The sequence below is a fragment of the Phocoena phocoena genome, chromosome 8 (assembly GCF_963924675.1).
Source record: "Phocoena phocoena chromosome 8, mPhoPho1.1, whole genome shotgun sequence".
Lineage (NCBI taxonomy): Eukaryota > Metazoa > Chordata > Mammalia > Artiodactyla > Phocoenidae > Phocoena > Phocoena phocoena.
Genome location: NC_089226.1, coordinates 81,101,643 through 81,245,821, shown reverse-complemented (window position 1 = coordinate 81,245,821; position 144,179 = coordinate 81,101,643). Strand labels below are relative to the sequence as shown.

Sequence of the window (144,179 nt, the reverse complement as noted above, 5' to 3'; positions counted from 1 at the left end):
GGTAGAAGTTAAGTAGTTTGCTCTTGGTCACTTTCCTCCATACACTGTAGTAGAGTGTCTCATAATAAAGTTGAAACTACATAAATGTAATCTCTTCACATTACACCATATGTGAAAAACAGTGGAATTATCACTTCACTGGCCAAATCATAACTCACAAAGCCAGCATTTTTATCACTTTTTCCATTTAATATGCAAACTTCATCTGTTTTGGCTCTTACCCCCCTGAATTCATTTGTGACATTCATACTTGCTTCATCTTTATCCAGTTGTTTTATTTTAGGTTTTCCTTAAAAGCAGAAATAGCGTAGTTTATTTTGAGGGGTGATTCCAAAGAATAAGAGGAGGGAACCAAAAGGTGTGTGAGAAGAAAGCAGGTGAAGTTGATCCAAAGAGTGAGTTACAAGCTGATCCTGTTGTGGGTTCAATTCTGCTAGAATTCTCTGAGGATTCATGTACAACACACTTCAGCACTATTTGCCTAAGGATCAGAAGAGGCAAGTGTGAATCCTCTGGACTCCATTTCCCAACGGTCAAGGATTGACCCATAACTACTTCATATTTGTTGGCAAATGCATCAAAATGGCTGAATGGAAGACTGGAAGCAGAAAGTGAGTAGCTGAGGTGAGATGCTCTTAGTTTATAATTGTGCACATTTGGGTTCCACAGTGAAGACTGGAATGAAATGGTAGGTTGAGAGCATGTGGGGATGGATACAAACATCATTTAATATATACATCTTTTGTCTTGATTTGAAATCTTATCTCATCTGAGCTTTTCCTATATAACCACAATATCTTCAACTGTTTATAGATAATTATTTTCATCTCTATAAATTTTTGTGATAGAAACAGTAATTTTATACCCTACTTAACAAACATGCTGCTTAATTTTTTATTGATAGGAACGCCACTTAATTTTTAGCCCATCCTTTAAGAGCCACCTTCTTTTTTATGGTCTCTTGACAGTGTGACTGTTTAAGAACAGTTATTCATTCTCAGGTAGAAGGCAGATGAGTAGAGATGGACCATGACTCAGTGGATGTTTTTCTTGTGCCTGCAGTGTCTGTGATTCCTCACAGATCAGGAGGCAGAGAGTTACAATCAGCACCTAAGAGTCCATGTTTCCTTTGGTCTCAATCAGAAAATTCTCAGACCTCCTCATACCATAAATTTTGTTGCCTATTAGTAGCAAAGTAAATAAGTTTGTAATTTGACATCTACCAACACCAAAAATATAAGCGTTTGCTAGGCTGTACTGTCTCCAGTTTCTTAAACCCTTCTTACATTATTGACATTCAATTGGCAAATCCCAGTTGTATTTGCCCTATCAACACTTCACTGATATTTTACTTCCTCTTTTTGACCTATCAGTTGTCAACTGTCGATTGATTACATCCTCTTTCTTGAACGGTTAACTCAGCCTATATTTACTCTGCATCCTAGCTTTGTCTTTTAGTATTATCAGTACATTTTTGGTCATCACTTCTGATTCCCCAGTTGCAATAGACATCTGCTAGTTTGGGCAGTCAAAGAGCTCTTTATCCATTCTCCTGGTAACCACATACCCATTTAGTGAAATGCTTCACCCTGTCCCAACTCATGTATTTCACATGGGAGCTAAAAATCATAGCCTCCCACTCTCACGGCCAAAGGGCCGACATATGGCCCATCTTGCACTAACAACAGCATCCTGTCTCCAAGATAAAATACTGGTGCCAGCAATAGGCACATGACCCAATCAAGATCATTCTGGGACCTACCTGCCCCACCTTCTAATTGGAATTACCAGTACCCAGGACTTCACTTTCTTGGTAACTAGAGACTTGAAAGGCATAAGGTAACATGTAGAGAGAATTAAAGATGTGAGACAATGGAAAGAGATTGAGCAGTCTTTGATTCCACTTAGGACTAGATTTATTTATTTATAGAATATATTATATTATTATATATTACAATACATTATATATTATATTTATAGATATATTATATAATATTAATATGTTATGCATATTAATAGAATATATTATTATTAAAATCTATACTATTTATAGATTATCATTTATAGAATTATTAGCCCCCCAAATCAAACCACAAACAGGGTAAGAGTGCCAATAAATATTACGTTTTCAGAAATTACTTTAAACTGAATTTCTGTTACTTGCAACCAAAGATTTCTGATTACTTCATTAAACATATCTGTCATCCAAATAATGTGCCAAAAATCTCTAAAAATATCCAGCTCCTAGACCACAAGTACTCAGTAGTCACCATTCAGAAGCTTTAAACATCTGCCCTTATTTAGTAGTAAAAATGTTTTTTTTAATTCTAAGAACATATTAAGTATGGAAAAATTAGGAAATGTTTTTATTCCGCATGCCTAGCTTCATCTGTGCATATAGAACAGTAAGAATTTCATGTTTAGCAGCCTGTGCTAATTAATATCTTCTCCTTCCAGAGGCAATATTCATATTCTTCTTTTCTGAGGATATAAGCCTCATCTTAAAGGTGGAAAGTCTTCAGGGAAAAAAAATTACTGAGAAGTATCATTTAGCAAGATAATAATTCAAAACTACCATCATTACATTTGGAAATCAATGTAATCTGTATTAATATGTATTAATGTATTAATATCAATCCTACTGGTTAAAGTAAATAAAACGTGGTTATTTCAATAAGTAAAAAAAAAAAGGCATTTTACCCACATTTGGGTAAAAAGAAAAGAAATCTGTAGAAACATCAGAATAGAAAGTTACTTGCTTGACATGATAAAAAATTTTTTAAACAAGATGCCAACAACATACTTATAGTGAAACACTATAGTCATTCCCATTAAAATCAGGAGCAAGACAAAGACATCATTATTTTTTAACATTATCTGGACATCCTCTCGAAAGTAATAAAGCATGAGACAGAAATAAGAGATATTACTATTGGAAATGAAACAAAATTAGCATTACTTGCAGGTGGCAGAATTATATATATGGAAATGGAAGAGAACTGAGGTATAACATCTTAGATTGAATTTATCTTAAGAACAGTAGTTATAGTTTAAATCAATATAAAAATATCAGATGCCTTACACTACTTGAAATACAGTACCTGAAATATGTTAAAAAATATTTCAACCAAACAATCTAAAGCCAAAATTATACCACCCTGAAAGCACACAAAATAACATATACTTCACACACATAAACAAACAACCACTGCCTAGGAATATCATTGTGTGAATCTATATGAAGAAAATTATAAATGCTTGTATTATTCTGGACTGGTTATGTTATGGTGATAAGTAATCCCTCTAAATAACCTTGGTTTGTTTCTCACTCATGTTTCATGTCCTCGTCAGTTGGAAGGGCAATCTATTACATATGGTGTATATTCAGGGTCCTAAGTATTGGTATCTCTGCACCATGGCATGAGAAAAATGGAAGATGAAAATTGTTCAACAGATTCCTTCACCACTTCTGCTTTACACTGGCCAAAGCAAGGCAGATGTAATGCCTAATTTCAAAATGGTAAGGTAGTAAAATATTAGCCACAATCTAACTGAAAAAAATATAATGGTTGATTGCAATATCCAGTCTAGAGATTAAAAATTCAGACTCCAGAAGCAGTGCTTAGGCTCAAATCCTGGCTCTGCAACTGCCATTAAGTATCCTTGGGTTACTTCACCTTGCTATTATTTGTTCTTCACATCTGAAAAGTAGAAGCAATAATAGTATATGGCTTATTGAGTTGCATATCTGTTTTGTGAATTTATGAAAACTACGCAACTATTTCGTGCCAAGAATATACTATCTTGGGTGCTTAGGCATATCCATGAACAAAACAGACACAGATTTCTGCCTTTGGGCATCATACATTCTTGAGAGAAAAACAGAAAATAGGGCTTCCCTGGTGGCGCAGTGGTTAAGAATCCGCCTGCCAATGCAGGGGACACGGGTTCAAATCCTGGTCTGGGAAAATCCCACATGCCGTGGAGCAACTAAGCCCATGTGCGACATCTACTAAGCCTGCTCTCTAGAGCCCGTGAGCCACAACTACTGAAGCCCATGCACCTAGAGCCCATGCTCTGCAATGAGATAAGCCACCACAATGAGAAGCCTGTGCACCGCAATCAAGAGTAGCCTCCACTCGCCAGAACTAGAGAAAGCCCACATGCAGCAACAAAGACCCAATGCAGCCAAAAATAAATAAATAAAATTAATTAATTTTAAAAAAGAAAAGAAATCATGAGAAAATTAAATAAGTAAATTAAATACTAGGATAGCATTTTAGGTTACTGTAAGACTGGCTTTATTCTGGTTACTCTACTGGGAAAAGACCCTAGTGGAGCAAGGATCAGAGCAAGGAAACCTCCAAGGAGGCCACTGCAGCAATCCAAGTGAGAGATGGATTGGATCAATGTAGCCGTAATGGAAGTGCTAAGAAATATATCAAGAACAAAATATATCCAGATAGATTACATGTGGAGTATGAGAGAAAGAGAAGAGTCAATTGATTTCTTAGAAAGGTATAACCTTCCAAGACTGAACCCGGAAGAAATAGAAAATATGAAGAGACAAATCACAAGTAATGAAATTGAAACTGTAATTAAAAATCTTCCAACAAACAAATGTTCAGGACCAGATGGCTTCACAGGTTAATTCTATCAACTATTTAGAGAAGAGCTAACTCCCATTCTTCTCAAACTCTTCCAAAAAAATTACAGAGTAAGGAACACTCTCAAACTCACTCTATGAGGCCACCATCACCCTGATACCAAAACCAGACAAAGGTACTACAAAAAAAGAAACTTACAGACCAACAACACTAATGAATATAGATGCAAAAATCCTCAAAAAAATACTAGTAAACAGAATCCAACAACAAATTAAAAGGATCATACACCATGATCAAGTGGGATTTATCCCAGGGATGCAAGGATTCTTCAGTATATGCAAATCTATCAATGTGATACACCATATTAACAAATTGAAGAATAAGAAAATATGATCATCTCAATAGATGCAGGAAAAGTTTTCGACAAAATTCAACACAATTTATGATAAAAACTCTCCAGAAAGTGGGCATACAGGGAACCTACCTCAACATAATAAAGGCCATATGTGACAAACCCACAGCAAATATCATTCACAATGGTGCAAAACTGAAAGCATTTCCTCTAAGATCAGGAACAAGACAAGGATGTCCACTCTCACCACTATTATTCAACATAGTATTGGAAGTCCTAGCCACAACAATCAGAGAAGAACAAGAAATAAAAGGAATCCAAATTGGAAAAGAAGTAAAACTGTCACTCTTTGCAGATGACATGATACTATACATAGATGATCCTACAGATGCCACCAGAAAACTACTACAGCTAATCAATGAATTTGGTTAAGTTACAGGATACAAAATTCATGCACAGAAAAATCTCTTGCATTCTTATACACTAACAACGAAAGATCAGAAAGAGAAATTAAGGAAACAATCCCATTTACCATTGCAACAAAAAGAATAAAATACCTAGAAATAAACCTACCTAAGGAGGTAAAAGACCTGTACTCAGAAAACTTTAAGACACTGATGAAAGAAATCAAAAATGACACAAACAGATGGAGAGATATACCATGTTCTTGGACTGGAAGAATCAATATTGTGAAAACGACTAAACTACCCAAAGCAATCTACAGATTCAATGTAATCTCTAACAAATTACCAATGGTATGTTTTACAGAACTAGAACAAAAAATCTTAAAATTTGTATGGAGACACAAAAGACCCCGAATAGCCAAAGCAATCTTGAGGGAAAATAACAGAGCTGGAGGAATCAGACTCCCTGACTTCAGACTATACTACAAAGCTACAGTAATCAAGAAAATATGGTACTGGCACAAAAACAGAAATATAGATCAATGGAACAGGATAGAAAGCCCAGAGGTAAACCCACGGACCTATGCTCTACTAATCTATGACAAAGGAGGGAAGGATGTACAATGGAGAAAAGACAGCCTCTTCAGTAAATGGTGCTGGGAACACTGGACAGCTACATGTAAAAGAATGAAATTAGAACACTCCCTAATACCATGCACAAAAATAAACTCAAAAGGTATTAAGACCTAAATGTAAGACTGGACACTATAAAACTCTTAGAGGAAAACATAGGAAGAACACTCTTTGACATAAATCACAGCAAGATCTTTTGTGACCCACCTCCTAAAGTAATGGAAATAAACAAAAATAAACAAATGGGACCAAATGAAACGTAAAAGCTTTTTCACTGCAAAGGAAACTATAAACAAGACCAAAAGACAGCCCTCAGAATGGGAGAAAATATTTGCAAATGAATCAACAGACAAAGGATTAATCTCCAAAATATATAAACAGCTCAATATTAAAAAAAAAAAAAAACCCAATCCAAAAATGGGCAGAAGACCTAAATAGACATTTCTCCAAAGAAGACATACAGATGGCCAAGAAGCACATGAAAAGCTGCTCAACATCACTAATTATTAGAGAAATGTAAATGAAAACTACAATGAGGTATCACCTCACACCAGTTAGAATGGGCCTCATCAGAAAATCTACAAACAACTAATGCTGGAGAGGGTGTAGAGAAAAGGGAATCCTCTTGCACTGTTGGTGGGAATGTAAGTTGATACAGCCACTATGGAGAACAGTATGGAGGTTCCTTAAAAAACAAACAATAGAATTACCATATGACCCAGCAATCCCACTACTGGGCATATACCAGAGAAACCATAATTCAAAGAGACACATGCACCCCAATGTTCATTGCAGCAGTATTTATAATAGCCAGGTCATGGAAGCAACCTAAATGCCCATCGACAGATGAATGGAAGAAGATATGGTACATATACACAATGGAATATTACTCAGCCATAAAAAGGAACGAAATTGGGTCATTTGTAGAGACATGGATGGACCTAGAGACTGTCATACAGAGTGAAGTAAGTCAGAAAGAGAAAAACGAATACCGTATATTAATCCATATATGTGGAATCTAGAAAAATGGAACATATGAAATGGTTTGCAAGGCAGAAATAGAGACACAGACGTAGAGAACAAACGTATGGGTAGCAAGAGGGGAAAGCGGGGGGTAGGGTGGTGGTCTGATGAATTGGGAGATTGGGATTGATATGTATACACTGATGTGTATAAAATTGATGACTAATAAGAACCTGCTATATAAAAAAATTAATTAAAAAAAAAAGGAGTCAATTGATACTGTAAGGTTTTTAAATGGAGCCATTAACTAAGATGGGGAAGGCATCAGTGAAGTCCAGTTTGGACACATCAAGTTTTAAATGCCTATGAGACATACAAGAAGAGGTGTTAAGTAGGAAAGGGATATATTTTACAGAGTTCAGCAGGGTGCTCATAACTGGAAAGGCAAATGTGGATGCTCTCATAGAAAATGAATTCAAAGCCTTGGAACTCAATCAAATCACCAAGGAAGTGAGGGTATATGGTTTTAAATGAGTTAGTAAATGGGAATGACTTCAAATAATGGTATACAATAAATATGTAATAAATGTTAGTTATTGTTATTATTATGTTCCTGGAAGAGACCATTGTTTCAAAACTTAGTTCTTACCAGGTAAATTTATAGTCCTGAATGCATCTCAATAAAATTCCTTTAACAAAAAAAGTTGACATAACTATTCTAAAGTTTTTCTGGAAAATAAGTCAACAGGGGAATGGTTTTGGACATTTAAGTATAGTGGTATCAAGGAGAGAGGTTGAGAGTGATGGCCTGGTAACCACCTCATGTTACACTAACTGGACAACTTTATTACGTGTGAAACTAGTTCAAGAGTTAACAGTAAAATGAAAGGAATAGAATAGATAGTCTCAAAACAGATTATATGTCAATGTTTATATCTATATCAACTTGATGCATTAAAAAATAAAACACTATAAATTGAAATGGGAAGGGATAACCTTGTCAGTCAATAAATTTTGCTGGGAGACTTGACTATCCTAAATTAGTAGACTGTTACATCCTTACCTCAGATTTTACACCAAAATAAATTTCAGATGTTCAGAGTTTAATAAAAAAGAAAAAAGATTAAGTGAAATACCAGAAGTTTTAAATGAATATCCATCTACTTTTTGGCTAAAGAAATCTGTTCTGTGCATAAGAAAAATGAAGAAATAAAATATTGAAACATATGGCTACATAAAACTTTAAGGTTACTATATATCATACATCTTATTACTATGAAAAGCAAATGGCAAAGTTGGAAATACATTTCAAGAGATATGACCTAGAGTTAAAAACATTAGTATACTAATACTTGTTGCAAATCATTAAGAAAATAAAAGCTAATAGCCTAATAGAAACCTGGGAAGAGACATGAGCAGATAACTCATAGAATTAGAAACATGTGCCTCCTCTAACAAAACTTCCTAGATAACAAAGAAATGCAAGTGCCAAGAACAGTCAAGAATTTTTTAAAATATTGAATGTTTGTGAATTTACAGTGAAGCAAATACTCTCTTACACTCCCAGGAGGAGTTAAATTCATAAAACTTTTCTAGAAAGCAATTTGGCCAAATAAATCCCAAGATCTAAAAGACACATATGCTTTAACCAACTAATTATGCTTTTTGGAATTCATCCTAAGAACATATGAAAAATGTAAACAATAATTCTATGCTAAAAAATTCTTACTGCAGTGTTTTTATAACAGTGCATAGTTGAAAAGCATTTTAAATCTTAAACAATAGGGAATTGCTTAAGCAATGATCAATACAAACAATATTATACGATGAAGCCATTGAAAATGATATTTTCAGATTACTTTAATGAAATAAAATGCTCTCCTTGTGATATTAAGTACAAGAATCAATGTACAAAGCTAATCAAAATACTACCTATCTATAGCTACATATGTACATAACAGTTACCTATAAATCTATATATTCATACATAATATGTAACAACAAAATGTTATTTCTGTGTGTTGATGTGATGTATTATATACTTTATACTTTCCTATATTGCATATGTATTAATATCATAATAGAATAAAGTATTTATAAAATATAATAAAACATGTAACAAGCATCTATGTAAACTGTATATCTGTGTGTCTTCCTACACTGCATAAAGTATATGAATATTTGAAATAGACAGAAAGTTTCTAATTTGCTGAAAATTCAATGTCATGAGGAAATTCTAGGTAGGTAGTAGTCAGTAATTGTTGCCATACCCCATAATGGTTGTTCCAAACTTTTAATTGTTTGAATCCACATACGGAGCCCCACTGACTCCCATTTAACTCTATTATAGGTAGCTAGGCATTCCACACCATTGATAAACTCAATACGCAAGTTAATGTCAATCAACCATATGTGTGTACTGCTTTCCCGTAATTTGGAGTACCAAATAAACTAAAGAACTCCAAACGCACCCTATATTCTTACTTGCCAAATCTGGCAATCCTATGGTTCACCCACTACCACCCCAACCTCACAACAGTATCTTTTTACACTTGTAAAGCCCTACTCATGTTCTAAGACCAACTATAATAACACACTCAGGATTCTTCCACATATAACATTGTGGACACAATGAAATCCACATATAACATTTCTTCTGTGATGTCATCACTTGTTGAATAGTCTGTGTTTAAACATTTACATTATTTGTTAGTTGTTTATATATTACTATACCCAAAAGTTCTGTGAGTCTTTGATTAAAAGTACTAATTACCAAGAAGGTAACTGAGCATTTACCTCCTGCATGTAGGTACTTGGTAAATAAATCAGAAGCAACAGAATGTGGTGGATAAAAAAATACCAACGTTTGCTACCTGACCAGACTTTATGATTCACAGTTCAGAACCTGTTTTGCTATTAGACCATGGTGCTTAGAAAGACTCCTAAGACTCCATACTTGAAATTCCAATAAAAGTGCTCATACATCTGCTTTACAGATACTTTGGAGTGTATTTATTTTTATTGAGAGAAAGTCTAGATGAACTCGATAACTACCAGTAACAAATTACAAAAGTCAGTAATATCAAAACAACTCCTCAGTATCCTCAAACACAATTTAATACTGCTTTTTAAAATGTTTAATTTCTGAATTGTTCATCGTTTTCAAAGGTCAGAACATTCATACCAACAGAAATGACAAGAACATAATGAAAGAATTTAATGAATGTGTTCTTTCAAATTTCTTTGGCAATATGAATTTAAACTGGCCACATTTCTCGACAAAGCATCTTATATAATTAATACAATTTGGTGCTTGAGTTAGGGGGCCCTGAAAAGAGTTCTACTTAATTACCTTATAATTTAAATATTAAAAATTATCTGTCAAAACTAAGCATTCAGTGTGCAATTATACAAGGAAGAAAATATTTAGATTCCTCTCACAGTCACGAGAATATCATTAGCACTGTGCCATCCATATTCAACTATCAAGCATTAGGGTTGTCTTTATATGTCAGTGTGCACATGTTACAATAAAAGAATAACCTCTCAAATTCAGAGTTGAGTGAGTGGAATAGAAAGTGCTTAGAGTGTCATTTTCCATCTAGTTCTAAATTTGAAAGACTTTTCCCATTTGTCTAGGTGCGATATTCTCACTTTGTTTTTAAAGGATTTATCTCTCTTCCTTTCCTTTCTCTAGGCATATTCATACATCTAAGATGTGAAATGTACCATTACAGAGATGGAAAGTATCCCACTATCAGCATTCTCAAGTATATATTCTTTGGGAGATGCTTGTGAAAAAGAATTGTGTGTTCAGATGAATTTATTAAATGCAGTTTAAGCTATTCCCACCTTAATATTCACACAGTGAAGATTACTATCTTAAAGATTCTGAGATACTTTGCAATAAAGAAACTAATTTAACTTTGATTAACCCAGAACTTCACAAAATTATTTGTTAACAATTTTTATTACATATCACTATTTTGACAATATTTAGGTGTTGTGATTTATTTTAAAATTAACTCTATTTCTAAATATATTTTATAAGGATCTAATATTTCTTTATTTTCTCATTTTAATGAATTTAAGGACTTCATGGTCTTTTTCTTTGTTTATAAATTTATTTATTTATTTATTTATTGGCTGCGTTGGGTCTTCATTGCAGCACATGGGCTTTCTCTAGTTGCAGCTCATGGGCTTTCTCTAGTTGCGGCTCATGGGCTCTAGAGCGCAGGCTCAGTAGTTGTGGCACACGGGCTTACTTGCTCTGCGGCATGCGGGATCTTCCCGAACCAGGACTTGAAACCATGTCCCCTGCATTGGCAGGCGGATTCTTAACTACTGCACCACCAGGGAAGTCCCATGGTCCTTTTTCATCAGTTGAGTTAATTAAAGCTAGATTAGTGATGTTGGCTAAATTAATTATCACTAAGGTAGAAGGAAAAATCATCCTCCTATGACAGATACGGTTTATAACTATAAGTGAACAGGTAGCATTTTATCTAATAAACATTATAACAAATGCTGTTTCTCATAACAATATTGTATCTGCTATGTACTGAATGTTTATATCCCTCCAATATCCATATGTTGAAGCCTGAATCCCCAATGTGATAGTATTTGGAGGTGGGCCTTTAGGAGGTAATTAGGCCATAAGGGTGGAACCCTCATGAGTGGGATTAGTAACCTTAAATGAAGGGACAGGAGAGAGATGATCTCTCTCTCTCTTTCTCTCTCTCTCCCCCCTACCCCACCCCTTGATATGAGGATACAATGAGCAGACAGGCCGTTTGCAAACCAAACAAGTGCCCTCACCAGACACCTGACTGGCTAGTGCCTATGCCTCAGATTTGCAGCTTCCAGAACTGTGAGAAATAAATGTGTGTTGCTTAAGCCACTCATCTATGGTAATTTGTTATAGCAGCCAAAATTGACTATGACAGTATCCTTTAAGTTATAAATCCAACAGGAACTTAGACAAAACTCTATTAATTATAAGGTGAGAAAATTATGTTTTCTGATTTCTAGTAGGCAAGCATTTTTGAAACTTCTCTTAACCTATCAATTTCCTATCAATTAAAAACTCAAACCACTTGTGTGAAAAGATTTCCAGTCTTTTAATTTTCTTCATTAACTACCAATTCAGTCTTATGAGCTCATATTCAGTTATCTTTTCTAGTCATGGCTGAATTACATAATATGAGGTATATATATTTTCAGTTTCTACAAATCCTCGTATTATCCCACTGATAGCACTTACTTTGTTCCTAACATACTGCTAGGTTCTGGGATATAACCTCAGTAAAGCAGACAGTCTCTCTCATTATACAGCTTACTGTCCTGCACAGAGCATAGAAAAATCAATAATTACACAAATAAAGTAACCTTACAATTGTGATAAATGCTATGGAGAGGAAATATATTTCTGAGGAAACTGAGAGTGATGGGAAGAAAGAAAAATGTGCTAATTACAAAAAAGACAGTAGGGAGGAGGGATAGAGAAGAGAGATCTGCGTAGAGAGATCTAGGGCAAAGAGCATAGTCATTTGGAGAAATTCAAATGCAGGGAGGCCCCTGTTCAGAGACTGGTATTGTTTCCTGGAGATTAACCTGGAGAGATAACCAGGGCCAGCCCATAGAGCAGATCCTCTTAAGAGACATCTGTGTCTTTATCCTAAGAAAGTCCAAAGAAAAGGCTATTAATTTAAGTAAGGGTGTGAGATGATCATGTCCACATTCCAAAATACACCATGCTTGCAATATGAAGAAGAGATTAGAGGTGACCAATGTAAAAACAGTAAAAACACTTGTGATACTACTGCAACTGTCTAAATTGTAACAACTCAGAAATACAATTTCTTTATTAAAAAATTTATATACTTTCTTGATATGTAGGGAACTGTATATTTAGATAAATATAATTCTCTTAGCCAGACTGGTCTCAGTCTTTAATACCTTACTCTAGGGAACTCTGTAAGAATGCTAGAGAAAATATGGTGGAAATATTGAGAAAATTTTATTTGTTGTTCTTTGTTTTCAGGATAGGAAAAGTAACAATCAAGATAATAGCAGGCTAGTGAAAAAAATAAAGATCTTTCTCTTGGATCCCTAACGACTTGTTTATCAATCAATTTATGACTTTCACTCCATATACCTTTAACTTGTCCTTCTATGCCTCCACAAAACTAGAAATTAGACTCAGATACAAGACCCTAGAGCCCTGGAAAGCCTTTAAATGTCAAGTAAAGGGTTATAAATCTTCAATGGATTGACATTTGTAAATTTACTCTTTATGGTTTCAAAAACCACCTCAAAGACTCATGACTTTTAGCAGTTCGTGATTTTGGTGTCACAAATTTGAATCACAGTACTAAGAGGATAAAGTTGCTGCCTATATCTGCTTCTCCATATCCATTTCTGTCATTCTACACTCATTGCTGACTATTTAGGGATGATCAAAAAATAATTTTAAAACTCTGTTTCAAAAGGAGTTATACTGTTATTTATGAATTTGGGTATTTATGAAGGACACAGGACTTACTTCTTTCAAATGGTAAGTTTCTTTCTTCTGCATAAGGCAGGAAATTAGCTTGATATAAGAATGGAAAAAGATTTCAAAGTTATTTTCCAATTCTACATTGTTATAATTTTCCCATTTTACAAAGATATTCTACATGATAGAAACAAAAACATGTGATTGCATTAATGTGACCATTCACACTTCTAGTAACTTCAGTTTTCCTCTGTGAAAAATAAGAACTATAGCTATTTCATAACAGTCTTGTCAATATTAAAGGAACCTGATTTTTGACAGTGTAGTGAAAAAAATAGAAGAAATTATTATTATAATTACAGTCCAATCAAGAAATATAATTGCCCAGAACATTCCCTTCCACAGGCATTCTGATCATATGAAGGCTTTTAGTTCTAGTGATTAGAGATGTAGGCCTACTATCATTATTTGAGCAGAAAAAGTTCTGTTACCAAAATATAACAACTGATTCTCCTAAAAACGTATTAAAATTGAATTTCAGTGTTGACTGTGCAAGATGTTATCTCTCTAGTTTAAAATATGTATACCTACTGACCTCACTGAAATAGGATTTGGGTAATTTATACTTTATAGCCAAAGTGATTGTAATTTCTTTGGTCTTATGATTGTATTTCTTCTCCATGGGATCCTCCTTGTTATCAGAGCCTTCTTCATCCTGAGTTAATAGGCATGAGACATTCCTTTGTAACAGACAAAGCCCAGTCAAAATACCACCTTTTTTGAGATAAAAACCTATCAAACACCCACTTAGAACACTCTTACTACATGCCAAGCACTGTGTTCTATACACAGATCCAGAGAAGAACAAGACCTCTGCTTTCAAGTTCATATTCTAGTGACAAAGAGAGGCAGAACACAGGCTACAGTCAAACACTGTGGTGAATTATGTACACATAGGATGTGACTGGTGTGTAAAGGAGAGACACAGAACTCACTGCAGCAGAGAGGAGGGAGGTAAAGCCAGAAAAGAAAGACAGATATAGAAGAGTCTGTGGACCTTGTTGAACAGAAGTACAGGCTTTCCCCTGAAAATTATGGGAAGTCCCCAAAGGGTTAAACCATAATTACCTTTGGCTTTTCAAGGGGTGGTAGAGACCTTCCCAGGTGAAAATTTTGCATCTGTTGATAGTAACATTTAACAGGCAAATAATGCAATACTGCACTGTGGCAGTACTTATTATTGCCATGTTATCACATAACTCTTGAGATGTCTAAGCGTCGTGTTTTCAATTTGAGGGTACATTTTTGAAAACAGGAACAACGACTGTGCTTCTTGCCTCCTCCTTAAAATCTTGCCTATGGTCTTGCACACAATACATATTTCCTAGGTAAACACTTATATTTTAACTAGAACAGGTTTAATTTGATTCAGGGTAAGGCTTCTGTGCTGATTTGGGGGAAGATGATATAAAAGCAGACATTATGATGTTGATATCTTGATATAGATATTCATATTTGTATATACCCTTTGGTGGCTAACATCAACTACCCATTATGCTATATACTACCTACATATGGTGCGTATACATAGTATGTGTGCGAGATGTGATATATATCTTAAACTATCATAGACACCAGGTTAGAGAGATATTATTAAGAATATTTTATACATTTTGTAGATAAGGAAAGATTCATAGAAACTAGGTAAGTTGTCTGGAGTCACATAGCTAGTAAGTAGTACCAGTGGCTAGTAAGAAGTACTTACTTATCTCCGGACATAAGTGGCCATAGTTATTAAATAGAATCAGGGAATACTTTTAATGGCAATAGCCCTCTAGGGAAATGAATTCTCACAAGCCTTAAGTACAAGTAAAGAGTGTTCTTTTGCTTTTGAGATTCTGAGACTAAAATCATCTTTTTTAATGAAATACTAACAAAATGTCACTGCATTTAGATATGTCCATAGGTGAGAATAAGAGTTGCTAGTTTCAGCCAAGTCACCAAGATAAAGCATCCCTGTGCCCTTTTTATGTTTCTAGAATCCTTCCACATTGAATCTTTGGGCAACCTTAAGGAATTATTTGACATTTCAGTCTGCTTTTGACTTTAGTCTACATTAGTCTTCAAAGTATCATGAGAGCCTGTGACCAAGATTTTGAAACGGTTGTATTACTCAAAGAGGCCAAACATAATTTTTATACGGATAATGATAACAATGATAAGAATTACCATCATTCTTTGTATGCTATAGCTAAGCATTTAGCTAAATCCTCTACATGGCTTATCTTATTTAATCTTTCAACAGCTCTATGAGTAGCTATTAGTAGTACTCCAAGTTTATAGATGAGGACATTAAAATTTAGAGAGTTGGGCGATTTGCTAAATATCATACAATGAGGAAATGGTGTAACTGGGATTTTAAACAGGGGAGTTTGACTTCAGAGCACTTCCTCATGGTTCTTTATGCTCTGATGAAAGGAGTAAGGTATTCCAGGCATGTATGAATATAAGAAACACCATAAGATGTTTGGGAAATTTCCAGTGTTCCAATGTGAGGCGAGATATTTTGGCAAAAGGAGAATATGTTGTCTCTTTAGAGGACAAGAATTTATGATGGGAGATCTCTCTTCCATGTTATTACAGTTCTGGTTTATATAAATAAAACTCAAGTGTACTAAAGCAATTCAAAGAGCTTGTTGAGGAAAAGATGAGATGGTCACATCAGATATCCTCCTGAAGGACTAGAAAATTGAAGAAAAACAGAATCCAGGCAATTTAAAAACAAAATCTATTCAGTTTATCACAGTGATTTCAATTCTAAAAATTCAGTATGGATAAAAAAAAATTCAAGTTTGCTACTTTTGTGTCTCTTTGTCCTTCTAAATGGTCAGTGTGCATTTACTCTGGCACCTGTTTCTAATCAAGGACATAAAATGATTATTCTAAACTAAGACTTGTTTTCTCAACAGGTATTCTCTTTGCAGTTCCATTAAACTCAGGAATGCATAGAAATTTTCCGGAAATGAACACTGAAGAACCTTATTGCAACAGTCTATCCTTATCACATCTTCACTGAGTGTTAAATGAAACAGTCTCAGTTATTGCCCCATTCAGATAATTCAATTGTGTCTTACTTAGGATAGCCACTGATGTAACAACTCTTGGTTGACCTCAGATCTGGCATTTTTCTTCTTCTATATATATTCTTCTTCTTCTATATATATATTAATATATAATTATATATAATATAATTATATATTAATATATAATTATAAATGATATAATTATATATTAATATATAATTATATATTAATTCTAGTCACTGCAATCAAGTTTTAATTGCACCATGACTTGTTTACATGTATCACAAAGGACAATACTTTTTTTGTAAGCTGCACTGCCCAGACTCATATATAAGGCAGAAGTGTACTTAAATAGAACCTATTCCAAACAGAAGGAGCAGAAAGAGACTTTATTGATCAGGTCTCTGAAAAACATCACCTTATAGAGGGCAGATGATAATTGGGACAGAGGCCATGCTCAATTCTGAGTTATCATCAAGTGATCATTGCGGGGGTAATATCTTTCCCAGCATCTGGCTTCCAATTCCCTTCTCTACCTCACTTTAAAACTTTATTTTAAAGATCATATGTTATAGACTTGTGACAGTCTCATGTATATAGTTATCAAATCCAGCAACACAAAGGATGTCCTTATTTAGTTATGTTCTTAAAGGGTTACTTTATTCTTGCCTAATGGGAGTCCTTATGAAGAAGTCATAGTGTGTCAGGGCTACAAATAAGGATTTTGCAGAGCTGTTATTTATCTCCAGTTGCTTGTATATTTGATACAGGAAACTCTAAAGTTGTGATTTTGACTGTGCCCTATTTACTTTCTGGCAGTCCTCAAATCATTTCGATGAGGAGAGAGAGCATTGGTGATATGGTGGCCTTTGAGATAAAAAGTATGAAATGTTGCTTCCAATTATATCCATCAATTTTAACATATTTTTACTAAAAAATGGAGGTCTAGACTCCATAGAGAAAATCCTTTAATTTGAGTTTGACCAAAGCCTGTTCATTGCCTGTGATTAGGAGGCTGATATATAGACCCACACTTGGCAATGGAGAGAAAATTGCAAGCACATTGGTCCACCTTGTATTTCTTGGGCCAAAGAAACTGTGCCTGTGATATTGCAATACTCCTAAACTGTACCATAAGCCCTTAACAATACAAATTAAGTATCTCCTAGAGGCAGAAAATTTTATTGGTTGAAAGTAGGAATGTAATAGTCTCAGATTCAAATTCTGCCTAGTTGTTAGCAGTTTGTGCTCTTAAACAAGATATTTAACATTTAACTTTTTATGAATGGCAAGAGCACTTTAGTGATTAAAATTCCTTTCTTATGTCGTATTTTCTTGTTCTTATTTTATTTGCTCTAGTAGTCAAAACCCAGATCAATTAGAGGAAGTTAAAGAAAGGAATCCTATACATGAGCAGGGAGGTTGAGTATAGGTCAGGTTTACTGTTCTTTTCAAGTCCAAAATTTTACAAAATAATATAATACATATTTCCCAGGCTTCAGCCAGCCCTGCAATAAAATGTGTCACTTAAATTAATGAAGTTAAATTAGCAGTTTCAAACATTTACTTTGGCTCTAGCTTTACTAGCACTTGTACAAACTTCATCTTTTCCATTCGAAAAATTCCCTTGACTACTTCTGGTATGTAATCTCCCTGAAGTCTGAAGGTGAAGAGTGTTATTCATTTTGTTCACTACTGTATCATTAGCATTTACAACATTGCCTGGAACATGATAGGTGCTCAATAAATACTTGCTACTAAGTGAATAAGAGAAAGTGCGTGTGTGTGTGTGTGTGTGTGTGCACGTGAGTGTGTGTCCAGATGTTGAATATCTCATCACATGAATGAACACATTGTACTCGATTCCTAAACTAAATCTGCTACTAAGGATATTGTTACTTGTTCTAAAAGCAAACATATCTGAGCCTAAGCTCACATTAAATTTGCCAAAACTTAGGAGGATGCTTTTGAAACTACAGAATGATGTTTGAAAATGTTGTGGGAACAGTTCTTTCTGAGTAGGAAGCAGAGTCGTGATATTGCCAACAAGAGACCCAAAGCTATTATAACTTAGAGCAAGGTTAATGCCTGACATAGCAAATACACATTAAAATGGGATTTTGGTATTGAGTTATAAGGTTAGACAAGGTATCCAAAGTCTCTTTGGATTCTAGCGTTCTATAATTCTAAGTGTTTAATGTGGTCATTAAAATTTTCTAAATGAGAATGTAATGAAATAGATAAATGCATTGAACAAATGATTCAGCATGCTAATGAAATTCTAGCACTGTAAGGGTTAAAACTGTACCCCTATGAGTTCACAGTAGTGGCTAAGAAAATGAGATTGAGTGTTGGATATACCTTGGGTTGTGTCCTGCTTCTGGCATTTGCTAGGTAAGATGTTTCGGGCAGCACAGCCACCCAAAGACTCAGTTTTATAAGCTGCAAATTATAAATAATGCCTACTTTACATAGCTATTACAAAGATTAAAAGTTATAATGTGTGTGAATGTTTCATACAACCTCTGAAACATGAATATGCTCAGCAATAAGTAAGAGTGTTTTTGTTTCATTTTGTTTATAATCAGAGAGACTTACAGGCTAAAATACCGTGCAAAAAATGAAAATTTTGGCCATTAGAATGCTATCAAGATGTCTTGTGTATTTTGCATCTTTCGATCCAACAGATGAAATGAAATGCATTCCTATAGCTCCTTATATTTCATAAAGTTAATTTGAATAAGTAGATTAGAAAGCTGATTGCCTTAAGCAAGGCAAGCATTTTGGACAATGCCTAGATCATACTAAGAACTTTGCCATCATCATCATTAAAATAGTCTATTTCATGTCTGATCTCTCACACACATTCTTTAAAAAGTAATTTGCTTCACAGTCAATTTCTTACTTTGAAGAACAGTTTATTATTGCTTTCAAATATGCATGCTAATTTACAAATAAATTGGTAAATATGTCTAAGAAAGAATTTTTTTAATTCCATAATAGCAGCATCCAGAGACATACCCTCCTACCATGCTAGTATTTTCCTCTAGTTGTCTTCATATATTAATTCACATACTTATATTAATTGAAACTTTATTAACAAAAGTGCCTATTTACAGGTTTGCCTCCATTTTTACCATCTTTTATTCCATAAGCATTCTTCATGTCATTAAATATTTTTCAAAAAAGCATGTTTTGTAAACCCTGCAGAATATTCACACTTCATTTAATCATTATCCTACTACTGGAACAGTAAGTTGTTTCCAGTTGTTTGTTATAATATATTCACTGAAGTTATGGTATTCTTGGACCTAAATCATTGTTGCATATCTGCTTATATTTTCAGGATAAAATCTATGAAATTTAATTACTATGGCAATGGATGTGAATGTTTTTAAATCTCTTATTTCATCTTATTAAACTTCTCTCTAGAAATGTTGTTCAGAACTCTAGTGGCTCTCCACTCCAATCAAAGTAAAAACCAAAAATCCTTATAAGGTCTACATATCTGGCCAACTATTAAAGCTCTGCCCTCCCTTTCACTACTTTCCTTCTCAATTGTTCCACTGCAAGCACACATGGACTCCTGGCTGCTCTTTTTACAACAAGCATGTTTTAACCTCTCAGAGCCTTTGTTTTAGCTAGATCCTCTGTGTCGACTACTCTTCTCTCTGTAACCTTTTTGGAATCTAACATATCTCCAGCAATTTTTTCCTCAAATTTCACCTCCTCAATAAAGTATATCCTTAACACCTTATTTCTTCTGCAGTTTCCACCTTCAAAGTGCTGACTATATAATTTAACTATTTATTGTGTTATTTTGAATTGTCTGTCTCCTCACTCTAGAAGCTCTATATTGGTAGGGAATCTTTAACTCTTTTGTTCACTGATGCATTTGCTTCAACTATAGTAGTCCCTTGTACACTGTAGGTGCTAAATATTTGTTGGATAAATGAACACACTGACTTATACTACCAGTAACTATATATGAGTCTATTATTCAACACTCCCACAAACCATATGTGTTTTCTTTTGTGTCTTTCAAACTGATCATGCTTTCTCCCCATTTTCCCCAGTTGTGTTATTCTTTACTTTTGTACAGTATTCTAAGAGTTACTGGAAAGTTATCTTACAAATGATCAAATCTGTTTTCTCTAAAATTCATTTTGAAATTTACTGTTTTTAATGCCTTTTATATTGTGTATTTTTTGTATGTTTATGAATACTTATGTTTCTTTCAATTATCCCATGGCTAAAATAGCTGCCTTTTCATTTCTGCTCTCCTCTCAACAAGATTTTTTGGTCTTGATCTTTTGTTTCATCAGTTTTAATTTTATGAAGCCCTGAATTCTTTGAATTATATTACCAAGACAAAGCAAATATTTTCCTTAAATTTGTTTCTTACTTTTACAATTACATTTTTAATAAAGTATGTCCTTCTGTTTCTTGAGTCCTCTGTTCTTTTTGTCTATGACTTGAGTACAGAGTTCTTTCTGTTTACACATCCTTGAATGAAAAGAGATCCAGTCCTTCCTATCATTTTACCATAAATAGGCATTTATCTTGATTTCTATCCCTGTTTCCTGGTTACAAGTAATGGAGTTTCCTCTCAGGACTTAAGCTAGAGGACCACAGATGTACAGAGCCTCTAGCCAAAATCTGTGTATCTAGCAATAATTTTTCTAATGTGGCTACAGAATTGAGACAAGGGATTATCTGCTAGCTCTAACTGGAATTAAGAAAATTAAAATTTATTCCTCAGTAATTTAAACTAATACTTAGTTTCCTCTTGCCAAAAAGCCTGAATAAAAATTGAGATGTTTAAGAGAGTACCACTCCCATGACTTTTCTGTTCACAAAATATTACTAGTCTGATTTCAAATTCTAGAAAAAGAATATTAGCATCTACCCATTAATATATTTCTTTATTACAAGAAACAGAATGCCCAAATGCATGAATGTATTACCAGATTAGTGGAATAGAAGAAGCACAACTATTTTTCTTCTTAGTAAAGATCCTGATCTCTGAAACAGAGAAAAGGATGTCTTCCCATCTCTTTCCCCAAATTTTATTTCCCTTTGGGACAAAACTGTTGTTCAGCTTCAATCACTGGTGGTGATTTTCATTTCATATTGTCAAATCCATAATTAGTAAAAATTTTTCTTTGATTCTGTTTTCATGGTTGTATATCTTAGCTTAAAAATCAATTTTTAGTTTTTAGTTTTTAATCAGTTTAGCTTAAAAATCAATTTGGTAAATGTAAAATAGGTACCTAGTGGGAAACAGCTGCATAGCACAGGGAGATCAGCTCAGTGCTTTGTGACCACCTAGAGGGGTGGGATAGGGAGGGTGGGAAGCAGATGCAAGAGGGAGGAGATATGGGGATATATGTATATGAATACCTGATTCACTTTGTTATAAAGCAGAAACTAACACACCATTGTAAAGCAATCATACTCTAATAAAGATGCTAAAAAAAATTTTGGTAGAGTATATTCTGTTAGTGAGATGCCATCTTAAACTAAAAGGGTTATATAGATATTTATTCCAGCTTTCTTAATTCTCAATTTTGTATTCTTGTATTATTATAGTAATTTTTAAATTTTGGTATTACATTTTCAATAATTTTTAGTTTGGGATCTCATAGTTTTTCTCTACATTTCACCCTATAGTAACTCTCATCTTCCTTTTTAAAAGTCATGTTTTCTTGTTTATTACAGAGGATTTCGTGTTATCTTCTAAAACTATTGACTGATATATAATAAATTATTTTCAGAGGAATATTAGACTTCTTTTTTGGTGGAGAAATGTCTTAGTCCATTCAGGCTGCTATAACAAAATACCACAGGTTGGATAGTTTAGAAACAACAGAAATTCATTTCTCACAGTTCTGGAGTCTGCAAGTCCAAGATCAGGGTGCCAGAATATCTGGGTGAGTGCCCTCTTCTGGGCCACAGACTTCTTAATGTAGCCTCACATAGCTCAAGGGACAAGTTACCTCTGTGGGACATATTTTATAAAGGCACTAATCCCACTCACAGGGTCTCCACTCACATGACCTAGTCATCTCCCAAAGGCCTCCTTCCTAATACCATCACCTTGGGCATTAAGTTTTTAGCATATGAATATTTGAGGGGCACAAACATTTAGCCCATAGCAGGAGACAACTGGCAGAAACTGAAATGTGGAGGACCATATTCAAATGCCTCCTAGATCCCATTTAGTATGCCAGTACACCCAGACACTAGCAACTTAGGGTTGTGAGTACTGGCTGTTAATGGCTCACAGTTGCTACCTTCTCCAGAGAACTGACTTTGGAAATGACCACAAAGGGAGATTATGTCTCCTGACATCCATCATGGGGCAAGAGCAGAAGACAGACCACACTTAATGCCTGGCTGACACTGGAAACCAAAATGGTGAAATCTTGCCTCCAAGTGGCAATGTCTATAGAGATCTTGGCCATCTTACTTTAGATCTATTCCTAGGTATCTATAATGTTTATTGGTAGAAATAGAAATATAAAACATATATTAACCTTGAATCTAGTCACATTGCTAAATTCAATTTAAAAAAAATATATATATATATACACACACACATACATACATACACATACACACATACATATATATACACACACACATATATAGTGCCTAAATTATTTAATTGATATTTTCAGGACACTACACACAAAAAAACAAACAAAAAGAAAACCCCCAGAATACACATTCTTTCGAAGCACACAGCCAATGTAATACTCAACGGTAAAAAACTGAAAGCCTTCCCACTAAATCTGGAAGAAGACAAGGATGCCCACTGTCACCACTTCTCTCCAACACAGTATTAGAAATCCTAGCCACAGCAATCAGAGAAGAAAAGAAGTAAAAGGTGTCCAAATTGGAAAGGAAGAGGTAAAATTGTCATTATATGCAGATGACATGATATTATATATAGAAAACTCTAAAGGACTCCACAAAAAAACTATTAGAACTGATAAACAAATTCAGCAAGGTAGCAGGGTATAAGATCAACATACAGAAATCGGTTACATTTCTTAAACTAACAATGAAATAACAGAAAGAGAAAGTTAAAAAAAATATCCCTTTTAAAATTGCATCAAAAAGAAAAAAAATACTTGGGAATAAACCTGACCAAGGAAGTGAAAGACATATGCTGAGAACTATAAAACTCCTGAGTCTTATTGTTTAAGCATAATGTATCTTTTATCTCTGACTGCTTTTTTATCTCTTTTTAAATTTTTTTTTACTAGTTTTACTATGATGTTCCTAAGTGTTAATCTTTGTATTTACTCTGCTTAGGGTTATCAAAGCTTCTTGAATCTCTGGATTGGTATCTCAGTAGTTTGAAAAGTTTCTTTCTCATTATCTTTTTGAATACTGTTATTGACCCACTTACTTTCTATTACTCCCTTTTTACATTTATGTTAAAACTTTTCACTGGGTCCTATATGATTCTTACTATTTTTCCCCCTCTAATTTTCTTTTTCCCTCCACATTTTTCCAGCTGAACTATTTTTACTAACATAGCTTCCAGTTTGCTAATCATCTGTCCTATACTAGCTAATTTGCTGAGTCTATTGAATTCTTAATTTTAGTTATTCTATTTTTCAGTTCCATCATTTCTAAATTCTTTTTTAATATATTAAACTTTTTGATGAAATTCCTTATCTATTTTATTAAACATATTAATCATAGTTCTTTTAAAGTCCTTAGATGATAACTCCAGTATTTTGATACCTTATAGGTCTTTATGTATAGTCCTTCTTTGTATGGTCTTGGTCATTTGGATCTATTTTCTATTATTCCTGCCAAATTTTGGAAATTGACATGAATTTTGGAAATTGACATGAAAAACTGTAGAGAGTCTGGGTGATGTAATAGACTAATTTTCTTCTGGCAGCATATCAACTCTGGGCGGCATCACCTTCACTAGTCTATTTCCAATTTACCATTAGTCTTAAGCGTATCCTTTTCTGGGTTCATAACTAAAAAGTCTTTAGTACTCACCAGTACCTCTCTTTCTCAGTGGGCTCTCGACTCCAATTTTTGTGTCTCTAGCTCATTAGAACTGCTGAAATATTTACTTACATTTTAGCCATTCAGTAACCTTTTGCATTTTACGTTTTCAGCATTTTGGCCTCCAGATGTTCAACCTAGGAACCAACAAATGCCTCAAGAGGAAATCACATGCAGAATTCATGACTTTTGTTTTTTTCTGGTTCTTTTCTCTGTGATCACCACCTCAAATTTTAGTTTCACTTGTTCAGTGAAATTTTTATATCCAGATTCAGCAAGTAGATCACTCACTACTCACCATTAAAATCAACAAATTCCCTGAGAAGAAAATTTAGGCATAAATACATAGTTCATCTACGTGTTTACATGATCTCTGATTATCTCTGATATCATGGTTCATTAACCCTTACCTGCTATCTGTTCAAACAGATGCTTTTTTTTTCTTACCCAGCTTTGATAGCTATTCTTAGGAAATATGGAAGCCCAATACTAGTTACCTCACCATAACTGGTATATAAATATTCCAAACACCACTTTATGTTTAAATTCAACTCCTCTAAATCATGCATACAATTAGTTATGAAGATGAGATTCAAACGTGTGGTTTCATTTCATTTGTTTATTTGGTTAATTATTTTTCAATTGAGCTATTTACATTAACAGTGTTTCTACTTCTATATGAGTTAACAATGGATATTTTTATAAACAAATAAACAGTGAACTGTTAAGAAACAAAAAGTTCCAGATAATATGCTGGACGACTAATTAAACACACTCTAAACCTGCATCTATAATTGAGAAATTAATACTTAATTAATTACTTAATTAATAATTAATTACTTTCTTGAGAAAGTAATATCCAAGTCTGCAATGGGGACTCCAAAAGCCTCCAATAACTCTATTAACTAAAATTCTTCAAGGAGAAAACTGATGTGTATGTTTCTGATATTTCCCTAACAGAATTACCTTTTAAAAATCAAATGACTTTTACTAAAAATATTTTTCATTCTTTTTTTTTTTTAATTTATTTATTTTTGGCTGTGTTGGGTCTTCATTGCTGTGCACAGGCTTTCTCTAGTTGTGGTGAGTGGGCTTCTCATAGTGGTGGCTTCTCTCGTTGCAAAGCATGGGCTCTAAGTGTGCGGGCTTCAGTAGTGTGGCTCGTGGGCTCAGTAGTTGTGGCTCATGGGCTCTAGAGCACAGGTTCAGTAGTTGTGGTGCACAAGCTTAGTTGCTCCACAGCATGTGGGATCTTCCCGGACCAGGGCTCGAACCCATGTCCCCTGCATTGGCAGGAGGATTCTTAACCACTGTGCCACCAGGGAAGCCCCTATAAATAATTATTATTATTTTTGTGTGTGTGGTACGCGGGCCTCTCACTGTTGTGGCCTCTCCTGTTGCGGAGCACAGGCTCCGGACGCGCAGGCTCAGCGGCCATGGCTCATGGGCCCAGCCACTCTGCGGCATGTGGGATCTTCCGGGACCGGGGCACGAACTCGTGTCCCCTGCATTGGCAGGCAGACTCTCAACCACTGCGCCACTAGGGAAGCCCCCCCTATAATTTTTAGTTGTATAAATTTCCTTTATCAGAATCTCATTCCTAGAATATTTTTGTGACTTGAAGACGTTTTTCCTCATTGATAATATAAATGAGTATCAATCTGTGAAACCAGTATTTGTTCTATATTACATGAAGTATTTTTATGTTTCCTTTTTTCTGTTGTTTCATAAATAATCCATTCCATCAAAATTAATTTAAAAGTCTCTATAAGAACAATTTACAGTAAGAGGAAATTAAAAAGGAAATACTCATTCCTACTTGTTAAATTTTATATGACCATTTTAAATATATTTTTATGTGCTAAGTTTGGTGATAGTTATTTTGAATAATATAAACAACATTTCTCCCCAGAAGAATAGTATAATTTAATTGTGGTGGAAAAAGAAAAAAAAGAATAAATGGACAATATACTACTATTCACATCATGAGGGCTTAATGTAGATAAGCTGAAATTTTAAAAAATAAGGGATAACATTTTGCATTTTATTGTATTTAGTATACTATGGCAGTTTAGGAAAGATAAATATTGGTGTAGGGTGAAGCACTTAAAGAATCTTATAGGAAGCTAGTTCAGATAAATTTTAAGATATTTGGACAGTTATAGAAAGAAAGAGATTGAATTCTCATATTTTCTGCTTCTTCTCAGCTAGAAAGAATAACTGATGCTCAGTAGTGAATTCAATAGAATCCAATCAGACGTAGCATGTTGGAGGTGTAACAGCTGGCTGTTCATATGTAATATTTGATTGCTGCATTACACATCAATTTATCAACATTCCAAAAATCAAATAATTTTTTCTATCTGTATTGTAGGATCTATATATTATTCAACATTAATTGAAGGTACTAAATGGAGTTTCACTATGTTTACAATCCTTTGGAGGACTATCAGTCAAATAAACCTGAATACTGAATTGGATAGAATTTTTCCTTCCTCTTTCTGAGAATTAAATGAAAAAACAAACAACAAAAAAGTATAAAACAAGTGACAATCTAATTGGGCAAAGATGAGAGACACTGACTAAAATTTCTATCAATAATAGTTGTTAAGCAAATGTATTTTGATTTACCATTAAATCTTTAATAAAATTTTGATGTGCTGCTCATGAATAAGTCAATAATTTTTCAAGAAACTAAAGAAACTTAATTTTACATTCAATTATGTTATTTGAGTTACACAAATCACAGATTTATAGAATACTCCAGGTTGAAGGAATTTTGAAGATTATCTAATCTAGGGATGGCAAATGCTTTTCACCTTGTACGTCAACTGTGACTTACTGGAAAAGAGACCAATGATCCTATAGCAATGTTTATCATTGTCATAGGAGGGAAAAGTTATAGCATGTACATAACATTTCAGTTATACTTAATATAATCACCCCTACCTCCCTTTATGGAAATCTGAACACCAGGAGGCAAGTAAATGTTCAATCGTCCAATAGTTCACTTTTCTGGTAGAGCTAGAATAAAAATCCAGCTTTCTTCCCCACTGCATCATATTTCTCTTACACCATTTTTAGTCTTTGCTCTCAAAAAATTATTTTTAACTAACCCTTGTATGAATGAAATAAAACCTTTTCTGTAAAATATAAATTAATCTTGGAAAGTTGGTAATGTTTTATATAGCAGGTCTAATTTATTCAGGACTTAGGTTCAAGCCTGATATCATTTTAGCCATGTTGCAAATAGTACCACATTTATATCTTGATTAATGATATTGTTCACAAAATGTATTTTGGAAGGAGTAGAAATAACAACTAATCATATTTTTTGAAATCAGCTAAAAATAGCAATAAAATGCTCTTAATATAAAATTCTCTCCTTTAAAATGTTATCTCCTCTGGAAGTCTTCTTTGACCATTTCAATCAGTTATTTTCCTCCATATCTGTCCTCCAAGAGTGCTTGGTTCATCTTTTCACCCAAGGCCTCCCCTAGAATACACGAGGTCTCATCTCTGATATATATATTTATGTGGATCCTTTTATATAAACTAGGGGCTGAGGCAGGGTCCCCATTTGTTCAGGACTAAGAGTGGTACTGGCTCTATCATAGGGGATTTTTGTTACAAATTTTTCCTCATTAAGGTAATGATTTTCTTTAAGGTCTATACTAATTTAACACTAAAATTTCCTTACCAAAAAGTTAGTAATAGGTTTTTCATTCTTTTTTGTATCCCTAACACTTGGTACAGTGCCTGAAATACAGTAGGCATCTAATAATTACTTATTAAATAAATAATCTCCAAAAATTGATTAAATTAATATATCAAAGTCTCACTTACATATACCTTCCATCTCAAAGAAAAATTCCCAGCCAAAAATGGGTGTTCTTCCTCAACTTCCTTATGGAATGAGGTTATACCTTTCATTTGACATTGATCTCTTTACTTCAGTATACCTATTTATGTCATTATGATATCTCCTCTAAAATAATGCCAACTTCTTAAGGGTAGGATTCATGCCTAATAATCTATATATTTATCTGGCACAGGGTACTGTCAGTATTTGGAACACAATCAATGCCTGCTGAAAGAATAAATAATTACATGGAGAGGTGTGATTGGAGATAGTATTCTGCTTTCTTCTCCAACTGAGTCGCTGTGAAGCTCAAATGAAAACAAAAAGTCTATAGATGTGCTTTGTAATATATAATGTGTTATACAATTTTAAAGGATCAACATTGCTTTGATGATTTCTTCCATATGTATATATGAAAGCACATGGCAGTTTTAGAGATCTTTGGTGCTCCACTATGGCTGTTGCTCAGAAGCTCCTGAATATTTCTTCCAATTCAACATAATGTGGGTTAGACATCTATCATGATTGATGGGTAGAGAAAAACTATTTGCTAATGGAAGCCATATTTAGCATAGGCTTCAGGATTCTTCAGCCAAATATTTTTATAAGACTCTTGAATCAAACTGAGATTATGCAACATCTATCTAAGAAATGTTTTTGAATGCCTAGCATGTGCCAGGCAATATTAGGTAACAATATAGTGATAAACGAAATGGACATGGTCTTTGCCCTCAGGGAGTTTATTTTCCAAAATAATTTATCTCTAACAATATAGCTATAGTTTTATAGTCTTCTGATTGGATCTCTTTTAAAAATTTTAAAACAGATATTTTAAACTTCTTTATTTCTTTACCTCTTTATAAGGTTTAGTGAGTGCTTTAAAAAGAAATATCGCTGTGAAGATTTCAGTAATCAAGTTTAACTTTTTGGATCCAACAGAATAATGCCCTTGTCACTCAGGGCTAAGTCATTAATATTACCTGGTTAGTAAATCTTTTGATTCTCTGTATCAAGAGGTCTAATTAATTTAGGTGGATTGGAATCAGTCAATAAGCGTGTATACAGCAAAGAGAAGTTGTGTGCCTTGCCCACCTACACTCTGTCTTACAACTTTGTGTCTAACTTAATGAGAGCTCTGAAATTTTGTGCCATACACTAAACTAATAAAAGGAGGAAGCTGACAACTTTTGAGAAATATCTGGCTGATAATGTAAGGCCAGAGTCCTTCAATGCTGTCAGTCTAATAAATTTCTGCACTAGTCTTCTGACTCAGCCAACCCAACAACCCCCAAGTTTCTCATCAAATATGCTGGATTTTTTTCATATAAGCAGTACTCAACCAAGAAAAGTTACATATACATACACATATATATGTATATGTTACACATATATATGATTTAATATACTATATGTTTTATAATATATATAGGTATGTCTTATATAATGTATATGGCAACTTAAATAATATATTAACTGGTTGTGAAATGATAGTCCTCTAGTCCTGTCACTGTCCTCTCCTTTTTTCACATTGGCATATGAATGGTTTTTAGTCAAAGGAGTCCTACACAGTGATGTTGAGAAATACTGATCTGAATAGGCAACACAGCGTTAAATAAAATGGTAAGAATTCCATATGCAGTTACTAAAATAACTCTGTGATAGGAACTTTCTTGAACCTGTTTCATCCATTTTATAGTGTTTTAGTAAGTCTGTTATCTTGGTAGCTTGTGTGTCTACTGACCTGCTGAAATATTAGAGAGGTGAGGAAAATTGTTCTCCACAGATACCAAGAAAATAAAAATTTGAAACTGGAAGAAAGGATAAAAAACTGTCTCTCCCCTTAGGACTGGCATCAGCAAGAACACGGGTCTGTCCTTCGTGCCTCTGAAAAGCGATTATGGTCCATGTTATCATCAAAAAACAATTCTTCTGGAAATACTCTCTTCTATGAGTTTTTTGACAACACATTCTTATAAATTTTTCCTACCTCTCACACCACCTGTTTTCAGTCTTTGGTAGGCACCTCTTCTGGCTATTCTTCAATTGTTATGTTTTAGACTATCTTTTACCTTTTTTTCCCCCCTATCACTGATACATCCTCACAATAGTCTGATCCTGGTGAGTAGCTTAATTACCACTCAAATGTTGACAAGTTCCTAAATTTAGAGTTCCAGCCAATAACTTTCACAGAAAATTCAGATCTATGTTTTAAATGCTTACTAGCCTTTTACATGTGAATGTCTTACAAGTACCTCAGTCTAAATATCAAAAACTAACCCCGTTTCTCCCCACCCCATACCTCTTTCTTTCCTTGTAATTTCTATCTCTGTAAATGGCACTGATCATTGGACTGCCAGGTTAGAAACTGAGGCATGTACTTCTCTCTTTACCATGGCTCCATTGAATCCATCATCAACCCAGATCATTATAGTTCTTTAATATTTCTGAAATTCATCTAGTTCTTACAGTTTTATTCTTACCAGCCTAGCGCAGGTCATCATTATCTTTTATCTGGATTACATGTATTAATTTATCATTTTCTCTTCTAATCTACTCCATTCAACGGACTAGTCTTCTAAAATGCAAATATGTCAAGCCACATCCTTACTTAAAACCCCTCAAGGACTTCCCAGTACCCTCCAGGTGAAATCTAAGCTCTTTCCTCAGATGTTGTCATGAATTCACCGTTGCTGATCTCCCTGACCTTAGCTCTTTCATCTTTCCCTTTGAACTTCGGTAATATTCAATCTCTTGCCTCTCCCTGGAAGCATCATGCTAACCCCAGTTCTATTTTCTCAAATTTTATATATGCCATTTTCTCTGCCTAGAAAGTTCTTCTCCTTTTGCCTTCTTTGCATGGATTTTTTTCAGGTAACACGTTTCAGGTAACAATTTAGATATAACATCTTTCTTGACCTATGTGTCTTGAGCTCCAAATCTCCAACACTTATTCCCCCATCCATGCTCCCATAGCATCACTACTTTCTTCATAATAATTCTCATCAACTTGAACTGCAATTGTCGGGCCACTTCTCTGCCTTGCCCACTAGATTTTTAATTCCATGAAGACTAGGAGTATCGCATTACTGTTCACTGTTATAACTCCCGTACCTAGCATAGTGTCTATCACACAGTAAGCACTTGAAAGAAACATTTGTTCATTCCCCAATTTTTCTGTTGTTTCTTATTTACACATAATGGCAGACTTTTTGCCCTTTATAGACATATTTTCAGCCTATCCTTACTTTAATCAGTGTACCTGTTTTATCCAAATAGCATAATGGACTTTTGACTAAGATTTAATTTGAACAAACAACCATAAAATAAAATTTGCAATTTTCCCAGCTAAGAAGAAATACCAGAGCCTTATCTCCTAATACTTTCAGGGAAATATATCACTTTTTAAAGTTACTCTCCTCTCTTTTTTTCTGTACTTTACCATATAGTCTCTTGGCTACTTGTATGGTCCTCTAAGGATAGAATCTGATATTTACGCATCTTTTTATACCTCAAAGTGTGTACCTATTGTACCTATTCTGCTCTGAATAAAAGTTTGTTCAATTTAATTGGACAGAAAACCAGGAAACTACCAGCCCAATCTTTCATTAGAGAAGACACTTAGGATGATTCTCCAATTGGACCCTTCAGATGTACTCTCCATCTTGCTCTGTGTGTAGAGAGGCAAATCTCAATGGTCTCCACCAACAAGATCCCTTGCCCTCTGGTTTCCAGTTGGGCTTAGCCAGTGAGAGGCCATGGCAGAAGACCAGAAGTAAGAAGAGTGAGTTAAGCATGTTTATTCCCTTGGGTCTCTCCATGCCAGGTCACCACTGAGTTCCAGTAAATGCTTCCCCCATGGCTGCTTCAAGTCTGAGTCCCAGTGGCTGCTTACTGTTACAAGCATACACATACCCAGGATGTTGTGTCATTTTTTTTTTTTTTTTGCGGTACGCGGGCCTCTCACTGTTGTGGCCTCTCCCGTTGTGGAGCAACAGGCTCCGGATGCGCAGGCTCAGCGGCCATGGCTCACGGGCCCAGCCACTCCACGGCATGTGGGATCTTCCCAGACCGGGGCACGAACCCGTGTCCCCTGCATCGGCAGGCGGACTCTCAACCACTGCGCCACCAGGGGAGCCCTGTTATGTCATTCTTGATTGTTTTTTTCAACTATGCCCGTACCTTTATTAAATTATTCTCAGACTCCCCAATTTGAATATGCTATTTTTTTCATGCCAAAACATGAATTGATAAACAGTCTTCCAATATATTCTCTGACCACACCCCTCCTCTATTTCCAGGTCTTCTCTCCATCCCCTTTGGGTATGAATTGACTCATTTTTACCTTCAATATGTTTTAAGACATACTAGGCCCACCTGGGCATAGGAAAGGGAAATTGTGAGCAATTAACAAGAAGGCAGTGACCCATTTCCATGGACTCATTAACCAGAATGGTCTAGCATGAAACTATAGGTGAGCCCAACCATAAGAAGAAGTCAACTCTGGGCCACATTTCATCTGAAATTTGCAATCCGTACTCAGCAGACATAATCTTATACTTTTCACTCTTGGTGCAGTTCTTGTCCATGAGGGTCTGCTGGTCCCTTTAAGTAATATTAGCCACTGTCAGCAAAGTTGCCACCCAGAGTGGAATAGCTCTCTAATGTAGTTACCTTTAGCTTTCTTTCTTGTTTGCAGACATTCTAGAGGCCATGGTCTTTTGTCCACCACCATGTGTTTTCATGAACTTGGTTGTTTTCTGGATTTCACTGTTATGGCCAGATATTTACATCAGGGTAAACTGCCTATTTACAAAACTTTATATACTTTTATTTGAGGGACAACAGTACACAGATTAACTCATTGGTGGAACTTCAAATGACCTCTTTGTGCTCCAAGCAGAATGGCATGCAATAGAAGCATAACTGTTTTCTATATTTTGCAGGTTTGTAAATAGTCTATTATTTTGCTAAATTGATTGTAACATCTTGCATACTATTCTGTAGTTTCACCATTAATGCTAGCTGATGTGGTGTACTTGATGTTCTAGGTCGCTTTTAAATCTTCCCCCCTTAAATTTTCTCTAAATGTCAGATAAATGTAAATCTCAAGTTTTCCTTAATTAATTCTTTGATGGGGTACCCAATCTTTATCACCATTTCCCAAAATAGAAACCATAGACAATTTCAATTTTGTAGATGTGTCTCACTTCTGTTAAACTGCAGTCTGAAATAGGTTATTGGACCTTCCTAATCTCTTTTCTCATTTTTTAAATATAAATGAGATAAAGCCTAACCTAATGCCTGGCATAAGTGAGTACTGTGTAAGGTCAACAATGTACTTCAGGTCACTGTAAAATTGGTTAGTTTTTATTCTATTTCTCCTTTGGATTTTCTCCAGTATCCAATACTATATACTTTTCTTGTTACAACAATCTCTTCCTTGGTTTCCATGACCTCATACTTTCTTCAATTTTCTCTATCTCTCTGGTTATATCTTTTCAGTCTTGTTTCTAGACTCATCCTTTATAAGTTTTAAAGTACTGTCTTGTTTTTTCTTCCCTTAAACTAAGTGACCTCATCTTTGCCAAAAAACTTCCATTATCATTTATATGCCATAAGTCCCAAATTTTATCTCTAGCTCAGTCATCTCCTCTGAGCTCCAAATCCACGTATCTGACCACCTACATGACATCTCCACTCAGATGTCTAAAAATTGAAACTTGTGATCTTAATCCCTAAACTTCATTTTCGTTCGATTGTTGGTCTCTCAACGTATGAAAACTAGATATATTCATTTCTCAAAACTTGGATATGTCCTTGATACCTCTATCTCGTTCTCCAGAAGTCATCCATCTCCAAGTCCTACAGATTTCATTCCTCAAGTATCTTTTGAACCCACTGATTTTTATCCATCCTGCTACAACTGTTTTAATCTAAATTTCTCATCTGGACTACTGAAAAAAATGCACTATGCCCTCACACTTGAGTCAGAATATACTTTACAAAAAAACCTTGTCATATTGTGTCCCTGATTAAAGTAAATGAATGGTTTCCCACTAGTCTTAGAATAAAACAATTTCTCCTATTATGGACTCCTTTTACCTTTACCCCATGCATTCTAGCCACGCTGGCCTTATTTTAGACCCTTGTATTCACCATGTTCCTTACTCCCAATCAGCTTTAACACATTATTCCTGCAGGCTCATGAAATGTTCTTCCAGAAAAGCTGCCACAATACCCCAGGCTCATTCAGGTTCCTTGGAAACATGCTTCCGTATTTCTGTGGATATTTTTTTTCATAACATTTGATTCATTCATTTACCCATTCAACAATTATGGAGTTACTATGTTGTTGCAATAGGCCTTGCAGATAAGACAATGAATGAAAGAGAAGCTATTTCTGCTCTCACTGCATTGACAATTCTAGCTTCAGTAATTTGTAATTAGAGTTACAATTGCTTGTATTTATATTGAATTAATATCTGACTCTCTCAACAAACTATTGTCACCATGAGGATGGAGGCCTCTTTTTCCTCTCTGTCACAGTTATTTTGGCCTCACAAATTATTCTAATTCTAATAAACAAATTACTCTAAAACTTAGTGGTGCTAAACAAGTAATTGTCATTCCTTATCTTTCCTGGTTTCTGTGAATCAGGAGGTTGGACAGCAAAGACCTTAGCCAGAGGATCAAACACTGAGGACTTGAGTTATCGTAAGTCTCATATTGGATCATTGGTTCGGACTATTGGCTGGGAATCTCAGTTCCAATGTTCCTGGACCTCTACATGTAAACTTTATGCCTACATGGATTCCACCAATGAACTTTCTGAGAGAGAGCCAGGTGGAGCTAGATTGCCTTATATGAGCGTCCCTTAGATGTCATGTAGTGTCACTTCTGCTGCATTTTATTGATTGAGGTAGTTGTGAAAGTTTGTTCAGGTTCAAGGTAGGGGTGCAGAGACACCCCCACACACCCACATCTTAGTGGGAAGAGCATCAATCGCATCATAGGAAAAGCATCGTGGAATAGAATATGCACACTTGTGCACACCACACATATTCATCTTTGGAAAATACAATTGTCCACACACATTATTATAATCTTATTACCTCATCTTGTATGTAGTAAGTGTTCATTAAAATCTATTGAATGGAGTAATTAATGGATGAAGTTAAGAGGCCAAATCATGAAGGCTAGAATGTGAAATGTCCTATGTAGAATACATTAGTTCCTTCCCAGATATTTTGAAGTTGTTCTAAGGAGATGTGACCCAGCATACAATTCACTGGATTCCTGGCAACTCAGTCACTATTACATGTGAGTTTTTCTGTTATATAAGTATTGAAGCCTATGAACTAGAGAAAGGGTTAGAGATGGCTGGAAACTTCTCAAACCAGCTCCATCCCCACGAATTTGAATTGAAGATGGCATATAGTTTGGTTCTTAATTGTGCCAGCTTCTTCCTACAGATATAAGAGATCATCACTTTGGGGGATGAGTGGGTGGTGATTAGAAGAGGTTAACGCCAGTAAGTAGTATTTGGAATTGCCTCTGTCACTCAAGATTAGTTGAAACATCCATGCATCCCACAGGATAAGTCACCTGTTAACTATGGGATTTACAAGTGTTATTGAAACAATGGGCAATGTCTTCTCCCTTTTGTCGAGAAGAGGGGACAAAAACAGAATTGGCAGTTCCTGCAACACTGAATTTACAGTCAACTAGAGCTAACCATACTATAGGATTCATAAGGATCTCTCAAATGTATTGTTTCTAGGCACTCTTGTGAGAATCAACAGTAAAAAAGGGAAAACATTAAAATATTTACTCAAGGCTTTAGATTATTAGTTTTTACAGTACTCACATATTTCTGACTGTAGAATATGTCCCTGTTTCCAGTTTATCGAGACTGTTATAATCTTGTCCTCTGGGTAAGTGGAGTGTTTCTATATTTGGGCAATATTTACTTCTCCTGTTTTATCTGTAGAAGTAAGAGATGATGACTTAACAAAACCCAGGCAGAGTCAGAGAACTGACCCTCATCTGGTTCTTTGGAGTCTAGTCTTTCCACTTCTCTAATGCAAACAGCAAACCAGTAATTGGCTGGACTAATCAGAAGTCAAAAGTCAAAATTTAGTATAGTAACTCATTCTCTTCCTCTTTACCTTTTACAAACACAGCAAGCGTGAGGGTGGGGAGACTTCTTCCCTCATCAAATTCCTCCCAGCTATTTCAGGACAATCTTGATGGGTTTCCCCTGTTTGTGCAACCAGAGAATCTCTACTTGTTGTAAACCCAACAAAAGTAAATTAGAGCCCATTTAAACTAAAGGAGTCTCAGTAAAATTCAAAGACAGAAATATAACCAGCCTTCAGGAAGACATGGAACCAAGAACTGGGTAGTTGTCTCATTTGCTCCTATTCAATACATTTATCTGTTTCTTTCTGAAAATGATCTCTCTGTCCCCTCTCCTCTCTTTCTTTCTTTCTCTCGCTCCCTCCCTCTATTCCCATATCAGCCTTCTATGTATGTATGCATGAATTTACTTATTCTGGTTTATGGCAGGTAAAAGGTGGCAGGACATGGCTGCCCCAGAACAACAATAAATAGAATTCACGTGGCATTGTTAGAGTCACATAAAACTTAATTAGCCATCCTAATTAAGCTGTCTCTCAGTCACAATTCCAAAATCCTGGGAGACAGATTTTTGTCAGCTAGTAATTTTTTTTCAAATTACCATGAATTTGTCACTCAGTCTACTGAGTGATTTGTGTAATTTGCATTTTTAGAAATGAAAACTTGAACAGAAAATACCAGACAGCAAGGCACATAGTAGATGTTTCACATATATACATATATATATGTGAGCACGTATACTTGGTACTGATGTAAAATGTACTATATGTCTAAGTCAAAAAGTTTGAAAACACATTTATAGAACAATTTGGAGGAGATGTTTATGCCTAACTAATCGAATCATATATATCTTTGAAAAAGGAACTAAAATGCCTTATATACCTGGCTATGGGATTCCACCTCTGGGGAGAGGCTGTAGTACGGTTCTTAAAGAAGAGAAACATCACACATAGATGGTGCAGAAATCCCAGGAGTCATCCATAGCATCTGCTCTCAAACCTTGCCTCCAGAACCTAACCTCGGTGTGACCTTAGGCAAGATAATTAACTCCCTGGACCTCATATTTATCATACTTTAAATGGGTTTTTAATAAATTTTACTTTCTGTCTCTTCTACAGATTTATTGTGGGTTTTCCATCAGATAATTCATACTCTGGGCACACTATAGCACAGAGTTTAAAATTTTTGCTCTTCTAATATTAGCCATAATTGTTATTTATCATCATTACAATTATTACATTATTACAATAACTATTATTCCTAGTGACAAACTGTACTAAAAGCATTAATATCACCTAGAGCCTGAAATACTATTACGTTTCTTCTCTGGGTTGGAGGATCTCACTGTATGTCATACTTCAATATTAATCCTCTAAGAACTTCCAGTATCCTTCCCCCTGGTGTGGTACTAATCTTCCTCACACAGGTGACAAACAATAGAAACTTTCGCTTCTAAAGTGTTATGGAGATTGTATTAAGACATCCCTATACTGATTTGTGCTCACTTTTTAATATGTCATCCTTTCCTTAGGCCTTAGGATAAATCCACTGATTCTGGGTACTCTTAGATTCATATATCTTTAACCTCCAACAACTGTTTGAGCAAAATTTACCTGAGTGAATTTATTCTCAATTCTTTTCTCTCAGGGAGTTCCTTTGTCTTCAAGTAACTAGACTGGAGAGTTTATACTCATAGTTTCAGGATATATCCAGGCATGACTGAATATAAAGGTGAACATAATATTCAACTTTAGGTCCTCAGATTGAGATTCCTAGTTACAAAGGCAACAAACAAGAGTAGGTGGGGCCACCTTTATGGGAGTACAATTGTGTAGTCACACAGGGCCTTGAAATCAGAAAGGCTTTGTACTTGGTTTAACGCTCTTTTGTCACTGTCTCAGAAATTCTTAATGATTTTATTTTTAAACTTGAACCTTAAAAGTGAAATACAATAGAACACTAGAGCAGAGAGGATTCTTACAATCTGTGTGTCCCCTGTTCCTTGTCACCCCATTTGTATATAGCATTCATGATGTCCCATGAGGACAGAATTCCAATAGACTCAAAATGTGTGGTATTTTATTGAAACTCACAGAAGTGAAAGGTAAACCTGTTAAGCTTAGAACAGAGTAAGCAGGGGTGCTGACAGCCCTAAGAGGCCACACTTCATTTGAACCAGAACTTGCTCCAAATGTAGAAAGTAGAAAACGACATTCTAAGAAATGAGTGACCAAGGAACCCTATCATATCCTTCTTACTCATGTTACTTCCCTGTATTAGTCAGCTACTTAGGGCTGGGAAAGGGAAATATAGAGCAACAATTGTTCTTTTCCTTTCTGTCTTTCCTTACTTATCAACAATCCACAGATAGAAAGTACTGGTAGATGAGCATCAAGGAATTAAGGAACTTTATCAAGGAATAAAATTTAAAAGTTGAGTTAGTTTTGTGAAATGTTTCTACTGTTCGTAAGAACAAAACACATATGAATGTATGAGCTACAAAATGCAAATTATAAAACTTCAGAGAGTCCACATAAGAGTTACGCTTATATAATTGTATTTAAAACTGGCATTGCACAATATTAGGATGAATGGTAAAATCCATGCTAATAGTTTAACATTTCAATTTTTGTTTACTTAGGATCACATGTAACAGCCAATAATAAATGCCACCACAAATTGAGAGTGAGACCATGGAAGAAATAAACAATTTTTAGTACATTTAACATAATTTTTTTTCTGCTTTTTGTACAAGGGAACCCACATTTTCCTTTTGTACTGGGCCTTGAGAACTATGTATCTGGACCTAAGAGTAAAATCAATTAACTAAGAAATTTGATGTAGGAAATGTGAGCCATGTCTTGGCACTTAGTTTCCTTTTCTGAAGTGCTTTTTTTTTCTCTAAAGCTACATAGCATTTTGCTTTTCTGGGCAACTGTGTTTCTCAGGAGATCTTAGTTAAAAAGAACAACTGTTTATTATTGAAATGTTTGTTTAGTTTCCCTGTTGACATGCATGGAAAGAAACACCACTCTCTCTCCACATTTATACTTTGTTTTGTTCCCTTCCCACTGGACCCCACCCCTACTACTTCACACTTAAATTTCATGGGTGATGACGAGTCAGATGGCATTTCTCGCCAAAGCTCCCTTGGGTATCCTCGCAGTTTAGATCACCTCCATTGCAGACAAAGCTGCTAGAAACACATGCAAAACTCAGTTCCCCTCAGAGTTATTCTGAGAACCTTAATTCACTTGAGAACCGGAGGATGGCAAAGAACTTCAGCCTACACTCCAACTTACAAAGCAGAGAAAAACACTGGCTTTTTTCTGTGATGACAGTCAGAGGAGAAGGCTGTCAGAAACAGCATTATAGCATAGATGGTCAAAATATGACAACCTTCACACGTCCCAGGCAATACCATTTCCCTCTTGAGAGCGACAGTTTTCCTGAGGTGTGGTTAGAGGTGTAATGAGTGAAATGTAATGTGTGGAATTGCAAGGAAGAGGATGGGAATGTTGACATTGAACCAAATGATGAGACTGAGGAGGCCCACGAGGAGGAAACATATGGCCATGCATATGCATGGTGATTTGTCTCAGGAGCACATGTGGCTGGATGACAGGATGGCAAAGCTGGGGGAGAGCAGTCAGAATCAGTCCTAAAAACTGCTTACTTTTTACTGAGTGCTTCTCCACGGTGGGAAGATAGTGCTCAATTACATTAAAATTGATTTCTTCACTCTCACAAGCTGGGGAATATCTGGATCTGAATACGAGTACAAATAAAATGTATCGTGCTTTCTACTTGATTTTGCATTGGAGAAGTTGAGTTCTTTATATATATATTTTAGATTTTCACCGATTTTTGCCATCTGTGTTCTTTTTGACTGAGCAATTCCCCATACATGTCTTTAAAAATAGATGATGATGATGATGATGTATATAGCATATCCATTTCATCTGTCTAGCTAGAAATCGCCTTATTGAACATCTATAAGGGCATACAGTATTGTTTGAGCCATAACAATGAAGAGATCACATTGGTCTCAATATAGTGTAGCACTATTGGTGCTATAGGGGAGAAATGAAGTCTAAAACATTTAGTAAATGCCATCTTGATGTTACTTAGCCAATTAGCTTTGCTATGTGTGGAACAGGAAAATACAGTTGGACCTAGATGAACATCCTTTACAAAGGAGATAATTTGGTATCAGCAATAACTATAATAGAACTCACTACTTGTGAAGGACTTGAAGTGATGCGAGATGCTGTTGTGTACCTGATCTCGGAAACACTCCTTTTAGAGGTTGTTTCCCTGTAAATATAATTTAAAACATCATTCTCTATCTATAGCTCTAGAGTATACCTTCTGAAAACAGTACATATTAAAAATTGACAGTTATTTTTCAGGCAATTTGCTTTTCAGAAGGTTTGTCAAATTATAAGAACAACCAAATGAAATTTGAAGATTGGGAAATTTCACCTCTATTCTATTGTAAAATTCAAAATATTCCTTGTTATTTTTTATGTATGAAATGATTTTGTTGTATGCTGTGCTGTAATTATGAGCTCTCTGGGGCTATTTGGGGTATTATTGCTGAACACCTAATCCTTATTATACTATTGTCTCTAAAATGAAGAGCATGCATCTTCCAGTATTAATTTAAGGAATTCCAAATAATAATACTGGGGAAGGTGTGGAGAAAAAGGAACCCTCCTACACTGTTGGTGGGAATGTAAATTGGTGCAGCCACTATGGACAACAATATGGAGCTTCCTTAAAAAAACTAAAAATAGGACTTCCCTGGTGGCGCAGTGGTTGAGAGTCTGCCTGCCGATGCAGGGGACACGGGTTCGTGCCCTGGTCTGGGAAGATCCCACATGCCGCGGAGCGGCTGGGCCTGTGAGCCATGGCCGCTGAGCCTGTGCGTCTGGAGCCTGTGCTCCGCAACAGGAGAGGCCACAACAGTGAGAGGCCCACGTACCGAAAAAAATTAAAAAAAACTAAAAATAGAATTGCCATACGACTCAGCAATCCCACTCCTGTGCATATATCTGGAGAAAAGCATAGTTAAAAGATACATGCACCCAATGTTCATAGCAGTCCTATTTACAACAGCCAAGACATGGAAGCAACCTAAATGTCTGTTGACAGATTAATAGATAAAGAAGATGTGGTACATATATATAATGGAATATTACTCAGCCATAAAAAAGAATGAAATAATGCCATTTGCAGCAAGATGGATGGATCTAGATATTATCATACTAAATGAAGTAAATTAGACAGTGAAAGACAAATATCATATGATATTGATTTGATATGGTCTTTAAAAATAAAAGATACAAATGAACTTATTTACAAAACAGAAAAAGACTCACAGGCATAGAAAACAAACGTAGAGTTACCAAAGGGGAAAGGGTACAGGGTAGGGATAAATTAGGAGGTTGGGATTAACATATACACACTACTATATACGCAATAGATAACCAACAAGGACCTACTGTATAGCACAGGGAGCTCTACTCAATATTTTGTAATAACCTATAAGGGAAAAGAATCTGAAAAAGAATATACAATGTGCTGTATACCTGAAACAGGACATTGCAAATCAACTATACTTCAATTAAAAAATAAATAAGTAAATAAAAAGGTAGAAACTGCCTGAAAAATAATAAAGATAACCACCATTTAAAGATTTAAAAAAAAGAATTCCATAGCACAGGGAGATCAGCTCAGTGCTGTGTGTCTACCTAGAGAGGTAGGATAGGGAGGGTGGGAGGGAGGGAGATGCAAGAGAAAAGAGATATGGGGACATATGTATATGTATAACTGATTCAGTTTGTTATAAAGCAGAAACTAACACACCATTGTAAAGCAATTATACTCCGATAAAGATGTTAAGAATAAATAAATTTAATAAAATGTAAAAACATTAAAAATAAAAAAGAATTCAACATCCAACAAAGGCTCAGAAGTAGAGAAAGTACAAAGTTAACTTCCGTTAAACAAATATTTATGGAAGAGCATAATTTTTGCAAGGTGCTTTTAGAGGTGCCACAGATGCAGTAATGAAGGAAACACTTCTTTCATAGCACTTACATTCTAGTGAGAGTACACAGGCAATGTTTATGAACAAATAAGCGAACAGATCATTTCAGACTAGAGTTCTGAAGAAAATAAAACAGGGTAATAGAGAATGACTATGTGTAGGGGCTTCTATAACTAGGGTGGGGATAAAAATCCTCTGAGCTGAAATTCAGCTAATGAGAAAGGAGCTGGCATGTGGGATCTAGGGAAAGCACTTCATACAGAGAGTAGGAAGTATGAAGAACTTAAGGTGCAAATCACTTTAGAATGTTTGAGATTCAGAAGAAAGCTCAGGATGGTCAGAGCATAGTAAGCATGACATTAAAAAGTAGGAGCATAAGTCAAACAGGAGAAATCACAGAGTAGGAATCCGATCATACAAGGCCACAGCAATGTGTTTCAACTTCTCCTAGGGCATTATCCTGTTCTGAAATGTTTTATTCAATATATCTACATTTGCTTTGTCTTAAATCCTTTGGTTCCTCAAGGACAAGGCAGTGCCTTATTCGTCCTAATGAAATCCAGATATCAACTGTATTGCTCTATTCTTTGACATTTAAAAGAGTTTGGCTTAAAATACTCAAATATTAAGCAGTGAGAAAACCAATAGCTGTTGCAATCCCTTCAAAGATTTTTATGGAAGTAAGTTACACCCACTGAATCAGTTTAATTTGAAAATTAATTAATTGAATTAGAAAATTTGAACATTAAGCAGGGCAAAACATTAAAAGAAAAAATCCTCATAATTCCCATGTGATAATGATTAAAAGGTAACTTAAAGTCAGAGTTCCAATTTAATGCTGTAGTAATTGGATAAGCTTTTCAAGAATAAATAAATAGGCTATATTTTTTAAAAAAATCTATCTACAGAATAAACATCATATCCTGATGAGAGTAGATTTTTCCAAATATTCAATGAACAGATAAAATAATCTGTATTTTATATAACCTGTTCAAGAGAATAGAAAAAAAGTGAAGATTTCCAAACTTATTTTGAGTTTAGCATGTACGAGCTTAGTGACGAAGCCCAAAAGTGACTGTGCGAGAGAGTAAAAATATAGACAGATCTCACTTATAAACATATACACAAAATCTTAATTAAAATATTAAAAAGTAAATTCAGGAAATACATTTTTCAAAAGTCATAGCATGACCCAAAACTTATTAATGTAATTAGCCACATTAATAGATTAAAAAGAAGGGTAAAGTTCAATACTCAGCCATGAAAAGAAAACTTCTTAGCAAACTAGAAGTAGCAAAGTTTTCCTTAACCTGCTGAATTCAATTCACAGAATTCACTGAATATATCAGTTAACATTGAACTGGAAATTCTAGCCACTGCATTGTATAAGAATGGCTCTAAGGATAGCAAAGGAAGAAATATTATTGTCTTTACTCGTGGATAGTTTAATTTTCTGCAGAGCATATTTGGAAATATCTATACAAACATCATTAAAAGCAAGTAAAAAAAATTAACTAAGGTTGTTTGTTTCATTACAATAAGATCAATATACAAAAACAAAGCTTTCCCACTTAACAATAACAAATGATTAGCAATCGTAATTTTTTATAAAGTACCCTCAGCAGCAATAAATATCATAAAACCATTTTGTTCCTTGAAAAGACTATCATTATTGTGTGTGTTTCTGTGTATGTGTGACTGCATTGAAGCTATAGACCAGTTCAAATAATTGATATACCTATGATATTAATTATTCCAAGAACAAGAATATTCAAGAACATTGTCTCTATATGTTCAATAGTAATTAGTTTAATCCAATTGCCCTTTTCAGTTTGACAATTTCTAGTCTGAAATTCTGGGAAAACTTTTTGTATTGTTTCTTTGATAATTTCCTCCCTTCTGTTCTCTTTCTTTATGGCACCTATTATTTATATGACAATTTCCTTTTCCCTTTTTCACCTTTTAAAAATTTTGCTCTAACTTTGAGAATAATTTCTCTATATTTTCTAACACTTCTACTATTATTTTTATATTATCTTCATATTTATAATTTCCAAGAATCCTTTACTGTTTACTGAATATTCTTTTTTATAGCATCATGTTTCATAGATGCAATATATTCTCTATTTTTTCTAAGAATATTAATGATAGTATTTTAGAAGATTTGTTTTTAGTATTTTTTCCACCAAGCTAGTTTCTCTGGTTTATTTGTTTTTGTCTAGTTCTTCCTTGTTAACTTTCCTACCTTGTATGAACATATTTGGTTCTGTAGAAATGATTAAGAATTGGCAATTTTAAAATTGTGCTTTACAGCATGATAGAGATGTGTCATTTGTTTCTTGAGCCAGTCGGACATCTTTAGAAGAGTCCTCCAATCTCCATAATTTTGGAGAAAGAATTTGATTCCCAGTATGCAGGAGGTCAAATGGGGGTATAGATTTAATGGTCTCTATTTTTACCCCTCAGTATATATATTGTTACCTCATCTTCCTCCTTCTCAGGGGGGTTCCCCTGATCTCAACTGTACCTAGCATCATCAGTTCAAAGATGCTCTTAATTACTCTTTCAGTGTAGTAAATCCCTAGACATTACTGGAGCAGAGGAAAAGCAGTCACCTAACAAAGCAAAGGCAGAGTAAGGATCTAGAAACCTGTTTTTCAAACAGCTATAAAAACAGTAATACAAAATACAACTGCTAAATTGTAAAAATTTAAATTGGAAAAATGTCATAATATAAATAATGAGAATAAAGTATCATATGATCTGTATAATTTAAGACCATTTATGGGAAAAAAAGTTCAGAAAATACTGAATATTTTGTCATATATATATGAAGAGAGAGCAAGAAAGAACACAAATTATGAACATCTCCATGAGAATACCACACTGCTTCAAGAGAGCGATTATTTTCTCTCTGGAGAAAGTGCAGCATGGTACATTAAGAGACTGATCATATCTCTAAATGTATTTCTTTAAAATTATACTTACAAAAGTCTGCAGAGATAATAAATGAAAATAATAGTAATTGAACCCATGTTTTCTAGTACAAGCCCCTTGCTCTTTCTATTCAGCCATAGTCCTATCACTTGAAGAAATTCATGAAGTCAGAAGTAATAATTTTCCAGAGGCAAATATAGCAACTTTCTTAATGCTTTCATCGTCTGTGAATAAGATATTAAAATATCAACTCAGTTTGGAAAAGAAAAGATCAAAACAATGTATTTGCTTTCATATGTGAAAAATATAACATTTATTAACCGAATGTTTTTCATTGGTTTCTTCCATGTTATGTAGATCCTATTTAAAACTGAGAATGATTCTCATACTTCTGAAATTTATTCCATATATCTCTCCAAAATTCTCTTTATCAGATTTTATGTGGCTGCTATCCCTGTGTGTGTGTGTGTGTGTGTGTGTGTGTGTGTGTTCATGAGTCAGGTAGCAAAGATCAGAGGCTGTACTGCATCAGTATTGTAAAGTGCGCATTCTAGGAGGAGATACAGAAATGCAGGAAAGCTCATCGTTTTGAAGAAATGATTCCCCAAGAGTCAGTCTTTCCAAGAGGTTTTCAATGAATTGCATAAATAAGTCCTGTGAGTCCTAAAGCCTTCAGAATCTGTCCATAGGGGATGATTTGTTTGATTTTAAAAATCCATGATACCTTGCTACATTATCCTTTTAGTTCATTTCATTTCATTTATTATTCAAAGATTTAAAATTGATTAATAAACCGTGAATATTTGTGCATTCTCATCAACACGCTGGGGAAAGGGAGAACCTGGTTTGCCTCATCTCAAAAGAGATCTAAATATCTGCCTAAGAAGGAAAAGCAAAGCTGCTCACTTGTACAGCCAATGAGATACAGAGCTAGCTTGCTCTTATAAAATTGTAAAATATCATGCTATTGTCAATTCCAAAACAATTCATTACCAGCTAACTTTAAGGCATTGATTTATTTCACGTTGCCTTATAAGTTTAACAACCTCAAGATTTACGCAGAGTGTAGAATGTCCTTCTTGGCACACTGAGAAATTACATATCTATCAATCTTCACTCTTTAGAGTTACAAAATATTTATTTCTTCATCTGCATGATGAGTACTATGTCATCTTTAATGTCATACCACCCACAAAAGAGGGTGAAATATGCAACAGCATCCAATACTTCTGCTAATGCCAGCATGACACTGTGACAAGAAGAGAATTTGAAAGCTTCTGAAATGTAAATGTTAAGTGTTTACTAATAAAAGAAGTTAGCATTAACTCCAGGTGTGAGATGAGGAAAGTGCAATTATTTTCTACCCCTGTAAACAATGAAAAAAACCTATGAAGCAGATTTAGGTTTTACTCAAGTACACAAGTCCATGAGCACTGAGTATGTTTCCTAGCACAGTTCTATGAAGGTATATCAATAAACTATTTGTAAAATAAATAAATGAGTAATTAATGCAATGGAGCATTGCAAAGAGATCTATTATATTTTTTAAAATAAAGAATTCCTAATTTCCAGGACTGCTTGCTTGCTTGCTTAATTCATTCGTTAAATGGTTGCTGAGTATCAGCTAGTTTCCTAATACCCTAATGACTAGATGTAAAATGGTAGACAAGATAGAAAGACATTGCTCTCTTGGTGCTTAGTGGGGTTTTTTTTTTTGGTGCTTAGTTTAATAAGAGAAAAATAATTCACTGAAATTATAGCAAGACTTCTTTAAGCACATACCAGTGTCACCTAACCTAGTTTGGGATAAAGAAAGACCTCTCTGTAGAAATGACATTAAAAACCTTCCTTTAAATGCTAGAGTAATGAACTGATTAAATGTTTAATATTTCTGTTTCATCTATATTTCTAAGAAAATGTAATTTGCTCATATATCTTGCCAACTGAAAAAAATTAACTCATAAAAGTTAAATTTCATTCATTATGAAATTTTTTAAATTCTCCTAAACCTTTTCTGCCTGTATCTTGTCATCTTTAAAGTGAAGAAAATAACACACATCAAGACACTTTTAAGGCATGTTCTAAGAAATATTGCTATGTAGGAATACTGAAATACTATCCCTTATACAAAGTATTCATTCTGAATGTACACCCAACTCAGGTGACAGTTATGATTTTTTAATTTTAATAAGTAGATTTTACTTAGTTAATATACCTACAATATTATAATTTCAACATATAATCATTATAATATTGATATTATTCGTAAGATTTTTACCTTCCTTTATTTTTTCATACTGAGTATTCAAAACCCAGTGTATATATTACATTTTCAACACATCTCAATTTGGACTAACCACACATCAAGTGCTCAAGAGAACTCAAATAGTACAAAAGGTACTGGACAAAGAATAGGAAGTCTCATACCTAGACCTACAAGCTCCCTCCCCAGATGCACAACTATTAATGGTGTCTTGTGTATTCTCCCCAAAAATGTCTGTGCTTATGGCATCGTAAGTTTTATATATGACTACAAATACACATACACATATACATATATGTGTACGTGCATATATGTATAACTATGTATATATGTATATATAATGTGTATATATAACAAGCATATATAACTTATGGGATATATGTTTATATGTTATAATTATATATAATATATAAATGTAATAACATATATATATCTATATCTTTCTATAGATATATTGATTTAACACTGCCAACTTGTGTCTTTTTTTTTTGTTATGAGACAATACATTGTGGTTTAAATGAACGCTAACACACAGAATGTAGATAATTGATAATTCTTCTTTGCCCCTCATCTTCAGTCTCCAATCCCCAGTTCCAGACAGTACCTTCTCTTGAAGGGACTTCTGTTATCAATTTGGAATGCCTTCTTCCAGGATCCTTCCATGTATTATAAATGTTTATACACCTCCCCAAGTGCATTTGTTAATGACAACTTTATTAATTAAAATATTACTTTGTCTGAGTGATTTTATAATGGAAGATATATATACACACACACACACAAACATATATATACACACACACATATATATATGACTTAGGTCAAATGTAGGAAGTCTAGAAAGAGAAACAAGATTTATTAGTGATTTCATGAATTAGTCTTCAGTTTTTTTCCTAATGTAAAGAATAAATTTTTCTACAAAGACTCTGTGCCTTGCTAAGAAAAGTCAATATCTGAAAGTAACCTGAACTTGGTTTTTGTTAAGGAAGTATCATACTTGTGTAATTATCACACATTTGTGAAATTCAAGTACATACAGTCTCTTTCTTAGAGAAACTTCAAATAAACAAACAGCATACCTCAGAAGAGATAGTAAATATTACCCAATTAATGAATTTGCCATTAGTTTTAATTTTTAAAAAAAAAATTTTGTCGTTAGATTGGGTTTGATATTTTAAAGCATTAGGATTTAATTACTACCATTTTCCCCATTATTGATGCAGGTCATTGTATAATTTGATATTCTGAGATTTGCATGCAAGAAGATTATTGAGGAGTGTTCTAGGAACAGAATTCATGTGGTTGCCACTTTTAGTGCTATTCATACTTTGTATAGATTCATATTTCTGTCTTGCTTACTTATCCATCTGACTAAAGAACTTTCTTTAACATTTCCTGTAGTGCAGGTCTTCTGGCAATGAATTCTTTCAGCTTTGTCTACAAAAGTTTTTATTTCATTTTCACGTATGAAAAAATATTTTTATTGGATACAAAATTCATGTTTAACATCTTTTTCCCTCAGTACATTAAAGAGGTTGCTCACTGTCTTCTTTTTTTTTTTTTTTGCGGTACGCAGGCCTCTCACCGCTGTGGCCTCTCCCGCTGTGGAGCACAGGCTCCGGACACGCAGGCCCAGTGGCCACGGCTCACGGGCCCAGCCTCTCCGTGGCATGTGGGATCCTCGCGGATCGGGGCACGAACCTGCGTCGCCTGCATTGGCAGGCGGACTCTCAACCACTACGCCACCAGGGAAGCCCCTGCTCACTGTCTTCCTGATTGCATTGTTTTTGATGAGAAATCTGCCATCATACTTAGTTTTGATATTTTGTATTTACTAGTTTTTTCTATTTGCTTTAAAGATTTTCTCTTTATCACTGATTTTGAGTAATTTAGTATTGTGTACCTTGGTGTAGATTTCTCGATGTTTTTTGTGCCTGGGGATTATTAAGCTTCTTGGTACTGTAAGTTTATAATTTCCATCATATTTGGAAAAATTTTCTAGACCAACTTTTCCAAATATTTTTCTCCCTCTCACTCCTTTAGGGATTCCAAATATACATTAGGTCATTTGAAGTTATCCCACAGCTCCGTAATGTTCTCTTCAGTTTTGTTATGTCTTCAGATTCACTCATTTTTTTCTTCTACACTAATATGCTGTTAATCACATCCACTCATATATTGTGTATATTTCATCCCACACATTTTTCTCATCTCACCAAGTTTGACTTGGGTCTTTTTTATATCTTCTATAGCTCTATTTAACTTTTTAAACCTACAGAATATATCTATAATAACTGTTTTTAAAGTCCTAACCTGTTAATTCTAACATATGGCTTAGATCTGGAATGGTTTCAACTGACTGTTTCTCTCCTCACTGTGGGTAATATTTTCTTATATATCAGGTAATCTTTGAATGCCAGATGTTACAAATTTTACTTTACTGGATGCTGAGTACTATTATATTCTTATAAATATTATTGAACTTTGTTCTGGGATGCAATTACTTAGAAATAGTTTGATTCCTTCATGTCTTGCTTAATGATTGTTAGTTCCTTCTGGAAAAATACTCATCCTAGAAATAATTATTCTCCACTAGTGAGGCAAGATCTGCCCAGTTCTCTGTGAATCATGAGATTTTTCAATCTGCCTGATGCAAATAGGCACTATTCCTGGTCCCGTGTGATGCCAGACATTGCTATTCCTAATCCTCTTTGGTAGTCATTTCTCTAGTCTTGAAGCATTTTCCCACATGCATGTGCAACTGAATACTTGAGGGAAACCCTCTACAGATCTCTGGAATCCTCTTTCCACATGTTCTCTCTGGTCATCTATCCTGTACTATAGCTGCCTTTGTCTGCCTGGATTCACAACTCTGTCTCCCTAACTCCTTAACTTAGGCTTCATATAGTTTTCTCCTCCATGTATGAGGGCTTTGATACTCTCTTAAATTAGTAATCTGGGGAATTTGTTCGGCTCACTTTATTTATTTTCCTTCTTTCAGGGTTCACTGTCCTTCATCCCTTCATGCCCAGTTTTAAAAACTATTTTCAAATATTTTGTCTATTTCTTTATTTCTTGAACAATTATGATTTGAATTGAGAGATCCCAATGGCTTTCCCCCCACAAATTAAGAAATATATTTTGACTCTGAATTCCAAATGGGGTTGGAGAAATGAACTTTTTTTTCCATGTCTGTTTTACAGGGAGAAAATACAACAAAATAATTACAAATAGGCACTGGATTTGTATCTTGGCTCCAGAAGTTTGATAGAGTTAAAAAATCATTATGTGCCTTTATTTTCCCATGTATAAAGTAAAGAAATTAATACTACCTACTAGACAAGTTTTACTAAGTATTAAAGAAGTTAATATATGTTATGTTGTAAACACAGAGTTTTTAGAATGGAACCTGGCAAGTGGTAAGTTTGCTATAAAAGTTAATTATAGAAAACATTTTGAAGATACAATAGTTGAGATTTGCCTTTATAACAATATATTTAGTACAGTCACAACAAGCACGTGGGGCTTTCATTGAAATATGGCTAGATTTTATTGTGAATGTCCTACTATGAATATTAGATATTTAGTTGAGCACTTTAAAAAATATTTATTAGACCTTAAAACTTTTCTAATTTTAGTAAATTCCTACAAATAACACAGCAAAGCTACTAGTAATCAATATAAAACCAAACAACTATCAAGAAAGTAAGAAAAGAATTAAGACAATCCATTTGTTCTGGCAAACTTTTATTTCAATTAAATGTTCAGATTTCCTGAAGTCTACCCCCTGGTGCCACTGCTGATGGTGCAGGTGTTTAATTTCAACTAGAGAAGAAAATTGTCCTTTTCAGATCTTCCTATTTTGCTAACCAATTCCAGGTTTAATGTTCTATACTATTATGAAACTATTTCTCTACTTAAAATTCTGTAAAATCCCAGTGAAACAGAGTAAGAGCCCAAGCTATACCCATGATGATTTTCTCTAATCTCTAATTGGTAAAGTAGCTCCGGATCATCAAGGTAACTTGAAGCAAAATGAAGAAAAGAATTTCCTGATTCCTGTGACCTTCTCTCCATCCCCTCTCCTTAGCAACTCTCACACAATTTGTACTACACTTCCAGACAAATAAATAAATAAAGCCACTGGTCAGCACTGGTACTGGTAAGGTAGGCCAGTAAAAGAATCAAGATTTATTGCATGTCTATTATGTGCCAGACTATTTTTTTTAATCATATATGATTTCTCTCCAACTCTCCACAATATCACTCTTTCATGACTCCCATTTTGCTGATATTCATTTTCTTTTTTTATAGGAGAAGTATTGGTGGCTCAGGTATTTGGCCCCATTGCTCATGATTACTTGATTAAGAAGTGAGAACTCAAATAATTTGGATAATAACAGTGACATTTATTGAGCATTATGTCAGTTAATTCTCTCAAAAACTCTATGCTGTATGTACTATTATCTACATGTCCCTTATAAAAACCTGAGGCTTAGGGAACTTACCCCAAGCTTATCAATAAAAAGCTAGAGGACTACCCTAAAACTGAGTACTTCAACTATTTACAACCTGTCATTCCTTATCTGTTAAACTTTAAGGCAATGCAGGTTTTTCACACTAAGTCTATACATAGCATATTATTAAGATAAACACAACGAGAAAAGTTCATTCTAAAAGGAAGCTAAGTTAATATTTGTGTTTTAAGGTTTAGTATTACATCTAATTCAGATTCTATGTGACAGGTCTTGGACAGTGGGCACTACCATGTTTTCTACCATTTAGGACTTCTAGAAGTTTTGGGTGTCTAATCTAGGCGTCATCTAGAAGTAAAATAGACTCACTTTTGAAGGCATTGTTTAAGGAAGGGATTGGATCTGGGGTGCCAGAAGCAGTAGTGGGAAAGCTATATTTGGTCATTTCTCTCCTTCATTTTACCACACAGATATCCACACCAATGTAGAAACCAGAATAATCTTTTTCCTAAATTTTTTTTTTCTTCTTAGCTTCACATTTTCCATCCCTCCTTCTAAAATGGTCTTAAATATACCAAAATTTCATTTCTGAATCACTAACAGTCAACTGGTATTTTCACCCTCCCCTTAGAAGGAGGGCAGTTTGCCAGTTTCATTTTCAATATGTTGCTAGTTTTAAGAATCTTTTTTCTCTCTCTTTCTCTTTGCCAAGAGAGAAAAGGAGGTGAGAAAAGAAGGGATCACCAGACAAATCACTATGGGCATGTTTTTTTCTGAAACGTCCCCTATAATTTTATGACATTTAAGTTTATATGATGAAGCATGATGTCTAAGGAAGGAGAACTATACATTGTAGCATAAATCCTTCTGAATATAATAATTTGATATAATCTTACTACAATAATTGTTTGTCCCTTTGCTGGCTTGATAAAGAAATTCTAACACCTGTCTAACCACCAGTCTTACAAGCAATGAAAATCAAGGACCCTGGGGAGGAGTTTCACATGAGGATAATGATGTATACAATATTTTGAACAATCTTCTGTTCTTTCTTTTTTTTTAAAAAAAAGAGTGTTTTACAGTGATTATATTCCTTCTGGTCAGTCAGTGAAATTATTCTAAGGACAGACTACTTTTGGAAGAAGCAAGGTGTGCAGAGGAGCAATAGAAAGACTGGCACAAAGGGTAATTCAGAAAATATGAGCAGTGGGCCAGCAAAGAAACAGAACTGGGGAGTGTGGGGAGCAGGTGGACAGGCATCTTGGCCAAGGATGGGACAGGACATGAATCATGCCTCAGGCTTGATAAAACTGACTGCAAATAAACAATTGTCTCTTAAGCATAAGAAAAATAAACAGCAAAGGAAAAATTTTAATACCACAAAGCAAATAGCCCCTGGATTTAAATATCAGTAACAGCAATAACGAGTTGGATTTTCTAAGGTTCCTTCTCCAAAAGCACACCATGCTCTTATGAGGATGTAGAAATTTAGCCTCGTGATATTCTAGTGGGTGCTATAGGCATATTTTAGTTTTGCAGGTGAGAAAATGGGAGGGGCTACAGTCGAAATCATCATGATTGCAACAGTGATTCTCAGTATTATAAGAGTGATGGCTTGCATACTCTGTGCAAAGCACTGTGCTAAATTCTTTGTAATCATGATCTCATTTAATATTTCAAATAACCCCACTGAGTTGCTATTATTCATTGCCCTGCAGAAAAGATGTTCAGTGTGGTTACAAACCCCACCTAGAGTCAGTAACTTCTAAGAGGTGAGGGCCAGATTTGAACCTAGATCTCTAAGATTGTGAAACATTATTGTCAACCAGTAGAGGACTTCCCTGGCGGTCCAATGGTTAGGATTTGGCACTTTCACTGCCATGGCCCTCATGGTCGGGGAACTAAGATCCTGCAAGCCACGAGGTGTGGCGAAGAAAAAAAAAAAAAAAACGCTAGGAAGAAGTGTTCCCAGTGAATGCCCTATGCGATGGTATACACTTGAGGTCACAGAGTGGACTGACCCACAGAATACTAATGTTCAGTCTGGGAATCTGTATTCAAGATGTAGAGCACCCCATATTTTCCCAAAGCAGCTGCAACATGCAGTGATGACCACACTGTGGAGAACAGGCTGTCACTCCCTTCATCAGCACAATGTGTCAGGAAAGATGAGTGGGGGCCGGCACAAGTGGTGGATGAAATGGAAGGGTGGTGAGTCATGCTCTCATCTTAACATCTAAAAATAATCGCAGCATATTAAAAGAACACATTTTCTTCCATAAAAATGAATAATTTTTTTTTTTACCTATATGCCTGTAATTTTCCGTTTCCAAACTGTATTCCATTGGCACTGAGATATATCCCTCGAAAATATTAACTATCAACCCAAGAAGCCAGGGAGCCAATTTAAATTGTGGCACCTACAAAGGCCATTGATAATGCAGGCTGAGCGATCAGTTGGTTGCCAGGGATGTCCTTTGAAATAACTTTAAGAGAAATGGGCATAGTTCAGAGGGCTTTTAGACACAGTTAGTATCTTTTGCCCACAAACTCACTCACCAGAGGTCTTTAGGAGGTAAAATAATTTTGTCCACCTCCATCAAAATCCACTTCTAGGCCCTCACATTCATATGAAAGAGAAGAAGATAGATTTCCCCATTCCTTGTAATCACAGCAATAAATCTGCCATTATTGAGGAGATCAAGCCCTGGGTAGTTTTTGAAGGGGCACCAAAGGGACAAAGGCACATGCCTGGGAGGATAAAAATACATCTAAGATCTGCATAGTGAATCACTGGTTATTTTTAAAACTGAAACTGAATTGATCTGAAACTTAGTTATCTGTGCACTACAGACATGGAAGTCATCTTGAATTTTTTGCTGACATCTGTGGAATTGGACAAAAAGAAAGAAAAATGTGATGTACCCAGTTTTTCTCCCATATTCCGTGATTAGTGGTCAAAAATTGTGCTGATATTCTGACCAATTAAAGTCTCAAAAAGTATAGTTCTACCCCTGACACATCACCAATTGGTAACTTTGTCAAAATAGCTGCTTGGGAAATGTTCAATCAATAAAAGTGAATGTATTTGAATATGTGGAAAATGTCAGAACCTCGGGGAATAGATAACAGGATACAGATGTTTGTTAATTAAGTTTACAAAGGCAGTAAAATTAATGAAGCCAGTATCTCATATATGTTGTTACTAAAGAAACAGCTGTTTCCCCCATTCTGACTTAATCTATCCATGTCCTACCCCCACAATAGCTGTCATGTTTTGTGAATATTTGCTTCATTTATAAACTTTAATCAATCTAAGGAGAATTTACCAAAAAAGTTATCAATAATTCACCCTAGGGAAAGCGACGGGTAATACACAAGAATATAGTTACAGGACCCCCTCAACCCACAACCAGCAAAACAATGACTTCTCATCTATCTGATTTTTTGCCCCAGGGGTAGATAATGATGGCTTTCATCATGGATCATTGCATTCATTTGGCAACTCAGTTTTTACAGACTTTTGCTCTGAGTTATCAGATTCCCATTTTACTTTGGGAAAGTACACAGAGAAAGAGATAGGCAAGTGAAGAGAGTTATAACCCAATTGCTAAGATGCAGTGCCTCCTAGAATATGACTTTTTTAGACAAGAAAACAGAAAAGCAAAGAAATAACACATCACCCAAGGAATGATAGAATTGGAGTACCTAGTTAAAATCACCATGTTATACCGCCATTGTCTAGTCATGCATCCAGATCAAAGAAACCACAGTGCCTTACTTAGAACTCATCAGGAGTATTGTGTCCATTTCAAGACATCATTACTTATCTGAAACACTAATTTGAACACCCTCAAAAAGGAGACTAGGGTGGTAACAAACTGAAATCCATTTCTTATTACTAATTCCAGCCATGCTTACATAAGAAGCTATTCTAAGGGCAATCCAAAGTAAAAGATGTGAGAATACTTTTTTAAAAATATGGTATAATAAATCTCATCATTCTCAGGTCATCATTATTATTAATAATTATTTAAAAATATTTTATAGGTGAGTCTTATAAATTATATATCTTAATTTTAGTATTTTAGGTGAGATTATAATTATAGAACAGATATTGATTAGTTTCAGTTCTTAGGGAACTAATTCAAATCATTACTCTGAGTATTTGAATTTTACGACTCAGTTCCACTTTGGTCTAAAACCTGATTTTCTTCCTTCCCTCCTCAAATTCTTCCCTTCCATTCCAAGGCTCAGATCTCATTACAATTTTTCATGAAGAAAAATGGTAACACTAATCTATCCACCAAAGGAACTCAGATTTAGCTTGATGTTATTATTGTGACATGGTAACACTGTGAAATGATGATTCTATGAAAAGGTATCTCTAGCTACTATAGATAGGGCTTTTTCTTTTACCTCTTAGAAGGATGGCGATGATCGAAGTAGATACTGTCAATGAAATGAGATCTTCCCGTACTTCCTAGTGGAGACTCCCCACTACTGGAAGTGTAGTAGGTGAGTAACTGTCTAAGGCACCCAATGAACCCTGGTATTCCTATAAGCATCTCAAAAATCTAGTAACTCCTCATTCCTTCCTCTAAACTCTAAACCTAAGGGTTTCCCAGTCTAGTAACTTGTACTATCTTTCACCTAGTGGTTCAGACCAAAAATGTTGAAGCCTCATTGGCTCCTCTCTTTCCCGCACACCTCATATTCAATCTTTCAAAAACCCTGTTAGCTCAAGCTTCCAAATATCCAACCACTTCTCATTCCCTCTACCATTTCCACCCTAGTCCAAGCAATCTGTATCTTCTGCCTAGATTTCTTCAGTATAGCCTACCGTTCCCCGCTCCTTCTCCTACACGGTTTATAGTATATTCTCCATTGCTGCCAGAGTAATGTTATTATATTTTAAGTCAGATCATGGCATTATTCTGCTCACAACCCTCCAACCCTCCGGAAGCTTTTTGTTATACTGGAAATAGAAGCTAGCATATTCACCAAGACCTAAAGAAACTGAGAAATTCAATATTAGTAACGGCCTGAGCCTTACCCTCTTCCTACTCTGCTCTGATTGTAGGTGAGCTGATCCCTACAGGTTGCTCTTCACGGGTTCCATTCTCATCTCACTTCCAGTTCAATCCAGCTAATGGAAGGCATTGCCAAGAGACTGGAGGTCAGGGAAAGGAGAGTCTAGGATATTTCCTTCCCCTGGTAACCCTTCCAAGATACAGTGGCTATACGTCCCGCAGAGTACCCTTTACATGGTCCAGGCTTTTGCCAGGCCCTGGGATCTCTTGGCTAGCATGGCAGAGGTTCCTGCTGATACTAACCTCTGGTTTATCTCTGTCTCATTTGGCTCTCATCTCGGCCATCATCTATGTCAACTAATTCCCTGAGTTAATTTTCTTTTGCTGTAAATCAAGTTGTTATTTCTGTTTTACTGTTTAAACTTTGACAGATATGGGGCTTAACAAAATTAAGTTTTATGTCATGCTCATGTTCCAGGGAAAAATATGGTAGTAGTGGGCCCCTGCTCCTAGGTCTTCAGGTTCAAGATCCTTTGCTCTTGAAACTCTACCCATATCTATGTCTTTGAAGTCTCCTCCATTCAGTGATATATGGGAAAACAGCAAAAGGATGGAGGATTGGGTAAAGTAATTGTATGGACCAGGTCTGCAATTGTTTGAACATCATTTCTACCCATATTCAATTGGCCAGAACTTAGTCTACCCACATGACTGGCCACATATACCTAATTGCAAAGGAGGCTGGAAAACATAATGTAGCTCTACGCCTGGAAAGAACAGAAGAATACAGCTATTGTTGAATATTAACAGCTTCTTGCAGTGTTTCAGCCACCCTTTTCCCATATCACATGGCTTGCCAAATGGTAATAAATGCTGTAAAAGAGTGAAGTCATCTTTACACAGATGACTCAGGAAATACCGTCAGATACCTGATAGAGTAAGGGAATAAGCTATGGGATACAGGAGAAGATTGCTCCAAACAGAGTGTGTTCAATGAAAAGGCCCTAAGGCAGGAATATGCTTGTGGATTCAAGAACCTGTAAGGAAACAGTGTGGATGGCATCTACTTAGTATTTAATTTTTATTAAAAATCTCATTGAATCTTGTTTTCAATCTTCACTATTTTTGGAATCAATAACTTTCTTCAAATTTTGGAAAACATTTATCTTCTACAGTCAAAATTATGTACCAAGGCACACACATTCACAAAAATCTCACTCCCATTTCTTTCCATTCTGCTCTTGTCCCTTCTCTCCTACGAGTTACCTTTTTCATTAGTTTTGTTTTATTCAGCCACTGTGTCTTTTAAAAAATATAAGCAAATATATGCTTTGGTTTATATATGTGTAACTTTGTATACACACATATCAACATATGTATATATACAGAGAGAGCCATATTTCCCCTTTCTTATGCAAAAGGTAGTAATATTAAAGAACAAACTACTCTGGCAATCATTCTGTATCAGTATTCAGAGATGCCCCCCCCCTCCGCTTGTTACTTTTGCAGCTAATTAGTGCTCCAATGTGTGGATAAAGCAAAATCCAGTCAACAAGACCCTTACTGCTGGTCCCTGGTGTTGCTGCCAGCCGTTTGCTGCAATCTGAAGTAGAGTAGCCTTCTGTAAGTCACTTGCTTTTATCATTCTGTTTTATTTTTCTTGAAGCATGTATCACTACAACAGTTATCTTGATCATTGACTTGCTTATTTCCTGTCTTCCCACCCTGGTCTATAGGCACCATGAAGCCAGATATTTTGTTTGTTTTGCTATATCCGCATTACCTAGAACAGTGCCTGGCACTTGGTAGAAGCTCATTTGTTGAATGAATGTTTTTGTTCTGCCCCTTTAAAACACCCAAATTATGGTTAATGATTTTTGAAAAGGAAGATGAGGAAGCAGCCCTTATTGTAAAAGGAGATAAGCTGCAAAGGCAGTGGTTTTCCATTTCATGGGTGGAAGAGATATCTTCTGCCAGACATAACTTAGCAACAAGCTAGGGCAGGCAATTTGTGGAGTGGGAGGAAGAGACCACTCAAGGAATGATTGAAGCAGAGTATCTTAATAATGTAGACCTGGAGTTTTGATTCTAATTCTGTTACTTACTAGCATATGACCTTTGACAAATTAGTTAACTTCTCTGACCTGTGGATTCTCTATCTATAAAACTGTAATAATAATAACTTCCTCATGGAATTGTTGTAAGGATTAAACAGGATAATCTACAGAAAGGGCTTAATGTAGCCCTTAGCACATCATATGACACCAGTGAATATTAACCATCATTGTCATTACCATTAGAGGAAAACAATATTTAAGCCCTTCTTGAATCTGGATTATACTTTGCTGTTGTTGAGGATATAGGGCCAGAATGTACTGATAACTAGACAATGAGCCAACATTTAGAGAACAAATACAAACCACAGAGCCAATAAGCACTGCAGATAAAGAAGCCAAATCTCAAAATGAGACCCTCCCCCAACCTGCTGCCCCTGTGCTCTTTATGACAGCAGAACAACAATAACGATAGCCACCTTATTTGCCAGACACCACATGCTAAATTTTTCACCACATGAAAAAATCAAGACAGTTCTAAGAAGTGGTTGCAGGGATGGGTTTTTCTTCCAAAAACAGCTGATAGATAGGGAAGCAATTTAGATAAAGTTCTGGTCTATGGTTGTCAAAAGTTTCTTAAAGGTTGCATTTCAACTAAAAAATGATCCAAATTAAGGTTCTCCCTACCCTCACCTCCCTTTGCTAACACCCTTTCAAGGAGTGTTTTCTTCCTGCTCCTAAGGAAAAAAAAAATTGGATTTTAAAAATATTCTGAAGTTTTCATGCATAGTTGGAATTTGGGGAAAATGTGTCCAGACCAGCCAGCATTTTCTATAGTCATCAACAAAAGCAGGCACTGGGGATTCTGTGCTAGATGCTTACATGCAATATTTCATGCTGTCTAACGATGTTAAAAAATTACTTTTCAAATACCAGTGTTATTTGAAAGGGAGACCTGGTTAAGTCATTTATCAGCTACTAAGACCAAAATTTGTTTTTCACCCATCCCCAGCTGAACTACAGTCACATAAGTATATCTTAAGGGAAAAGAAATGAGCAATAGTAAATTTTGATATTCAATAAGGAGAGCAGGATCTGGAAAGTCTGCATAATGATGGCTGTTTTGGAGGCCTGGGCTCTCAGGAGGACCACACTGGAAAGTCCCAAGTGACATTGTATGGACTGGGAAATAGTAGGGCTGTAGGCCCTCAAGGGTGCTGGAATGTAATAGGGTGTCCGATATGAGAGGTTTCAGATACCCCCTTTGCAGCTTTGTCCTGAGAGAGGTCATCATAGCTGTATGTAAATACCCTGCACTTGGGAGGCCTGTTCCCATGTATCTAACCTCATACACTCCCTCTTAAAAACAGTACAGCACAGGATAAAAGAGTTTCTGTCTGCAGTGTTTACATGGAATCTGCTAAAGCTGCAATGCTTGATTCATATTTAATCACCAGATAAAAGTCAGTCTTGTAACTTCCAGTAGCTAGACAATGCCCCAAGTGAAAAAATTTAATGAGACTCACTTTTTACTTTTACTAGGGGAACAAATGACTTTTAAATGTATATATGCACAATGGTCTCTGAGTGAAAAACTTAGGACCCACTGCTCTGATTACAAGATGCAACTCTTCTCAAACACAGGGTTTGATGAATAATGCAACATCACTGAGGAAGAGGTGTAAGAAAAACCAGACAACAGTCAAGGAATCAAGCGAATAAAGGGAGAACACAGAGCAAATGGGCTCTATTGTCCCTGATTACAGGAAGAGATTCTACTGCTCTTCCACGCATCAGTTATGACTGCAGTTAGAACTGCAGAGTCCTAATGGCTTCTTTAAAACATTTTATTTGACACTGTATGTTCAAATACTTAATTAAATGTTTACTAGTAAACTGATGTCAGATGCTTAGAAATCTCACTTAATGTAATTAAAATATATATACTGTATGTTCAGACAAATGTGCCTTGGCTTTGAGAATTCTTTAGATACTCATCAAAATCCGTATTTAGCATTCTAAGCATACTTTTTAAAGTAGTCTCTTTGTAGCAAGAAACTACTTCCATTTTTTAATGTCTCCCTAAAAGAGAGAAGAAAAGTTAGAGGAAACCAAAAACCATACAGTAAGGACCATGGAAATGTTGATTTTGTCTATATTCACTACTAGTGTTCTGTCTACACCTGGATGTCTCTCTTGGCATTTCCTGTGTAATTTCATTAGGACTTTCCCTTGCAGTCACTACAAGTGGGAATGTTATTTATCACCTCTGAATCTCTTGTATTATTGTATGACTAAGTACTTGTGCAAGTGCTAACCCCTTCAATATACCACCAAAAAGCAATATTATAAAACATGGACATTACAATAAAAACCATGTCACATTTGTACTGAGCTTTTCATTGTTTTCTTCCTCCCTTTTAATTATTCAAGTAATGCAAGGATAGATACTTTATGTAAAAAATTAAAACAAATTCCAGCAATAGGAAAAAAAGCAAAGGTCCTGAATTCTTTTATCCTCTTAATTCCTTCCCCAGAACTGACCCTGCAGTTGTTTTGTTGTATATTTCTCTAGACTTTTTCGTTTATTTTACAAAAACAAAACAAACACATAAATGCACATACAATCTTAAATATACTGATAGCTTATTTTCTTTAATAGAGAAATAGAATCCAACTAGACATATTACTCTGTAATTTACTATTTTTACTTCCTAATATGACTAAGGATCTTTTTATATCACTACACATAACATCTACCCTATTCTTGGAGCTATACAATACAGATATACCAGAGTTTGTATTACTATTCATGAATTGATGAATTTAGATTATTTCCATTTTTTCCTATTAGTGAAAGTCCATGCAAATGACTAATTGTGAGCACATGTATAATTTTACAAGTAAGCACACTGGAATGTAATTGCTGGGTCAAAGACAATACTCATTTTTATCGTGGATAGGCATTATCATATTGGCCTTCCAAAAGGGCTGTACACACTTACATCTATTCCCCACATATTAGCCAACATTTGATATTGGTAATCATTTTTTAAACCTTATATTTTCTTTACTTTGCATTTTCCTAAGTATTACTGAAGTTGAAATTATTTCCATATGTTTTTTAGTCAATTACTTCTCCTGTGAGATGCTTGATCATGGGCTTTTGGAATATTTAGGTACTTCTCTGACTTTTCCTTTTAAAATTTGTTTTGAGGAAATTTTTTGTTCTGTAATCTGGATAGCTATGCTATGTTTTAATTTATTTTGGCAAACATTTTCCCAATGTACCACTTGTCTTTCATTATTTTTTATACTTTAGAAAATTTCTGATTTGTGAAGTAAAATTATCTTTCTTTATGCAATTTACAAATTCCTTAGGAAGGTTTTTATTCCAAGGTTATAGCCATACTTCTCTGCATTTTCTGTTAACAATTTTTATTGAAGTATAACATATAGACAAAAAAATTGAATAAGTCATTAAGTATACGGTTCAATAAATGATCACAAAATGAACATGACCATGTATCCACAAGCCAAATTGTATCTTTGATAAAATAATTTATTAATTCTACTTGTTTATCTATAGATTCTTTGGGGACATTTTAATGTGTATAATCAGGTTTATGAATGAGTAGTCTTATTCATTCCTTTCCAGTCAGTGTATCTTTTACTTATTTTCTTGCCTTATTTCACTAGCAAGTTTATGCAGTACATGTGGAATATGAATGATAACAATGGGCATCCCTTTCTCCTGCCTGAATTTAGGGGATAAATTTTCAATATCATTTCATTAAATAAGATATTTGCTGAAAGATACTCAGTATTAGATGGAGAAGTTTCCTTTTACTATTAGTTTTCTATTTTTTAAAGTGTAAATTGATGATTTTTTGCTTGAGTGCTTCTTTTGAATCTTTTGAAATTATTATTACTTTTTCCTTTGTGCTATTAATGTGCCATCCCTTATATTAATTTTCAAACATTAAATCAACCTTGCATTCATGGAATCAATCCAACTTTGTCATAATTTAGTATCCCTCCAAACTTTAAAAGATACATTTCACTGGAATCCTCAAATATTTTGTTTAGAATTTTTTTATGTTTTTGTGTTTGAGGTGGATTATGATATCCTTTCTTGCCATGTTTTTTATCAGGTTTTATATCAATATTATGCTGGCCTTATGAAATGACTCAGAAATTCAACTCAATTTTTTTATTTTCAGAAAGAGTTTATAAATATATGATTGTTTTTCTAAACTGGCCAAGCTCTCTAAGTTTGGAATTTTATTTGTAGGAAGGTTTTAAATTACAGATTCAATTTCTTTAGCAGATAATAGTAATATTCTCTTTCTTCTTATGTCAGTTTTAGCAGGTTTTATTCTATCAGACATATGTTCATTTCCTCTAAATTTTTAAAATTATGTTCATAAAATTGTTTATAATATCTTTCTTTTATTTTCTGTGCGATGTGTAATGTTATCTTTTTTCTCATTTTTGATATATTTGTAACAGGTCTTTTTTTGATTAGACTTACCAGGAGGTTAACCATTTTATTATATCATTTTTCAAGGAACAAACTTTTAGTTTATTGATTCTCTCTTTCGAACATTTTATCTCTATTTCATTAATTTCTATTCTTAATAATTTTATCTCATCTTCTTCCATTGGTTTAATTTGATGTGCATTTTTTTTAGGTTGATGTAAGATCCGAACATGTTATTCCATTGTATTATCTAGAAGTTAATTCTTTAATTTCCAAACATTTGTAGATCTTGTTATTATGTATAATTTAGTCACACTGTGTTAAGTCCTTGGATTTTACTATGATTTCAGCCCCAAGAAAGCTGTTGAGAATTGTTTCATGGTCTAGAATATGACCAATTATAGTAAATTCTATATGTGCTCTTAAAAGAATGTATATTCTGCAGAAGTTGGAAACAATGCTCTATATATGTCAATAAGGTCAAATTTGTTCATTGTGTTCAAATCCCCTATAAACTTAATTTTTCCCCATATTTCATTTAATACTATGAAAGCCTGTGGACATTTCACTCTATGATTATAGATTTTAGTTCTGTAAACTTTTGCTGTATATGTATTTGCAGCTGTTTTCAGGTACACACAAAGTTAAAAATTATTAAATCTACTTTTTCTAATATTTGTACATTTATATCTGTATTATATTGGTTGGCATTTTCATCATATGTCTTTGCTGTTTACTTTTATTTCAATTTCTATTTACTCATATTTAAGATTTTATTTTTTAAAACAATATATAGGGTTTTAAGAATTCAAACAAACTTTGTCTTCTATTGGAGTATTTAACTCATTTACATGTGAATAATTATCTACACACATGTGCATACATATTTAAATCTACCATCTTACTATTTATGTGTACCACCTTTTTTCTGTCCTAATTTGCCTTTTTTAAGATTATGTAAGTAATTTTTCTTTAAATACTCTCTAGTTTACAGAATTTTATTTCTTTCTGTTCCCCTCTCCAAAGGGATGGCTATTTGATGTTACAATTTATTTCTCAATTGTACTGAAATGTCACTTATGCAATGAAATAAAACCTCATGTTCACGAAGACCTGTTTCTGAACTATTTATTCATTACATAGAACTATACATCAATTCTTGAGCCAGTACTACTACTTTAATTAGTTAAGTTTTTAATAGTTTGTTATATATATAACAAATGTATTAGGATTGACAAATCTCTCTATATTGGCCAAAAAGTTTGTTTGGGTTTTTCCATAACATTGTATGGAAGAACCCAAATGAACTTTTTGGCCTACCCATTATCTATCCATCCATCCACCCACCATCAGTCGAGATTTTTACCCATTTGTGCAAACAGGTAGAAGGCTACTGTAATCTGGGAGACTTTTAGAAGTCAAGTCTATCACTTAGGGAAAGTTTTCTTGAATAAAATGTTAGTTAATATCTTCCCTTATTTTCACTTTTCTCATTTTAGAACTATTCTCAATTAAGTATTTCATCCCCTAAATTGATTGTCTCCTTTTGTTATATTATCTCTTATTTCTAATTATCTAACACTGCCCCAGTCAGGGTCACAGAGGGAAATAAGTATCATATTAGAATAATTCAAAGAGTTAATACAGAAAATGTTTACCATGAATAGTGCAGCACCCTGGAATAGTTAAGAGTCAAACTATTACCACTTTTAGGCCCGAGGGAACAAAGAGGGGCTGGTTATTGAAATTCTTAAGAAAAGTATGTGTAGAGAATGCAGCTTTCAGGAGGAGCAATCTTTACTTGAATGTCAAAGCTATACAAGGCTGCCTCTTCCTTGAATTTCTTCCTTGAATTTCTTGCTTGGCTTTGCATTGGCCACACACACACCTTAAAGGAGGGGGACGAGAGATCCCACTGAAGTTTTGCATACAGATTTGTCTCCTGAGGTAGAGACTACGGTGGAGAAATACCTGGAGGAACAAATGGTAGAAAACTGGCACAATTAATTTGTTTCAGAATTTTACTGTATTCCACTTTCTAGTGTTGCTGAGAAATCTGATGCTGTTCTAATTCCTCATCTTTTGTATGCAACTAGCTTTTCTTCTCTCTTTGGGTTTTTCTTTGCCATTTTTATGTATTTGACCTTCCAGATTGGTTTTCAAATATTCTTGGTAGTTTCATGAAAATCCTTTAAAGATTATGAGTAGAATTGCACTGTAAATGTTGATTGGAAAAAACTGACATCTTTATGATACAGGATATTTCCACGCTGAAACACAGTACACTATTCCTTTTTTTAAAAAATATACTCCACTGTATTCTCTCTTAGATAAGAGAATTTCCTCTATATGTGGTTTTTATCCTGGAAGTAATCTTGGTTATGCTTATAAATGAGTTTGTGCTTTCTTTTTAGTAGGTCTTCTACTACTTTAAAAATATCTTCTCAGTTTATTGATCTAATTAGATTTTTTAAAACTAAAAATTGATTCTACTTATTCTTATGTCAGCTCTTCCTAGAAAACTGTCCATTTCATCTGATTATTAAATTTAATGCTTTAAAGTTGTACACTGTATTTATTATAAGTACATTTTTTCTTAGTTGTTTATCAATAATTTCCCTTGTTTTTTGTAGTAGACTTGTCAATTTTTCAGCTAATTTGTCACTGTTAAAAAGTTTTATTGATCAAATCTATTTTGTTATCACTTTATACTTTATTCTTTTAATTAAAAGAATTAAAAATTTCTATTTAACCTTTACAAAGTCCACCTTTATAAGTATTTTGGATTTATTTTATTGTTCTCCCATCACTAATTTCTTGATTTAAATGCTTATTTCATTTTATAAAAATAAATATTTATTTCTAACAAAGGCATTTATGGCTATAATTTTTCCTCTAATTATTTTGATCTCTTCCCAGATATTTAAAATGCTCTGTCCTCATTGTTACTCATTTCTAAATATTTTTTTATTTCAGTTTCATTTCTTTGTTGGCTTACTTAAAAGGTCTTTTTCTTTTTGTTTATTTTTTGCTATTTTAAAACTCAACTATACATTTTATTCAGATTCCATGAGTATTTCTACTAATATTCTTTTAGGACATATTACTAGATCCCACATTAAATTTAGTTGTCTCCTTAGTCCCGTCCAATCTGTGACAATTCCTTGGTCTTTCCTTGTCTTTCACAATCCTGACAACTGAGGGTTTGCTCAGTTATTCTGAGGAATATCTCTCAATCTGAGGACTCGTTTGAAAGTTTTTCATTATTAGACTGAAGTTACGCATTTTTGGAAAGGTAACACAAAAGTGATATTTTTTCTCCAGTTCATAGCAGGGGCCAGAAAATGTCAATATGTCATTTTATTAGTGACGGTAACATTAATCACTTCATTAAGGTGCTGTCTGTCAGGTTTCTCTACTATAAAACTACTCTTTTTCCTTTTTTTTTTTTTTTTTTTTTTTTTTTGCGGTACGTGGGCCTCTCACTGTTGTGGCCTCTCCCGTTGCGGAGCACAGGCTCCGGACATGCAGGCTCAGCGGCCATGGCTCACGGGTGCAGCCGCTCCGCGGCATGTGGGATCTTCCCAGACCGGGGCACGAACCCATGTCCCCTGCATCGGCAGGCGGACTCTCAACCACTGCACCACCAGGGAAGCCCTCCTTTTGTAAATTAATAGATATCCTGAGGGAGATACTTTGAATCTATACAAATATCCTATCTCTCCTCACACTTGTGCTCCCTAATTTTACATTCCTTTGGTAGATCTTGCCTGATAATCATTACTATAAAGTTCTAATGAGATTTTCCATTTCCCTCATTCTACCTCTATTTTTTAATCGTATTTCACATTTAAGATAGCTGTCCCTTACCCCCCAATTATATTTAGTCAATTATTTATTTACATCAGCACAAAACCATGGATTTTTTTTATATTCTATGGGTTATAATCCAATATTCCTATTGTTAACTTCATTTCTCCAATTCTTTCAGCTTAGCCATTGGGAAAGATAGATCTTTGGCCATTGAGAGAGCTTTCTGACTTGTTCTATAACAATATCCAAAGGGGAAAAAAGTATCTAAATAGCTTTGAGGAAAATTTTTATTATACCTAAAATTTTATGCCATTCCATAATCATTAGTATGTGAGATAAAAGGAAAATATTTGCTATAAAGTTCTCAAAATATATATCACCTAAGGTCATTTTCTAAATGTATTACTCAGGTATACTGAAAAGAACTGAAATAATGAGTTTGTCAGGGCTGTTGGTCAAGAATATCAGTGAGCACTGAATAAGTTAACATGATAAAAGGAGTAAGTAACATAAATAATCATTTACAAGGTAGTAGTAATTTGTATTTGAAGAAAAAAATAATCTGCATAGTTGCAAACCTGTAAGACAGAATAGGTTTGGCTGGGAACAAATAACTGAAAAATGCCTGGAGAAGGAAATCAAGATGGCTGAGTAAGAGAACCTGGAGCTCACCTCTCCCCATGAACACATCAAAAAATACATCTATAGTGGAACAATTCTCACTAAAACTAACTGGAAACTGGTAGAAAGACTCCAGTAAAACCAAGGTTGTAAGAAAGATACACATGTAATCAGATAGGAAGGGAAGAAAAGTGATCAGGTCGGGGCCTGTGTCCCTGGGAGGAGACTCAGAGTAAAAGGGAGATTACATGGGCAGACACACACCCTGGGGAGTGAACAGGTTGAGAGGAGACAAGCCCCTCCGGCAGGTTGGAGGACAGCTGGGACAAACAGAAGGACTAGGGAAGGCTGGACTCCACTTGCGAGGAATGCATTTACTGGCTATCCCCTGAGGCAGGACAGAGACAAATCTGCTCTAGTGGGTGCCAGGTTCCCAGAGACTGCCCCACTGCATGCCCCAGCCCAAGCCAAGTGAAACTCCAGCCCCACTCACTCCACACTGCAGCATGGCACTGGATCTGGGGTGGCCATGACCAGGGAAAAGACTAGACCTATGGGAAACAGATGCAACCTGGTCCTAGGGAGGAGCCTGGGTGGGGTGGCAGTAGCTATTGCTGGTGCTTACTCAAGCAGTGCCTCAGAAGCTACCTAGATTTCTGACAGTAGCCGCTCCATCACACCTCACCCCCCCCCCCCATAGATGCAGAGAGATCACAAGGGCCCTGCCTGCCCTGCAGAGCAGTTCCACAACAGGGTGGGAGTCATGGAGGGTGGTGAGAGTGATGAGCTGTGAGAGACAAATGGGACTTGCTCATGAGGCAAGGTGGAGAGGTCTGCCCTAGCAGCTGCCAATTTCCTGTGACAGCTTTGCTATGCACCCCTGAGCCAAGCGAACACTCTGCCCCCATTCATCCATGCCACCACACAGCACTGGGTCTGGAGCACCTACGACCAGAAAAAAGATTCAACCATGTGACAGACAGGTAACTGGGTTGGTCCCAGGGTGGAGCCTGGATGGGGCGATAGCAGCTATTATTGGCACTTACTCAAGCAGTACCTCAGAAACCACACAGATCTCTGATGGCAGCTGCCCCACCACAACTAACATCCTGATACACACTGAGGGTCCATGTCCCACCAGCTCTGTGGAGTGGTTCTACAATAGGGCAGGGACAGCAGAGGCAGGGGGCAGTGATCAGCTGTAAGAGATAGAGGGGACTTTCACACAAGGTTGCATCTGAGTGGAGCTGCAGACACCTGCTGCACAGGCAGCACACTGAACCTCTATCTGCACATGGGCCCCACTTGCTTCAGCACTCCCCTCCCCTGGGGCAAAGGTCCAGGTGTAGGGAGAGGGAGAGACTCTCACTTAAAGGGAATAGAGCCAGGTCAGGATGACCCTCAAGGTTTCTGCTCAAGCAACTTGGGATAGACCCTGCTCCTGACAGGGTAGTAATAGCCACTGAGCAGAGACAAAGTCCCACCTCACACTGGGTGACAGCTCTAGCCCCTCCATCTATAGACTGACCCACTACCAAGGTGATAGCAGCCAGCACACCTTGAGGAAAGATGTGACTTTCATCCATGTCAAATCCAGTTCTCTCACCAAAGGCATTGGGCACACTGAGTCTGTATAGTAATGCTCCCACAAAAGAACAAGGTTAACTGTTTCACATAAATTCACAGAGGCTGAAAAAGTTAGGCGAAAAGAAAAGGCAAAGGAACTACTCTCAATTCAAAGAGCAAGAGAAAATAATGAAACAGAAAAAAACAATTTACCAGATGAAGAATTCAAAATATTAGTAATAAAAATGTTAACTGAGTTAGGGAAAAGAATTGCTCTAAACAGTAAACATTTTAACAAGGAGATACAAAACATAAAAATGACCCAATCAGAAATGAATAATTCAATAGCTGAAATTTTAAAAATATACTACAAAGAATGAATAGCAGACTAAGTGATACAGAAGAACTCATATGTGATCTGGAAGAGAGAATAATGGAAATCATCCAATCAAAGCAACAAAAAGAAAAACAAATTTTAAAAAAATGAAAGCAATTTGAGAGATCTGTGGAATAACTTAAGCATTCCAACATTTGCTATTATAGGGATTCCAGAAGGAGAAGAGAGAGAGAAGGGGATCAAAAGTGTATTTGAGGAAATTATGGCTGAAAAATTCCCAAACCTGAAGAAAGAAATAGATATTCAGGTACTGGAAGCACAGGGGGTTCCAAACAAAATGAACTCAAACAGACCCACACCAAGACACATCATAATTAAAATGGCAAAAATTAAAGAGAGAATTCTAAAGGCTGCATAAGGAAAACAAAAAGCCATATACAAAGGAAACCCCCTAAGGCTATCAACTGATTTCTTTGCAGAAATTTTGCAGCCAGAAGAGTGACATAATATGTTCAAAGTGCTGAAAGGGAAAAGCCTGCAACCTACGACACTCTACTCAGGAAGAATATCATTTAGAATAGAAGGAAAGATAAAGAACTTCTCAGATAAGCAAAAACTAAGAGTTCATCAATAATAAACTTACCTTAAAAGAAATGTTAAAGGGTTTTCTCTAGGTGGGAAAGAAGTAAGAATTTATAAGAAAGAGAAAATTCCACTAGGAAAAGCAAGTATATAGTAAGGATTCATGATCAACCACTTAGATAAATCAGTACATATATTAAAAGACAAAAAAATTATAAAAGCAACTATAACAACAATAAACAGCTAAGGGATGAGCATGAAGATGTAAAATATGATATCAAAAACACAAAATGGGGACTTCCCTGGTGGTGCAGTGTTTAAGAATCTGCCTGCCAATGCAGGGGACATGGGTTTGATCCCTGGTCCAGGAAGATCCCACATGCCATGGAGCAACTAAGCCCATGGGCCACAACTACTGAGCCCTCATGCCACAACTACTGAAGCCCATGAGCCTAGAGGCTGTGCTCTGCAACAAGAGAAGCCACTGAAATGAGAAGCCCGTACACTGCAACGAAGAGTAGCCCCCGCTCGCCGCAACTAGCGAAAGCCTGCGCACAGAAACAAAGACCCAACACAGACAAAAATAAATAAATAAACCACAAAATGAAGGGGAGAGGAGTAAAAATGTAGGTTTTTCAGAATGATGACTAGTTTAAAACAAGTAGATAAAATTATAGGTCAATGTATATGAACCCCATAGCAACCACAAATCAAAAACCTACAGTAAATACACAAAAACTAAAAAGAAAGAGCACAAGCCTACTACTAAAGAAAATCATCAAGCCACAACAGAAGAAACAAAAAGTAGAAGAAATGGACTGAGAACTATGAAAACAACCAGAAAAATGTAATAAAATGGCAACAAGTACATACTTATCAATAATTATTTTAAGTATCAATGGACTAAATGCTCTGATCAAAAGACACAGGGAGGCTAACTGGATATAAAAAAATAAAAAAACAAAAACAAGACCCTTCAATATTCTGCAAAAGGAAGGATAAAAATCACATGGTCATCTCAATAAATGCAGAAAAAACATTTGACAGAACTCAACATCCATTCTTGATAAAAACTCTCATCAAAGTGGGTAGAGAGGGAACATTATCTCGACAAAATAAAGAACGTTTATGACAAATGCACAGCTAACATCATATTCAATGGTGAAATTCAGGAACAAGACAAGGATGCCCACTCTCACCACTTCTATTTATTTGGAAGTCCTAGCCACAACAATCAAACAAGAAAAACAAAAGGCACCCAAATTGGAAAGAAAGAAGTAAAACTGTCACTATTTGCAAATGACATGATACTTTAAAGTCTCCACCCAAAAAATTATTAGAACTAATAAATGGATTCAGCAGTTTCAGGGTACAAGATTAATATACAGAAACCAGTTTCTTTTCTACACACTAATAATGAACTATCAGAAAGAGCAAGTAAAAAAAAAAAAAAATCACATCAAAAAGAATAAAATACCTAGGAATAAACTTAACCAAGGAGGTAAAAGACCTGTACTCTGAAAAAATAAAACATTGATGAAGGAAATTGAAGATGATACAAAAAAATAGAAAGATATCTTGTTCTCTTAGATTAGAATAATTAATATTGTTAAAATGGCCATATTACCCGAAGCAATCTATAAATTTAATGCAATCCCTATAAAAATACCCATGATGGTTTTCACAGAACAAATATCCTAAAATTCATATGGAACCACAAAAGACTCTGAATTGCCAAAGCAATTTGAGAAAAAAAGAACAAAGCTGGAGACATAACCCTTCCAGTCTTCAGACTACACTGTAAAGCTACAACAATCAAAAGCACATGGTATTGGCACAAAACAAACACATAGATCAATGGGACAAAACAGAGAACCCAGAAATAAATCCATGTACTTACAGTCAATTAATCTGCAACAAAGTAGGCAAGAATATACAATGAAGAAAAGATAATTTCTTCAATAAGTGGTGCTGGGAAAACTGGACAGCTTCATGTAAAATAATGAAATTAGAACATTTCCTCACCCCTTATATAAAATAAACTCAAAATGAATTAAAGTCCTAAATGTAGGGCTTGAAACCATAACACTCCTAGAAGAGAACACAGGCAGAACACTCTTTGACGTAAATCGTAACAATATTTTTTTTTGCATCTGTCTCCTAAGACAAAAGAAATAAAAGCAATAGTTTAAAAATGGGACTTAAGCTTAAAAGCTTTTTCATACAAAGGAAATCATCAACAAAATGAAAAGATAACCTGTGGAATGCAAGAAAATATTTGCAAATGATATGACTGACAGGAGTTAATATCCAAAATATATAAACAGCTCATATAACTCAATATCAAAAAAGCAAACAACCCAATCAAAAAAACAGGCAGAAGATCTGAATAGACATTTTCCAAAGAATACATACAGATGGCTAACAGGCATATGAAAATATGCTCAACATTACTAATTAACAGAAAAAATGTAAATCAAATCAGCAGTGAAATATCACCTTACGCCTGTCAGAATGGCTATCATCAAAAAGGCTACAAATAACAAGTGTTGGAGAGGATGTGAAGAAAAGGGAACATTCATACACTGTTGGTAGGAATGTAAATTGGTGTAGCCAGTTTGGAAAACAGTATGGAGGTTCCTCAAATAACTAAAAATAGAACTACCAATGACCCAGCAATTCCACTCCTGGGTGTGTATTTGGAAAAAAAAAACAACACTAATTCAAAAAGATACATGCACCCCAAGGTTTGTAGCAGCTCTATGTAGAATAGTCAAGATAAAGAAGTAACCCAAGTGCCCATCAACAGATAAATAAATAAAGAGGATGTGGTATACATATATATATATATATGTGTGTGTGTATATATATATATAGACACACATACATACACACGATAGACTATTACTCAGCCACAAGAATGAAATTCTTCTATTTGCAGCAACATAGATGGACCTAGAGAATATTATGCTTAGTGAAACAAGTGAGACAGTGAAAGACAAATACTGTATGATATCACTTTTATGTAGAATATAAAAAATAATACAAATGAATGTATATGCAAAACAGAAACAGACTCACAGATATAGAAAACGAAGTGGTGGTTACCAAAGGGGAGAGGGAAGAGGGGATGAACAAATTAAGGGTATGGGATTAAGAGATACAAACTAGTATGTATAAAATAGATAAGCCTCAGGGATACATTGTATAGCAAAGGGAATTGAAGGCATTATCTTGTAATAACTTTTAATGAAGTATGATATGTAAAAGTACTGAAGCACAGTACTATACACCTGAAACTAACATTATAAATCAACTATACTTCAATAAAGAAATTCTAAATTTCCCATTTTTAAATACTGAAAAGTCAAAAGCTACTGTTTTGTTTCTAATCTGAAGTTAGATGAATTTAATCATAACGATGTTAATTATAACATAAGGGTTGCCACCAGAACAATTAAAAACAGACTTTACCACCCCAACTTCCAAAGTATATTTTTTAAAAATTAAGAAACTAAAGAAAGGAAATAGAATCAATGTAAAACAAAAGGCAAAAAACAAAACAGCAGAAGAACATGAAATAAGCAGATTTCTAATAAACATAAACAGCAATTTCCACCATTATAAAGCATGATTTCTTGAAGTAGACCAAAATACTATATCTTGCTTTCCTACTTACACAGTTCTAAAAGAAAATAAAACTAGTCAAAAAAAAAAAAAAAGGATTCCTAAATGTGCATTAGACAATAATATGGAAACAAAATTTCAATAGATAAATCAGAATGTAATGCAAAGGGAAGATGACAATCATTTTAAATTGATACACGCTACACCCAAAGTAAAGACCTGATTAATAAATATCTATATGCAAAATTAAAATAAAGCATTTTAAGATATAAAGCAAAAAATGTATTAGAGATGTAAATGACATTAATGGACATTTATGGAACCATTATCTGTATATAATAGAGAAAATACTCAAGTATATAAAGTATACATAACAGCCACACTTCTCAAAATCAAACTTTAACAGAAGTTCCCAGTGTGTTATACTGATATCAACCCTCCAGAAGAAATGTCATTATGTCACTTGTGGCTTTATTTATTCTCCATTGGAACATGTTGCTCCAGTTTAAGATACTGAATAAAATGCATAAAGGATAAGAATGATATGATTGATAAAGTAGAATTAATAGATGAAACCTAACACATACAGATTTATTCTCCTAAGTATTCATGGAACACTTGAAAAATGCATCACGTGTGTAAAGGAAAATCCTCAGTAACTTCCACACAGATATAGGTGCTATACCCAATAATAGTGAAGTATATTCCCTGTTGACCCTTGTACATGGTTTATTGTTTTTGATATCTCTGTGGAATATCTTCCAATGGGAACTTCTAGAATTGACTGCCACTAGCAGAGTACTACAGGGTCAGCTTCTACTGCTCTCTCTTTCATTTGCACAAATACTAGCCTCGCACAAAGTTTTTCTCATATTCCAAATTGTGTTCATTGCTAAGAATGCAAACACCTCCTTTAAATTTTGAAGCTGGTTTGATTTGGGGTTTTGCGTCTGTGAGGCATGTTTGGACAATAAAAATACATGAAATTCAGAAAGAAATTTAAAATGGTGAGACAAATGGCCATTAAAGCATTACCATTTATAAGTGAAGTTAGAAGTGAGGAATCTGTTAGAAGAGAGACAGCATCAACATGAACTTCATTGGTTATCAAGGAACTGAACATAAAAATGATACATTAATATGTAATCTTATGAAAGAAAACTGTAAATTGGTACTTTTATGCTTTGTTCATATAAGAAAGTGATATAAGCTTTTGGAATGCAATATAGAAATACCTATTAAATTTAAAATATGCATACCTTTTTGACCTAACATTTCTGCTACATTCTTTATAAACACCCCACAATTGCAAAGAACTTTTCATTAATCATCCATAATAATGGTGAAAAATGGAAAGAACCTAAACATTCTTAAATTGAGAAACTAAATAACAATGTTAGATCCATAAATGGATTATGATGTGACTATTAAAAACAATGAAAAGTTCCATATGTGTTGGCAGTGAAAGCTATCCAAGATATTATTACAAGGTGAAAAATAAAAACAGATGAAAACAAAAACCCACAGCACTACAGGAACATAGTTAATACTGTATCATTTTGTTAAAATAGAGCAAATATAGTATCTAAACATGTATATTTAAAAGGTGAAATAGTATACAAAAACTATTGACAATGTATATTTTAGAGAGGGAATGGTAAAGTAAATGGAAACTAGTATTTCTGTAATGTGACTTAGTGTAGCTTTGTGTTACTTTTTTAATCAATAAGAATATGAAAATTACTCTGAAAGAAAGATCAAAAGAAGTTAATGCTCTACAGTAGGGAAAATAAGATGACGGTAGTAATATTGTTCTTAAGAGTATATAATAAGAACTAGTCTTACCAGAGTCAGAGTCATGAAGTCTTCATTTGGTAGATAATGAAAAAACAATTAAATGCTAAATTAAAAAAAAATTAAAAACCCTCCCCAGGTTCTCTATATGCCTGGCTCCTTTATATTCTATAGATGTTGGTTTAGGTACCACCTAAGAATTTTTCCCTGACCATCCTAGTTAACTTAGGTACCATGATATACTCTCTATCCCAGGAGCTGTTTTATTTCCTTTATCATAATCTGTTGGACTTTTTGTTTATGTATTTTTTTCCAGTCTATCTCTTCCTATTTAGAATAGAAGTTTCAGTAAGGTGGGGACATAGTTTATCTTTTTCATCTTTGTGTCCCTAAAGGGTAGTGCTTCTTGCAAGGTACAAAATAAGCACTCAATATTATAATAAAAGAATGTATAGATGGGTGGTCAAGTGTTAAAGTGAAAGACATATGAGGATTTAATTGAATATGGTGAAACCTTGGTAATGGCACCATGCTGAACCCAGTTGGTCACACTAAAAACCTAGCACTTCTGCTTGATTCCTTTCTATTCCTGCCCTTGAAAGTCCAACCCATCAGTAACCTTCTATCCTCAATACATCCCAAATCTCACTTCTTCTCTCTCTCACTACCACTGTCATTGATGTTACCATCAATTCATAGCCAAATTACTTTTAGGGCCTACTAATTCTTTTTTCTTGCATAAATCTTTCCAAAGTCTTTGATATGAATAAAACCCAAACTCCTGACCACAGTCAAGAAGGCCTTGTACAAATCTAATTCTGTCTATGACTCCAAGATCCTCATCAACTTGCATTCACTTCTATATCCACACCAAGTTCCAAGTGCCCTGGCCTTTCAGAATGAAGTGTCTGGTACAGGGACCTTACAATTATTGCTCACACCTTGTTTACCCTCCTCATATTCCTCCTTATGCTAACATTTTCTCATGGATCTCTAAAGAATTACCTCCTGTCACATTCACTCTCTAGCCTTTATTTACCTAAGTTTATTTTCTATACTGAATTTATTAATATATGAAATTATTTCTTTATTGGTTAACTTGTCTTGGGTTACCAGATATGAAGCTCCTCAAGGTGAGGAACTTTGTCTTTCTTGTTCATCACCACATTCCTATAATCTAGATGATATCTTGCTATAACTAGACAATATTTGTTCAAAGAATAATGAAATGAAACTCTTTGGATGGGAATGTTTCTACCACTTTAAAAATTATCATATTTCCAGTCATGTGTATTTTTTTCTTAGTTCCCTAACCAGGGATCAAACCCAGGCCCTGGTGGCAGTGAAAGCATAGAGTCCTAACCACTGGACCGCTAGGGAATTTCCTAAAGCTCATCTCTTAAGAAATTCTTCTCTTTTTTCTTAAACTAATAATTGCATCATTCTTCATCTCCTTTTCCAACTGCTCCTCTGTTGGGAAAGCTTTCTCTCGCCTTCCTAATTAGGTCTATTGCACACTCAAAGCATCACATAACTTTCCATATAGTACTTAACTGAGTCTTTATTTACCTAATTTTTAAAAATAAGTTTTTCCCATGTCTATGTCCTTCACTAGATTTTAACTCTATGAGGACAGAGATAATATCTATTTTAGTTTACCATTTAATCCAAAGTGATTATCTCAACATCTGGCATATCTTAGGCACTCAACATTTCTTCAAAAATTAAATCACCCCAAGTGGCGTTCCTCATTGTCTAGCATAAAATATATAAATATGTTTTTAGTAGTATAGATCTACATCTTAGGATTAAACTATCAATCAACAACATGAACCATACACATATTTATTTAATTGGTTGGTCTTTGGGTTCTTTATTTTTTTCCAAAGTAAAACTCTGGGAACATAAATCTGATTAACTGAAAGCCTCTTTTAATTGAATTCTATGTAAGTAAGGTTATTATTTCATGCAACCAAAGCTCATGGATTTACAAAAAGGATGAATTAGCTTTTTTCCTTCCATGTTGAATTCAATTCCTCTTCTTGAAGTATGTAATGAGCGCCATTATTGCACTTTATAAGAAATCTTTCATTCAGTTAACTAATGAAGAACCTCCCCTTCCTATCCCGTGTACATACCATTCCAGTCATCAAAATTTGTTTCTATAAGTATGCAAAATGCTTTTATAAATGAATTTCAACAATTGACACATATCTTTTTTGGTCCTCTTATATCCTAGCCATTGAAATATATTCTGTATATCCAAAATATAGCTTTTTATAAATGTAGCACTGGAAAAGGACAGTTGGTTAAACATTTTTCCATTTAGCCTTCATCTCACATTTAATGATTCATTTTTAGCAGTGTCAGCATTGAAGATAGGAACATAAAGTTAAGTTCTCTCAAAAGGTTGAACGTTTTGTCATTTCCTGAAAGACTGAAGAAAACCAAACCCAGCTAGCCACACTCACTTCCTAGGTTGATAATATTTTTACTTGTACCTGAGTCTTCAAAACCAACTGGGAACTCAGAGAAATCAAAATACTTAAAGAAATTAAAGATCCATTATCACTTTAAGTTTTAAAAAATTTTTCAATCCAGAGAGGGCTTACTCACCTCTTACAAGAATTTCTTTGGTCTATCCTAGGAAATAAATCAATTAAAAATACAAAAATAGTTTGTTTTATAGCTATAAGCTCTTGTGTATTGTAGCATTGTGTATAGTAGAAATAAGTGATTAAATCTAATTGTTCAAAGACTTTGGAAATGGCAACATACTCACGTAACTAGAGGAAGCTGTGAGGCATATCCTGAAATCTTGGATATAGAGTCTCTATTTTTCATATCAAAACAGGAATATATAAAGTCAGCTTAAAGGGAGTGTTTATTCTAAGACAAAAAGTTAATTTGAAACTGAATCTGAAGATTTTATACCAACACACACACACACACACACACACACACCTCTACATATACACACATGTCCATATGTATATGTGTGTTCATCTTAGCAAGGAAAGGGGAGAAAAACATTATGGTTAAAAATGCAAGCAGAGGGCTTCCCTGGTGGCACAGTGGTTGAGAGTCTGCCTGTTGATGCAGGGGACACAGGTTCGTGTCCCGGTCCGGGAAGATCCCACATGCCGCGGAGCGGCTAGGCCCGTGAGCCATGGCCGCTAAGCCTGCACGTCTGGAGCCTGTGCTCTGCAACAGGAGAAGTCACAACAGTGAGAGGCCTGCGTACCAGAAAAAAAAAAAAAAAAATGCAAGCAGAGGGGAAAAAAAAGGCAGAGAAATAAATTTCTGTGATTTCTACACATATCTAAGAAATGCCAAGTCCAGAGCGTGGTACTGAAGTCACAGTGGTAAATAAGAGAGATAATGGTCCTTGACCTCATGTAGTTCACTGCACATGTCTTTACCCCATCAACCTTCCCTTTAAATAGGTACCTACTTCACAGAAAAATATGCATGGAATCGTTCAGTTACAACTGAGACAAGCACCCCAAAGAAGGCCTGGCTGCTAAGAGGGTCTATATATTAGTCAAATTTGACTAATCTGTATTTCAGAGGATGTTTTCTGAGAAAAATGAAATTCAGAGGAACAGTGGATGATAAATGGTAGTTAAACTGACAAATGGGGTAGAAACATTGGGTAAAACAGTATCCTTTGTCAACAGAATGGCATCTTCAAAGGCCATGAAGTTGCAAGGGATTTGCTGAGTTACAGGAACTGAAAAAAGGTAGAGTGTGTGGATCATCATAGGAAGCAAGGTAGGAGTGGCAGGAAATTAGAGGAGTGGTTAGGAACAAAAAAACAGGTGTTATACATTAATCTAAGAGTGATGGGTTTAAACAAAGAAATGACAGCTTCCTTGGTTGACAATACTCAAATCTGGTCCGTTGAGCAGGCATATTCCATGAGACCACCATTACCATTCCATAGCTAACTCCAGTGGCTTGGAATCCATGAGGATCAAAATAAATAATCCATGTAAAGTGCATACACTGTCCTTAATGCATAATATTTACTCAATAAACAATAGCAACCAGAGAAATAATCGCATACGTTGTGGCAGACTGGGCTTCCTGGGAAGCCCTGAGTTGGAGATTAACATGGAAGATGTTTATTTGAGGTCTTCAGGATCCACACCTGGGGAGGGCAAGGGACAGGAAGGAAGCAGAGTTGGGCAGAGAGAAGTTGATTCATCTTCAGCAAGTGTTACAGCTGTCCCCACAGGGAAGCTGGGAAAGCCCTCCAGAGTTAGCTCTCCCTGCGTCAAGGAGTCCGGACCTCTGGCCTCAGGGACCAACCAGTCATGGGATACAGGCTGTTCCATCAGAGGCAGCTCTCTCTAGCCTAGGGCGATTTCTGGAGAGGGTTAGCAGTTAAGAGCTGTCAGCAGTCATACTCCCAGCAACTGTGGGCATAATTCCTTCAGTCCTGAAAAGGGGCCAGTGTGGCTCACAACAGTATCCTTTACATTGGTTGAAAAGAAAGACAATATGCCTGGCATTTCTCTTTTCTCTGGATTCCTCTCCAAATTCAGTCGTCTCACGAAGGACATTTCCCACAATTTAAAAAAAGATGCTTTGTCACACTTTCACTTCATTTTCCTCCCTATTCATCACAACTATTTTTTCTTCTTTATTCCTTCCATGTATATGTTTCTGAACTTGGTTTGCTACCATAATTTACACACAATGCAGAGATTATGTGTCCTTTTCAAAAATGTGCTTTTCTTAATAGCTTCTCACCCTTTTAACCACCTTGACGAACAGCCTCAGGATATTAAAAATGATACATTTTCACTTGGAGAGAAATATTTAAAATGTAATTTGAATAGGTAGTTAAGCACGTTTCCCTGAAGGTGTTATCATTTGACAATTTGATATTTTAATATCAAATGTAAGTCCTTGACATGGCCTGCCCTTTCCCCAGGAGATGCATAAAAATAACATGTGTATCTGAACAATTTCCTAGCTGGAGCAGGTTTTATTTTGTGCCCCCAATTATAATTATCTTCACTGCATTGTAAAGAATGTGTTGTACAACAAATTCTCTATTAACAATCACAATGTGTACAAATTATCTTCATCCCAGAACATCTCAAGGGGCCAGGCTGTTTGTAGATGATAACAGCTCATTGAGATCCAAATTATGGAAAATTAAAAGAAATGAATAGGAAACATACTGCTATTTTACCATCAGTTTTTAAAACGTATGTGTTGCAATTCAAATGTAAAGTAGGCTCTTTGAAAGAATCTAGTCAGATGAAGAAGGAGGAGTGGGGGAGAAGGAGCCGGAGGAGGAGGGAAGGAATAGTACCAAGGGAAGTGTGAGAAGTATCCTGATTTTTTGTCTCAGAAAAGAGAATTAGTGAATTAGAAAAATAAATAAATAAAGACCCTTTTATGCTATTAAGAATAATTAACAATAGGATAAATAAGATTTAAATTTTTAAAAATACATGAATAAACTGTAATACTTTTAGTATTCTAAAATTTAATTTTTAATGAACTACAAATTTTAAATACTGACACTAACGTCTTTGCAGGTGAGGAAATCAACTCGATATTTAAGACACTGAGCTCCTAAGGTCCCCCTCCCTCATAATAAAGACATTAATTTCAATTTCCTTCTCAATTAACAAGGCCTTTATTTTTACACTAAATTTAAAGGTTAGAGTAAAATGACTGGATTTCACATATAACCAAGAAAGGATACGTAAATCAGATAAGTAACTCTGAGAAGTTACATGATGAGCTAAAGGCTATGTGAGTGGGAAAATTCCAATATAGGAGACAGAGAAATGTGGAGGAATGCTTACTAGTATTGGGCCAATCACTTTTCAGGACCCAGGGAATACAGTAATAAGATTTTCAAAAAATGAGCATGACATGAGAATGAGGCTAATGAGAAGAGGCAATACAGACAAACAGGTCTCTAAGTGTACCTTTTTTTTACAAGGTGGAAAAACAAACAGCAGATAAATGATATGTCTTTCAGTGCTCAGGAAGATGAAGAGAGATGTTTTGGGAGGAAAATTATGTATGAGGCAAGATTCTTTCATTCGTAAGAGATAGGAAAACCTTCCATCTCCACATGTTTAAACAAAAACAGGCCTTTAATATATTACGTAGCTCAAGATTCTTAGAAATAAGTGGTGTTAGACCCAAACGGTCTACGAGGGATTCCAACTCGCCCAAGAACCGCCAAGAGTCGAGAGCCGCTGCAACACGCAAGAGGTTTATTAGGAGCCGATGCACCGGGGTTCCCTGAACCTCACGCAGGAGGCCGATGGGGAACCCCTAAAAGCGGAATCACATACTTTTTATAGGTTTATTTACTCATAGGGCGGGTATATTCTCACAATGATTGGGTAAATGTGGTGACTTTTGAATTCATTGGCTTAGGAACTTTTGTCCCACCTTCTGGCCGTTATAGTTGTCTGTTCATTGTGGCGGTTAGGGCATATACCTGTTACGGGCAACTGGAAAATTACCCGCTGTCTGGCAAGTCCCCGTCAACTGAAAAACTCCAAGAATTGGTTTCGATAGGGAGAAGGAGTGGCGCACGATAGGGAGAAGAATTGGTTTCGATAGGGAGAAGGAGTGGCGCACGATAGGGAGAAGAATTGGTTTACGGGAACAAGTGAGGGGGTGGAAAGTCCCTAAAGGCCCCACAGTGGCTTTAGGAGCAGCTGAATCCAGGTACTCAAAAGTCCTTATCAAGATTAAGACTTGTTCTTTTCATCTCTTGGCTATGCTTTGCTCTGTGTGGGCTTCCTTCTTAGCTTCATACTTCCTCTTGCTGGCAAAATAGATGTCAAGGCTTCTAATTTGCATTATACTCTCTTGGCAACTGCATGAGAAAGAACATTGCTTTTCTGTTCTTTTCATCAGAAGCCCCCAGTACTAGCTCTAAATGGACCAACTTGGATTTGTGTTCATCTCTAGGCAGAGGGAAGCCATTCCTGTGTGCAATGTTCATCCGGATCCCATAAACTGAGAGAATGGGAAAGTAGTACTTTCTCAAGGAAAAATCAGGGTGCAATAATCAGAAAATGGGACCAAAAGAGTATCTGTTTACTACCAAAGGGAAGAATAAAATAATTAAATCTGAATTCAGTGAAGCCTATTTGGGAAGAAAGGGAGGTAAACATTAAGTACCACCTTTCCTAGCGTTGACTCTATTCACTTTCATTCGGAAAAACTAGACCCAGATTTTTAGAAGGGAAGAAGTGTGCCTAGAAAATATTTCTTCTTTTTTTCTTTCCTTTCTAACCAATCTGCAGATAAGTCTTGTAGATAATGCATGCTGATAGTTTGTATTTTGTATTTGATACTTTAGTTGATTGTATTGAAATTTTAAACTTCCAAGCAATGACACTGAGTGGCATTATACTTGCCTCCACCTATAAGCTGTGGAGGACGGGAAGCAGAGAGGCAAAGGAGATTACAATGAAAGCAGCTCTTTTGCTCCTTTCCTGTTTGCCTATTTCTGTTCCTCTCTAACCTTAAAAGGACCTAATTAAGGAATGTGATCACTAAGCAATTGAAACTAACTCACGACTTATGCTCTCCCCAATGCACACCATACCTTGTCTAAACTGTTGATTCTTTTCCTAGATAAAAAGACTAGCTCTCTTCCCCCAGTAGCCCCTCTAAGCAATGCTGCAGGCAGATCACTCAGCCAGTCTGCACTCAATGGAGAGGCAGAACCCAACCTCCTGCCTTGATGATTCACTGAGATTCTTCCCCCTCCCCCCGCATTCTTCCCTTTAAAAACTGTCATGACTGAGGAGAATCTTCGGAGCTGGTCTCTGGACACAAGTCCACCGTCTCCACAGATAGCCAGCTTTTCTGATTAAAGCACCTCTCTTTTCTAGGGACATTTGCCTCTAGAATTATTGGCATGTGAGCAGTGAGCAGCCGAACCTACGTTCGGTGGTTACAAGATACAAGAGCATAATAATGAGGGGCAATTGCAATTATCCTGAATTCCAGGCCACCTGAAAGGATAAGGGAAGAAAAGGAAGAAACAAAAAACAAAAACAAAAGCACACAGTCTAATGTGCAAGAGAAAGTCATCATAATCCTTTCTTATGATAACTTTAATTAATGGCTTTGTGGGGTTGTAATTTTATTTTTTCCCAGTTAGCTCTCTAATATGCATTTAATTTGATAAACAAAGTGTCCTACACAATGAAATACTTCTGTTACTGAGATGTCTGTGAGGCACCTAGCCTACACGGAGACAGACAATGTCTCCCCCCACTAACTTGATAAGGCTTGTTGACTTGATGCTATGTAAGGCAAAAATGTGTGATTCAGTTATGAAAAACATGAAAAAAATTAAAAACAACAGTATCTTAAGGAGTAATAATAAATTAGGAACTGTTAATGAACAGGAATTTATTTTAATTTTTGACCATATCTTAATTTGTATGAATATAGGTGCCTCTAAGGTAAAGCTTCACTTGACAAGCTCAGTTAGAGTGACTTTCATAAGGGCAAGGAAGAATGTATTTGTCTAAACTGTATCTGGCATAATCAAATGATTAAATTGGATGTGAAAGAGAAAGGAAAAAAGTACACAGATAAACCTGTGAGACTGATTGCTATTATGGAGGACTGCAGGTCTGACATGAGAACAAAGTGTAGGTGGTGCCCAGTGATTCACTCACGAAAACAGTTGAGAGCAAGCAGGGAATAACATTTATAACCCTAGATGCATGGATGCCAATTTCCAGAGCAAGGGTAATAAAGTAAACTTGAAATTTTGACACGTAATGATTTCTTTTATGAACTAATAAAATTATATACATATATTCATATATTTTTATATATACATAATTTTTATGTGTTGAGAATGATCTTCAGACTGAAAAAAAAGCATAACGAACATTATTGGTAAGATGAACTTCCTATTATGTGTAGTTGGATGAATTATAGGAAAGCACCTGTTGAATTAAATGAGGCTACATTTCAGGCTACTAAAAAACCTGTGTTTGAAATTATTGTGCTGTTTTCGACGGTCTTGGTGCCACAAGGCTGCAAATAAACAGTGGTTCTTATTTTTTAAAAAGGACAGTAATTAGCTACATACAAACTTTAGACCTTAAAGCCTCAGGTGAATCTCAAGCACAATTTCATAATTATTAAAGAAGTGGGGCTCTCTGCTCTTCCCTCTTTGACAGACAGTTGCATCTTCTTGTGCAATACTGGCCCCATCCCTGAGACAGTCATGAAGGTCAGAGTAAATCGATTTGTCCACATTGGATGCCTGGTCGCCAGGATGCTTTTAACTCTGTCAAAATGGATATTGCACATCAATGACCCCTTCACTGACCTCAGCTACATGGTCTACATGCTCCAGTATGATTCCACCCATAGCAAGTTATGACACAATCAGGCTGAGAACGGGAAGCTTGTCATCAACGGAAGGCCCATCTTCATCTTCTAGGAGCAAGCTTCCACCCACATCAAATGGGGTGATGCTGGTGCTAAATATGTTGTAGAATCCACTGATGTCTTCACTAACTTGGACAAGGTTGGGGCTTATGAAAGGATGGAGCCAAAAGGGTCATCCTCATCTCTGTCCATTCTGCCGATGTCCGCATGTTTGGGCATAAATCATGAGAAGTATGACAATAACCTCAAGATTGTCAGCAATGACTCCTCCTCTACCACCAGCTGCTTGGGTCCTCTGGGCAAGGTCATCCATGATGACTTTGGCATGATGGAGGGACTCATGGCCACGGTCTATGCCATCACTGCCACCCAGAAGATCACAGATGGCTCCTCTGGGAAGGTGTGGTATTATGGCTGTGGGGCTGCCCAGAAGACCATCATCCCTGCTTCTATGGGCACTGCTAAGGCTGTGGGCAAGGTCACCCCTGAGCTGAATTGGAAGCTCACTGGCATGGCCTCCCAGATCCCAAATCCCAGCTCCAATGAGTCAAGAATCTAACCTGTGGTCTGGAGAAAGCCACCAAATGTGATGACATTGAGAAAGAAGGTGGTGAAGCAGGCAATAGAGGGCCCCCTAAAGGACATCCTGGGTTACATTGAGGACAGGCTGCCTCCTGCGACTTTAACAGTGATACTCCCACTTTCACCTTTGATGCTGGGCTGGCATTGCCCTCGGTGGCTGCTCTGTCAAACACATTTCCTGTTATGACAATGGGTTTGGCTACAGCAAAAGGGCGGTGGGCTTTATGGTCCATATGGCTTCCAAGGAGTAAGAGATCCCTGGACCACCAGCCTCAGTGAAAACAAGATAAGGAAGAAAGAAGCCCTCAGCTCCTAAGGAGTCCTTGCCCCAACTCAATCCCCCAACACACTGAGAATATCCCATCCTCAACAGTTTCCATCCCAGAGCTCCAGAAGAAGAGGGAGAGGATTAGGGAGCCCTACCTGGTCATGTATCATCAATAAAGAACAATGTGCACAGTCAAAAAGGGAAGGAAAAAAAAAAAAGAGTTGGTCTGCGAACATTAGAAATGAAAGTGGAGATGTGCAGGAGCTAGGAGGAGTTTATAAAGGATGAGTCAGGTCAGACTAGCTTCATTCTCCTTTGGACAAAAATTCTAAAGAGGTGGCTTATGTTCATCTGGATTAAGCAAGGCATTTGGCACAGTCAAAACAGAAACATAACCTGGATAATCGTACAGGGAAATAGATTCATAAGTAAGTGCCTAACAACCATATCAAAGATCCCCGTTACTGAACTGATTAATTCCTAGAGCACAATTTTCTATTGTTTATCAAAGGTCTCTCTTTTTTTTCTTTCTTTCTTTTTAAAAATAGCTACCACATTTGAGCACCTACTATGTGTTAGGCATTGTGCTAATCCCCTGACATGAATTTTATCCCCAAAATAACCAAAAAGATAGATAGTTTTCAAATTTTACATTACCTAAATTGAAAGATTGATCCAAGGTCACCAAGCTATAGTCAGGAAGTACAAGCTTTTCAAATATGCAAATTACATGAAGCTGGAGAAAGAACAAATACGTTGGACTCTAGAATCGGGCTCTAAAAGAATCTAAACTCATTAGTACATCAGATTAAATATGAAATTCATAGGTATTTTATTTGTTAACAAGCTCATTCTGAGTCAGGAGTGTTGACGTGGCTGCTGAGAAAATGAAAAGATTCTGAGGTCTTACTGTAGGATAAGATTATCTGAAGAAAGGGAGGTGGCATGCTTGTTTTTCTCAGTATTTTCAGTTCCAAACTCTATACCTTAATATGGGGTGCATTGATCAGGATTTTTTCCTTGTTAATGACAGAGACTCCATATGCAAGAAAGGAATTTTTTGGCTTATAGGGCTGAGAAGAGTTTTCAGGTAACCTACAAACCTGGAGAAAGGGCTGCTAGAACCTTGACTTGAGGGATGGAAAATAGGGTCTCAGAGCGAATTTCTCATCTCTGCTTATCACTGCTCATTTTGCATGCTGGTCTTACCCTCTGTTATTTCATACAGGCCTTCACCACTGTCAGGGACCATTACTATCAAGAGTCTCGGCTTAGCTGTTGCAGTGGAAAGAGAAAGCTTCTGGCCCTATACCCTGATGGCAATCCCTGAGAAGAATTCTGTTTGGCCATGCTGTAGCCATACAGAAACCTTTGTCCGAATCACTACTGTCAGAGAGATGGGGTAATATGGTTGGCCATGATTTTGTCGTATGATCACTTTCTTGGCCAGTGGCTGCCTAGGGTGTGGGGAAAAGCAGAATCTGTTACTAGAAGAAAGAGGATGAAGAGCTGGCTGAGCACATCACACTTGGTTTATTAACTTTGGACATGTTCCGAGAGGAACAGGGAAAGAGAAGAGAATTGAAACTGTATTACGAAGACCAGATGAAGAACCAGAGATAGTTACTCTTGAAAAAAGGAAAGTTCAGAGAAGACAAAAGGATTGCTAAAAAAGAAAAAGTAAACAACGTCTACATAGTTCAAGGGACAGAATCTGAACATCCTCATTGGAAGAAGGATTTCATTTTTAAGATGTTTTCAACTTTATGATATTTTAACTTTCAAAGCCAAGAGTTGTCCAAGGTGTCTCTAGATGACATAGGAACTCTGTCATTTCCATTTTGAAGGCATAAGCTGTTTTACCACTTGACAGGGAAGTTGCAGATGTGTTATGAGTATCAGATGAATGGTTGGACTAAATTACTTTAAGTAAGAGAGAAGCAATGGCTAAACCTAGATTTTAAAGTCAAATATGAATCTGAATCTAAGCTTTGGTACTTACTATTTATGTGAAGTTGGACAAACTGCCTACTCCCTTTAAGCTTCTTTTTTTTTTTTTTTTTTTTTTTTTTGTGGTACGCAGGCCTCTCACTGTTGTGGCCTCTCCCGTTGCGGAGCACAGGCTCCGGACGCGCAGGCTCAGCGGCCATGCCTCACGGTCCCAGCCACTCCGCGGCATGTGGGATCTTCCCAGGCCGGGACATGAACCCGTGCCCCCTGCATCGGCAGGCGGACTCTCAACCACTGCGCCACCAGGGAAGCCCTTAGTTTCATTTTTAAAATGGAGATTGTTATTATTACCTTGCAGGACTACTGTGAGCAGTGGCGATACCCTACAGAGAACTCCTTCTTCATTGATAACTCTTAATAAATTATAGTTTATGTGTATAAATATGCACACACGTATATCCTGAGATTCTCTGACATCCTTTAAATATGGAAGCATGCCAAACCCAAACCATAATCAACCCTTACATATGCACAGATCATGGCTATGCAAGTACCCGTGTGTTTGGAATGAGAGAAAGACCAGGAATGCAAGGGCAGCTGAGTGCATATAGTAAGAACGTATCAAGAAAATGTATCAAGACTGTCCACCATCTTGGAATTTACTGTCCTAAAATCCTAGCATCCCTTTGGTAGCTTTCAGAAAATTTGGATTAGCAAATAGGATCTAAACATGTATTTCATGAGGATTAAATGAGATGATAAGTGCAAATTTGCTTAGAAAAATTCCTAGTACCCAAGGAATTTTATTACCTCTCAATAAAATTTTATTATTATTTTCATTAAAGGTTTATCATACAGTCTCCTTCTACTATAATATGAGCTTCTCAAGACACAATTCATGTCATATTAATCTTTTTCCCAAGACTTTAGTATAATGCCTGGTGCTTTCTAGGCACTTACATAAAAGATGGGAAAAAAGGAGTTGTGGTATCAAGAACTAAAAACACACGATGAGGCCACAAAATAAAAATTATGACACAAATTGGTGTGTGCATTTACATGTGCAAGCTTGGAAGAGACGTGAGAGAAAAGAACTCTAATTGGTAATAGAAAAGGTGAAATACATGGAAAAACAAATGAGGACCAAAAAGGGTAGAGGTTCAGAGGATAAAACTAACAGGCAGAAGTATGGCATTCTAATTCCGTATGTTTCAGAGGCTGATATCTGTGTAACTCAAATCAGAAATATATTAATAATTCCATGAAGATGTTCACTTTCTATATTATATATCTGTGTCTGATGCCTTCAGGATTTAAGTTCCCATGATCAATTTCAGTTTGATATAACATTTTCATGTTCATTATGTCTGCTTTCTAAACCAGGGCCAAACTATCACCTAGTAGGTATTTATGCCAGGCTTGATTCACTCAAATTAACTGCTTGGTCCCTGTAGACATTTTGTGTTTATCACTCTTGCTCTAAAGAAGGGCTTTCCAATGTTTTCTATGCCATGGCACACATACAAAATGGTAACACTTTATTTGTAGAGCCATTGAGTTACTGGAAGAAGCTGCTAAGAGAATGCCCTCAGAATTCCAGCTGCCCCAGGCCCTGCCCTGCTACCCCCAGGTTGAGGGGAACAGTATTTCAGCAGACCTGTCACCAACTGGGGCTATTAGTGGGACAGGTCACCCCAGTTGGGAAGCTCTGCTCTCAACTCTCTCTGTAAAGAGATGGACAGAGCAGGTTTAATAGATTTGTTTATTCAATGTATAGGGTAGTTACACTTCTAGGCAATAAGACACATCAGTGAACAGGACAGAGTCCCTGCTCCCTAGAAAATAGGCTGTAAGTGGCTAAGTGACCCAGTCAATTCTACAAGACTCAGGGGGCCAGGGCTAGACTCTGTATCCCCAGACACAACTCATAGTAATTGCCAAAGGAAGAAATGCTAGAGGGTTTATTCTATATAATTGTATTTGTCATTCACGGTGAGGAAAGTGACTACCAAGTTCTCTAACTTAAAAGTTTGTCAATATGCGCTCTGCTAATTTGGAATGTGAGAGAAATTTTCTTGGTTAAAGCCTCAACTTGAAACTTTTCTCAGTTAATGAGTATGTTAAAAGAAAGAAAAAAAGATTGTTGGGGTCAGGACATCTCTGATACATGCAGGCTAATCTCTTTCTTGTGAGAACTTCAATATCGAATATCTACCATCATCTTTTGGTGTGGATGACATTCCTGCTCACGGTGGGATAGTAGAAGGGGGAGCTGATAGATTGTCAGCAGCATTAACCAGGTGAGAAAGGATCCTGCTATCACTCAGATGAGATAAGCCTGGCAGAAAGCACATTTATACTGTTTAAGAAAGTAAAATTTTAATGCACATGATTGTTAATTACAGAAGCGTCTTCAGTTTTCATTAAAGCTGGTCCCTGAGGATCTCCACTTGGGAACACTTTGTTAAATGGTTTATTCAAATCACTGTATATATTTGAAAATAATAATCTGACTGCATTTATTTATTCAATGATTCAAACTTTTTCCTAATTTTTAAAGTGAGAGGTGATGAATGATAAGATTATATAATTTTTATGTATTGAAGGCCTTCTCATATACCTGTGTGTGGGTCCGTGCAGATGCCTGTCCATCTAAGAAGCAATCATTCTAAACATGATAACAGAGGGGCAAATGTAACTACTTTCACTGACCCTGGATTAGGTAGTTCATATTATTTCTATTACATTTTTATAAACCGTAGCAAGTCCCTTGCTAAAGAGGGTCAAAGACAGGCATGAAATGTGACTCAAAGCCCTCAAATATTCCAGACTTCATAAAAATTTAGAATTTACCTAAAAAATCTCCTCATTCTTCAACTTACTTTTCAAATATTTAATTGTGATTTTAGTATAGCTACGTTAACTTAGGCTTCCCGCATGTAGATTGGAATTTAATGTGTCATAAATACCTCCAAAAGCTAAGCATTTGGATTAGCTAATGATGCATATAATTTTACTAATTAAGCACATTTTGGGTTTAATGCTAGATTAAAGTGTTAAGGGCTTCCCTGGTGGCGCAGTGGTTAAGAATCCGCCTGTCAATGCCCTGGTCTGGGAAATCCCACCTGCCGTGGAGCAACTAAGCACATGCGCCACAACTACTGTGCCACGCACCCTAGAGCCCGTGCTCTGCAACAAGAGAAGTCACCACAATGAGAAGCCCACGCACCACAATGAAGAGTAGCCCTCGCTTGCCACAACTAGAGAAAGCCTGCGCACAGCAACGAAGACCCGACACAGCCCAAAATTTTAAAAAATAAAGTGTTAAAACTGCACAGAACAGAATATCAAATCTGTGAAAAATCCACAATGACAAAGGGAGTTGAAGGATGGCCATTTGGGTTTTTTGCGTAGCCTTAAAAATAGGGTCCATTTGTTTCGAAGCAAGAGTAAAGTTCTATCTGCTACGTGGAAGGAGAACAGGATGGTTAGTTTTTGAGTGTCTGCCATGAGCCAAGACATGCTGTCAGGATCTCCACCAGTACCTCTCAAATTATATTGTGCATCTCAAATCACCTGGGGACCTTGTTGCAATGCAGATTATGATCCAGAAGGTCTGGGGGATATGAGACAACATGACTTGGGCTGTGCACTCAAAGCTTCTCTCAATAAGCTCCCACTCAGTGCTGATGCTGATGGTCCTCAGACGCACACTTGGAGCAGCAAGCTTCTCCACGATTATGTGGTAGCATCTTCATTTTATACATGAGTAGAGGTTGGCAGAAAGGCATAGTGCTTAGACCAACATCTCTCAATTCTGCAGAATATTCAAACTCATAGTGGGGTTGATTTTAAAACAGCAGCTGTTTCTCTTATCCAGTATATTTGCACATCGCTAGAAGTCAATGAGCTGAAAACAGAAACGTGATGAGGAAACCCCTTCCAGGGATTTTTAAATACAGTGAACCCGATTTCTATTTTGGAGAAGAGTTTGAAAGGCTTCTCTTATCATTTCAATTAGTCTGTGCTTTCTACTTTGCTCTTGTGAACATTTCTCCTTCTTCTAATGTAGTTGCTTCTTTTGAGTTGTGCCATTTAAGAAAATAAAAAGGAAAAAGAAATAATGACTTGAGAAAATGTGACTGAAGAAATTATGTTATTCTAAAAGCCACCTATAAAAGGCATAGAGCATGTGAGCTATACTTAACATGACTTAATTTTTCCTGACTCCATGGCGGAGTACAAGAGGGTGAAGCATCTGCTATGTTCCCTACCTAGATGTTCAGTAGCTGTGAGGGTTGCCAAGGTAACCATAACTCTGGTTAGCATCAAAGTAAATAAGGACCCCCAGAATCCCTGAAATTTCACTTTCTGTGTTACCATGTCACTTGGAGCAGTAGTAACGCAGGCTTTCTCCTTCTACCCTCATCTTCCAACTAGCTTTTCCTACATTGCTACGTTTAATGATTAGTTTTTCAGGAAAGTGCATTACAAATAAGAAGCTTCCAACATCCTTTAACCTGGGCAGGCAACAGGTCCCAGAAAGACAGCACTCTGCCCACAAAAGTGCTTCACTAAATAAACAGTATGCTTTGGCTGAGAAATGGAGGTAGCAACACATGACAGGAAACAGAAGGGGAAAGTGCAGAACCTGGCTGCTGAGTACCAGGGTCTAGAGAGAACACATAATTAGGCAAATAAAACTCCAGATCAATAAACACCGATTACTTCACTGTTTCTTATATTATCCAATAGGCAATAAGATGTTAAGAAACAAAATTCAGGGCAATGTGTATAATCCCTTAGATCGGGATTGTCTTTTTTGAGATTTGGCTTGGTTTGATTTAGTTTGGATTTCACATTTACAGCTCTCAAACATCCCTCGGGATATGGCATTTAGGTCTCAAAAATATAATCCTGCCACATAGAAGGAATGCAGGGAATTTCCTAAAAAGTTATACTGGATTTATTAAATGAGTATGCTACTGTTCCCTCCATTAAAAATTAACAATCTTATAACAGAACATTTAGAGAATAGAAAAGTACCCAAAGCCATCTAGATTGCCAAAACACACTATTTTGATTTCTGCTTTTCTTTGTTTTCTTTCTAAGCATTTTAACACGATTAAGATCTATTATTTACATAATGTTGAAACATGCTTTTTACCTAAAAATAAAGTATTTTTTATGTTGGATCTCTTCTCAAACATGCTTCATGACAATTTACTTAACCATTTCCTTACTACTGGATAGCTACATCATTTCAAAAATGTCCTCATTTTATTTTAAGGAAACACTGTATTGAATACCTTTGCATTTAAAGTTAAAGGGTTCCCCTTAACTTTGTATTTTTTTTTCCTTTGTATATATTACTAGAAGTAGAATTACTGAGCCAAAGGAAGTACATATTAAGATTCTTCATAGGACTTATTTTTAACAACTCGTCGTTTTACATCCCATGAGTTTTGATTAAATGCATCATTGTATGTAGTAAAGTTTCTTTTTAATATATGAAAATTGAGGCAGCTTAGGATAGTTGTCAAGAGGACCAGACTTACATTCAAGTCTACCTAAATTCAAGAACATATGAATAGAAAGTTTTTAACCTTTCTTCCAGACGTTACCACAAAGATGGTAATGACAAGAGTCTAGGACTCTAGGATATATAACTATTGCAATAAGGTCTATTAATTCCATTTTATAGAGGAAAAAATAAAAGTCACAAAGAAAAAGGTTAAGCAAGTGGTGAAATCTCCTGCCTCCCAGGTCAGGTGCTATTTCCAACACCCAGTGCTTCTGGCGTATGCATACAGACTTCAAATGTGGATTTTCTGATCTAACCTTCCACAAACTATTTTGAAAACGCATGCTTTATGCGATTTAGTATTTAAGTTCACTAAGCTTTGATGAGATAAATAGTGCTTTCCTCTTGTCATGATGTCATTACCTACTCAGTGTACTTTTTCTCCTTTTTTTAGAATCATGTCATGTACATTCAATTCTCTAAATCCTATAATAAATGCTTTTTTTACCTCATGTATGCTCTACTTCAACCTTTTATCATAAAAGCCTGTTTGTTCACCTTCTGACAGCTCTCCACAGCTCATCACCCTGCCGGCTGCAGCTAAACCATACAATTGTGTGAATTTCAATATATAGAAAAAGATGAAAGATGGAAAAAAATAATAGATAATGGATCCATGATAAATCAAAGAATTAACAAAAAGGGTCAAATTACCTGAAGTTCAAACTAAAAGACATCAAAGAGGGAAAGCCAAGTACTAAAATAAGAGATAATAGAAGATGATTAGGGGAAAAATCATAATAAAAGAGAGATAATAGTTTGTAACTAGGAAGAGAAATTGTAAAGAACTAGAAATAAATGGGTAAGATAGAATTAAAGGTATAATAATGAGAACTGAAAAATAATAGTGGATGTAGTGAGGGATAAAGCTGTCATATTATCCGACGAAGATGAGAATTGAGGGAATTGTTCCTGTGGGAAGTTTCCAAAGCCTTGGTCTGAGTTATTATATTCAGATGTGGAGTGGAGACTTGGGGATATGAAAGTCAAGTGGGATAACACTAAAACTAGGTAATTATAACGGTGGCAAGCCAGTCCTGTGTTTTAAAACAGTAGGATTGTAAGAAAAATCCTTAGGCTTCTTTTTCCATAAAGAAAAAGCATTCTACTCACACATTTATGATCTACCTCTCAATTCATCTTATGAAAACCAGACATTCTGGATCATAAATATCTTCATTGGAATATGGGTCAAGTGTGTACACAGGTGTGTGCATCTTTCTCTCAAAATATCTTTACTAGAATTGTGTGCTCTAAGTTTTTTGTTCATGTCTGCCTCCTTCACTATTCTCCCAATGCTACTACTCATGTGCTTTCTTATGTAAAAATTTCACTGTGATTGGTCATGTGAGTACACAGGTTTTACAGTACAATTATATTTACAAAATTACGAAAATACATATATAAAGCAATAACATAGCCTGAATTTGATTTTTTGTAAATCCCAGAGGTATACAAGGTATTGCTTTTGCTTTATTATAACATGTGCTTTTTCAAAAATAAAAAAAAGACTTTCAAGTGTACTATGTTATTATGTGGCTGGGGGTTTACAGGATCCATGCTGTGAAACTGATCCAGTTGGAATGGACAACTGCATTTGAGCAAGAAGCCAATGCAGTATCCTAGAGGTATTAAACTCTGCCCAGAATAGAATATATTCTTGGCTACAGTATAATGTGCAAGTTGGGAATAAAATACCATTACACTCTGTAGATGAACAGATGAATAAATGAGTTAATTAATTACTACAAATTATCACGCCTACCAAAGCTGGACTCGGTATACAAGGGATACTGTCAATAACCCTAAATTACTGAACTTCAGGAAAATCTCTGAGTATTACACATAAGCCCCCACAATAGCTGACATAGGAAATATACTCATCTATCTGTTCTTACCCAACAATGTGATTGCAGTTCACAATGCAAGGCCATGTTCAATAATGCATTAATTTATGAGCATATGATATAGATGGTATTATATTTGGCTACTGAAGTAATATTACTCATGGAGCAACAATATCAACTTCATTACCTAAATGGTCTGTAAGATGGATTTAACTTAATCACCTATAAATAAAACAGAAAATGCCAAACACAGTTGAACTCAGCAAGACTTGAAAATATTTGTTCTTGTAAGAAGAAGACAGTTTGCTCTTTAACACAAATAATTTTAAAAATTAATCTTTAAATGCTGGTCAATCAAAGATAACTAATGTAAGATGTAAATATTGGAAATGAGGAAGCAAGTTATTTACGAAAAATTTCAGTTGCTTCCCTACTAGAAATAAATTAAAATTTAGTAAAATAGCTACAAAATATACAAATTATGTGAAAATTGTTACATTAATCTATGAATGTTTCTCATTTTAAAAGTATAAAGGAAAATCACAGTATAGTTAACTATATAGGGGAATTTAAAATATGACAAAGATGGCATTATAAATAAATGAGTAAAAAATGAACAACTGAGCTTCCCTGGTGGCTCAGTGATTGAGAGTCTGCCTGCCGATGCAGGGGACACGGGTTCGTGCCCCGGTCTGCGAAGACCCCACATGCCGCGGAGCAGCTAGGCCCGTGAGCCATGGCCACTGAGCCTGCGCGTCCGGAGCCTGTGCTCCGGTGAGAGGCCCGCGCACCGCAAAACAAACAAACAAACAAAAAACGAACAATTGAAGATGAATATCTAGAAAATATAAAGCTGGTTTATGCTACATTTTTACTTGTTCTCTCTCCATATTAAAAATTAAATACACAAGACTCCCTCTTGAAAGAGCACCGAAATCACAACTAACTGCTGAACAATCATTGACAAGAAGACACTGGAACTCACCAAAAAAAGGTACCCCACATGCAAAGACAAAGGAGAAGCCACAATGAGACGGTAGGAGGGGCGCAATCACAATAAAACTGGAAAACAAATATACCACAGAAGTCCACCCACTGTAGTGAAGGATCTGAGCCCCATGCCAGCCTTCCCACCCTGGAGGTCCGGCAAGGGGAGCAGGAAGTCCCAGAGAATTAGACCTTGAAGGCCAGCAGGATTTGATTGCAGGACTTCGACAGGCCTGGGGGAGACAGAGACTCCACTCTTGGAGGGTACACACAAAGTAGTGTGCGCATCGGGACCCAGGGGAAGGAGCAGTGACACCACAGGAGACTGAACCAGACCTATCTGCTAGTGTTGGGGGGGTCTCCTACAGAGGTGGGGGGTGGCTGTACCTCACCATGGGAACAAGGACACTGGCAACAGAAGGTCTGGGAAGTACTCCTTGGCATAAGTCCCCCTGGAGTCCGTCATTAGCCCCACCAAAGAGCCTGTAGCCTCCAGTGTTGGGTTGCCTCGGGCCAAACAACCAACCGGGAGGGAACTCAGCCTCACCCATCAGCATAAAAGCAGATTAAAGTTTTACTGAGCTCTGTCCACAAGAGCCACACACAGCTCTACCCACCACTAATCCCTCCCATCAGGAAGCCTGGACAAGCCTCTTAGATAGCCTCATCCACCAGAAGGCAGACAGCAGAAGCAAGAAGAACTACAATCTGGCAGCCTGCGGAATGAAAACCACATTCATAGAAAGATAAACAAAATGAAAAGGCAGAGGACTATGTACCAGATGAAGGAACAAGATAAAACCCCAGAAAAACAAAAAAACAAAACAAACAAACAAAAAAAAACCCCAGAAAAACAACTAAATGAAGTGGAAATAGGCAACCTTCCAGAAAAAGAATTCAGAATACTGATAGTGAAGATGACCCAGGACCTTGGATAAAGAATGGAGGCAAAGATGGAGAAGATGCAAGAAATGTTTAACAAAGACCTAGAAGAATTAAAGAACAAACACCTGGAAGAATTAAAGAAAGAACACCGGGAAGAATTAAAGAAAAAACAAAGAGAGATGAACAATACAATAACTGAAATGAAAAACACACTAGAAGGAAGCAATAGGGGAATAACGGAGGCAGAAGAATGGATAAATGACCTGGAAGACAGAATGGTTGAATTTGCTGCCATGGAACAGAGTAAAGAAAAAAGAATGAAAAGAATTTAGGACAGTCTCAGAGACCTCTGGGACAACATTAAACACACCAACATTCAAATTATAGGGGTCCCAGAAGAAGAAGAGAAAAAGAAAGGGTCTGAGAAAATATGTGAAGAGATTATAGTTGAAAACTTCCCTAATATGGGAAAGGAAAGAGTCAATCAAGTCCAGGAAGTGCAGAGAGTCCCACACAGGATAAATCCAAGGAGAAACATACCAAGAAACATATTAAACAAACTATCAAAAATTAAATACAAAGAAAAATATTAAAAGCAGCAAGGGAAAAGCAACAAATAACATACAAGGTAAGCTCCATAAGGTTAACAGTTGATCTTTCAGCAGAAACTCTGCAAGCCAGAAGGGAGTGGCAGGACATAGTTAAAGTGATGAAAGTGAAAAACCTGCAACCAAGATTACTCTACCCAGCAAGGATCTCATTCAGAGCCAACAGAGAAATTAAAACCTTTACAGACAAGCAAAAGCTAAGAGAATTCAGCACCACCAAACCAGCTTTACAACAAATGCTAAAGGAACTTCTCTAGGCAGTAAACACAAGAGAAGGAAAAGACCTATAAAAACAAACCAGAAGCATTAAGAAAATGGTAATAGCAACATACATATCGATAATTACCTTAAATGTGAATGGATTAAATGTCCAACAAAAAGACACAGGCTCGCTGAATGGATACAAAAACAAGATCCATATATATGCTGTCTACAAGAGACCCACTTCAGAACTAGGGACACATAAAGACTGAAAGTGAAGGGATGGAAAAAGATATTCCAGGCCAATGGCAATCAAAAAAAGCTGCAGTAGTAATACTCATATCAGATAAAATAGACTTTAAAATATAGGATGTTACAAGAGTCAAGGAAGGACACTACAAAATAATTGAGGGATGAATCCAAGAAGAAGATATAACAATTATAAATATATATGCACCGAAGATAGGAGCACCTCAATAAATAAGGCAAATGCTAATAGCTATAAAAGAGGAAACTGACAGTAACAAATGATAGTAGGGGACTTTAACAGCTCACTTACACCAAAGGGCAGATCATCCAGACAGAAAATTTATAAGGAAAAACAAGCTTTAAATGACAAAATAGACCAGGTAGATTAAATTGATATTTACAGGACATTCCATCTGAAAACAGCAGAATACACTTTCTTCTCAAGTGCACATGGAACGTTCTCCAGGATAGATAACACCTTGGGTCATAAATCAAGCCTCAGAAAATTTAAGAAAACTGAAATCATATCAAGCATCTTTTCCGACCACAATGCTATGAAATCATAAATCAATTACAGGGAAAAAAATGTAAAAAACACAAACACATGAAGGCTAAACAATCCATTACTAAATAACCAAGAGATCACTGAAGAAATCAAAGAGGAAATCAAAAAATACCTACAGACGAAAACACGACATCCAAACATATGGGATGCAGAAAAAGCAGTACTAAGAAGGAAGTTTATAGCAATACAATCCTACCTCAAGAAACAAGAAAAATCACAAATAAACAATTAACCTTACACCTAATGGAACTAGAGACAGAAGAAAAAACAAAACCCAAAGTTAGCAGAAGGAAAGAAATCATAAAGGTCACAGCAGGAATAAATGAAATAGAAACAAAGAAAACAATAGCAAAGATCAATAAAACTACAAGCTGGGTCTTCAAGATAAACAAAATTGATAAACCTGTAGCCAGACTCATCAAGAAAAAGAGGGAGAGGACACAAATCAATAAGATTAGAAATGAAAAAGGAGAAGTTACAACAGAAACTGCAGAAATACATAGCATCATAAGACACTACTACAAGCAACTCTATGCCAATAAAATGGACAACCTGGAAGAAATGGACAAATTCTTAGAAAGGTGAAACTTATAATCTTCCAAGACTGAACCAGGAAGAAATAGAAAATATGAACAGACAAAATCACAAGTAATGAAATTGAAACTGTGATTAAAAATCTTCCAACAAACAAAAGCCCAGGACCAGACAGCTTCACAGGTGAATTCTATCAAACATTTAGAGAAGAGCTACACTCATCCTCCTCAAGCTCTTCCAAAAAACTGCATAGGAAGGAATACTCCCAAACTCATTCTATGAGGCCACCATCACCCTGATACTAAAACCAGACAAAGATATTACAAAAATAGAATATTACAGACCAATATCACTGATGAATACAGATGCAAAAATCCTCAACAAAATACTAGCAAACAGATTCCAACAGCACATTAAAAGGATCATACACGATGATCAACTGGGATTTATCCCAGGGATGCAAGGATTCTTCAGTATATGCAGATCAATCAATGTGATACACCATATTAACTAACTGAAGAATAAAAACCATATGATCATCTCAATAGATGCAGAAAAAGCTTTCGACAAAATTCAACACATTCATGATAAAAACTCTCCAGAAAGTGGGCATAGAGGGAACTTACCTGAAAATAATACTGGCCATATGTGACAAACCCACAGCAAACATCATTCTGCATGATGAAAAACTGAAAGCATTTCCTCTAAGATCAGGAACAAGACAAGGATGTCCACTCTCGCCACTATTAATCAACATAGTTTTGGAGGTCCTAACCATGGCAATCAGTGAAGAAAAAGAAATACAAATTGGAAAAGAAGAAGTAAAACTGTCACTGTTTGCAGATGACATGATACTATACATAGATAATCCTAAAGATGCCACCAGGAAACTACTAGAGCTAATCAATGAATTTGGTAAAGTTTCAGGATAAAAAATTAACGATGCACAGAAATCTCTTGCATTTCTATACACTAACAATAAAAGATCAGAAAGAGAAATTAAGGAAACAACCCCATTCACTACTGCAACAAAAAGAATAAAATATCTAGAAATAAACCTACCTAAGCTGGTAAAAGACCTGTACTCAGAAAATTTTAAGACACTGATGAAAGAAATCAAAGATTACACAAACAGATGGAGAGATATACCATGCTCTTGAACTGGAAGAATCAATATTGTGAAAATGACTATACTACCCAAAGCAATCTACAGATTCAATGCAATCCCTATCAAATTACAAACGGCATTTTTAATGGAACTAGAACAAAAAATCTTAAAATTTGTATGGAGACACAAAAGACCCCAAATAGCCAAAGCAATCTTGAGCGGAAAAAAAATGGAGCTGAAGGAATTAGACCCCATGACTTCAGACTATACTACAAAGCTATAGTAATCAAGACAATATGGTACTGGCACAAAAACAGAAATATAGATCAATGGAACAGGACAGAAAGCCCAGAGATAAACCCACACACCTATGGTCAACTAATCTATGACAAATGGGGCAAGGATATACAATGGAGAAAAGGCAGTCTCTTCAATAAGTGGTGCTGGGAAAACTGGACAGCTACATGTAAAAGAATGAAATTAGAACACTCCCTAACACCAGACACAGAAATAACTTAAAATGGATTAAAGACCTAAATGTAAGAGCAGACACTATAAAACTCTTAGAGGAAAACGTAGGAAGAGCACTCTTTGACATAAATAACAGCAAGATCTTTTGTGACCCACCTCCTAAAATAATGGAAACAAAAACAAAAATAAACAAATGAGTCCTAATGAAACTTAAAAGCTTTCGCACAGCAAAGGAAATCATAAACAAGATGAAAAGACAACCCTCAGAATGGGAGAAAATATTTGCAAATGAATAAACGGACAAAGGATTAATCTCCAAATTATATAAACAGCTCATGCAGCTCAATATTAAAGAAACAAAGAACCCAATCCAAAAATGGTCAGAAGACCTAAATAGACAGTTCTCCAAAGTGGACATGCAGAGGGCCAAGAGGTTCATGAAAAGCTGCTGAACATCACTAATTATTAGAGAAATGCAAATCAAAACTACAATGAGGTATATCCTCACACTGGTTAGAATGGGCATCATCAGAAAATCTACAAACAACAAATGCTGGAGAGGGTTTGGAGAAAAGGGAACCTTCTTGCACTGTTGGTAGGAAAGTAAATTGATACACCACTATGCAGAACAGTACAGAGGTTCCTTAAAAAACTAAAAATAGAATTACCATATGACCCAGCAATCCCACTACTGGGCATATACCCAGAGAAAACCATAATTCAAAGAGACACATGCACCCCAATGTTCATTGCAGCACTATTTATAATAGCCAGGTCATGGAAGCAACCTAAATGCCCATCAACAGACAAATGGATAAAGAAGATGTGGTACATATATATAATGGAATATTACTCAGCCATAAAAAGGAATGAAATTGGGTCATTTGTGGAGATGTGGATGGACCTAGAGTCCGTCATACAGAGGGAAGTAAGTCAGAAAGAGAAAAACAAATATCACATATATGTGGAGTCTAGAAAAATGGTACAGATGAACTGGTTTGCAAGGCAGAAATAGATACATAGATGTAGAGAACAAATGGACACCAAGGGGGGACGTGGGGGGTGGGTATTGGTGGTGGGATGAATTGGGAGATTGGAATTGAAATATATACACTAATATGTATAATACAGGTAACTAATAAGAACCTGCTGTATAAACAAAATAAAATTCAAAAAATAAATAAATAAAATGCAAAAAAAAACCTGCCTGGTAGTAAATAAATAAATAAATAATTTAAAAAATTTAAAAATTAAATACACAAAAAGTAAAACAACATTGGCATTTAATGAAAATTTCAAGTGGTGGAGACCTTTCTAAACATGACATAAATGCCCCAAATCACAAAGGAAAAGGTGATATATATGACAGGATGAATATGAAAAACCAAACCAAACAAGATTACTCTGTTCAGCTGAAGACATCAGAATCAGCACTAAAATTCACATTACAAATGGGGGATATAGATTTAATACAGGTATATAGTTATAATACAGTTATAACATAGTTATAGATAGATATATATGGGTGTAGATGTGCAGATATATAACAGACACATATTTAATATTCATAATATAGAGGAGCCCTTATTATCCACATATCCAAAGAGAAACATATATAAGACTTTAAACAGAATCTTTGAAGAAGAAATATGAATAAATGTCCAGTACAAATTTTTAAATTTATTTACTTATTGATTTTTGGCTGCTTTGGGTCTTAATTGCTGCACACAGGCTTTCTCTAGTTGCGGCAAGCAGGAGTTACCCTTCGCTGCAGTGCGCAGGCTTCCCATTGCAGTGCCTTCTCTCTTGTTGCTGAGCATGGGCTCTAGGTACACAGGCTTCAGTAGTTGTGGCTCATGGGCTTAGCTGCTCCACGGCATGTGGGATCTTCCCACACCAGTAATCGAATCCATGTCCCCTGCATTGTCAGGCAGACTTGCAACCACTGCACCACCAGGGAAGTCCCCAATACAAATTTTTAAAAGAAGTATCAGAATCACTGATAATCAGAGTCACTCAAATAAAAATTAAATCTATTAGACAGGTAATAACTAAATCAATTATAGTAACTAGAGTTTTGGGAAGTACATGGGAAAATGGACAATTTCTTATCCTGTTGTCTATGTGTCAGCTGGTAAAACCTATGCCTGGATAATAGTTTCTTAATATGTATCAAGACTTTGATCCAGAATTTATACTTCTAAATAATTATCACTAGTAGATAACTGATATACCATATAAAAATGCATGACAAGTGTGTTTAATATTTATAAAACCAAAACTTGGACAGAGCTAAATGTTGATCCACAAAAGAAGGGCTTAATACAGGAATATTATCAAAGACTTTTTTTTCTTTTTAACACAGACTTTATTGAAACATAATACTAATACAGAAAAGTACACAAATTATAAATGTATAAGTCAATAAATGTTCACAAAGTGAGCACATTTATATAGCCAGCACTACTAGATCAAGAAACAGACCATTACCCCAGAAGTCCTCATGGCCCCCTTCTAATCAAGGGTAACCAATATCCTGACTTCTTACAACACCATAGGTGAGTTCTATGTATCTTTGAAATTTAATAAATGGAATCATTTAGTAAATACTTTTGGTGTGTCTGGCTTCTTTTGCTCAGCATTACGTTTGTGAGATGAATTCAGTGTAAGCATGTCATTTTTTCTTTCTTTTTTTTTTTGAATTTATTTTTTTTATACAGCAGGTTCTTATTAGTCATCAATTTTATACACATCAGTGTATACATGTCAATCCCAATCTCCCAATTCATCACACCCCCACACCCACGCCCCACTGCTTTCCCCCCTTGGTGACCATACGTTTGTTCTCTACATCTGTGTCTTAATTTCTGTCCTGCAAACCAGTCCATCTGTACCATTTTTCTAGGTTCCACATATATGCATTAATATACAATATTAGTTTTTCTCTTTCTGACTTGCTTCACTCTGTATGACAGACTCTAGGTCCATCCACGTCTCCACAAATGACCCAATTTCGTTCCTTTTTATGGCTGAGTAATATTCCATTGTATATATGTACCACATCTTCTTCATCCATTCGTCTGTCGATGGACATTTAGGTTGTTTCCATGACCTGGCTATCATAAGTAGTGCTGCAATGAACATTGGGGTGCATGTGTCTTTTTGAATTATGGTTTTCTCTGGGTATATGCCCAGTAGTGGAATTGCTGGGTCATATGGTAATTCTATTTTTAGTTTTTTAAGGAACCTCCATACTGTTCTCCATAGTGGCTGTATCAATTTACATTCCCAAAAACAGTGAAAGAGGGTTCCCTTTTCTCCACACCCTGTCCAGCATTTGCTGCTTGTAGATTTTCTGATGATGCCCATTCTAACTGGTGTGAGGTGATACCTCATTGTAGTACTGATTTGCATTTCTCTAATAATTAGTGATGTTGAGCAGCTTTTCATGTGCTTCTTGGCCATCTGTATGTCTTCTTTGGAGAACTGTCTATTTAGGTCTTCTGACCATTTTTGGATTGGGTTCTTTGTTTCTTTAATATCGAGCTGCATGAGTTGTTTATATATTTTGGAGATTAATCTTTTTTCCATTGACTTGTTTGCAAGTATTTTCTCCCATTTTGAGCGTTGTATTTTCATCTTGTTTATGATTTCCTTTGCTGTGAAAAAGCTTTTAAGTTTCATTAGGACCCATTTGTTTATTTTTGCTTTTATTTCCATTACTTTAGGAGAAGGGTCACAAAAGATCTTGCTGTTATTTATGTCAAAGAGTGCTCTTCCTACGTTTTCCTCTAAGAGTTTTATAGTGTCTGCTCTTGCTTTTAAGTCTTTAATCCATTTTGAGTTTATTTCTGTGTATGGTGCTCGGAAGTGTTCTAATTTCATTCTCTTACATGTAGCTGTCCAGTTTTCCCAGCACCACTTATTGAAGAGACTGCCTTTTCTCCATTGTATATCCTTGCCTCCTTTGTCAAAGATTAGTTGACCACAGGTGTGTGGGTTTATCTCTGGGCTTTCTATCTTGTTCCATTGATCTATATTTCTGTTTTTGTGCCAGTACCATATTGTCTTGATTACTGTAGCTTTGTAGTATAGTCTGAAGTCAGGGAGTCTGATTCCTCCAGCTCCTGTTTTTTCCATCAAGACTGCTTTGGCTATTTGGGGTCTTCTGTGTCTCCACACAAATTTTAAGGCTTTTTGTTCTAGTTCTGTAAAAAATGCCATTGGTTATTTGATAGGGATTGCATTGAATCTGTAGATTGCTTTAGGTAGTATAGTCATCTTCACAATATTGATTCTTCCAATCCAAGAACATGATATATCTCTCCATCTGTTGGTATCATTTTTAATTTCTTTTATCAGTGTCTTATAGTTTTCTGCATAGAGGACTTTTGTCTCCCTAGGTAGGTTTACTCCTAGGTATTTTATTCTTTTTGTTGCAGTGGTAAATAGGAGTTATGAAGACTTTTAAAAGAATGAATGATGCATATCCATGCTCATTTACATAGAAAAAATTCAGCAAAATATTACTGAGTGAATAAAATATACTGTTTCATAGCAACATTTATAATATTGTCTTTGTAGATAGATATCTAGAAAGACTATTTTTAAAATACATTTTGCATTTTACATTGAGTGGTAAGAGTTTGAGACATTTTGAAACTTCCTATACTTTGAATTTATACATGAATAAACAAAAATTTATTTTTTGTTTGAAAAATAATAAATTCAAACCCAATAACAGCATCCACACTCTGCACGGTAGTCAAGGAAGTGGAGGTGGGAAGGGCAGGTCTTAGAATACTGAGAGGACAATTTATTTTTATAATTTCAATATTTTTACTTGTCAAAGATTAATTTAACATATTAAAGAGAATGGTAAAGCTGTTTTCAAGGAGAAAGAGGGAAAATTGATGCGTTTAATCAATAAAAGAAAGAATGCTGAAATAACATTGCTAAATTAAATACAAAACTGGTTGACACTCTATAGTCCATCAAACCAGAATCTTTGAAATTATCTTTTCTACTGGACAGAATTCACCTGCATCCCTCTCATACAAAAGCAATTTGTAATTTATTAATCTTCTATAAATTAACATGTAACTTTATAGAGCTTGGGTCCTGGTCATTAGTATACACTAAGTCAAAGCTACTTCTCCCTAGATATCAACTGTTTCTAAGACAGGCTTGTTAGACAATGGTGTAATAGCAACTGTACTTTTGGATAATTTTACTCAACGGCATTTTTCAATTTGGAGAGAATAAGTGAATGGTCTAGGGTATATATGGTGAAATAATCTTGAGCTGAAGATAGGTTCCCCCCTTTTTCTTAATCTCCCTTTCTTCCTTTTGTTTTTTAAATTTTTGTCTTAAAATAGAAAAAAAATATATTATACAGTTTAATTTTGTGGATCAAGAATCTGGGAAAAGCTTGGTTCACTGATTTTTTTCTACTCCATGTGATACCAACTGGGTACTCAGCTCGCAGCTGTGACGTCTGGAGGGTCCAAGGTGACTTTATCCATATGCCTGTCTGGATTAGCTGGACCTTCCTTTCTCTATTTATGTACCCTTTCCATGCTGCTTCTCTTGCAAGGGGTATGGGAGTCAAACTTCTTATATGGCAGCTCAGGTCTTCCAGAGACCAAGATGGAAGTTGACTGTCCTCTAAGCCTGGAACTGACATAGCACCATGTGTGTCATACCTTAGTGGTCAAAGCAGTTACAGGCCACCCTAATTCAAAGGGAGAGAAAAATAGACTTATCTCTCCATGGAAGGAGTATCAAAGAATATGCATCCATCTTTAATTCACCACAGTACAGTTAATATTAATCTTCATGATAACAAGATCAGCTATAGCCTAGAGACAAAATAAAATGATTTAGTAACTACGAAACAATTCAGTCTCTGAGTGTTAGACATGGTCTTCTTGTCCCTAACCAAACCTGGTGACTAAAAAGTCATAGTTGAAATGTGCTAATATTTCTCACATACTATCTTTCATGGAATGCCATTTTAGAAAGCTTAAATTTAAAATGTGCTTAACTTCATTTCTCTTATACAAAAAGAGGGAATTGTTCAGGCCATATATTAATAATTAAGGTTTACAATAATCAATGAATATCTAATTATTTTATTAATTCTCATTTTGCCAGTGTTATGTCAAGAATTATGATTTGGGTATTACAATGGTGGAAAAAGCACACTATTCTGGAACACATTTGTCTTCAAAGCTACAGTGGTGTGTGTTTAACTTTTAGAGTTTATTTATACAATAGCTTACTCAGAGTCACCACTACTTCTGCATTCTTCAGAATGTATATCAAGGGCCTCAGCATGTGTAGAATATACTGTCAAACACAGAGTTGGCCTGGCCTTGATCTGGGGTTCAGAAGTCACTGGGAGTCATATAGATGAAACGTCCTGGCCTCATGAGAATACCTCCACACTCAGGTGAGAGGAGTATGTGGCTAAGGTCTTGCCTCTCTCTTTGTGTGACTTCATGTGTAAGATGGTGAAGAAGATAAGCATGTGGGATGAGGTCAGGACCAGGACAAGCAGGATGAGCAGTAATATAATACTTGTGACCAACAAGACCATCTCATATATAGCAGGGTTTTCACAGGAGAGATTTAGAAGAACTTGGACCTCAGAGTTAAGTGGTTAATTTCCTTGGCTTTAGATGGAAAAATGCAAAATATAGATGGCATGGGCCAAGGAAGAAAGTTATCCTCTAATGCAAGACCCTACTGCCAGTTAGTTGTTGGAAGACCTGATAACTCATGAAGGCTGTGTGTCCTACAGCAGATAACCACATTAAGGTCATAAGCCATGAGAGTGAGGACACATTTGGACATTCCAAGGGCCAAAAAGATCTGAGTTCCACAATCAATATGTGATATGTTTCTCCTTCCAGAGAAAGAATCAATATCCATTTTGGAAACAGAAGTGCCTATCAGAGCTAAATCAATGAGGAATAAACAAGACATATGCAGATTTATGAAGTCAAGAATCTCTTCAAATCAAGACAATCAGGATAGAGGTCCCTGTGAAGGCCACAATGTATATATAAGGAGACTTATAGAGATGGGAAAGATATTTTTCCATTCTGGGTAAGACTCCCAGGAGAATACAGTCTGACATCAAAGATTAACTTTTATTTCTCATGACTCTAGATTTATTCTTCCGACTCATGTAGTTACCATTTCTGGGACTCTTAATTGCTTTGTGCTGGTCTATATTTCCATACGGCGTAATTTTCCTTTGCCTGAATTACCATCTTTAAAATTTCTTATAGTATTTGGCTTTTGGAGTTAATTATTTCAACTTCTATATGGCTGAAAAGTCTTCATTTTGCATTCATTTTTGAGATGTATTTTCAATAGGTACAGAACTCTAGGGTTAAGCATTTAAAAGATGTTTCTCCATTGGCTTATTGCTTGTAATTTCTGCAAAAATATTTTGTCTTCTTCTTTTCTTTTTATCTTCTTCTAAATATAATATGTCTTGCATCTCTGGATACTTTTATGATTTTCTCTTTGTCATTGGTTTTAAATAATTTGATTATGGTATATATATTAATGAAGGTTCTCCAGAGAAACAGAGCCAATAGGATGTATATAAAAAGAGATCTATTATAAGGAATTGGCTCACATGATTACAGAGGCTTACAAATCCCAAGATCTGCAGGGTGACTCAGCAAGCTGGAGGCCCAGGAAGAGCCAATGTTTCAGTTTGTGTCCAAAAGCAGGAAAAAGCCAAAGTTCTAGTTAGAAGTCAGGCAGGCAGGAAGAATTCTCCCTTATGTGGGGGAAGGTCAGCCTTTTTGTTCTATTCAAGCCTTCAGCTGATTGGATGAGGCCCACCTACATTAGGGAAGGCAATCTGCTTTACTCACTCTACAATTTAAATTTTAATATCATCCAAAAATACCCTCACAGAAACACCCAGAATAATGTTTGACCAGATATCTGAGCACCCCATGGCCCAGTCCAGTGACACATAAAAGTTAACCACCACAATGTGCGTTGGTGTAGTTTTCTTCATGTTTCTTGTGCTTGGGGTTCATTAAGCATCTTGGATATCTGGGTTTATAGCTTTCATAACATTTGGAACATTTTTTGGCCATTATTCTTCAAACATTTTTTGTGCCCACTCCTTCAGAGACTCCAATCATAAGTATATTAGATCACTGATACCCTTTTCATTATTTAAAATTCTTTTTCCTCTGTGTTTAATTTTGGATACTTTCTATTGCTGTATCTTCAAATTACTAACCTTTTATTCTGCAATGTCTTAATTTGTTGTTAATGCCATCTAGCACATTGTTCATCTCACCCACTGGATTTTTCATTTCTAAAAGTTAGATTGAATTTTTTTTTGTATTTTCCATGTCTCTGCTTAATTTTTTAAACATATGGAATAGTTATAATAATTGTTTAATGTCTTTATGAGTGAATTCTAACATCTAACTCAGATATGTAATGGTTTCAATTGATATCTCTACACATTATGATTCATATTTTCTTGCATACCAATCGTTGATTGGATGCTAGATATTGTGAATTTTACCTTGTTAGATGCCAGATATTATTATATTACTACATATCAATTTTTATCTTTCTTTTGGAAGGCAATTAAGTTTCTTGGAAACAGTTTGATCCCTTTCGGTCTTACTTAAAAATTTTTTTTAGACTGATCTGAGCAGCATTTAGTCTAAAATAAAATATTCTCCACTAATAAGGCAAGACCCCTCTGGGCATTTCTCCAATGCTCCATAAATCATGAGGTCTTGTAGTCTGGCTGTGGGTAACAGGGACTATTTCCAGCCCTATGTGAGTGCTGAGAACTCTTTTCCCTGATCTGTTCAGCCAGTTCTGTCCCTGGACTTGGGTAATTTCCTTACAGGCATGTACTAATAATTACTCTTCTCCATGCTTGAGCAAAGCCTTTTGTGTATATTTCTGGAGTTCTCTCTCCATATGCTTCTTTTCACAGTACTATGTCCTGAGAATTTTAACTTCCTTTGTCTCCACAGATACTCAGATCATTTCTTCAACTGAAGAATCTTAAAGATTCTCCTCTTGAGTTACCTTTTCTCATGCTGTGGCTTGGAAACAATCTCTGGGCAGTAAGCTGGGGCAATCACCTAATTTCCTTCCTACATCTTCTTACGTTCTCCTTTGTTGACTGACCTCCAGTGTCTTATGAATCATTGCTTTATATATTTTATTTCCTTTTTTGGCGGGGAGAAAGGGGACAGGTAGACAAATCCAATCCTGTTACTCTATCTTCACCTGGAAACAGAACTTCCAGGCAGATATTTTTTTTGTGAAAAAATTTAATGATGATGTTATACAAGGGGTGGTCATAGGGAATTTTGTAGTCTTTATTTTTTTTAATAAAATAGAGCATTACATGCTGGAAGTTCCCCCAAAAGATATTATGATTATTTTACTATGACAGTGGGATTAAAAATGGCAAGTTATTGAGAAGATAATATAATGCTGAGAAAAAAGGGCCTGGCATAGGTAAGCTTCAGGGAAGTTTTATACTCTCTGAGTCAGCTTTAAGACACAGCAGAGGGCTCCCCTGGTGGCACAGTGGTTGAGAGTCCGCCTGCCGATGCAGGGCACGTGGTTTCATGCCCCGGTCTGGGAAGATCCCACATGCCGCGGAGCGGCTGGGCCCGTGAGCCATGGCCGCTGAGCCTGCGCGTCCGGAGCCTGTGCTCCGCAACGGGAGAGGCCACAACAGTGAGAGGCTCGCGTACCGCAAAAAAAAAAAAAAAAAAAAAAAAAAAAGACACAGCAGAATAATTTTTATTCTTTTTAGTAACGGGAACCATCAGGTAAATAGAATAACTTAAAATTCTGTGAGCCAGACTAGCCTTAGCTGTCTTCCTATCATATCCCAATCCCATAAGGTATTAGAAGCTTGCAAGTACAATAGGCAAGATGGTGGGCAGATACCATTACACCTGTACAGACACCACCCTACTTTTTCTGCAGAGTATTTACATCACCCAGATTTACATCTGCAGCAGGATTATGCAGAACCTTTGAAGTCTGTTTTCTAGGAGTTTGAATATATACCCCCTCTTCTACTCACTAGAACTTTTGAGGTAACGTGTGAAGAGACAAACTTGGGTCATAGATTTTAGATGCAGGAGAGTGTCAAAAGCAGTGGAAGAGACAAGAGAACAAAAAAACATAGAAACCTGCTTGTGTGACATCTCAGTCTCAGCACTTATGCAACAATATGAATAGAACTGAATTGAGTATAGAAATGCAAAGCAAACAATTTTTGTTTGTGTTCCTCTGTAACAGCACAAGGAGCTCTCATTAAAAATACATGAAGCTTTGGAATTCACTGAATTATCATGAGAACATAGAAGGAAGTCTCTTAATATGGGATTGTTTTTCACTGGGTGACTTAAGAATAAAAATCAGGGCTTCCCTGGTGGCGCAGTGGTTGAGAGTCCGCCTGCCGATGCAGGGGACACAGGTTCGTGCCCAGGTCCGGGAAGATCCTACATGCCGCGGAGCGGCTGGGCCCATGAGCCATGGCCGCTGAGCCTGTGAGTCCAGAGCCTGTGCTCCGCAACGGGACAGGCCCGTGTACCACAAAAAAAAAAAAAAAAAAAAAAGAATAAAAATCTAAGGTATCTCAAGCCATTGCTTTGATACTGGCATTTAAGCCATGTGTAAAAGCCCAAATAGGTTCATTCATATTCTTGACTGAGTTTGGGCTCAGTTCACTTATCTATGAGTAAGTCGGACCAAATCAAGTCAACCAGATTGCCTACCTTCTTTCTTTCCTTCCTTTATTTTTACTTTCCTCCTCTTTTGGAGCAACAGAAGTACAGGTTAATGAGCCACTTATTTGTTTGAAATATTCATGTATCAACCCACAACCTAGATATAAAAGCAGCACAGATTGAGGGTTTTTTCCCAATATAACTTAATCAATGCTGAGCTTCATGCCATAACATAATAGCATACAGCATTCATAGTGTGTTTATGTGCTATGGAATGAATGTTCGTATTTTCTGAAAATTCATGTTGAAGCCCTAGTTCCCAGTGTGGTGATAATTTTAAAGTAACTGGGAGGTAATTAGGTCATGAGGGTCCCATCCTCATGAATGAGATTAGTGCCCTTATAAAATAGAAACACTGAAGAGATGATCTCTCTCTCTAGCACATGAGGATACAGCAAGAAGGCAGCCATGTACACACTAGAAAGAAGGCTTTCACCTCCCATCTCCAGAACTGTGGGAAACAAATGTTTGTTGTTTAAGCTACCCAGACTATGGTAATTTGTTATAGCAGCCCAGGCTGACTAAGGCAGTGTGTGTATGTGTGTGTGTGTGTGTGTGCGTGTGTGTGTGTGTGAGAGAGAGAGAGAGAAAGAAAGAGAGAGAGGAAGAAAGGGAGAAAGGACTGGCTACATAATTTTTGAGTCCCGGTGCAAAATGAAAATGCAGACTCCTTGTTCAAAAATTATTAAAAATTTCAGGACAGCAACAACAGACCGTTAAACCAAGCATGGGGCCCTGTGAAACTGCACAGGTAGCATGCCCAAGAATCTGGCCCTAATGTGAGAAAATGATGATTGTGACTAGTGCAACAAGAGTTATCTATACTAAATAAGAGTACTATACTAAAATAAATATATTCTAAATTAAATCTATCTGTACTATACCATAGTGTCCCCCCAAAATAAATTTTTCAAAAAGATAATATTCTCCTAATTTTGTCATTACTAACCTTATAGACAAATTGATGGAAAAGAAAATCATTTAAAAAATTAATACTAATAAAATGATGAACAGAGAAAATTATTCGTAAAGTGAAAAACAGTATTGGGCCACCTTTTCTTGAGCAATGGCTTGAGATGAAATTGTAACAAAAGCAGCAAAACAAGTGGAATTTAAAGGACATGCATGATCGTGTAATTACTTCTGTAGCTGCTGAAACGTAAATGCTTAAAGCTTACAAAATAATTACAAGGCAATTATGGAAAGAAGGGCTGTTTTGTTCACTCTTATTTCAGGTACTATGGAAAAAAGTTAGTGTGTCAAACTATTAACTTTGAGTAATTCAATCGCCACCCTGAAAGCTAAAATAAGATATTCTAGTGTCTTGCCAAAGGGAAAAAAAACCCTGCAGCAGCTACAATTCTTTTCAATTTCTTTGTCAAGAACCAAACCACTCTCGTTACAATTACTTTCCACAGTGAGAGAGGAAAGATAGATAAATGTAATATTGGCAATGCAAGTAGGTAAATCTTTTGTTTCTTCAGGCTGATTCTTCATCCCCTAGTTAAGTTCAGTGAAGAATAACGCTTGAACCTGTTGAATGTGATGCTGATAGAAGATTGGCCAACCAATCATTTCAAACTGTTTGTCATCAAATTAACTATGTGATAATCCCAATCTTTGAAATTACTTTATGATGCATTCTTTACTCCAAATATTATTAATATTAATATGGTTTGGGAATATGTTGTTATGATTCTTCTACATATAACTAGTTACATTAGACATATCTAAACTATTAAGGTTTACACTTCTCTCCCTAAATTATATATGCTGTGTCTAAAGGAAGGAGTCGTTTTGGCTTAGTGCTGTGATGTCACCCAGTGTGTTCTTTATTATGATTACAGCAGAAAATTGGGAAGAATTTGTGTGTGTGTGTGTGTGTGTGTGAGCATACAATCTTTTATGTTTTCTAATTGGCTTTAACTCATGAAACATGGAACTTTGGGGTCTTAAGAGACCTAAACTTTAAATTCTTTCTTGATTATTTAGGACATGTGTAACCTTATGAAAGATACACTACAGTTTCCTCATTCATTTTAATATCAACCTCATAGGATTTTGATGAAAATAAGATTACTTACTTTAAAAAAATCCCTTACAAGATCTATCATATGGTCCAAGTTTTATAAATGTTACTGCTATTTCCGTTTCTCAGAAGTGGAATAAATTGTCTTTACTTCTTAATATATAATTTATTAGTCATCTCTCTATATATTTTAATTATACTGTGGATTTACTCTTCTGAAGACCTACAATACTGGCTTCTGATATGTAGTATGTGCATGTTATACATTTACATGTAGATCCTATAATGATCGTGAAAGGTTTGAAAGAAACATAATTTCCTACATGTTTGAGAGAAAGTACTAGCCTTCTGTAAGGATAAAACTCTGGGTATCTTTACCAACAAATGTTATTTGAATTATACTACTTTTCCAAAAAGTATTTATATACCCTTTCAGACATATGACATATACGGTCTAATAGTGGCAAAATCCATAATCTGTAGATTAATCCACATTTATCTTAATTTCAGTTGGTGTCATGAAACCTCCAGAAAAAACACAGCAGGAAAAAAAACATTAATAAATTCTGTTTTAAGATGAAGCAGTTTAACTACAATTATGGTGTATGCTCCAATTCTTTGCACTTAAAATAGCCAAAGCAATTTACCTGGCTGAACTGAATTGAACAATTAGAACTTTTTGAAAGTTTGTGGCTTTTGAGTAAGCTGAATGACTTCAGGCACACTGTATGGAGCATTCTACATTTTCACTGGGACAGAGCTGAAATCCACAAGTAGAAACCTCTTCAGGAAGTAGTTCTGGGTTAGGAAAACCTCAACAGTAATTGACAAACTGCTAGAGGATCACCATAGACAAATCTGAGAGATTAAAAGTCCAGGGGGATCCACTCACAGAGGAGCCCCATACTTGTGTAAGTTTTACCAACGGGAGCTTGACCAGTTTCCCACGGTGAATACCTGAGAAAATATTCCCTCCTGCTTCTGGCAGGAGAAGGGGAAAAGCAACCTTTTTGAAATACACCAGAGCACTCTGTTCTTAACAAGGCCTGCCCTAAGGGAAATCTAGTTAACCAGAGCTAACCTGCTGGGGTATTACCTGAGCCTAACTGACCTGGGGAAAGGGAAATAACCAACTACAGCCCACTCTACCCATCCTATTCCACACAAGGGGGTGAAAAAAAATAAGAAGCATTCCTGAAGTTCACAGTCCAGAGGCACAGGCTCAACAAAAGACTGAAAAACTAATCAAAGGATATAGAACACATTCCCCTCCACACACACCTTACCACCACATTACTAAAGGCCTATTTACAGCCGTTTCTTTGGCCGAGCACATCAAGAATAATTTACAAGCTATACTAAAAGGCAAAAAACACAGTTTGAAGAGGAAGCATCAGAACCAGACTCAGATGTGGAGGACATGTTAGAATTATTAGACCAGAAATTTAAAATAACTATGATTAATATGCTAAGGGCACTTATGTTAATGGATAAAGTAGACAGCATGTAACAACAGATGGGTAATATAAACAGAGAGATGAAAATTCTAAGAAAGAACCAAAAGGAAATGTTAGAGATCAAAAATACTGTAGCAGAAAAGAAGAATGCCTTGATGGGTTTCTTAATGGATTGGACATGGCTAAATACAGAATATCTGAGCTTGAGGATAACTCAATAAAAATTGCCAAAACTGAAAAGCAAAGAAAAAAGAGTGGAAAAAAAAATAAGAGAATATCCAAGAACTGTGGGACAACTATAAAAGGCATGTCATACATATAATGAGAATATCACATGGAGAAAAGAGAAAGGAACAGAAGAAATATTTGAACAAACAATGACTGAGAATGTCCCCAAGTTAATGTCAGATAACAAACTATGGATCCAGGAATCTCAGGGAAGCCCAAGCATGATAAATGCCCAAAAAATTATACCTAAGCATATAATATTCAAACTACAGAAAATCAAAGCTAAAGAAAATATCCTGAGAGAAGCCAGATAGGAAATATACCTTACCTATAGGAGAACAAGGATAATAATTAAATCCAACTTCTCCTCAGAAACCATGCAAGCAAAAAGAGAATGAAGTAAAATATTTAAATGTTGAGAAAAAAACCACCAATCAAAAATTCTGTATCCTGTAAAATTATCTTTAAAAAGTGAAGAAATAGACTTTCTCAGACAAACAAAAACTGAGGAAATTTGTTGCCAGCAGATCTGCTTTGCAAGAAATGTTAAAAGAAGTTCTTTAGAGAGAAATAAAATGATATAGGTCAGAAACTCAGATCTACATAAAATAAAGAAGAGCATCAGAGAAGAAATAGTGATTGTAAAATAAAAACTTTTCTTTCTTATTCTTAATTAACAGGTAATAGTTTGTTCAAAATAATATTTTAAACAATGTATTCAAATACATATATATGTATATATATATGCTTATGTATAAGTTAAATGAATGATAGTAATGTCACAGGGTACAGGAGTGAGGAATTAGGATTTTTTGGTTATTATATGGTACTCACACTACCCATTAAGTGGCATAGTGTTATTTGAAAGTGGACTTGGATTAGTTGTAAATATATATATATATATATATATATATTTTTTTTTTTTGCGGTATGCAGGCCTCTCACTGCAGTGGCCTCCCCCATTGCGGAGCACAGGCTCCAGATGCACAGGCTCAGTGGCCATGGCTCACGGGCCCAGCCGCCCGCAGCATGTGGGATCCTCACAGACCAGGGCACGAACCCGTGTCCCCTGCATCAGCAGGCAGACTCTCAATGACTGCGCCACCAGGGAAGCCCAGTTGTAAATGTATATTGCAAACTCTATGGCAACAACTAAAAAGAGGTAAGAAAAAAATACAACTGATATGCTAATAATGGAGAAAAAATGAATCATATAAAATGCTCAATTAAAACCACAGAAGGTCTGGGAAGATCCCACATGCCGCGGAGCGGCTGAGCCTGTGAGCCATGGCCTCTGAGCCTGCACATCCGGAGCCTGTGCTCCACAACGGGAGAGGCCACAACAGTGAGAGGCCTGCATACCGAAAAAAAAAAAAAAAAAAAACCACAGAAGGCAAAAAAAGAAGACAATAGATGAAATCAATAGACAGAATCAATGAAACCAAAAGCTGGTTTTTGAAAAGTTCAATAAAATTGATAAGGACTAGTCAGGCTAACTAAGAAGCAGAGAGAGGACTCAAATTATTAATACCAGAAATGAAAGAGAGAGTATCACTACAGATCCCACGGACCTTAAACTTATAATAACGGAATAATATGAACACTCTACAAATTTGTTAACTGAGATGAAATAGGCCAATTTCTTGAAAGACACAATCTACCAAACAAGAAAAAATAGATAATGTTAATAGGCCTATATTCATTAAAGAAATTATATAAATTATTAATCACCTTCCAAAACAGAAAGCACCCACCCCAGATGGGTTCACTAGGAAAATTTACCTTTTCAGGAATAAATTTTACCAATTCTCTACTATCTCTTTCAGAAAAGTAGAAAGAATACTTTCTAACTCATTCTCTAAGGCCATCATTACACTAATACCAAAACCAGGCAAAGATATTGCAAGTAAAGAAAACTACAGGTCAAATAATTATTGACTTCACATAACTAACGTGAAAAATAATACCAGAAAGAAAAACATATGTGTAGGGAGTAATGAAGAGCATAGGACATTACAAACAAGTGGGCAAATACAGAAGATGAAGTTTTTGCTTGTGTAATTTCTTTAAAAGGCAATTGATTTTTTTTAAAGTTAAAACAATAATATTGGTAAGATAGGCTTTGTGATGGATGGAGAAGCAAAAGAATGATAGCAAAAATGAAGCATAGTGGGTAAATAGAAGTATACTGTTTCAAGCAAGAAGTGTTCAATAGGAGGTAGGAAGTGTTCAATGGGAGGTAGGAAGTGTACAGTGTCAGGCATAAAGTGAGATGTGTGAAGTGGTAAATAATAGTGACCCTGAATGGCCTCTGATAAATTAAGAATGCAAATTTTGAGCCCTAGAACATACAGTAAAATGAGGGAAAGGCAAGAAGCAAATAGAGAAAATAAAATGGATGTCAGAAAATTACTGATTAACCCAAAAGATCAGGAAAGTGGAAACAAAGGAACAAAAACCAAAAGAGACAAGTGAAAAACAAATAACTAACATCGCAGACTCAAACCCAGCCACATCAATAATTACATTAAATGTAAATAGACTAATTTAATTGAAGAAAATGTCAGACTAAATACAATAGCAAGACTGAACTATACGCTTTCTATGAGAGGTACACTTGAAATATAAAGACATAAATATTTTGGAATATAGACCTGGTATGGTGGCTCTCTAAATTTACCAGCAGTAAATTGTAAGGTAAAGAGTAGCATAAGATTAAAAAGACAAAAGTAGACAAAAGTCAGTAAAGGTATAAAATATTTAAACAACACTACCATCTAAACTAATTTAACTGTTATTTACAAAACAGTAAACAAAAAGACAGAAACACATATATTTCAATTTTACATGGAGTTTTCATCCAGAGAAACCATAGCTAGACCATCAAATAAATCTCCACAAATGTCAAAATATTGACGTCTTTCAGATATCTCTGATAAAAATGGAATTAAATTAAAAATTAACACCTATAAGTTGCCTAAAAACCACAAAATATTTAGAAATAAAATAATGCATTTTAAGTAACCCATGATGTACTAAAGAAATTCTAAATGAAATAAGAATTATTTTGAACTAAATTATAATGGAAATAACAAACCAAAATTTATTAGCGCAAGCAAAACCAGGGTTTAGAGGGGAATTTATAACTTTAAATGTCTATAGCAGGAGAAAAAGGCCAAGCTAAAAATCAAGTATCTAAGTTTCTACTTTTAAAAGTCTAAGAAAAATAAAATAAAGCCTTAGTAAATAAATGTAAGGAACTAATAAGGATAAGAACAGAAATCAGTGAAATGGAAAACAGAGAAAACTTTTAAAGGCAAAAGTTAGTTCTTTAAAAATATTAGTAGGGCTTCCCTGGTGGCGCAGTGGTTGAGAGTCCGCCTGCCGATGCAGGGGACGCGGATTTGTGCCCCGGTCCAGGAAGATCCCACATGCCGCGGAGCAGCTGGGCCCGTGGGCCATGGTCGCTGGGCCTGCGCGTCCGGAGCCTATGCTCCGCAGCGGGAGAGGCCACAACAGTGAGAGGCCCGCGTACCGCAGAAACAAAAAAAATAAAAATAAAAATATTAGTAAAATTTAATTACTCTAGTCAGAATAATTTTAAATGAGATAAAGAAAACATAAATAATATTAGTAATGAAAAAGGGATATCAATCTAGGCCTTATAAACACTGAAAGGTTTACAAGGGAATATTTTGAACAACTTTGTGCTAATATATTTAATAACCTAGATAAACAGGACAAAATTCATTAAAAAACAATTAATTTATCAAAACAATATAAGGAAGAAAAACAAATTCTGAGTAGCCCTAAAACTGTTTTAAAAGAAATTAATGCAAAATAAAACATTCTAAATTCCAGATCTAAATGGTTTTACTAATAACTTTTAATAAATATTTAAGTTAAAATAAATATCAATTTCAAACAATTCCTTTTTAAATCAACATCTGAAGGAACATTCACAACTCATTTTATAAGGCCAGCATAACTTGAACATAAAACCTGACAAAGATGTTACAAGAAGAGAAAAATCATAGGACATAAAAGTAAAAAGATTCAAAATAATGTTGGCAAATTGATTTCTCTGCAAAATTTTAGCAAACTGAACCCAGCAACATATTAAAATATTGAATTTGGCAATATGTAAAAGGATTACACACCATTACCTAGTGCAACTTATCTCAGTAATGCAAGGTTGGTTCAACATTTTAAATCAATCAGTATAATACACTACCATAACAGGTCTAAAGAGAATATTCAAATAATCTTCTCAAATTCAACACCCTTTCATGAGAAAAAATTTGAGTAAACTCAAAATAGAAAGAAACGTATTCAATTTGATAAACAGCATTTACAGAGAAAAAACTACAGCTAATATCATACTTAATGGTTAAGGACTGAATGCTTTTCCCCTAAAACAGGAACAAGGCAAAGATGCCCACTCTCACCACTTCTATTAAATATTGTACTGGAGATATAAAAAGTAAGAAAAAATAATAAAGAAACAGGAAGTCAGGACCGAAAGTCATATGCTAATGTATTCACAGATGACATGACTGTGTAGAAATTTCTGTGGAATCTAAAAAACAAACTTCTGGATGGTATAAGCAAATTTAGCAAGGTCAATCATGGAATTCACAATAGCCAACACAACTGTGAAAAGAAAGGAAAAAAAGGAAGTCCTTAAGCTATCTGATTTCAAGGCTACAGTTATCAAAACAGTGTTCCATAGGTATAAAGCTAGATCAGTGGAAAACAATAGAGAATCTAGGCACAAATCATATATGTATGATCAAATAATTTTGACAAGGTACCAACGAATGTCAATGCTTTAAGTATTGTCTTTTCAATAAATGGTGCTGTCAAAACTGAATATCTGTATGAAAAAAACAAAAGAACTTTAACCCTTTTCTCACATTCTCACAGAAATTAATTTGAAATGTAATACAGACAAACATAAATGTTAAATTTATAAATCTTTTAGAAGAGAACATAGGAGAACATCTTTTCAACCTTGTGTTAGACAAAGGTTTCTTTAAAAAGATACAAAAAGCAGTATTAAAAAGAAAGCATAAATTAAATTCCACTAAACTTCATAATTTCTGCTCTTAAATGACATGATCGAGGGGGAAAAAGAGGCAAACTATAGACTGGAAGAAAGAATTTGCCACGAATATGCAAATACATAACACATAATACATATACATATATGCATATATTTACATACATGTGGTAATGCATTTGTATGCAAATATATAAAGAACTCTTACAACTTAATGATATGAAGACAGATGACTCAACAAAAAATTCACAAAATATTTGAAAGAAGATATAAAATGACCATTAATTACATTAAAAGAACCTTAACATAGTTAATGACCAGGAAAACGCAAACTAAAACCAGTGAGATACTAAATCTTACTCACAATAATGACTAGAATTAAAAAGTTTATGAATACCAAATGTTAGTATTGATATCAAGCAAGCAGACACTCACAGATGGCTGGAAAGGTGAAAAATAGTACAATCACTTTGGAATATAGTGTGGCTCTTTCTTGTGAAATTAATTATACTTTTCCCATATAACCCAGCAATCCTACTGCTACTTAACTTGAGAGAAATTAAAACTTATTTCCACACTAAGATTCATAGAAAATTATTCACAGCAATTTTATTTGTGATAGTCAAGAACCAGAAGCACTTCAAATATCAATCAATAAGTAAATGGAAAAACAAATTGTGGGGATATTCATACAACAGAGTGTACTCAGCAATAAAAAAGGACAAACGACTGATACATGCAACAATATGGATAAGATTTTTAAAAAGCCCCAACTGTCATATACACACACACACACACACACACATATATGTACACATATATGTATGATCATATATTTAATATCTCAGGTATGCACAGAGTCCAACACAAGAAAATGATATCTTAATTTATTCACATATATCAGGTATTTTTCCATCATATAAAACTATGAAGGCTTTAACAACATGGATGGACTTGGAGGGCATAATGCTTGCTAAGTGAAATAAGTCAGACAGAGAGTGATAAATACTATATTTCACCACTTATATATGGAATCTAAAAAATAGAACAAACAAATGAATATAACAAAACAGAAACAGACTCACGGATACAGAGAACCAACTAGTGGTTACCAGTGGGAAGAGGGAGTAGGAGAGGGGCAGGATAGGGATAAGGGATTAAGAGATACAAACTACTATGTGTAAAATAAATAAGCTACAAAGATATATTGTACAGCACAGGGAACATAGCCAATATTTTATAGTAGCTTGAAATGTAGTATAATCTATAAAAATATTAAATCAATATGTTGTACATCTGAAACTAATATAATATTGTAAGTCAACTATACCTCAAATAAAAAAAAAAAAACTGTGAAGGCTTTGTTCACATGTTTACCGTGACACAGTCCAAGTCCCTTGATATATATTCTTCTGTCTACCTCACAATTCACATCAATTTTTAATGCCTCTTCGTATCATGTACCACATACCTCCTTTTTGATGCTTTTCTCACCCACTGTGTGTCTTAGGAAGCTTCTCATAGTACAGATTTGGGAATCAAACACTTCCTGTTCTGTCTTGTTTAACCAGATCCAAAGGGAAGCATCCAAATTAGCCAAGATGCTCAGTTCCCACCAACACCGACAAAGGTGTCTTCCACTGAGAAACAGCTCAGCTACCCAGGTGGGAAATACTCCTCCAGAGCAGACAGCTGCTCTTCATGCCAGAACAAACAGGTGAAGATTTTATCGATGCAACAGAAGTGAAATAAACAAGACAAAATAGAGTTCCACTCACAAATACAGATTTTCTAGAATAAAAGCAAGGAAGTGGACTTTCAGAGCAAATAAGAAAGTGCCCTTTCCTGATCAAGTTCAAAGTCATATTCCATAATCTTAGAGCTCTACGGCATCTCTGCCCTACAGTAGTTTCATTGCCATGGGGTTTTCTTCTAATAACTGAAAATGCTTACAAAGAAAGAGGTACAAGTTCATAAAACCTATTCATTATTTTGGGATAGAGAGGTGGTAAGTTGAGAAAAAAATAATGGCCATGACATTTTACTGCATCTATCAAGTAATAGAATCTATGTATATCTTTACCCCTTGAATCTGGACTTAGCTGAGTGGCTTGCTTTAGCTAATGGAATATTAGCAAGAATGATTCAATTAGAGACTTAAAAAGTGCTTGTACATTGGGACTTACTGTTTTTGGAACCCAGTTTCCATGTGAAAAAGCTTGGGTTAGCCTTCTGAGGACATGTAGCTTAACTACTCCAGCCAAAAGCCAGACATGGAAAAGGCCATCCAGGATCAATCAACTCTCATGTGATTCATAAGCTAATTGTAGTGGCTTGAGTGAACCCAGGCAAGATAAACAGAACAACTCAACCACGCCCCGTCCAAATTGCTTACTCGTTGAGTCAGGAGCTAATAAATTAGGTTTGCTGTGTTTGTTACACAGTAATACTTGACTGATACAGATGGCATAACCGGCTCAAAGCTGCAAAGACCATTTTCTGCTGAGTTCTGAATCATAACACAGATCATATTTCTTGCCAGAGCAGTGACCTGATTCCTCATGGCATTGAGTCGTATTCTAATTCCAGTAGGTTGAAGACAAATGCTATCTGTAATACTGCCTAACATCATTTACCATACCGAAGAAAATTTATGTTGCATTTTTCTTCACTTTTCAATTTATGTTGGCATCGTGTAACCAGAGCCCCAGATCTGATCTCAAACGAGTCATTTGAAAGAGTGAATCAGTGAACTGCAGAATGCTAAGATCTATGTTCCATTCATGCAGCACCTCTAGAGCCCACCAAATTTAATTATAACTCAAAACAGTCACATATTCTTGCCAAAGAACTCATTTAAAAACCACGGGGAGAAATCTGCCAATGGTGGGGAAAAACCTATATAATATAGAAACTTCTCGGCAGGAAGAAAGGAAGTAGATGTCAAAACTGAGTGGGGTGCTCTAGAACAGTACCCTTCAATCGTTAAAGTTCTCAACTAAACTGGGATCTCGTTAAAATGCCGATTTTGATTCAGTGTGCCTGGGGTCTGCTCTAAGAGTTTCCATTTCTAGCAAGCTCCCAGAAAATGTCATTGCTGCCATTCTACAGATCATACTTTGAGTAGGAAGGTACTAGACTCTCTCCTGGTTCTTGGGCAGCATAAATGACTTTGACAAGATTTATAATGTAACACTTAACCATTCATTATTGGATATTAAAATTAATGTTTTATTGGAAAAATACACTTAAGTGTATAAACCCCCACCAAATGCAAGACTCAGTGAAAGCTCCTGATTTCTTTATTCCATAATTGACTTCAGAATGAGCATTTTCTTATCTCAGGGCTTATTCCTATTAAAATCTAACTTTCTATGCTATCTCTCTGGAATGTTGATAATTTGATGAAATAATACTTGTGAAATATTGACATCAGAGGCTGAGCCAGAAGCAGTGAAAATGCTTGATCTTGCTCTTCTTGTTTGCTTTTATAATTGCTTTTCTTACTTTATTTTCCCCTTAAGATTTATCAGATAAAGGTTGATATTTGGGGAGAAAAAATCTTCTAGTATTTCAGTGTGAAGCTTACCTGCAAGTCTACTACCTCTGGAAGCACCTAATGCCAATGCTATATCAATTTTAAGTTCCTACTATATAGGGTTTTCTTCCTAGTTAGCTAACATCTGCTTAATAATTTGCTAAATTTAAACTCACAGCTTTCTATATTACGTTTTTGGTACTTAGTTGGAAGGCTATTAACAGAGCATAGTTATCCTTTTATGCTTTATATTTTCATAATGGACTTTCAGGAAGATGAGAATATCTTCTAATAATGTTCAGTAGTTTCTTCTTTGCTATATGTTTATCCAATATAACATGACTCTTTTCTACTAAGAGGTACCTCAGATCTATATCTATAAAAATTTTCTTCTTGGTTGTCAGAATCACCCCAAAACAGCTGCTTTCTCAATGCTTCTATTCTTTTTCGAGAGAAATTAAGCATTTATCAAATCCTCTGTTTTTAGTACAGTGAAACATTCAGCATATGCTTAAGTTCTCCATTCCTGCTATCCCTTACTTCTGTGATGCTGCCTTTGCAATTCTTGTTAGAAAAGCCTTGGACATAGCACCCTTTTGATCAAGCAGACTAAAAATCAATTCCTTAACAATGCCACCTTTGTGTCTTTCTTTGCATCCTGAATCTTGTGTGTGTGTGTTATTACTCTTCAGTGCTCTGATTTTCAAAAAGGGTTATGACATCAATATTTGAATTTGCTGGCCATGATCTATCCCTCATTTTATTGCTTTAGGAATATCCTATTCTTTATGGTTTTCTGATTTTCTGAACCACTCTAGAAAATCTCCATTTAAAGAAGAAAAAGAAGGGGAAAAGACCCCCTCCCATGCACTGATTTGTAATTATCTGTAGTTATCTAAGTCATTCATGTGGACTTATAATGCCTTTTAATGAGCCTCTCTATCACCAGCCTCCTTAATCTGTCTTTTCTTTCTTAATTTCCCACTTCTCTCCAATCTGAACCTTTTATTCAATCTGCATGGTCTCACATTGATAATATAGCCTTGAATGTGTTCCATTCACCAGGAACACTTGTAACAGTGATATGCACATAGCCCATACCATCTTGCATTTTAGTTGTTTCATCTTATGGACTCCTACTGAGTCTAAGTTATAAGGGGATTAGACATCTAACTTTAACTTGAGTACTCTCAACGGCACCCAGTACATACTGCAAGTGCTTTATAAATATAAGCTAAATGAATAAATAAATCTGCAATGGTAGCCCTTACTTTTCCTGTCCAACTATCAAACCGATTGTATTAGAAGTGAAAAATCAGTAGTTCACTTCAGAGCAGTCATTAAATTACATGCACTGAATCCAGAATATAGCAATCAGTATAGCTGATTAAAACAACTGAATCAGACTCCATTACTGTGTTTTAAAGTAAAACATTAAGCAGAAATTTAAATTGTTTCCTGTATTGAACGTCAACACAAATCCAGACAGACGTAATCATGTTAACGTCTTCAACATATCAACAGTCAGATGTGCAGAAGTGCTTGAGTCATTTACTTTAGTCAACACTTAAATAGGAAACTGAATCCTTAAAATGTACTCCTTCAATTTTCTATTCACATAATTAAAGCTACGGAAGAAGCTCATTTGCACAGTTTGTTTTCCCGTGATATGTAGTTACCATGACAATGGTTATTGTTTAAGGATGATCAGGATATTAGTATGAGTATTATTCATTACAGAATTATCAGAGAATGATCCTACTCAATAAGTCAGTACATCTGAAAAAAAACCAAAAGAATATAACCATTCTGAGCTTTTCTTAAATGAGATTTTTAAAATTACATTTTAGTAATGATAGAACATTTTTCTTCCAAAAAGCAGAGTATTACTAATTTATTCAAATGTCACAAAACACCAGCTTAGATCAGGTGAGGCACAGGCTCTGTTCCCTATAGGACAATGTCTCCCGTTCATGATAATTACTGCTGCGACAGTGTCACAAAAAGAACATCTCAACAGAAACTGCATCACCAAGAAAAATTCACTCCTAGAATTATGATTATAGGATTAGTAATGTGTTTCCTTTTTCCATAGGTAAATAATTTAATTCTGTAGAATGAAGTATATAACACGTAGCAGGTAACAGAATTAAAAACAATATCAACGACAACCTTGGGGTTTCTGAGCCTTGTTCTGATACACCTCTTTGCAATTTTGAGCATGTTATATAGAGGCCTAACTTGAAACTTCTTCCCTCTATAATGAGAGGAAAATATCCTTAACCTATTCCATAGATGTATGCGCTCCTCACAACACACGATTAAAACTGTCAGTTATCACATCTCTCACACCTGTCACTAATTGAATCTTCTCTTGTCAATCAGCTAGCCTGGCATGTATGGTTACACAGAAGGTCCACTTACAATTACAAAAGGAAATATACACATAGTTACTGCTGTCCCATTGGGATTTGTTATTAATTATATTATATAACATATTTTACTCATCAGGATATAAAATTGGGTCAAAATAAAAGGAATACTGAATTATAATATTTGCTCTTTGGAGTACTTAAAGTTTCCAGAAGAAACATCTTTCTGCTGTTTCTTGAGGGGTTTCTATTATTTCTATATTTCAAAATAACTGGCGATCTAGTCTCATTCTCTTTGAGTTCCTCAAACTAAATTACTCACACTTTTTGAATATAAATAATTTGAAGCAAAAGTATAAGAAGAAACATTTGAATCATTACTTTCAGATTACAAATATATGTAGTTCTGATACAAAGTAGAAAGAAAATAACTTTTAAAAATAAAAATTGATTTCCAAGAAATGTCCTGTTTTTTTGGTGGGTTTCATTGCTCTCTGTCCTACTCAACACCATCCCAAACAGACTTATTCTGCTTCTCCCTGAAGTTAGGGATACTTTGGTTGCAAAGTCAGAGACTCTGTCAACCTGCAACTGCTTCAGATGGAATGGTTTTGCTATGACTATCACGTCACCCATCCTAAAGAAACCTAAAGGACTAGTTAAAAAATTAACTTTCCTTTTTGAAAATGGGGTACCAGCTTTGCCTTGAACTAGGAACAATGTTTTTTTAAATGATAGTATTCAAGTCTAACAAAATTTGCATGAGAAAAATCAGCCCATATAGTTTCAATAGAAATAAAGCTTGCTCATTTTTAGAAGGTAATTGGAAAATATGTATAAGAAGTCTTAAAAATATTCATTTTTCTTGGCCCACTAATTCCATATTCAAGAATCTCTCTCATATTTAAGAATTCCATTGTTAAGAGGCTCTGTTATATCGCTTTTAGGGAAATAATCCTGAAATACAAAGAAAGACTTCTACACAAAGCATTCTTTTTCACACTGTCAATGTATTAGAGGGATCTAAAAGTCTTACACTGCTTTAACAATCGAGTAAATTATGTAGAGTTCATCTATCGGGACACTTGCCATGTGACAGACAACTCAACTCAAATTTACTTAAGCTAATTAAAAGCATACATCAAAGATAGAAGAAATATATTGGTTTTGTAAAAAACTGATAAAAAGAAACCTCAATTAAATAGAGTTCGTGGGGCTTCCCTGTGGCGCAGTGGTTGAGAGTCTGCCTGCCAATGCAGGGGACGCCGGTTCGTGCCCCGGTCCGGGAAGATCCCACATGCTGCGGAGCAGCTGGGCCCGTGAGCCATGGCCGCTGAGCCTGTGCGTCCGGAGCCTGTGCTCCGCAATGGGAGAGGCCACAACAGTGAGAGGCCCACGTACCGCAAAAAAAAAAAGAGTTCGTGGACCAGAAAGGGGCGCTCTCACACCCTGCGACAATCGCAGAGCCCAACAGGAAGAAGAAAGTGCTCTTCTTTACTGGCAAGGACTCCGCCAATGAAAAGCCTTGGACTCTCTGTTTACTGTAGCCCTCCCAACCTCCTTTCCCCTCTATAAAAGCCCTCTCCTTCCCTTGCTGTATGGGGACTTGCACGTGCCTTGTGTGGCTGCAGGCCCCAAATTGCAATTCTCTGCTGATCGTGAATAAACCCATCTTTGCTGGAGAAATATGTGGCAGTCTATTTGTTTCAGGTCAACAGTTTACATAATTGAAATCATCAGGGATATATCAGGAAGATATATAAGTACTGGGGAGGAATAACAATCTATCCAGCTTCATTCAACTGGCTTGCTTCCTTGAAGTGTCTACATGGCTGCCCTCAGCACCAGAACTACCAATCTTTCAAGTTCAGCACAGGAAATAAAAAGACCTCTTGTGAATTTTGTATGAGTTCTGGAATTTATTCTGATTACACCATCTTGTTTCAGTGAAGCACTCCTGAAGTAATTACTATGGCTAGCAAAATTATTCTAACTGGCCAAATTTTGGTCAAGTGCCTACCCTTGAATGAATCACTACAACAAGAGATTCTGCGGGACTTTTGTTTTTTACTTTTTTTTTTTTTTTCCTCAAAGCTGCATGGCCTTAGGAAAGCATACTAACCTCTTAGGAACTAGTTTCCCATCCATTAAATGAGAGATTTGGACCAGAGAGATTTGCATCATTTTTAAAGGCTTCTATCCAAAGCTATCTATGATACAACAGTGTTGGCTATGAGCTAACTTGTGATGTAAAAACATTTCCTGGGCAGAAACAAGCATTTCAGGATGAAATTAATAAACCTGAAGCATGTGCTCTGTTACCTAGCAAGTCTTGCAAAAACATCACAGGTACTTTGAAAAAATTGTGCCAAAGAAGACAAACACCAAGTTTTTTTTTAATAAAGTATTTTAAAATATTGATTTGATCAGATTGGACCAGAACATTTTTGGTGGATGTATAATGAGGAAGCTTATTCAAACTTAATCAAAACCTAAGATGGACCTAATCTGTGGATTCCTCCAGAAGCTTACAAGGGTGCACCAAAAATGTAACAATCTCATTACCATACAATGTCATTCTTTAGATTTATAGGAATGGCACAACAATTTTCAACCTGGATTTCAATTTTAACCTGGATTTTATGTTATATTCTAATATGAATTCATGTTTCCACACTTTGCCATGTGACTAGGGCACTGAGTATTCAGAAGACATCCAGTCTAAGAGATTACTCTGTTCCTCCTAACCTGATTCTGTTTCCTAGAGGAAATGTTAAAGTTAAGATACATTGTTAAGAGTGCTATCCTTTGAATACACAAGAATGAATGAGCTCTTGTACTAACGTGATAGCTTCATCCCAAGAAATTAAACAAAAAAAAGAAATGTTCTCATTATGTTAATAATTGTTTTCCCTATTGTCAGTGTATGCCAGATCTCATAAATTCCCAAGAAGTTGGGGTACAGGGGTAGGGTGGAAGACAGTGAATCAAAGCGTAAAGAAGACTAAAAATTTAATCCTCCATATCCTGGAATTCACTTGCTAGTTTAATTTTTTGGTGCATAGTGTACTGTGTGTGATGTGGTACAGTTGGCACCTTTATTCCCTTTTTTTAGATTATGTGATGTTTTATATAGTTATGTATCATGATTTACCAAAAGTGGAGTCAGAGATATAAAAGGAAATGTCTCAAGTGAAAAATTACAGCCGGTATCAAATCTATGGGAACCCTATTTTTAGGAATGAGGGTTTCTTCACAAGCTTTTGGATGACAAATGACTCATCACACGTATACTACATATTCAGCAAATCTTTCTAGAAACTGTATTGGATAATTAGAGACTCTTATTAAAAAGTCACTGTAGTTTATAAAATATTTAAAATAATTACATATGATTATGAAATTACTTCATAAAGCACAGAGCAAAATCATAAAGTTCCCGCATGAGTCATTCAATATTAGACCCATTTTTTTTTTCTTTTAGGCAAATGATTCTTATTCACTGATTACAAGTTTTGATTAAGCTGGATGAATAAAGAATGTCTTGTTGGTCTATTGGCTTTGCCAAAGAAAGATTTTATTTTCTTTTTTTGGCATAGAAATAAGACTAGACATAAAAACATACAGATTTCACTCTACTGATGAGAAACATTATGACTAGTTGAGAAATATATCACTTAGAAGAAGATTTTATAGGAAATCTTATAGGAATATTTATAGGAAAACTGGTACTTCTACAGGGATGTACACTTTTCCCCTGTATTTAATGAGATTTTTATCAAATCTATCTGTAATGGGATGCAGCTAATTTTACACCAACTTGTTTGTACTGACTTAGCCAAATGAATAAGTCATTTGGCCTCTTTGAAGTAAGCATCTTGGTAGGCTACACATTGACTCCAACAATATTGTTCTTATGATGCCACCGGGAGGAGAAGAGAAGAAGCAACAGAGGAAGGAAAAATAGAAAATGAGGAGAGAGGAAAAATGACAAAAAGGGGATAAACATTTTTTTAAGAACCTGCTATATGCCTGGCCTTGCCACATAACAACACTGAAATAAACATCATTAGCCTTGTTTTGTAGATAAAGCAACTGATCAAGGGGGTTAAATAAGCCCCCTTATGTCATATATGTTACCTAGTCACTGTGCAACAAATATTTACCCCAAAAGCTAGTGGCTTAGAACAACTGTTTTACTTGCTCACAGTTCTCTGGATTAGCAATCTGGATGACAAAGAAAAAGGAAATACACTGGGAAAATGAAAAGTCTGTGTTAATTGGATGTATTAAAAAACTGGCCAGAAAAAATAAATTAGCCTGTAGCTTTGTGAGACAACATGCAAGTATAAGGCAAAACAGCGATTGTTTTGTTTTTTTGTTTTTGTTTTGTTTCGGCATATTTCTTGCCTTCTATATCAGTTTACTTGCTACATACTTCCTTGTTCTTTATTTTAGGGCTCTTTTTGGCATCATTCCACTTCTGGCATTTACTTTACTGGTTAATCTTTGTAGTAATTAATAACTCCTATATCTTATAGGCTTACAAAATATTATTATTATTAATGTCTTGCTCTGTAACATGAGAAACATGTTACAGAGCAAGAGAGAAGAAACATGGGTTTCCATGTTTCTTCTCATTCTGGAACCCAGAGGTATCTACTATCTGAAAACGCTCCTCTCTCATGGCAAAGGGTAGGAATGAAACAGACAAAGAGCCAAACCTTGAAGGCACGCTTAAAGCTTCTGCCTAGGTATGGCAAATGTCATTTCTGCTTATATGCCATTAGCCAAGGCATGTCATAAAACCAGGCTCAAAACTAATGCCTACAGGGAAGGAAGAGACAGGTAGAAAGGAAATAAATCATTAGGAACTTATAATTCAATCTACCACATTACTTTTTCAGAATTATCTCCAAAACCAAGTTTCATACAACAGAAGAAAATCAATATTCTTATAGTCCACCAAACATTTATCCCTAAACTAGTATTCCCTAGCTTAGTCAATCTCTCCAGTCAAAATAAAGTACAAAATAAAATGTGACTTCGAAGTTGGAGATTTGCTGCCCATGACAATGTTTCAAAGAATGTGTCACATACTGTGAGACCAATTCCCCCCCACAAGCTATATCTAACATGTTATGAGCACTGGTGACATCATAGGAAAAAAAATTAGGCCTCACTTAAAGTTAGAAGTTTAGTGCTATTAAAACATCCACTGTTTCACTATTTACAATAGCGAAGACATGGAAGCAACCCAACAGCCCATCAACAGACAATTGGATTAAGAAGCATATATATATATATAAACGGCATATATATATGCCATTAATATATATAAATATATATAATGAAATATTAGTCATAAAAAAGAATGAAATTCTGCCATTTGCAGCAACATGATAGACCTAGAGAATATTATGCTTAGTGAATATAAATCAGATAAAGACAAACACTGTATGATGTCACTTACATGTGGAATCTAAAAAATAATACAAAGGAATGTTACACAAACATTCATGTTACAGAAACAAACTCACAAAGATATAAAACAAACTTATGGTTACCAAAGGGGAGAGAGAAGGGAGGAGGGGCAAATTAGGGGTATGGGATTACCAGATAAAAACTAATATGTATAAAATAGATAAGCAACAAGGATATACTATATAACACAGGGAATTATAGTCATTATCTTATAATAATCTATAATAGAGTATAATCTGCAAAAATATCAAATCACTATGCTACACAGCTGAAACTAATATAATATTGTAAATCAACTACAATTCAATAAAAAAATTAAATAACAGATAAAAAAGAGCTCAATTATGAAAGAACACAATGAATAAAGCATTGAAAGTAAACATGCCAAAACAAAACAAAAACAAAACAATCGCTGTTTTGCCTTATACTTGCATGTCATCTTACAAAACTACAGACTAATTTATTTTTTCTGGCCGGTTTTTTAATACATCCAATTAACACAGACTTTTCATTTTCCCAGTATATTTCCTTTTTCTTTGACATCCACCTATTAATAAAAATGAAACTATACCAATTTGAACTCTAAAAATCTAAAAATTCAAGGTAATTTTAATTACCTCAAAATAAGATTGCTGCCCTCCTTTAGAAAGAATGATTAACATTCTTTTCTCTTGTTCACTGTGTTCCTGGAAAAACATAACATTTTTCCTAGAAATGCCTGTGCTACATGCAGTCTTTTTAAAACTTCTTAAAGTCTTAAAACTTGCATTTTTATTTTATGACTTCCAACTTAAAATATTCAAATGTAAAAGTGTTCTGTTTTATATATTGCCATTTTGTAACTAAATAAAAATTATTCCTGTCCCAATTTCAAGATTGAGGATTTAGAAAACCAAAAATTAATCAACTTCACTAAAAAATATTTATTATGATATCTCACCAAAGAAGATACACAAATGGCAAATAAGCATATGAGAAGATCCTCCACATCATATGTCACCAAGGAGATGCAAATTAAAGCAACAATGAAAGACCATTGCATACCTATTAGAATGGTCAAAATCCAGAACACTGACAATACCAAATGCTCATAAGGATGTGGAACAACAGGAATCCTCATACATTGCTGGTGGGAATGCAAAGAGGTACAGCCACTTTGGAAGACAGTTTGGTGGTTTCTTACAAAACTAAACAGAGTCTTATAATACAGTCCAGCAATTACACTCCCAAAGGAGCTTAAAATGTATGTCCACACAAAAACCTGCACGCAGATTTCTCTAGCATCTTTACTCGTAATTGCCAAAACTTGGAAGTAACCAAGATGTCCTTCAATAGGTGAACAGATAAATAAACTGTACATCCAGGCAATGGAATATTACTCAGCGCTTTAAAAAAAACTGAGCTATCAAGCCATGAAAAGACATGGAGAAAACTTAAATGCATTTTACTGTAAGTAAAAGAAGCCAATCTGAAACCACTACAAACTGCACAATTCCAACTATATAACATTCTAGAAAAGATAAAACTATGGAGACAATAAAAAGATCAGTGATTCCCAGGGGTGTAGTGGTAGGGGATGAAAAGGCAAAGCCCAGAGGATTTTTAGGGCAGTGAAAATACTCTATGATATTATAATGATTGCTATATGTCATTATACATTTGTCCAAACTTAAAGAATGTACAACACCAAGAGTTATGCATGTTTGGAGTGGGGAGTATTCCCCTCTTAATTCTGCTGTAAATCTAAAACTTCTCTAAAAAATAAAGTCTTAATTAAAAATTTTTGTTATTTTCATTAATTTTAAACCTGTGGACATCAAAACGCTGGTGAAGTTTTAGCCATAATAACCCCTATATATTTTAATAAAAAATTAGTCTTAAGCAATCAAGTTATTTTATAGCACCAAATATGAATATCTATCATTTATTGAGGTCTCACTATATGCTAAGCATTAAGGCATTTAGATTAATTCATTCATATAATTACTACAAGCTTTATCTCTAAATACTCTGTTAGATTATAAAATTAATTCAAATCCAATGTAGAAAAATGGAAACTATAGAAAAACTGAAAGAATAAAATGATTAACAATTAATATTTCACTACATAGAAATCTCCTCTATTAACTTATATTAGGTTGTATTAAGCTTTTCTTTATGCTTCTTTCTTAACATGATTTAGTCCTTTTTTTACTGTGAGATCAGGTAAATATTCATCCACATCTTTTTCTAGATATTTTATTACTTTGTTTTTGCTTCATTTACTAATTTACTACGTTATGGACTTCAAGATAGTTAAATAAAAATTCAGTTCCAGTTTAATATTCTAGCAGCAGCTTATGAGGATTAGAATAGCTTCTGGGACTGAAAACTTGCTTTTTGCATGGATTCTTTTCTGTGCTTATTGAATTTGCTATTCCAAAGGATTCCATTTTGTTTGTCCTCCAATATATATAGATAATGTGGCCACATACATCCTCTTTCTTGGTATTACCTCTACCAATTTTAGAAAATGTAGATAACAATCAAAAAGAATCTGAGAAAGGGAGGAAGTCTTATAGCTAGGACAATGATGTAATTTATCATTTAAGGTGAGACATTTGTGAGAGTGACAAAAAGCATTATTAAAATTTATACTAAAACAACGAACATAAAGCAAGTCTATCCCAGGCAAACCAGAATGAACCTACCTATAGCCCACTGGCTCTCTACATGTGGATCACTCTTAACCCTGAACCCCTCAGACCAGGCACTTCTGAATGATGGTGACCTATAGAGAATTCAAAGTGGCATCTACCCACGTGGTCTGTGTACTTGCCTGTGCTGCTCCTGGTCTTATTTTCCCTTATATCTTGTTCTCACTCTTTCCCTGCTACTGAGCTGCAGACTTCCACACCATCTGGCTTCTGACTGAGTTAGACTCATGGGAGGCACAGGCAGAGGATCTCAGAGGACAGGAATGGGGGGCTCCAGAGTATCTCTACTCCTTCCTCTCAGCCTCTGGGGGCAACTGGGAGGAACTGCATTCCACGAATGCTTCCAGTTCCTTCCAGGCCATCCTGCTGTGGCGTATCTTTCCTAGTTGTCTGTCCTTAGCAAAACATTGGTATGATTGACTTAGGGTGCTGTTATCAGAAGATGAAGATGTTACCTTTACAGGAGCTTTATTACATTAAATTTATGGAAAACCAAGAATCTTACTCACTGAGAAGTTTCTATTTACTTTAACATGAATAATCCAGGTTCTTTATGGAAAGAATGCAAAACACAAATAAACAGAGTGTCATAGAGCATGTCATACATGCTTTTCTATATTTTTTTCTCATATTGTAACTGAGGCATCTTTTCCCCATCTGATTATACAGATGTAACGTCATTCTGAATATCTGGAAATTTCATTAGAAAATGATTCATTGTGTATTCAATAACTTATTTAATGTCCCTTATTAGAACATTAACTATTTCTTTTTTTCCCTATGATAAACAATACTATAATAAATGTATGTTGTAATAAACATATGTGATTGTGCACTTGTAAAATTAATTTATCTATGATGAATTCTTGAAAGTAAACTTTTGGCTTAAAAGTCTTATTAGTTTTTAAGGCTTTTAACTCTCACTGCTAAATGATTCTCCAGCAAATTTATGCCCATGTGTATTAGCACCATCAGTCAACAAAAGTGTTCTTGTTTTCATCTATCACTGACACTCAGGATCATTCACTTCCTTTTTGTTGATTTAAAACATGAAAAAATGTATTCCATTGCCTTGTTTTAAAATCATTTTGTTACTAGTAAAATTATTATTTACTCTAAGTATTTTACTTGGCCATGTTTCTTCTTTTGTGATTTGCCCATCTTCTCTCATATGGTGTTCATTGCTCATGTTTTCCTTTTACAGTTAAAATAAGCTAACTACATGTCTTTGGTTGTCATATGTCTTACATATATTGCTCTCAGTCTTTCAACTATAGTTTTAGTCTTTTATGATAGACAGAGATTTTTATTTTTATAAGAAGAATAGTTAACAACATTTTCCTCAACCTGGAGTCAACAGCGCTTGTACTCGCCATCTGTCCAGGCTTGAGCAAGTTAACCTCTTAAACTCTAATTTTCTCATCTGTAAATAGAGGAAGATAGTAATGTCCATCTGACAGATTTGTTATTAGAATTAACTGTATTATAATGCATGAAAATTAGATCTAATAGATAAATACTATATAGAGCTTGACATGTAATAAATCCTCAATCTATTTAAATATGCACTCTATCCCATAGTTTTCTTAATTTTATCTCTGTAGAGTCTAGCTCAAGGTTCTCCTATATTTAACCAATTCAATTCTCCCTAGTATTATGTGCTCTTACTGCAATGTGGCAGTTAATGAAGTTCTTTTATTGTTCATTTTCTAGCAGTTCTTTCTTATTCATTCATTTTTCTATTTATCTTAACTCTTTATTTCACCTTTTTTTTTGTCCTCCATGTTTATTATACATCTATTACTGAATTTCACTAAGGCTATAAAAATATTTTCTTCTGTTACAATAGATTATTTTCAAAGGTATCTATTTACTCTTGGTTTTAAGGTAAGATACTATTTTATTTCCCTTATATTGTAGTATTTTCCCTCAGTACTACAGTTTTAATTGTTTTGTTTTCTTTCTTTACACTTTTCCTTGAATCAAATAAGTTTTGCCTAGACTAAAAACTTGTGTTTGCTTGTACAACTGCTCTTGTTTCTACTTCCTGTGCCTTTCGGTATTGTTTGAATCTCTTTTCCAGTTCTACAGCTTGAGGGCTGGATAATGCAAACAATTCTCTGTTTCTGGAAGATAATCTTTTAACGCAGCTCTGGTTTGTTGGCTGTCTTTCATGTCTACTACCTGGTTATACGATTTTATGAGCTGATGGAAAAGTTTTAAAAACTTTTCTAGATAAACTATTACCAGGGTTTTTCCAGTCTCTGTCACACCAGCAATATTTTTAATTGTGGAGACTTCACCTGTCTGGATACATCACCAGTCACATCTACCTCCATGTTTGCAGCCATTTCCACCTACTTTACCCCTGGCTATGCCCTGGAAGTTGCTATACTTTGGTTTAGAAATTTGACCAGAGGAGGAGAAAAAGAAGAGAAGGCATGAACTGACAGGACAATAGTTGTCTTATAAAATTACTGCCTCTCACTTACTTGGCAAAGGACTTGCTACCAGTTTTCAGATTGCTACAGTCTATGGTACTCTAAGTCAGAACGTGTATAATAAAGGACAGGTAAAGGATTTTGCTTCCTTTCCTCATACAGTATTTATTTCTGAAATTTAAAACTGAGTATGTATTGGGACAAAAAATGTCTTATAGTTGGGGAGGGCCCTTCGAGCATAGGGAAACAAAGGGGCAAGAGAGAGAAATAAGTGTATTAGGAGTAAAGGAAGATGAGTCTGATAAAGTAGGTTGGGAACAGACTGTAAGAGGTTTTGTATACCAGGCCATTTCATTTGTATTTATAATGTAGGTACTGAGGAATCATGGAATATTTTAATGGAAGAATTATCATAATCATATTTGAGTTTTACAACAATTACCCTGTTGGAACCATGGTGTATGATATATTTGAGGAGAACATAGTCTAGAGTCAGGGAGATAAATTTAGAAGCTATTACCATCTTTTAGTGAGAGAAGATGAAGGCCAGAACCAACTTCAAAAGTTGGTACAAAGGAAAGAGAAAGAAAATGGAGTTTAAAAATTATTTATAAGTTGTCAAGGTTAAAGGATCAACTGGAGAGAAGCCTCCAATGCATTTTTTTCTGACTTTACACTAAAACAAAAAACAGGACAAAGGGAAGAAAAAATAAAAACTCACACCTGCAACAAAAAGTGAGATGTAGTGATGACTCAGAATGATTTTCATTCTGACAAGGGAAAGCACAGACATCATAATGAGGGGATCTGTGGCAGAATGTATTAAAAAGGAATGAGATGCAGGGTGAGGGGGAAAGCTGTGGACACAGAAAGAGGACCAAAGAGCATCATCAAGGCAAGTGTGGTCTCCATCACTCCTGACCTCAGGAATTTTTATAGAGAGATTATAATAACCATCAATATTTTAAGCAGTATCTGATTTAGCCTAAAATATTCTGAAACTATGATTTATTGACAACACACACACACACACACATACACACACACACATATGGGGGATAGAGAGAGAGAGAAGAGAGAGGGGAGAGAGAGTAGCATAAATACTTTGGGAATATGGTCTGAGGACATTTATAGGTAAATCATAAGAAAAGAACTTGGCCAAGTAGCATACTTTTAGTAAATCTTCTATTTGGATTAGTTACATAATGACTAGAGAAAAAGTAGTCCTATATGGGAAATCGATGCGGTTATTAGATAGTTCCAATAGTAGGTCAAATATGTATATGCCTTTTAACTTTAATCTTAAGAAAATATATATAAGAAACTCTGCCAGACCCTTTGGTCAGAAACATTTTCAAGCATGTTTAGAAAGCAAAACAAAGCTGACCTTTGGGTCAAATTTACACATACACACACACATTTCAATTTGAAACAAACTTCAATTTGTTTCTCTTTGAAATTATCTTCCATAATTGGACCCTATAAAGGCCCCAATTCCTCAAGTTGTACATGATCTACGTAAACTTTCCCCCTTAAAATTGGAAGTTCCAGGCTCGTTTTTGAACAGTCATTTCTCCAAAGGGAAATGACGACTATTCTGGGTTGTCAGATACTTTGAAGTTTTTATTCTTAAATGTAGTATAGAGGGTGTAGGCGAATAAGGGGAGATTTAAAAATCTATCTTAAACATCCAATTCTTCAAGCTCTGTTCTGGCTCCTCATCTTCTAACTAGGACTATCCCCTGCAAGTGAAGCAGGCTTTCATCTAATTCTAGCTAAAACTTGACAGTCTCATTAGTTTTTTGATGACATTTCCTGTTCCTTCCATCACTGAGGCCTTTTGCATGACAGACACTGTCTGGCTGGGGCCCTGAAGTTTTCTTCAGAACTTCAACCCTCTGGTTTCCAGATGGGAATTCTTTTATATGCACATCAGCTCTCTGCCCAGTTGATCTGTTTGAGGTATTTCTTTTGTCCTGGTTAACTATTTTCATGCTCAGCATCATTCCCAGTACTCCCTGGAAATAATCCCTCCTGTTGTCCCGCATCTTGCACTGTTGGGCTCTATGACAAGAGAAAGGGGCAAAGCCTCCCTCCATGACTCACGTGATCTCAGAGACATCTCTGAGAAACACGAGACTATGAATTAAGAAAGAATTTCAACAGCTCCTCCATCCTCTTTCTCCCGCTCCCTACCTGAGATTTTGTGGTTCTTCTGTGCAAGTGCTTTGCAGACTCATTAAAGTTCTGAAAGCAGGACTTGGGAATTCAGAAGCAGCTTAGCAAGGCAGTTCTGACTTAGTGTGTCCAAAGCAGTCAGGATGTCGTCTGGGGCTATCATGATCTGAAACCTTGACTGAGTCTGGAAGATCTATGTGCAGGGTAGTATACAGTCACATGGCTGGCAAGTCAGTGCTGGCTGTTGGTGGGAGGCTGCTTTCCATGTGGATCTCTGCAACGGGCTGCTTGAGAATCCTCATGACATAATGGCTGGCTTCCCCTGAATGGGTGATCCAAGAGACCAAGACAGAAGCTGCAGTGCCTTTTACAATGCCAGGAGGAAGTTGTAAACCCATATATGACCTCACATCAAAAGTCTCACATCAGTCTCATTGTATTTTAGATCACATAGGCCAGATGTGATTCAGGATGGGAGGGAACTATAAAAGAGCATAAATATCAGAAGGTAGGATGGTTGGTGGCCATCTTGGAAGCTGATAAATACCATTATCCATTATTCAGCACTGGTCTCAGCATAGAGAAGTCTTTATTAAATCATGGTTAATTTAGTTAACATAAAATTATGTTTAATGACATATGAGCTTACTCTACGATCTTAACAAGTTTCCTTCATCTGTTCTTCTCGTAAATGTTCTATCCTTCATAACACCATAGAAGGAGTGTTCCTAAAACACTGCTTTCTTCCTATCTTTCTTTATCAGCACTAGTCTCAAACCACGGATGGCAAATCATTAGTTCTCAGCTGTCAGAGGTTGTAAAGTTTACGAAGATTTCTATGAAGCTCCTGTTAAACGTGCAATAATAAGCCCTATATTTTATTCAGTTACTTAAAATGCAACTTTGAAGACAGTTGGCTCTTTAGTCTAACAAAATTATTTTTAGAAAAGGCAAAAACAAAAGTGACTAAATAAACAATGTGAATGTCTCTATCTTAGCACGTTTGACTCATGTAAGTTTCTAGAAGTGATCCAAACAATTGCTGTGCAAATCAAGGAGAGAAGAGGTTTAATAATGTAACACAAAAGTCTTTTATACTTTTAACAGCTTTGAATTTTAATTTACTCTTTCTTTACTCTACCAAAAGCAAGAATTAGGAGATTATCTAGACATGTATATTTATACGTACATTATACATATATATCCATATATGTATTATGTGTACATATTCATTGTATGTACATATGTTTACATATGTACATGTGTGTATATGTGTGTGTGCATGTGTGTGTATAATTTAAAGTTTACGCAAGATCATGTATTTTTCTATATTATAGTTTGTGGTACCAGATGTTCTGGGAGCTTATTTCCAACAACATAATCATTTGGTTAGGATATCTCTCAGAAGAGAGTCCCTCCTTTAGTTTTTCCTTAGACCACTGCACTATCAACTGCAGAGTTACTTCTATCCCTTCATCCAATCAGTTCCAAGGCCCTATTCCTCCAGGAAGTCTTCTATGATCACTCCTGCCTAAGGAAATGCCTCCTTGCTACAGGATCCTGTTGTTGCTACTTGTACCACTCATGGTATATGACATTCTAGGTACTGTATTGCCAGCTATTTTTTCCATGTGTATTTGTAAGCTACTCCTAACGTATTATGAGATTCTTATATTGTTTTCTACTTATGAAATGGGTTGAAGAGAGTAAAAGGTCTTGGTACATCCTAGGTGTTCAATTAACATGAGTCCTCCCCACTTTCCATGTGTTTCCTGCCTAGACAACAAAACACAGAGCCATACACATCAAAAACATGGATTAAATGTTTATGAACTGATTGGAAATCACAACATGAGAGCCTCTGTGTGGGTATACCATATTACACTCTGTACAAATGAAAATGATAGCTTCTATGTGGGTATATGATATTACGCATTGTACAAAATGAAATCATCATGTACAATAGTCACACTAACCTGAAGGTTCCAACATAAACAACCCTACCTCAGAAAGTTAATGAGGGGCATAGGGAAGGGAGTGTGCTCTCACCCCAACCAGACAGATGTTTATATACCATATACAACTTGACTTGCACAGATTCCCACTGAGACTTACTGCTATTACGTGGCCCCACTGAGATACAGGTGGTTAGAAGAGTGGGTAAATTTTGAGACCTATTCTTCAACCCATGGATGGGAAGGTAGGTTTATATATGTGTGTGGGTAGAATCAGACACAGATATTCACAGTGCCACCTTGAAAAGGAAGAAGCAAAACTTATTATTTGTTTCTTTTTTCCTTCCTTCTTTCTACAAACGATGTTCTGGAACAAAGTCACAAAGTAGAAGCCCAAAAAAACCCTGTTAGGGTGCAGATTTATTTTAGCCAGTACAGTGGTCATTTTTTTAAATTAAACCACCATTTACTAATGAAGAGAGTCACATAAAATTCTCTCATTCAGCTTCTCTAAAAAACTCTGACGATCCATCAACAGGGGCTCTAATACCTATATGTTGACCACGAGGTGGAGCTGAGTAGCAACTGCCCTTACCAGAAGGTTCATATAAATAAGGCAACATCTTAAAAATAGGTGTCATAGGTGAGGAGGAACTTAGAAGCAGGAGGATCAATTAGAGTTTGTTAAAGAGATGGCACTGGGGAGGAGCCTTAAGATTTGGATTTGGGAGAACCAAACCAACCCGTGGGGGCCTTGATCAGGAGTGGGAGCTGCGGGCTGGAGGGCAGGTGCGCAGCACGGCAGCTGGGTCCGAGAGGAAGCCTAGACCGACAGGTAGAAAACAAGGCTACTTCCTCGTAGGTGCGCGGTGGCTCCAGGGGAGTATCTCGGGGTTTCCCTCACTGGAAAGGTAGCTCCCGTCGCCCACTGTGCAGAGCAGGGCCCACCGACCTCAGGGCGCACTCCTGCCCAGTCTGGGCAACATGAAGTGCAGGCAGTTATTAAATCGTATGCTATTTACACCCCGTGAGGCTGACAGGGCCTTGGTGCTCCGTCCAGGTGTCAGGCCTGTGCCTGAGTGGGACACTCAGTGGGAGTGTCCGAGTTCAGGAGACTGGTCCACCAGAGACCTCCCGGCTGCACGTAATATCAAATGGCCAAAGGTCTCCCAGAGATCTTCATCTCAACGCTAAGACCCAGCTTCACTCAACGACCAGCAAGCTACAGTGCTGGACACCCTATGCCAAACAACTAGCAAGACAGGAACACAACCCCACCCATTAGCAGAAAGGTTGCCTAAAATCATAAGGTCACAGACACTACAAAATACACCACCGGATGTAGTCCTACCAACCAAAAAGACAAGATCCAGCCTCATCCAGCAGAACACAGGCACCAGTCCCCTCCACATGAAGCCTACAAAACCCACTGAACCAACCATAGCCACTGGGGGCAGACAACAAAAACAATGGGAACTATGAACCTGCAGCCTGTGAAAAAGAGACCCCAAACACAGTAAGTTAAGCAAAATGAGGAGACAGAGAAAAACACAGCAGATGAAGGAGCAAGGTAAAAACCCACCAGACCAAACAAATGAAGAGGAAATAGACAATCTACCTGAAAAAGAATTCAGAGTAATGATAGTAAAGATGATCCAAAATCTTTGAAACAGAATGGAGAAAATACAAGAAACATTTAACAAGGACCTAGAAAAACTAAAGAGCAAAAAAACAATTATGAACAACAAAATAAATGAAATTAAAAATTCTCAAGAAGGAATCAATAGCAGAATACCTGGGGCAGAAGAATGGATAAGTGACCTGTAAGATAAAATAGTGGAAATAACTACCGCAGAGCAGAATAAAGAAAACTGAATGAAAAGAATTGAGGACAGTTTCAGAGACCTCTGGGACAACATTAAATGCATCAACGTTCAAATTATAGGGGTGCCAGAAGAAGAAGAGAAAAAGAAAGGGACTGAGAAAATATTTGAAGAGATTATAATAGAGAACTTTCCTAATATGGGAAAGGAAATAGTCAATCAAGTCCAGGAAGTGCAGAGAGTCCCATACAAGATAAATCCAAGGAGAAACATGCCAAGACACATATTAATCAAACTACAGAGAACAGCTGATCTTTCAGAAGAAGCTCTGCAAGCCAGAAAGGAGTGGCAGGACATATTTAAAATGATGAAAGGGAAAAACCTACAACCAATATTACTCTACCCAGCAGGATCTCATTCAGATTCAACGGAGAAATTAAACCCCTTACTAACAAGCAAAAACTAAGAGAATTCAGCACCACCAAACCAGCTTTACAACAAATGCTACAGGAACTTCTCTAGGCAGGAAACACAAGAGAAGGAAAAGACCTAACAATAACAAACCCAAAACAATTAAGAAAATGGTAATAGGAAAATGCATATCGATAACTACCTTAAATG

General features: G+C 35.7%; 1 pseudogene; it reads left to right on the top strand.

Annotated features, from left to right (window-relative positions):
• Window positions 1–85,550: 85,550 nt before the first annotated feature.
• Window positions 85,551–86,469, top strand: LOC136127624 (glyceraldehyde-3-phosphate dehydrogenase pseudogene; annotated as a pseudogene).
• The last annotated feature ends 57,710 nt before the right edge of the window (window positions 86,470–144,179 follow it).